The sequence below is a fragment of the Dipteris shenzhenensis genome, chromosome 2 (genome assembly GCF_047967505.1).
Source record: "Dipteris shenzhenensis isolate YYH24624 ecotype China chromosome 2, Dip_SZ_1.0, whole genome shotgun sequence".
NCBI classification, from domain to species: Eukaryota; Viridiplantae; Streptophyta; class Polypodiopsida; order Gleicheniales; family Dipteridaceae; genus Dipteris; species Dipteris shenzhenensis.
Genome location: NC_141597.1, coordinates 55,169,600 through 55,313,778, shown reverse-complemented (window position 1 = coordinate 55,313,778; position 144,179 = coordinate 55,169,600).

Sequence of the window (144,179 nt, the reverse complement as noted above, 5' to 3'; positions counted from 1 at the left end):
TCTCATCTCATCGAAGATTTGATGAGTGATTAGCATTGAGCAAAATGCAAAGAAGAGTACATTCTTATTCTCTCATCCACAATTGTTTGTCTATATCTCAAATTTGGTAGTAGGTAACCTGTTTCTACATGTACACTCTGAATTGACTTCATAACAGATGTTACAACGGTACTCATTTGGATGAGAAATAGCTTGCTCCTTCCAAAATGTATAATTTAGTCTACAATGCCGAATAAGTCCATGATGAAATTCTCTCCTTTTTTGGTGTGATTCTCTTTGTTGTGGAGACGTTGCACTCTCAAGTGCTTGCTTTAGATTATCACTGACACTGCACTTTGACATTTTTTGCCTCTTTAGGATTTTAACCTGTCTAAATATCTTCTTGCAAAGAGTATACAAAAAGTATGAAAAGATGCCATAGCATGCCCTCTTTGCCTCAGTGTTTCTCTAATAGAGTTAAATACTTCTTTTTTTGTTAAACCTATTGAAAGATGCATTTCAAATAGATGGGGTTGAGTTAAAGCATTTTCATGATTATAGTGTTTCAAAATAGTTGTTGCTACAACCTTGAGGCTCTTGTTTTGGGATTCCTATGTTTCCATGAATGCTAAATTTTACTCCATACTTTGCTTTATTAGCCAAATCCCAATATATGCCATGTGATAATCCTGTAATAATGCGATATGGATTGTTGCAAATAGTTTTTCCATTTATAAGAGGCTTTATCTATTCTCTTAGACTTCGCCTTTTCGTGTCATTTACAAGAAAGCAAGAGAGTCTCGTGAGTAGGTATTTATTTCTTTTGCTCCCTCTCATTTGCCAGACATGTTCTCTACAGCCCTTGATGTCATGTAAGTTAATTGAGCACATACATCTACGCTAACAACATGTAGATTGCATTGATTTTAGCATAACATCTTCATTCATTACTCTTATTCTCTTTGGTTGCTTTTCTGGATCTTCCTAGACTCGCTTTCGTTTCTTGCATCTAGCAAATGTAGATATGTATATGCACGTACCTTCTCATATCACACTACTATGAAAGAATCCTTTGGAGGATGCTTAGTATAGAAACCATCTTGTGAATCTCTGAAGATTATTCTCTCTCTCTCTCTCTCTTCCTGTCCCCCCCCCCCAAAGGAAAAAAACGTGCTCACAAGCTTGCAAGAACCTTGAAAGACATTGAAAACATAGAGCACTATTATCTGTTACCTTTTATGTACATGTCTTTATGGAAAAATATACTTACTAGCAATTGTAGCTAGTTAAACAAGAATGTACAAATGTGTGTGGGATTGTCTCCAAGTATAGTCGTTAAGCAAGTGCTTTTGGATGCAAAAGATAAAGAATTTTTTTTAAAAAAGGGTGTTGGCCTATTAAAAGGCAATTTTAATAGGATGATCTCCACACACAAAAAAAATTAGCATTACATGTGGAACTTCACAAAAGAGTTTTGATCCTTCATTATAGCACTACCTTTAAGGAGGCCATGCTACTAAAGACTCACACATTAGGTCATGGAGCTTTCTATCTCATAGCAAAGATTGGACACTATCAAAAGATATGAAGGGATGCCTAGCTAGAGGACCTGGCTTAACCTTTACTTTGCATTTTTTGTCACATGCCCCCAATTAAAGAAACTTTATGTGACATTCTAATTGTGTGTGGACCTTTTTTATCCATACTCAAGCGCACCACTACTAATAGACTTATGCAAAGACAAAAGTTCATATGCTCCTAATTATAAGGACTTTGGTTTCTACCTAGGAGAGACTAACCTTCAAGGCTTCCATATAGCTCTAAGAAGAGCCTCTCATCATTGCACTTGGGATCGTGAAGAGGGGAGGAGATAAAACGTATAAACCGTATCTTGGTGAGAAAAAGGTAGAGTCAAGAAGTAAGATGAGTAATGGGTATTGAGTCGAAAACAGCACAAAATGGTATCGTTTACAAAAGAATATCGATTCTTTTGTAGAAAGCGTGTTACATTGTGTTATCAATCGCCCGTCTCGTAAGAAATGCTAATCGCCCTTAAGGCATTTCATACATATTCGATATGGCCACATAAAGCATATGCTTCACGACTAAGATCTCCAAAGCGCGATGTGTCCATAGCGGCAGAGCTTGGCCTCTCATATACGTAGCCGAAGCTGGGATTTGAAGACCAGCATTTACCATTTAAGAATTAACTTCAAACAATTGGACTCCGGATCTTACATTACGAGTGGAGGCTTTCCACGAGATAAGTATCGAAGGGCATCCATCAGCTCTTTGTCATTCGGATTGAAGGACTCCGCCGCTTCAAAAACGGATTTCTTTAGTAAGTTTCTCTCGAGCGCGCACTCATTAGTAGTGTCAGAGCACCTAAAGCATGAAGATAGAAATTTTAAGAACAGCCTTAAGCATGATCGGGGAGGCCTCAAGTGACAGTGAGCAGCAGTCATGGTCGAGGGAGATTCTATGAATTTGTGTGGGCTAGAGGTAGTGCACGGAATTCAGCTTTGGCTAAGAAGGTATAGCTGTGGAAGATATGCGTCGTAGGTAATGAAATATATGATGCAAGGGACAAAAGCTTGGCAAACACGGCAAGTTCCCTGGAAGACTATTCCTCTTGCACGCGTCCAACATATTCCCGTCAAGGTCCGAGGTCGATGGCAGATCAATCACAGCCGTCCGATTTAATCCAACTCTACCTCAGAATATACATACATAAAAAATTCAAACAGCGCCGCTAGAAAACAAAGAAATACTAGATGCACGCTTAAGCATTCCCAACAAGAAAAAATTTAGCAGAATCAACTTCCAATTGACACGTAATCGCATTCAAGTTAAAGTAACCAATCAAAAATAAACATATTGCAAATTAAATACTTTCGCAAAGAGTTACCTGCAACAACAGGTAACATCTTCCATTACAATAGCCAAATATTCCATTACAACTGCCATTTTGGCAAATCGGACACAACCACCAAAATTGACCAAAAACTACTAAAGTAGTTGGTCACAACTAACTAAAACTCCGTCCACCACATCAAATCAAGAAAAATATCCCCCATTCACCATTCACAACCGGAGATCCAGCATGGAAATGGAAAACACAATCCTTAAATAAACCAGAAATGCAATACGTAACCGAACCTCCGCCACCACCAAATCGATCCATAGAACTATCAAAGCCATCAGGACAACAGTGCACCATCTCCTTCAAAAACTCATCGTCTTCATCCAAAACCTTACCAAAATCATCATCTGAAATAGCTAACATTTAACATACTATAAAATTATGCAAAGCATAAAATTATTCAAGTATAATGAATATCCTTCAATCCATTGAAAAGAAAATTCGTCAAGCTACCTCTCTCTTTGAAAGAGTCCACGAACGTGACCTTAGAAGTGGTCCCATCATGCCAAGAACCAATCCCTTGGCCAACAAGCACTGAATGGGGATTAAGAGAAGGGATAGAGATCTATCTTTACTACTACCATGTGGCACATTTAAACCTCATGTGAATGGTTATCGTAAAGTCTATCTCTAACACTTTATTTCAATGCAATGCATAAGAGTGGACCGATGAGATGCATGCCATGTCATCAACTCCGCTATGGATTTGCATCGAAACATGTGTTGTATTCTTGCAATGATGGGAAAGTGTCTTACGACCTTTACCGGTATCCTCTCACCCTGCAAGTCATCTCTATATCGTTGTTCCCCACACTTTGGACAACTAGCCAAATCTCCATGCTCACGACGAAAGAGAATACAATCATTACGGCAAGCATGGATGGTATCATAATCCATACCCACCATTGTTAGCATCTTTTTCGCTTCATCTCTTGATGCGGGCATGGTATTTGGTGCAGGCAACATCTTTTGGAGCAACCTATGACAAAGACACTATCCAAATGATGATTCTCAAAACAAACAATATCCAAATAATGAGTCAATCAAATTAATGCAAGGGCTAACCTCATTAAGGCCGAGACACTTGTATCCGACCACCCATACTGTACTTCTAGATTCAAGATTGAGAGACAAGCACGTAGTTTAGACATCCTGGCACCCTCGTACAATTGTGTTGATTGCAACTCTCGCATTTTCACCTCAGACTCTGACATCACGTGTACGTGGGATGTAGTGCCCCTAAAAATGGAATCCATCATGTCGACCATACCCTCGTCGTCATCCGGGAGACTATAGTCTTGTTGAAAGTGAGAAGGTATATGTGTACCCTCGTCACCCTCGTCATCCTGTCATAAGCTCATTCGTGTAAATAGAAGATCTTCTAATTCCGGGTATACAATAAGATTGCAAACTTAAATAGCTTTGACTTACCGATGATCCATCAACATGTGCAACACCAACGGGGGGTACTGGTTCCGGCTTCTCCCCATACATCCGCAAGTGGCGCATGATAATATGACGTTGATGTCGTACTTCTCGCTTGCAATGAGTGCAATGACAATATAACCTCTCCATAAGCCACTTCGTGCTCTCGGGCATTGGCGCATCATCGGATGAGCTTCCACTCGTCCCTTCCATCTACACTTATAAAACCAAAACATAAGCATGAAGAGGAGATGTACACAATTATGAGCATAGCATGTTTAATTTGAGCTTCTCTTGAGGCTATATAAAAAGAATGACGTCGCTATATAGTAAGGATTGAAACAAAAAATCCTATATAGTAAGGCTATATAGTAAGAGGAGATATTGACAATTATAGGCATAGCATGTTTGAGCTTCACAAGAGGCCACACAAAAAAATAAACAGTAAGCGTCGCTATATAGCGACGCTCTGTTCCGTCGCTATATAGCGACGTTTTTAATTTAAAGCGTCGCTATATAGCGACGCTTTAAATTAAAAACGTCGCTATATAGCGACGAAAAAGCATCGCTATATAGCGACGCTGTGGGTTAAAACCTGAAACGCCGAAACGCTCGGCGTTTTTCTCAAACCATTCCTAATCTCTCAAGTAAGCAACCCAAAATCTCCTCCCACCTATTTTCACTGACCTCCCATCTATTCCAAGCAACCTCCTACTCTATTTCCCACTCCTCACCCTTCTCCTACCTCTTGTACTCCCTCTCTCTCCTTTTTCCTTTGGTTTCCAGAAAGAAAGTTCTTCAAGAGGTGAGTTTGTTTCAACAATGTGGGTTGTTTGTTTGTTAGCTTTGGTTTTGTGAGTGTTTCTACTTGTATTGCTAAAGTTTTAAACTAGTTTTCATGCTTGATTAGAAAGGATTGAAACAAAAAACAAAATTTCAAGAAAGAAAGAAAGAAACTCACCTCTTCTTCCTGTATTTCTCTTCCTTCTCTTTCTCCTTGTCTCCTCAATCTCCTCCTTTCCTTGTCTCCTCAATCTTCTCTTTCCTTGTCTCCTTTCAAGAAGTTGCTTTTGTGATCTCCTCTTTCCACTAACATCTTATTTGAAAAAATGGGTTGTTTTCTCTCTTTTGTAGGGCCAGTCCACTACACCGAGCGGGACATACTCTCTCTTTTGTGGGGCCAGTCCACTACACCGAGCAGGACATACTTTTACAAGTAAGTGCTTCCTCTTCTTTCCATTTAATATTTTCGTTATTTGCATTGGCCTGCAGCTAGCGCCTTAAGCGCTAGCTGCAGTGATGGGCGTAGGAACCCTCTCTTCCCCCTTCTCTTTTTCTCATTTTTCCCCCTTCTCTTTTTTCCCTCTTCTATTATTCTCTCTTTCCCCCTTCTCTCTTTCCCCCTCTCTCTTTTCCCTTCTCTCTTTCCTTTCCCTCTTATTCTCTATTTCCTTTCCCTCTTATTCTCTATTTCCGCATGAGCATAAGCTCCTTCTCTTTCTCTATTTCCGCATGAGCATAAGCATGAGCTTATGCTTATGCTTATGCTTAAGCATAAGCATAAGCATAAGCTCATGCTTATGCTCATGCATGATCATGAGCTTATGCATAAGTTTCCGCATAAGCTTATGCGGAAATAGAGAATGAGAGAAGCTTATGCTTCTCTCATTCTCTTTTTCCACATAAGCTCCTTCTCTTTTCCCGCATAAGCTCCTTCTCTATTTCCGCATGAGCATAAGCATGTTCTCTTTTTCCGCATGAGCATAAGCATGAGCTTATGCTTATGCTTATGCATAAGCATAAGCATAAGCATAAGCATAAGCTCATGCTTATGCTCATGCATGAGCATGAGCTTATGCGTAAGTTTCCGCATAAGCTTTTGCGAAAATAGAGAATGAGAGAAGCTTATGCTTCTCTCATTCTCTTTTTCCGCATAAGCTCCTTCTCTCTTTCCGCATAAGCTCCTTCTCTATTTCCGCATGAGCATAAGCATGAGCTTATGCTTATGCTTATGCTTAAGCATAAGCATAAGCATAAGCTCATACTTATGCTCATGCATGAGCATGAGCTTATGCGCAAGTTTCCGCACAAGCTCCTTCTCTTTTCCCGCATAAGCTCCTTCTCTATTTCCGCATGAGCATAAGCTCCTTCTCTTTTTCCGCATGAGCATAAGCTCATGCTTATGCTCATGCATGAGCATGAGCTTATGCTTCTCTCATTCTCTATTTCCGCATATGCGGAAACATGAGCATAAGCTCATGCTCACCCATGAGCATAAGCATAAGCTCATGCGGAAAAAGAGAAAGAGCTTATGCAGAAATAGAGAATGAGAGAAGCTTATGCTTCTCTCCTTCTCTTTTTCTGCATAAGCTCCTTCTCTTTTTCCGCATGAGCATAAGCATGCGGAAACTCATTCTCTATTTTATGCATAAGCTCCTTCTCTATTTCCGATGCCTATGCTTAAGCATAAGCTCATGCTTATGCTCATGCATGTGCATGAGCTTATGCTTAAGTTTCTGCATAAGCTCATGCTTATGCGTGAGCTTATGCAGAAATAGAGAATGAGAGAAGCATAAGCTCATTCTCTATTTCTGCATAAGCTCATTCTCTATTTCCCACTCTATTTCCCCCTTCTCTCATTTCCCCCTTCTCTCCTTCTCTATTTTCCCTCATCTCTTTCCCCTTCTCTATTTCCCCCTTCTCTCATTCTCTATTTCCTCATTCTCATTCTTTTCTTTCCTTTACATCTTCTTTCCTTCTTATCTTTCCCTCTTCTTTCCCTCTTTCCTTTCCCTCTTCTTTCTTCTTGCCTATGCCTATGCCTATGAGAATGCTCATGTTTGTTTTTTGTTTTCTGTTTTCGTGTTTGTGTCTATGTTAGACATGGGATCACGTCGCTCATGGACGAGTACGGACAGCCTCGCAGGAGGAGAGCTCATGATCTATATGCTCCAGAGGACTTTGATTCCTCTCAGGCGACTACCCCGAGGACTACCCCTAGTCTGACTCCTCTCGGTCCTAGCACTGTGACTACCCCTGGTCCGACCCCTCTTCCACGTAGCACTGCGACTACCCCTCAGGGGACTCCTTTGCTAGCCGCACATGGCTTTGTAGGGACTCCCGACGAGTTTGTAGCACAGATGAGCGATGAGGAGGTAGCGAGATTCTTCTCTCTGCTCTCTCAGAGGACCTCCGCAATTCCTTCCCCTACACCGACGGGTGGACGTACTGCCCAGCCATCCCCTCGCGCCCCTTCGACCACGGGATCATCACCTGCGCATGCCTCCCGCAAGGGAAGGAAGAGTAGGATGGGCGGCTCATGTTGTGCTGACTCAGGAGATATAGACGAGTCAGCACACTCATGCTCCTTTAGGTCTCCACTTGGTCCAGAGACACAGTATCAGTCAGGTCCCTTTCCCTCTCCTACTCCCACAGCTACTCCTCGATCCGGAACCTCGATCCGGAAGCGGTCGCGCAGCTTCCACTCCTTCAGACTCTGCTACCGTCAGTCCCCCTTACTCATCAGGGGATCTCTCCTATCAAATCACATCTGCCGGAGAGATAATAGAAGACAAAAAGGGCAAAGCAGTGATGGCCACCATGAGGCGGTTGATGAGTCATCACTTCAAGAGCGGCATAAATATCGATTGGCGGTATCAAGATGCCTAAAAGAAGCAGGCGGTGATCGATGAGTTAAAACAAAGATATCCTAATCCGCCAAATGTGGAGTTTAATAACAATTATATGCTCGAGCGCATGGGTTTGGTCCTAAAGCATCGCAGATCAACCATGCGTACTTCCATTACAAAGGGGTTGGCTAAACCCAGCTGGGCAGACAAAGCTGATTGGAAGTACTTCAAGAAGCAACATAGGGACCATCCCGAAATGTTCGAGGGTCAGAGGAGGGCTGCGAAGAGACGGCTGGACGTCGTAGGTACTTCGCACTTTGGTGCAGGCGGACGGTATGCGTTCGAGGCAACCGTGGTAAGTCTACTTCTTCCCATTTAATGTATTGTTCTATTTGTTTTACTTACATATTACATGCACTTTAGCTAACTCTAACTCTCGTAAATTGGATCCACAGCAAGCTGCGATGGGTCGTCTTCCTACAGATGCAGAGACTCGGCATGCATTTTGGATAGGAACAAAGCCGTGGTTCATTGAGCAAGAGGCAATGGGAGCGACAGTCGATTGGGCTGAGGTGGCTGCTCGCACGGTATAAGTTTACTCCTACTTGTAATCTCACTTTTTAATTTAAGTTCCAATCTAATTTTCGATTTATATGGTTCACTCTTAGGATTAAAGCTCAAGCGTCCCATCATCAGAGACGAGCGATCAACAGGGGCAAGGATCAGACGCAGGTGCCGAGGACGAGGGAGAAGACGCAGGTGTCGGGGACGAGGGAGAAGACGCAGGTGCCGAGGACCAAGGAACAGGCCAACAAGACGATTCGGATTCGGATTCGGATTAGTAGTGGTAGTAGCATTTTGTATATCCGCTCATTAGAGCAATTTTATATCGCCCTTTCACAGGGTAATTTTGTTACAAACACAGTTGTATATGTATATGCATTTCTTCCTCATCGTTCACAAGAACAATTTTGTATCACCCTGCAAGCAAGGAAAATTTTGTTATAAAAAACTTTCTTTTGTAATTACAAAAAAAAAAAAAGGATTAGTGGGGCTAAACAGGGCCAAAAGGAAGCCCTGTTTAGCCCCACTAACCCTTTTTTTTTACTTCTGTTAATCGTCGCTATATAGCGACGTTTACCAGTGTTGCTATATAGCGACGATTAACAGAGTCGCTATATAGCGATGTTTTCATCATCGCTATATAGCGACGTTTGCATCGTCGCTATATAGCGACGATTAACAGCATCGCTATATAGCGACGATTTATAGCGACGCTCCTTTTCCGACGATTTTAACGACTTTTATAGCGACCTTTGCGCCCGTGAAAAAAAAAAAAAATGTAAAAAGCGTCGGTATTTCCGTCAGAAAATGGCCTATGCCTTGTAGTGTTTGATTGTGTTTGATCATTTCCATTCAGCCATAAGTCTTGGAAAGTTGAATGTTTGACTAATATTTTAGTTTGGCATCTTTTCAAAGTGTATGTGGGTGAAATCTAGCTTTTTCCACTATATAGCATGAAAATATAGCAAAATACACAGTACTTAGATGAAGAAAAAACAAAAGTCATCGTTATATTTTTCAATAAAATATAGAGAGTTCTTTGCATGATTACGTGCACCACTACCAAGTAACTGAAAGAATGGCTGAGACGTTTCGGGTAGTTCATAGATTCCAACAACAAATTTTGTTCCCTTCTGGTCATGTTGTCAACCATTCTTGCAAGCTAAAGAGCTTCATATTCGCCGTCTGCGCTATTGCTATATCGTCCAGCTCATGACTTCAGTTCCCCCACAGTGATGAATCAAACAAACCTGAACTAGAGGGCAATATCTTGATGGAAACAGTTTCTTCTTATCACTTTCTACTCCTATTTATGAAGTTTGACTCGTAGATGTTAGCATAGACTAAATAAGGCCCGATTTCATTCAAGTTTAACAGATTCTTTCTTGAATTGATAGCATTGATATAGAGCCTCATCATGCTTGGAAGGAGGAGGAAGTATGCCATTCAAGACCCTTCAGAAGTAGATGGAGTGCTTGTATTGAAATGGTTACTAAGATTGCTAAAGATTTTGGGAGAGAGAGAGTAAGAACAATGAGGAGACAGGGGAAGGTGACGGTTTGCATGAGTTTTTTATTGTTGTTGACTATTTCTTAGAATCCATTTGATCCTATTTTTCCTTCATTGCTTTCCTCAGTTGAGCTTTTCTTGAGAGCTATAGAGCATGCTAGGCTAGCTGCAGCTAAGGTTCAAAGTGGCTTCAAGAAGGTGACACACTGTCGGTATTCTTCTTTAGAGCAGTTAGAGAGAAAAGTATGCTGAGGGCAATCTAGTGTATGAGGAGTCAAAAATAGCTAAGATTTTCATGTAGCATTTATCTCTAGCATTGCGGGTACTAAGCGAGTTGAAAGCACAAACTACAAGGTAAAGTTGGATGCATTCCCAAGCAATTTGCATGATAGGTGGTGATGCCTTATGAGGCTTTACTATTGCAAAGGCCCTTCTTTTGCTGAGATCAAATATGTTATTTGGTTGAGTTTAATGACGGAGATCAAATATGTTGTGTTCTCTATGGCTAGAGGTAAGTTGCTTAGGCCTAGCAGTATGCCTATTGAGTTCTATCAACATAACTTGTGGAGGATATGATGGAAGTAATTAGATGGTGCTTTCAAAGAGGTGTGATGCCTCAGAGTCCAAATATGGGTATGATAACGCTCATTACTAAGGAGCAAAATAGATGGTTACCATGTCGTTGGAGACCAAGTTTATAGATGCTCAATTTGTGTGTAAAGTTATGGTCAAGGATTTGACCAAGAGAATCAAGCATATCCTGAGTAGGATGGTGCATGCCAGACAATATGGTTTTGTATATGGAAGGAACATAGAAGATGTCATTCTAAATATATTATTGGCTATTGATCATGTAGTGAATCATAATCAATCATATTGACTTTTAGTATTTCTGTCTTTGCAGAGATCATGCTAGCTATTGCAGCTCGCAAGGCATCTAAGAAGATATCACAAGTATAGGTTCCAGTACAAAAGAAATTTTGCTAGTACGCATGAGGGTTTAATGAGGAGTATGGGCTTAGTATGGTTGGAATAGGTCCAAGGGAGATACAAACAGGTTCGAAAGACATCAGCCTTGCAGACTAGGAGTCTATATTTGCATGTCCCAAACCAGTTTCTGGGAAGAAGAAAATAAAGTCATATCATGTACATTGCCAAGAAGCTTGTGCGGCGTCACTATGAAGTCTATCAAGAGGGGCCACCCAATTACAAAATTGGGCTATTTTTTGCAAAGTCCTTTTCCTTGGAGAACTGCAAGTCAACGCGCAAAGAGTTGAGGACATGCAGCTTCTCACCAAATGTTGCATGGGCTCCATTTGTAGAGAGTGCAATGGAACATGCTAAGGTCTAACGGCATCTAGGTGCAAAGCGTTGCAAGAGGTGGGAAGAGAATATGAGATCTTTACATGGTGTGTTCCCTTCACCCAATGTAAAACCTATCATTTCCACAACACCAGTGAAAAACCTAATTTATATGAGCCCAGAATTCCAAAAAAAAAGGAAGATGGCATTGCTGGAATGATAAGTGCAGCTGAGATTAGGTTGGAATGTCTAAAGTCGATGCTTGATGAGGAATTCCAGGTTCTTGAGATCGCTAGCTGGGACTTGTATAGAGTAGAAGGCAAGCGCACACAGATGAACATGATCCAAGCTAAATTGTTTAGTCTTAGAGAGGATGATGATCGAGAATAGTTGTTACAAATGTTCTGACAAAACATCAACATAATGCTAGTGGATTCTGACAAAACATCAAACATATTGTGCTCTAATTTAATCTACCTGGATTCTAGCAGAGCGTGTACATAAGTTTTTTGGTGCCACCCAAATGCTACCGATAATAGCGGCATCATCTGTACTGTGAGCATTGTCAATTCTTTTACCAAAGAATCTCTCTTGTTGTATTGAAGAGATTGTCAATTGCTTTACAAAAATATACCCCTTCGAGAGGCACCTCCAGCCCTCCCTCTTCTATCTAAATGACACAATTCTTTATTTAAGCGTTGAACGCACCTACCCTGTATTTTCAATATTTAAACGATGCAGAATTTTAAACGTTTATTTACAATTACAGGAAATTCAGGAAAACCTCATGTTCCAAGCCAGCTTTAAATATATCATGAGGCACTCATGGTAAATACATTAGTGAGACATCCTTGAGCTTGGAGCTAAAACCCTCACCTCACTTGTGGATTCGTGTCTCAATGAAAGCCTAACTTGTGTTGCAAGTTAGTATGGGCAATTGTAGGCTGCCATGCCTGGGCTTCATCTCATCCACCTCAACTTACGCTAATTGTCTAATGACTTCCAAGCTCCGTATGCCTTCAACCATAGGCACCGAGCTCCTAACGGACACTTGACTTTGACATCAAACCTCTACGGAGATGAGGTTTTTTTGACACATGACTAACATGTTTTGTAGGGTGCCCTATTCGTAGTCTATTTACAATGCCTAGGTACTTGGCAATTTTTTGGAGGAAACACCATGCTATCTACATCATGGGTAATGGGTGGTCTGTGTATATTCATGTATGAGTGGTTGAGTATATGTATGTAGGAGTGACTGTGAGGAGAGCTCACCGTGAAAGTGTTGAAAAAATAATAATGAAAATACATTAGTGAGTCCATAATTAAAGACAACCACAAGATTTAAGGATTTTTCAAACATTGTAGCCTGTCGAAAAGATTTCCAAATGTTTTTCAAGCGATTGAAGTGCAAGAGATGACTTTGGCAACTCTCTTGAACACATCCATAACCCTTTTTAGCATGTCAGTGACACGCACATCTGCAAGCTCTCCATGCATAGCCATCCCTCTTTGATTCATGTAGATCTGGAACCTAGACTAAAGAATATTGATGTATAAAAATTAACATACTATAACATTAAATTTAATGATTTTCATATGTCATGAAGCATCTAAGATGTGGCAAAGAAACCTATAAATTATTTTGATTGCCTATATCATAAGATATTATGAAAATAGGCATGATGTAAGGATGCCATAAGTAGACAATTTTGGATTGAGACTATGGGTGATTTAAATTGCATGCACATTTGCAACACACTAAGGAGATATGAGCATGAGGCTTTATACTTGTAATTTAATGATCATCGATCTTATGTGGGATTAAAAACTTGTTTCAATATGTGGTTATTCTATTTTAGGGTGTTTGATGTGAATCAAATGAAAGCAACATAATACATTGCAGTATTGACCTCATGAATCATAACTAAATGAAAACTATTGACAATTGCTAAAGGAAGCACATGCAAAGAGAAGAAGTAGAATGCGAGAAGACCAAGCATGTGAATATGTACGTACAAAGAGTGATAATGTGTTAGATGATTTATTGTCTTACATGATACATGCATATTTGATAGTGCTCCAAGGATGAATACGAAGAAGAGGATCTTCCAAGAGATGGAGAGTAGTTAAAAGCATGGCCCATGAGTCTAAAGGAGGCTCAACTTAGTGATGAGGCAAATAAGATATTATATAGAGGGTTTAGCACATATTTTCTCATTATAATTCTTCTCATATTGAATCCGTAAGCTACTAATAATCTAACATAAGTGTTACCTCTGTTTTCTCATAGGAGACATTATTGTATTGTAACTAAAGCTTTTTTTAGACATATTTAATCCAACTTTCTATTTTTATTTTTGCATAATTTTCTTCTTACATTTCTTCCGAAAGGTAACATGGTTTGAGAGGCTTAGAAAGAGTCAAAGAAAGGTCTTGTGTAGTAGCATTAATTGGCTATGAACTATAGCTCCATCCATTATTATTACCCAAATGTTTGGATGCACATGACCATGCCATAGCTTGTCCAAAATGTAGAGCACTATGATACAAGCAAGAGACATAAGGAGTTACCATAGCAAAGAACATATGCCTATTATACCTGGGCAAAAATACATATTTATTTTGCTTAATTGGCCCAACTTATGGGATGATCATGACCAATGCTTAATAAATTGCATGTTGAGCATCTTGACTCTAATGAAAAGGCATGGTGCCACATAGAGGACCAATGGCATGGTAAGGTGTCGTTCCACATTGAGAATCTCAATGTGGCACCATGCCACATCGAGGTTCTCAATGTGAAGGCATGTGGTGCCACATAGAGGACAAGTGGCCATAAGATGAGCCTTAAAAATTAGCCATGGATGGTGACAGGTGTTAATTCCTTTGGATGTCAATCAAGACCTTGTTCTATATGGTTAGTGATAATTGTGAACTACGATATTCCTAGTAATCATAGGTTCATGTATGTATACTTGCACCATTGGTGGATGATCTTCATGCTTCGTGAACTGATGTTGACTCTATGCCAACATGGACTTAAGTAGCACAGAATGTGTGTGTAGGGTAGCTGAAAAGCTCTGCTTGTACTTGCATAAGGCTAGGAATAATCCCTCTTAAGAATTCAACATGCATGTTCTACATGCAACTCCTACATCCATGTTCTACATACAAATCCTACATGCAAGTCCTACATGCATGTTCTACATACAAATCCTACATGCATGTTCTACATGCAAGTCCTACATGCAACTTCTACATACAACTCCTACATGCAAGTCATGTTCTACAAACAACTCCTACATGCATGTTCTACATGCAACTCCTATATGCAACTCCTACATGCAAGTCCTACAATGTCATGCATAATGCAACTTCTATATGTACATCATAGATGCAAGCTCTACATGTAGAGAAAGAAATTCTTACAATTCCTACATGCAAAGAGAGAAGCTCTCCAACTTGTATAAATCACCCATAATGGAATGAAGCCCATATTCTTTGGGACATTGTGTTGAGTTCTACTTTGGTGTTCCATGCAATTGTCTCCAAGTGTCCATGCTCCCTTGCACTTCATGTCCAAAAGCATGTCCTAACCTTGCCTCTTACTCCCTTCTCCTCCAACCTTGCCTCCTCTCCCTCTCCTCTAACCTTGCACCTCCTCCTCTCCCTTTCCTCCTCCCTTCTTCCTCTCCCCCTCGTATGCTTCCCCTCAACCCTTACTCTCTTAGTCTAGTTCTTCAACCCTTGACCTCCACGACCTATGAGGGAGATGAGTTCTCCACCATGTACTCTGCTATGTTGGATTCTCCTTCTAACCCTAAAATCGCTTCTAACCTTGAAACCCCTTCTAAATCTTGGACCCCCTTCTGAACCCTAGACCCCCTTCTAAATCTTGAACCTCCCTCTTCTAAAACTTCCCCAATGGAGGAAGAAGCTTCCATTACTATGACCATGTTGATGAACATTTCTTTCACACATGCATGTGCAACTTTTGCTTCCCATACTTAAGCCTACGTCTCTCACTAGAATACGACCCAAGGTCCTCATCCACACTTATACTACAATGATGACATCGATATATCTATAGGTGACAAAAAACCTCGGAACCCTCCATACTTAGAACACCTTGCTCTTTTGGAAAAAGTCGTGGGAAAGAGACAACATTTGGCGCCATTGTCAGGGAGACTAGCATCTGAAGTAACAAGTAGACATATGCAAGTATGTGGTGTAAAGAACAAACTACCATGAACTATCACAAATATATCACTCAAGAACTAGGAGAGTAAAAAATAATTCCCCCCCACCATGAAAAGTTATGGGGCACAGGAAGGTTCTAGGGTTTAACCCTAACCCTAAACCCCTCCCATCTCCATTCTTATAAAAACCCACTCCACCTCTCATTCTTCTTCTTCCACATATGGCCTCCATTCTCTTTCCCATTCTGAGTGACCCTCCTCCCTCTCCATCAACCACCGCCCTACTCCCATCCTCATCGTCGAGTTGCTTCGAGCCCTTCTTGCAATGATAGCCATCCATCCACCATATATTCACCCTCAACAATCCTGTCACATCGACAAAGAATTAGGAGAGCATTGTAGGTAATTATCTCCTCCTCCCTTTGAATTTTTGTCAAGGTTTCTATCCGTAAAGTTTTCACCATCCACCCCCTCCACCCCCCCTTTCCTGCTCCCCCACCCCTTCACCCCCCTCCACCCTCCACCCACCCCCACCCCCCTCCTCCACCCCACTACCCCCCTCCACACCCCCCCCCCCCTCCTCCCCTCCCTTCCCCCCTTCCCACTTGAGTTTTCACTTTTTTTAAATATATAATAACTTCTTCCTCCTTCTTTTCTCTCATAGTCTAGTGGCTCAAACTTGGTGTTATCCTACATGAGATCAATCATGGAAGTCACCCCTCTCTTTGAAGCTCTGATCCTTTGGGATGTCTCGTCCCTTGGACTCTCCCAAACTCACCTTTGAAAACAACTAAGTCCCAAAGCCTGCTCACAGCCATCCAATCTCAACAGGATCTCCCTACAGGCCTTAGATCCAAGGGTTTAAACACAACCGTTAGATCCTCCCTTTAAATACCAACCATCGACCTACGATGGGACCTTAAAAACTAACCAACCCTTAACTACTCTTCTCCACCTCTCAGAATAGCGAGAGTTAGCCTTTAGGTTATGTAGACTCCATGCGGTGTAAAAGGATTGGCCGCTCGACCACCGGTGCCTCACAAAATCAGCCCTAACTATTTCATCGCAATTCCAGTTGCGCATAGTCCACCTGACGACGATCAAGCCCGCAACCTCCCGATATACACACAAGAAATCTATGCAACGGGCTACATGTACATATTGACCTAGAAGGCACACCGGTTTGTTTTAATGTTACCACACAATGCTAGGGTCAAACAAATCTCGGTCAAAAGGTTGGCTCATCGAGTACACCCTAGGTCAAGCCTCGACCTTTGGGAATATTCCTTGGTTCCATCTATAGATTTTGATTTGGATGGGACTCAAACATGGGACCGGTTGTTCGAGGCATGTTAAGTGTCTTGCTTGTGCATGGGCTAGTTTTACTGTTACCTCCCTTGGGCTATCCTCAACGAAAAATGCACACAGACCTTCATCACCCACACAATGGCACTGCTTTCCTCACAGAATTTACCCCGCCCTCCCTCTCCACTCACATGACTCGCTAAAGACCACACTTTGACTTAGTAGACAAACAAAGCCTCAAATCCATGAGTCGACAACAACAAACCCATGGCTCATCACTCAAAAGCATACACCATGCAAACAGCCGCTCCTTCGACACAGAGACTTGGGATGAAGCAAGAGATTAACACCAGTGAAGGAAGTCCAGAAATAATGTGAGATCCAAGCCTTCCACAAGTTACAAAATCTCTTGGCTCCACACACACACACCTTATGTCCCCTCACTGGACATACAGCTCTTATGTGGTCGCCTCTCCAACATGATCAGCCACTCCCACAGGCCCGTGTTCCTTCTTGTTCACAAGCTTTGGTGCTTCTCTATCTCCTGGCATCTCATCTTGCTCAATTCTTCTCAAGTGCAACTAGCCCACGACGTCTCTATTCCATGTTTCACTCAGCTTCGCTAGCTAAACTGCTCTCCTCTGTGTTGCATGCCTTTATCGATGATGATGGTCAAGGGCCATTGATCCGATCTTTTGCTTGTTGGATCATGGTCACAGGTCCTCCCTTGGCTTGCCATCCGACTTCCATAGTGATTGTTGGTATGTAGCCATGTGTCGTGCATCAAGGGGTGAGTGGGCAACATGCTCCAGTCCCTTATGTACATTGTACACGACCACGTCCCGCTTGCCATGCTGTCAGCTCCTGGGTCAATCTACGCCCACCATGTACTCTCTGTGCATCTGCCTCGAGTCCTGCACTAAAGTTCCCCAACAATAGGAGCTCTTAGATGCGATCCGTTGTCTTCATGGCCGTTGTGACAGTTGGTTAGCCATCTACCTCGTGCTTTACGATCCATTGGCCCATCCACCATGTATCACCTCGTGGGGCACATGTGCCCCCATGCCATGCCATCTTTGCTAACTCATCTCTGCCACCTGTGCACCTGACCACTCTGCATGTCTAACACTTGCTTTGCTGGCATACCACATGGCCGTTGTTGCTCTAATGCAATGTCCAACATGCATGGACCAATTACAATCATGTACCCCAAGTCTCCCATGAGGACGCACACATCTAACAGGCCTGGCACCTACACCAAAGGACGGCCCTGCTGGATTGCATGCAACCATTATAACGACCCAAGCACTATGTGCATAGGAGATGAGAGAAACCCAATCATGCAAGCACGAATCTTCAAATAGTCCACTACCGATTTCATGAAGCTGCATACCTGAGTAGATAAGGTTAAAAGGCTCAGAGCTGCCAGGAGTAGATAAGAGCATGAAGAGTAAAAGAACAAAGAAGTTGAATGTGCAACCATATTTGACGACCTTCGTCAACCCGCAAAAAATCACAAATATGCAAAGGAGGCTGCAGCCACGTTTTCCCAAGGTTTTAAAACATTAAGAAAAAAATCCACTTCATCATATACATTTCTACCCCTCTGAAATTCTAAGTGTATAAGCCTTTTCTTTTTCCATTTCCCCCGCTTTCCTCTTTCTCTCCAAGGCACTCCAAGGCATTTTAGCCTCTCCAAATTTAAAGACGAGGATTGAAGACCAAAGGATAAATAACCAATGTGATTGGCACATTGAAACATGCCCAAGTGGATGAGATAAGTGAGTAAGTTCCATCAAGGATGAACAAGGAATTAGGAGGCCCAGCGAGGATTGTAATTAATTATTAGAATTTGCAAAGCATGCACTAGGGAGAATGCTTTGGGGATTAATTCATGAAATTTGCAAAGCATGTGGGGAGAATGCTTTAGGACTGTAATTAATGAGTAGAATTTGCAAAGAATTTGGGGAGAGTGCTTGGGGCACCTAGCTAGAAAAGGTAACTTGCCTAGTCATGGATGACAAAGTCCAACAAGATTCTAGGCATCTACTAAAAATCTTTCCCCTCATGAAAACTTTCTAACTCTGTTTTCCCCCTTCTAGAGTTGGCATTTTCCTTCCTAATTTAAGTCAAGAGATCCTTGAACCCCCAGAGGCTTAAGGTTATGGCTACCACATGGGCAGCATAGTGGCTGCCATGTGGTGGCATACCCACAGAGAAAAACAAAGAGAGGGGGTTACCACATGGGCAGCACATAGAATGCAATGTGGGTTGTACACCTCAGGACTTAAGGTGGTTGCAAGTAATGTGTGACTTTTGCAACAGTTAAAATACCAGATCTGGGGCTGACAAGAGACTAGCTAGAGGGCAAAATAGATGGTGCAGTAGGTGCCTGTAAGGAGCAGCACATGTATCCTAATGTATCCTATGAACTAATTTCTCTAATGTATCCTATGAACTAATTTCCCCCCTTCATATCCCATATTTCTATAGTTTTTGTGGAAACATGGACACATGCACCTAGTTTTATAGATGTACTCACATGTTTGCACATGTACAAATACACATATTCTTTAATATAGACACATGCACCTACGGCAGGCTCATGTTCTTGCACATGCATAACTTTGTACTAACAATCCTTTGTTCTTTGGTTTTCTCATCTTGAAGATATGTAAGACCTTCTTACCTCCTTAAATTGCTTGTGTATGCATGTTTCAGTATGCAGTAGAGTTTAGATCCCTAGAGGTCAATGAGTGGGGAAAGTGATGCCCCCTGCCATTCACAAGAGAGGTGGAAGTGATGCCCCCCCGCCGGCCTGGAATATGGGAGTCTTTCCTAGGGTTGAGCCATTTCTTTTTTTGGATTACATGTGGTGCTTGTATTTGCAAAAGTATACTAATGAGACAAGATGGCTATCCAAAAGTGTCATTAGGCTACAATGACCATCACTTGTAAGAATGTGATTATGATGTTGGTTTGGATTGTCTGGGAACACACAGTGTGGCCGACTCCCTTCTTATGAGTCTTGGTGATTTTTCTAGTTCTATTCTAGGTTTGTGTGCATGGGAGGAGTGCTAAGGACCTAAACTACCTACCGCAAATAAAAAAACAACACAAAACAATAACTTTTGGCACACAAATGAGCGGTTTCTACAAGTTGGACTATTAAGCACCCAAAACCACTTCAAAATTCCACTCGAATCTTCATTTTCAAGTGTTTTTAGTTGGATTTGACACTACAACAAGCTTAGAAATCATTCTATCTACCTCCTTGTATAAACAAACATCAAAAAGCAATAAGAAACAAGCTCAAATGCATGAAAATGGCTCTATGGACAAAAAGTTGAAAAGTGAGCTTTTCTACTCCAAAAGTCACTCTTTCTTCACTTTTTTCCACTTCCAATCCAATCCTACTCTCCACTAACAAGCCCTAAGTGCATGAGCAACCCTGTCGTGGGGATGGTTGAGGTGTGTTGACAGAGATCCTCCCTCCCTGGCTACTCCTTGTGGGAGCATTGTGTAGTAAAGCCTTCACTCATGTACCTAATCATTGGAATGGGGTTTCCACCAAGAAGAAGGGGGTGAGAGGAAGAGAGAGAGGGGAGGGGGAGGGAAGAAGGAAGGAGGATGGAGAAGGAGAAGAAAGGGAAGTGGGATTGTGGCAAACACAAAAGGTGAACAAGGAGAGCAAGCAAATCTCAATCTCAACACATGAGCAAGAAGATAGTTTGTATTTCTCAAAGGTTGCATACAACAATGAAGACCAAAGTCAACCATTTGGCCTTTTACACATGTCACCTTTTGAACAGAGGCCCAACACTATTCCTTGTACCCCTCTCTCTCTTCTCTCTTTTGCTACAACCACTTAGGCCCATATGGTATCAAGGCATCTCTTGATTCTCTCAACTACCTCTTTGTCTTCAAATGGATCTTGTGTTATCAATATATAGGATCCAAATGGCTCTTGTGTTATCCTTGCGACTTTGGATGATCCCAGCAACTACCTCAATCTTGAGCCATTTGTGGCTCAAAACCCGTAGGGTTTGGATGGGGAAGATCTGTCAACATGCTCAAAGTTTATTAATATTGAGGGATGTAATTAAAAAGATAGTCTCTCACAAATTGTTACAATCGAGCATGAATCTATCTCAATCTGACAATACTTCCAAGTGTTGAAGATACATGTTACAAGAACTTCAATAATCCACATGTACAATCCAAAGACATTACAAATTTAGAAATCGAAATTGTGGTCATATCGTTCAACCTCAAAAAAGATGTAGCCTATGTTCAACAACACGTCTTCATTTCCTCACTAGGGTCGCATTGCCACATCCTCGTTTACATGAAACTATGTAGTTTTGTCACAGTTGCTTCCATGGTAGCTCCATCTTTGGATGAGTCCTGCATAGATGAGTTACCACAGTCAACCAAGAGTTTGATTGCCATGTCTCCCTTCGCTGAGTTGTCATTGAGAGCTCCTACAACATCTATGAGAAAGTTGGCCATTTCTCTAAACAACTAACCATCAGCAAAGCAATCTGACTCTGGTGCCCATGCACCCTTGGGATTTGGATGTGTATTCAGACTAACATACAATTTTTGCACAAACCATGGAAATTCCTTTGAAGGAGCATAAGTCAAGTCTTGCAAATATCTGCTTTCAGTCTAGTGGAGGGTTCTTCCCCAATCAATAATCCCTACTCGTAGAGATGCATCATCTCTTGTGAAATCTAGCATGTAGTTAGTTGCTTGTGGATCAATGTGAGCATATCTGTGTTCATGGACTTCTCTCAAAGAATTGCAATAGTAGCAGCAATAGACAAAGCACGCTAATAGAAAAACCTTGCCTGCAACCTGGTGAGTGGGGAGTTCCAGTCAAAGTGAGGTTTTTCTGTTGGTTGTGTGGACCTTGTACGAACTTAACCCATGTCAGATATGTTCCACAGCACTGTGGGAGACACATTAGCATATTGTGCACACTTCCTCCATTGAAAAATGGAGTGACAATGCAAAGCTCTTGGGTTTTCCCTTGATGGAAATATATGTGGTCCACCTCAGAGCTCCAGAAACATTAGACATGTATGACCAACCATAGGGTCTGGAGTTCCTCGATCAAGTGTGCCATGTACACATCCATATTCTTGACATTGTACTTCCCTGGCACAAGTAGTACAAGCATGAGGTGTCCCTTCTTCATTGTTAGCCATGGGTGGGAAGACTAGTGGGCCATGTCGACCAACATGTTGAGCGCAACTCAAAACAGTTCATGCTGTCCATTGTGAGACCAAGATGTAAATTGTGTGGCTCCCTTGCAAAGGCTAACCACGTGTTGTCTATATGCTTCCAAGTAGCACAATCTACAAGGATCCTCAAAGTGTCATCGGCAAACCAGTGTATAGCATGCCACATCATCATCTATGCAATGGACTTGTATTTGAACATGTATTGTATTTTGGGGATGATGGGGAAATGTCTCAAGGCCTTTACTATGATCTTCTCACCTAGCAAGTCCTATCTATAGCACTGTGCCCCACACTAAGGACAATTATTAAAATCTCCATACTCATGATAAAACTTAATACAATCATTATGGTAAGGGTGGATGGTGTCATAATCCATCCCAACCATTGTCAACATCTTCCACTTCATCTTTGGAATTGTGCATAGTATTTGGGACATGGTATTTAGGTCAACCCAAAACCCCCTCAAACCGCCAAAACCCTAATCCCTAAACCCATAAACCCTCTTAAACCCCCAAACACCCTTAACTCCCTTAAACCCCCCAAAAAACTTTAAACCGTAAACTCCAAAACCCCTTAATCCCCCAAAATCCCCTCAAACCCCCAACCCGCAACCCCCCCCTTAAATCCCCTCAAACCCCTGTTAAATCCCCTCAAACCCCCCAAACCTCCCCAGCTCCCACCCAAAACCCCTAAAACCCCATCAAACCCCCCAAACCCCCTAAACTCCCCCAAAACCCCCCAAACCCCCAAACTCCCAAAACCCTCAAATCCCCCCTTAAATCCTCTGCTGTATTGGTATTTACTGACATCCATACCAACATTAATACCAGTGACTTAGGGTTATACTTACAAAAGAGAATAATGTCAATTATACCAACGGTTTCGGAGAACCCAAAACCCACACCCCCATCGTCTTGCGATGCCATTTGTATTTTCCCAAACCTCCCCAGCCCCCACCCAAAACCCCTAAAACCCCATCAAACCCCCTAAACTCCCCCAAATCCCCAAACTCCCAGAAACCCCAAATCCCCCCTTAAATCCTCTGATGTATTGGTATTTACCAACGTCCATACCAATGTTAATACCAGTGACTTAGGGTTATAGTTACAAAAGAGAATAATGTTGATTATACCAACAGTTTTGCATAACCCAAAACCCACACCCCCATCATCCTGCGATGCCATTTGCATTTTCCATCCTTGCATCCTCCCTTCTAACTTTTAGCTCACAAGTAGGCTAGTGCTATGCTTCCCTTGGATCTTGGAATTTTCCTTACTAATGCCTTCAAAGTTTTTATAAACCATTCAAAGGAAAAGAATCCAATGACTACGAATGGTTTCCATAATGGTGACCTACTCTACTACGTATACAAGCTGTAACAACTGACAAAACATGTGTGCCTCAGGATCTATGGAGCACTCTAAGGTGGATGGAACCTATGTGGAGACATGATGAAGAGAGTGCTCATGACATGTACCTCAAGTCAATTAGGTTCCAAGATAGATTAGCTTGGACTCATAAAGAGAATCTTGAGATAGTGAAAAGTGCTTGATTGATATTACTTCAAATGAACCTCCCTTTTATAGGTGAGGGTACTTACATCCATTTGCTTGCTCATATGTGGGATATCTCCTCCATGCCATGTGGCAACTTGCCCTTTACTCATACCTTTGCTCTACATGTGCTCATGGCACCACAACTCTCAACACCTCCCCTTGGTGCCATGATCCTTTGGCTACTGCAAGGTGGTCAGATATGAGTTACAAGATCAAGTCCTCCCCTAGGTGCCTACATGGCTACTCTCAGGTAGTCAGGCTTGATTCACAAAATATAGGCAAGGTTTGCAAGGTTTTTGCTTTTCAATACATGTTGTTCATGTCATTCTGCTCATGGCTTGATGACGACTCCACGTAGTTGACTTGCTGGTTCTTCAATCTACAATCTTCTTCCTTGTGTAGCTTCATGCATGATGCTGTGTTCTTCCATGTGCCTTGATGCTTTATGTGTGGATGCCATGCTTCGTGCTATGGTCATCTCATGCACTTGTGCTTTGGGCATGCTTTTGACAGCGATGTGTGCATTCATTCTTTGCTTTTCCATTTGTTGCAAAGGTCTTACCAATTGATTTCTATCAATATTGGCAGTGTCTAATTTCATACAATGATTCTGACTTGACAAACGCGTAGAGCTCAAAAAGACGATCACTTTTTCCTTTTGGAGCGTGTCCAAATTCTTCTTGGATTGCAAGTTATAGCTTGTCCAAGTTTTTGTGAAGAAGAGGGGGCCTTGATGATGTGGCACAGGTATTCACATGAAGAATTCCATATTGTGCTTAGTAGGGGCTCTGTGCTTAGGTGGCACTATACCATGTGGCAACCTTTAAATCCACTTGGTTAACCTAAGGTTTACACAAATTTTACCATGGCTCAACTAACCCAGGCAACTAAACCTAACCACAGTTAGCTTTGACCACCTTATCTGCCACGTGGCCCTTTGTAGACTAACCCAAGGTGAGTGGCTTATATGCCATGTGTCTCTACCTTAGGCTACCACGTGTCCTAAGGTTAGGACCTTAGAACATGAGGAAGCTTTGAAGCTTCTTGCAACCGGTGATGCGACGAGAAGGTCGTGACAGAGGTGTGAGCGCTAGCCGCTGTTGTAGGGGCCATGCTGGAGGCCGCATGAGAAGGCTGTTGATGAACATTCATGCAAATTCAGGCTGGAGTTTCAGACGTTGTGCAAGGAGCTACCAAGAGCGCTGTCTGCCATTTTGTGAGAGGCCGTCGCTGTCAATGAAGGCGACCCATTGGCCCGTGGAGGAAATCTGAGAGTCTTCTTTGCTTCTGGAGGTCCCTTGCCACCCAGAGTTCATTTTGATAGAGAGAGGGCTGACTGTTGTGGAGGCCGCTCGTTGGTCATGAGGGGCTTTGAGGAAGCTAGCTGAGAGCCAGTTGCTCGTTGGGTGGAGCAGCTTCTATTGAAGGCATAGAAGCTTGGAGCTTGTGAGGAGAGAGTTGTTGGCTTCTTCTGTGTTGATGCAGTAGGAGGGAAGCTCGTATGGCTTGGAAGAGTCGCTGATTAGGCTATGGCAGCTTTGTGTTGCCTTTGCTACAGCTGACTGCCTTAGATTCGAGGTAGATACTCTTTCTCTCTCACACACAAGAAGACTCGTAGGGATTCTTTATGAATCATACTCTCACCAAATCTTTGAGGCATGAATGGAAATATCTTCTTCCTCTCAGCAAAAAATCTCTCAAAGAATGCTCTCAAAATCTGAATGAACACTCAACTCATGAATCTCTCATGAAATGGATGGACGGAAAATTTCCATAGCCTTGTCTTCACTGCTTGTGGGCATCCCTTTACCTTGCGCTTTTCTCTCATTGCTTTATGCTGGGTTACTCTGTGTGTGCCTTTAGACTTTGCTCTTGTATTGGCAACAAAGGTGAAGTGTGCCGACTCAAACATGTGATAACTGGAAACACTCGCATTTGTGCTAGGGCAACTTTGGCATGTAGTGGCGTTAATTTGAGTATCTATTTATCACTGCTTCGCACTCACAATGTTTTGTAAACATTTCATGTTTACATGAGGTTGACATTCTGTGCTTTTTTATAGTTCACTTGCTCTTTGCGGCCTTTTCTCTTGTCCTATACTACTTCTCATTTAGTCTAAGCCCAGTCTATACTGATAGTTATCTACACACACACACAAGCATACACACATGCTCTTAATTTTCACTGCTTGACAGCTCCATGGTTGCCATTACGGTAACGACAATAGTATATAGTTTAGCTTGTTTCTCTTTTTGCACAATACTTTTTTAATCGTGTTAATTATGCTTATATATATACATATATATAATATGCTTTGTATTACATACTTATTGCCTTTAGTGATAGTCTTGCTTGTCTTAATTTATTCTTTCTTGGTCTAAGGAGATATATGTATTAGGGTTAATCATATAGACATTTTTAATTCATATTGAGATGTCTAATGTGCCTTGATTCAACTCTTGATTAAATGAATCTACTCCTTAATTACATCTATTCTACTATTTTGATAGTCTTTAAAATATATATATATTTATACCTTATATATTTACCTTTCTTAATCATTCTATTTCTATACTTTGTATTAAGTATTGCCTTCCTAAGACTCTCATTTCTTTCCTTCATGAATCTACTTTGATTTTTTGCTTAATGTGTTACTGGCCTCTTGTTTCTTTCTAATGTGCCCCCTCCCCTTTAATCTATGTTCTTTTTTCAACACTTTCATCCTTTATATATGCTTATATATGATGCTGTATCTCGATTTTCTATTATAACATTGTTATTGAAAAGATTGCTTCTACATTACCAATGGCTCTTTAGCTACTAATATATAATTGTTGCAAGTTGCTCTTGCATATAGAAAAGTATATATATATATATATATTTAATGTTTATTGGACTTTGATCCTGTTACTTTATTTTGATGCATTGATGTGTGTGTACAGTTGATAATAATTTGATTTAGTGTGTAATTATGGTGTTCCTTTTAGTGTTTCTTTTGTCCTTCATTGTTTACATGTTGTTAGTTAACCTCTTTATTGATTAATTTCCCTCTCCTTCGTAAATTTTTTTAGACTTAGTATTTGTTTCTTAATTTTACTAGTGCTTTTTCTATAGTTGTTCCCTTGATTTAATTGTGGTTAATATTTCAAGGGTGAGGAGTACCCTCCTTATAAAAGGTTGATAATTTAATTTGCTTGATTCTCATTCCTATATTTAAGGTGTGGACCACCCCCCTTAATAATTTTTTTTTGTGGTGGTTCCCATGGCTAGTTTTAATTTATCTCTATTAATTATGGTAAATTTCCCTTTAGTTGTAGTAGGTTATTCATTTATTTACAAGAATTTGAAAGTTCTATCAATTATGGATATGGAATACCCCTCATGGGACATGTGATGCTACTTGTGCATTATGCTCTTATTGTATTTTCAAAAATACACTTGTGAATCTAGACAATTGTCTATGTTCCTTGGTAAAGCAATAACATGCCAGGGGATACAGGCATTACCTATCTACCCATTTGAAATGATGATATTCTAATACCTCATTTTTCTTGGATGGTGGCAGGTAAGTGAAACCTGACCTTGAAACCTGGACTACCGGGATAGATTCTACACTTTTGTAAACCTACCTTGTTTGGTTGAAATACCTTCGAAATAAAATTATATCTCATTTCTTTTAAATGTTTAAATCTCCATATTTTAATTGTTTAGTTTAAGGCCAATCTATGACTGTATCGATTGTATGGTTCAATTATTGAGGGGATAATGAATTCTAAACACACAAACACACAAATAGAAAATCTCTGAAGCATTTCCTCTTTGTATGTAATAAAATCTTTTAAGACTTCTATTTTATCTTTGGATTTCTCACTTAATTCTTTTATAAGAGCCCCTGTTGGATGCATTTCTTTTCTGGAATTGAAATTAAGAGACTGAAGGTTCTTTAGGTTTCCATGTTGTATCATGAAAATAGTGTTGCCACTACATAACTAGTTTTTCAGTCTTTAAGAAAAGGTAAAAGTAGTGTGGAGCACTATGACCTATAAGGGCATCACCAGCCTTTTGTATGAAAGGTAGAATAAAGCTCTTCCAATCATACATTCTTTCGACCATGGAGCATGTTGTACCTTCCTTGCCGCCAACAACTTGGCTCCACATTTTCTTATGAAGTCATCCATCGTCTCCATGTCGCTATGTTTTAGCTCTCTTAAGACTGTGCTAAAAATATGATGATATCCTCATGTGTGTGTCCAACCAACAAAAACCCAACTTTTATCTCATCTCATCGAAGATTTGATGAGTGATTAGCATTGAGCAAAATGCAAAGAAGAGTACATTCTTATTCTCTCATTCGCAATTGTTTGTCTATATCTCAAATTTGGTAGTAGGTGACCTGTTTCTACATGTACACTCTGAATTGACTTCATAATAGATGTTACAACGGTACTCATTTGGATGAGAAATAGCTTGCTCCTTCCAAAATGTATATTTTAGTCTACAATGCCGAATAAGTCCATGATGAAATTCTCTCCTTTTTTGGTGTGATTCTCTTTGTTGTGGAGACGTTGCACTCTCAAGTGCTTGCTTTAGATTATCACTGACACTGCACTTTGACATTTTTTGCCTCTTTAGGATTTTAACCTGTCTAAATATCTTCTTGCAAAGAGTATACAAAAAGTATGAAAAGATGCCATAGCATGCCCTCTTTGCCTCAGTGTTTCTCCAATAGAGTTAAATACTTCTTTTTTTGTTAAACCTATTGAAAGATGCATTTCAAATAGATGGGGTTGAGTTAAAGCATTTTCATGATTATAGTATTTCAAAATAGTTGTTGCTACAACCTTGAGGCTCTTGTTTTGGGATTCCTATGTTTCCATGAATGCTAAATTTTACTCCATACTTTGCTTTATTAGCCAAATCCCAATATATGCCATGTGATAATCCTGTAATAATGCGATATGGATTGTTGCAAATAGTTTTTCCATTTATAAGAGGCTTTATCTATTCTCTTAGACTTCGCCTTTTCGTGTCATTTACAAGAAAGCAAGAGAGTCTCGTGAGTAGGTATTTATTTCTTTTGCTCCCTCTCATTTGCCAGACATGTTCTCTACAGCCCTTGATGTCATGTAAGTTAATTGAGCACATACATCTACGCTAACAACATGTAGATTGCATTGATTTTAGCATAACATCTTCATTCATTACTCTTATTCTCTTTGGTTGCTTTTCTGGATCTTCCTAGACTCGCTTTCGTTTCTTGCATCTAGCAAATGTAGATATGTATATGCACGTACCTTCTCATATCACACTACCATGAAAGAATCCTTTGGAGGATGCTTAGTATAGAAAACATCTTGTGAATCTCTGAAGATTATTCTCTCTGTCTCTCTCTCTTCCCGTCCCCCCCCCCCAAAGGAAAAAAACCTGCTCACAAGCTTGCAAGAACCTTGAAAGACATTGAAAACATAGAGCACTATTATCTGTTACCTTTTATGTACATGTCTTTATGGAAAAATATACTTACTAGCAATTGTAGCTAGTTAAACAAGAATGTATAAATGTGTGTGGGATTGCCTCCAAGTATAGTCGTTAAGCAAGTGCTTTTGGATGCAAAAGATAAAGAATTTTTTTTTAAAAAGTGTGTTGGCCTATTAAAAGGCAATTTTAATAGGATGATCTCCACACACAAAAAAAATTAGCATTACATGTGGAACTTCACAAAAGAGTTTTGATCCTTCATTATAGCACTACCTTTAAGGAGGCCATGCTACTAAAGACTCACACATTAGGTCATGGAGCTTTCTATCTCATAGCAAAGATTAGACACTATCAAAAGATATGAAGGGATGCCTAGCTAGAGGAGGGCTTAACCTTTACTTTGCATTTTTTGTCACATGCCCCCAATTAAAGAAACTTTATGTGACATTCTAATTGTGTGTGGACCTTTTTTATCCATACTCAAGCGCACCACTACTAATAGACTTATGCAAAGACAAAAGTTCATATGCTCCTAATTATAAGGACTTTGGTTTCTACCTAGGAGAGACTAACCTTCAAGGCTTCCATATAGCTCTAAGAAGAGCCTCTCATCATTGCACTTGGGATCGTGAAGAGGGGAGGAGATAAAACGTATAAACCGTATCTTGGTGAGAAAAAGGTAGAGTCAAGAAGTAAGATGAGTAATGGGTATTGAGTCGAAAACAGCACAAAATGGTATCGTTTACAAAAGAATATCGATTCTTTTGTAGAAAGCGTGTTACATTGTGTTATCAATCGCCCGTCTCGTAAGAAATGCTAATCGCCCTTAAGGCATTTCATACATATTCGATATGGCCACATAAAGCATATGCTTCACGACTAAGATCTCCAAAGCGCGATGTGTCCATAGCGGCAGAGCTTGGCCTCTCATATACGTAGCCGAAGCTGGGATTTGAAGACCAGCATTTACCATTTAAGAATTAACTTCAAACAATTGGACTCCGGATCTTACATTACGAGTGGAGGCTTTCCACGAGATAAGTATCGAAGGGCATCCATCAGCTCTTTGTCATTCGGATTGAAGGACTCCGCCGCTTCAAAAACGGATTTCTTTAGTAAGTTTCTCTCGAGCGCGCACTCATTAGTAGTGTCAGAGCACCTAAAGCATGAAGATAGAAATTTTAAGAACAGCCTTAAGCATGATCGGGGAGGCCTCAAGTGACAGTGAGCAGCAGTCATGGTCGAGGGAGATTCTATGAATTTGTGTGGGCTAGAGGTAGTGCACGGAATTCAGCTTTGGCGGAGCGTAAAAGTATAAGAAGGTATAGCTGTGGAAGATATGCGTCGTAGGTAATGAAATATATGATGCAAGGGACAAAAGCTTGGCAAACACGGCAAGTTCCCTGGAAGACTATTCCTCTTGCACGCGTCCAACATGTTCCCGTCAAGGTCCGAGGTCGACGGCAGATCAATCACAGCCGTCCGACTTAATCCAACTCTACCTCAGAATATACATAAAAAATTCAAACAGCGCCGCTGGAAAACAAAGAAATACTAGATGCACGCTTAAGCATTCCCAACAAGAAAAAATTTAGCAGAATCAACTTCCAATTGACACGTAATCGCATTCAAGTTAAAGTAACCAATCAAAAATAAACATATTGCAAATTAAATACTTTCGCAAAGAGTTACCTGAAACAACAGGTAACATCTTCCATTACAATAGCCAAATATTCCATTACAACTGCCATTTTGGCAAATCGGACACAACAACCAAAATTGACCAAAAACTACTAAAGTAGTTGGTCACAACTAACTAAAACTCCGTCCACCACATCAAATCAAGAAAAATATCCCCCATTCACCATTCACAACCGGAGATCCAGCATGGAAATGGAAAACACAATCCTTAAATAAACCAGAAATGCAATACGTAACCGAACCTCCGCCACCACCAAATCGATCCATAGAACTATCAAAGCCATCAGGACAACAGTGCACCATCTCCTTCAAAAACTCATCTTCATCCAAAACCTTACCAAAATCATCATCTTTGAAACTGCACCAGCAATAACAGATAGACCAACACCACCACTCAAACCATCACCACTTACAAGAAAAGAAGCACCGCTAGAACAATCAGATGCAACTCCAGCCGAAGAACCTGAAGATCCACCAACACCAAACACTAGTCCATAAGAAGAACCACCAATTGCCGTCAGCTTCGAAACATCACAAGCAACACTAGCATTACCACCAGCTAAGACTAATGGAACCGCCACAACCAATAGCCAACAAACTGCTAGTAGGGACCTGATTACTAGTACCAACCCCCACAAAAACTCCGTCCACAACGTGTGCATACTCAGCCATACACAAGCCCGAAGTTGGAACATCCTCCGTAGCATTATATTTTTTGAATGAAGAAATGCACCTATGCCCTGAAATTTTCGTTGCCACCACCGCAGGAACACCAACAAACACTAATCTACTGAAAGCACTCAACTGCAAATATTTATTATTAAACCTTCCTTTATTTCCGCCACCGACAATGTCCAGCATGCAAGCCACCAAACCCTTAACTATCTTAACACCAACTCAGTTTCGATTAAACCAACTATAAAAAAACCAATCACACAAAAACATTAGACTGTAGCAATCACAGATGTTTTTACCGAAGGTATAGAAATATAGTATTATAATATCCTGATGAAATTATTTTTTAAAGTTTCAAAGCATTAGCGAATTCTATATTTTTCTAGAATTTTGGTTTCAAATTTTGGGAAAATATTATTGACCATTTAAAAAAACTTTTTATTTTCATAAATATACTAAAAACTAATAATACTAAAAGCTACCTCTTTTTCCCATTTCAAAATCCGAAAGACATGAAATAGCTAACATTTAACATACTATAAAATTATGCAAAGCATAAAATTATTCAAGTATAATGAATGTCCTTCAATCCATTGAAAAGAAAATTCTTCAAGCTACCTCTCTCTTTGAAAGAGTCTACGAACGTGACCTTAGAAGTGGTCCCATCATGCCAAGAACCAATCCCTTGGCCAACAAGCATTGAATGGGGATTAAGAGAAGGGATAGAGATCTATCTTTACTACTACCATGTGGCACATTTTAACCTCATGTGAATGGTTATCGTAAAGTCTATCTCTAACACTTTATTTCAATGCAATGCATAAGAGAGGGGTTGTGACTATGTGAATGCAAAGAGTGAACTTAAAATCAAACCGAGCTTAGTTTTTAGCTTTATTTCATGCAATGCATATGAGAGGTGTTGTAACTATGTGCATGCTTCCTATGTAGGAAATAAAAAGCCGTTATCTCTCTCTTTGAAAGAGTCCAAGAACCTAACCTTAGATTGGTCCCATCTAGTCCCATCGCCTTGTGAGCGTAGGGGCCAGGAACCAATCCCTTGGCTAAGCACTGGGCTCAGGGGGGTCACTTAGTGTAATATGTCTATATCACCCATAATGTAAATATTTTTGTTTTCCATGAAGTAATTTTAAAGTTCCTTATGTGAGAGATACATCACTACTTTGAAGTCGCTTGGAGGCAATATTAAATTTTCAAAATATAAGATATCTACATCATATGTGTTATTTAAACCTACATATACGAACAAGAGGTGCCGATTGCAACAATGGGGAATGTGCGAATTCGAGCCTATGTTTGACTCTTGGCACCTCTCTCTTTAAGACTCTGATGCCTCCATCCTCATCTTACTCAGCTCGCACCTCTGCCATTCCAAATATTAATGCTAGCATCTTCTCGCAACTTCAATCATTAGGTTCTTCTTGTCAGATTGTAGGACTTTATTTTTATATGAAGTTCATATTGCATCCCATTGTTTCATCCGTGATGCACTGAGATTGTATGTAAATGTTGGTATTGTAGCACACAATTGCCCAAACCATAAGATTGGACATTACCAATGAGGGATTCAACTCAAAGCAATGCATCAGACTCCCATTCACAAAGTTGACAAGCACATGATAGGAGTTTAGGCATCACCTAATAGCATCCTCTTCGTGTCCTCCATCGCCTTGGCCTTCAAATTATGCAATCTTTTTTAGCTCTTTTTTGTGGTCTCCATCTCTCTCTTGTGTGAAGATAGTGGGAGAGAGGGAAGGAGTCTCACTTGCAGCTTTCTCACAATCACAATGGGGGAATACACACAAAGGTGGAGGCTGAAAACAGTTTTCCTCTTCTTAGTTGTGGAAGCCAAAAGAACTCTTGTACAAAGAAATAGAAGAACCCTATATGTGGGTCTCAAACCAAACTCAACTAACTAAGGTGGCATACTAACTGAGCCACAAACTAGAGTAGATAAGGATAGCTGTCATCCAGCTATTATTCGTGGGTGGTGTACCAACCGCATCTCCAGCTAACAAGTCGGTGACATAAATGCACAACAGTCACCCTGGCATATCGCGAGTGGAGCTTGATATCTCAACACTCCCCCTCGAGCTCAATCCCAATTCCTGCACACCAAGCAGGTCTCTAAACTTGCGCAGCTTCTCTGCGCCCAATGCTTTCGTGAATATGTCAGCTACCTGATCCTCTGTGCTGACATAAACTAGATCAATAAGACCTAGTAAAACCTTCTCCCGCACATAGTGATAATGCACCTCAATGTGCTTTGTTCTGGCATGAAAGACTGGGTTCTTTGCCAAGTGTATGCTGCTCATGTTGTCACAATAAATGACAACTGGCCCATCTGTAGACTGATGCATATCATAGAGTAGCTTATGCAACCAAGCTACCTCACATGTAGCCATTGCTGCACCCCTGTACTCAGCCTCTGTGCTCGACAAGGCAACTGTAGGCTGTTTCTTGCTGCTCCAAGTGACTGCAGCACTCCCAAAAGAGAATACATATCCACTGGTAGATCGTCTATCAGAAATACTACCAGCCCAATCAGCATCAGTGTATCCATGCAACTGTATTTGAACCCCAGCCTCATAAAATAGTCCATACTGCAATGTGGACTTCACATACCTGAGTATGCGTCTAGCCGCATCCAAATGCGGTTTCCTTGGAGCCTACATAAATTGACTTACCAACCCACTCGGGGGGGTCACTCATCATATGTAACTCTATCACGTGAGTTCAACAAAAGGATATTTTTTATTTCTAAAATTTACAGAAATAAATATACATAAGGGACTATTTTAAATAGTTTTGGAAAAAAATTACAGATTTGTATAGAAAAGGGGTACATTTTATTAATGAAAAATTTTACAGATAAGGGATTTTAAATATAGGCCTTGAACGCACGTGATATAGAGGGTTTGTACATAGTGACCCCCCCCCAGCCAACCCAACAGCATAGCTCAAATCTGGCCTGGTAATAGTCATGTAAATCAAACTTCCTACTATGCGTCTGTACATAGTAGGGTCCTCCAGAAGCTCACCTACATCTGCGCTCAGCTTCACATTCTGCTCCAAAGGAACTGAAATAGGCTTACAGCCTGTCATCCCATATTTGGACAGCATGTCCAATCCATACTGCCTTTGCAAGAGCTGTATCCCACTTGGTGATCTAATCACTTCAATGCCCAAGAAATAACGCAGCTCTCCCAAATCCTTCATCTCAAACTTCTGCCTCAATAGCATTTTCACATGAAGGATATCTTCATCACTATCACCTGTGATGATCAAATCATCAACATAAATGACCAGCAGCATAATCCCTTTCTCTGTTTTTCTCACATAGAGTGAGAAATCTGCCTTGGAAATCTGAAAGCCAATAGTGACAAGATACTGTCCTATCTTGTCAGACCATGCTCTAGGTGCTTGCTTCAAGCCATACAAGGCTTTCTTCAACCTGCAAACAAACTCAGGATGAGTAGCATGAACATAACCTGCTGGCTGCTCCATAAAGACCTCTTCTTGCAAATCACCATGCAAGGAGGCATTCTTTACATCCATCTGACGTAAAGACCATCCCTTTGATGCAGCCATAGCAATGGCTGCTCTTACGATTGCCATCCTTGCAACTGGGCTGAAAGTTTCTTCATAATCAATGCCATATGTCTGTGCATACCCCTTGACAACTAATCTTGCCTTGTATCTATTCACAGAACCATCTGCATTGTGCTTGATCTTATAAACCCACTTACAGCCAATTGCATTCTTGCCTTTGGGTAAAGGCACCAATTCCCATGTAGCATTAGCATCCAAGGCATCCATTTCTTCATCCATGGCTTTCTCCCATTTTTCATTTCCCATGGCTTGCTCAAAAGAAGTGGGTTCTGGTTCCTGTATCACTTTGACCATATAGGCATAGTGAATGGCTGTAAATCCATCATATTTCAGCCTATCCACAGGATACCTAACCCTGGTAGACCTGCGCAAAATAGGCTCACTTCCAGGTGCTCTAAAAACATCCCTGGTCTTCCTTACTCCAGGTGTAACAACAGAAGGAATACCCAACTCATCATCAATGCTCTGTTCTGAGCCACTCGATTCACCATCCACACAAGAGTGACCTGCATTCACATCAAACATGGGCTGATCTACCTTCTCTTTTTCTTTTCGTGATACCTGCATACCACTATCTGCATTGCTTTGAGGAGATTCTCCTGATCTTAATCTACCTGTCCATGGCGAAGTATGTGAACCACTGCTAGAGGACACTGCAGGTCCACTGATATTTTGTGATTGCTGCTGTGAATTCTGTGCAGCATTACCATTTTGTGCATCTACATCAATCATCACATTTACTGGTTTATACCAGCTGCTCATCTCATCAAAAACAACATCTCTGCTCACTGTGAACTTACGTGTAGAAGGGTTATAGCATCTATACCCTTTCTGCTACAGAGAATAACCAATAAAGATGCACTTCTCAGCTTTTGGATCCAACTTGGACCTCAACTCATCTGGCACATGGACATAGGCAATGCAACAAAAAATCTTCAAATGAGAAATATCTGGTTTCCTACCAGTATACATCTCCTCTGGCGTCATGCCATGTATTGCTGCAATGGGAGTCTTGTTCATTATATAGACTGCTGTAGCAACTGCTTCAGCCCAATAATAATCTGGTAGATCTTTTTCATTTAGCATAGCCCGAGATACCTCTCCAATATGCCTGTTTTTTCTTTCTGCAATTCCATTTTGCTGTGGGGTATGACTGCATGAATATTGCTGCTTTATACCATGCTCCTGCAAGAACCTTGCAAACTCATTTGAGAGGTACTCTCCCCCTCCATCTGACCTCACGAATTTTATTTGCAGGCCTGTTTCTTTTTCAACCATAGCTTTGAAAGCTTTGAAGTGCCCAAACACTTCACTTTTCTTTTTCATAAAATACTCCCACAGTTTTCTGCTGAAGTCATCAATAAATGTGACAAAATAGTGACAGCCTCCAATAGATGCAGCTTTTGTAGTCCACACATCAGAGTGGATTAATTCCAATGGCTTTTTACCCTCTTGAACATGCCTAGGAAAAGGTTTCCTTGCCTGTTTCCCAAATTGACAGGCTTCACAAACTTTGTGCATTTCTGCAACCTTGAATTTTGGCAATCCTGCAACAATATTTTGGGCTTGCATTGATTTAAGTCGCTGTATATTAACATGACCAATGCGTTTGTGCCAGATATCAATATCTGCAACTACACCGATCCCATGTGCAAACATTGCTGCACTCAATTCAGGCATGTCCGCATCCAACGTAAACATCCTGCCCTTCTTCTTTCCTTTTGCTATCAGGCGACCGTTATTTTTCATATCCTCAACAAAGCATCCATGAGGATTAAATCTAACCTGCAAGCCCTGCTCAACCATCTGACCAACAGAAACCAGGTTCTTGGTGATGTTCGGGACATGAAATACATCAGACAAGTATTTCTTTTTCCCATCCTACATAGACAAAGGAATTTTGCCAATCTGCACAATAGGATGTGCAGTATCGTCACTAGTCTCCACAAATCCTGGTTTCTCCATTTTCCTTGCATCTTGCATCCATTCTGCATGACCTGTCATGTGGTTTGACATACCTGAGTCAACATACCACACATCATTTTGTTCTTCTGCACTTGTCACAGAATTGGTCATATGCTGCACCATAAATAGATGCTCATTTCTATCATCACCCTGCCTGCTAGAAGATGCATAATTGCCTTGCTGCAATTTTCCATTCATAATGTCATTCTGCTTTTTGTAGCAGTCCTTAGCCATATGACACATTTTGCCACAATAGTAGCATTCAACATTGTTGTTTGCATTTTGGCTTCTCTGCCATCCACCACGGCCTCTTTGGCTCCCCCTGCCTCTAGAGTTACCACGTCCTCCTGCATAGGACTGGTTTTCTTGCGTTTGCTGCATATTCTGATTTCTACCACGGCCTGCAGATCGGCTTCCTCTACCTCCGCCTCTACCTCTGCCAGCATTTGAGTAGAAGACATCTTCTTTTGAAGTTCCTACTGAAGAAGATGCACCACCATTTCTTTGCTCTTTAGAAATTAGAAGAGCAATCAGCTCCTCAAAATCAAGAAATTTTTCACGGACGGCAATGGATGTCCGGAACTGTGCATAATCCTTTCCTAGACCATTCAAGGTCACAGAAACCAAATCATCATCATCCACTGGCGACCCAATGGTGGAAGCAAGTGCATCTGCAATTTTCTTCACTTTCATGTGGTAGTCATTTATGCTCAAATTTTCTCTCTGCACATTGTGCAACTCCTGTTTGAGTTGCATTTTCCTGGCTTGCGTATTTGTGCTATACATTTTTGCCAAAGTATCCCATGCCTCCTTTGGTGTATTTGCATCCTGAATATGCACAATCATGGAGTCCAAAATACTGATAGACAGCCAGTACATAGCTTTCCTGGCTCTCTCATGCCATCCTTTGAATGCCTGCATTTCCTGTTGACTGGGAACATTAGGAAGAACAAGTTCTTCTTCATTTCCTGTAATGAATTCCCAATAGCCTTTTCCCATCAAGAAATTTGTCATTCTAAACTTCCATGCCTGGAAGTTGTTCTTGTCAAGCTTTTCAGTGACAATCTGTGAAAGAGAATCAGATGCCATTACAGAACACTGCAAAATATTCTGTCACTACAAAAAACACAGCTTTTGCCTCACACGGGCAGATCTGCAAAACTGACGAAAGTGGTATTTCACCACACAGTCACTTCCTAGTGACGATTTTACATCAACAGGCAACAGGCATGAATCTGCAACTCCCAATATCTCTGCACACAGGCATACGATGCAATTTCTGCGGCACCTTTTCACCGACCCGCAGAACAGTGGTCGCACAGCAAAAACAGGACCTTTTTCTGAGTGCCTGCGAAGAACTTCTGCCTTCAAAACGGGCCCCGAAACGGCCTCAAATCAAAAAAATAAAGTCACTATGGGCTTCGCCCTCTCCCGTAGCATATACTGCGCTCTCGCCACACCGCAAAGGGCGTCTCAATCTGAAATAGTGCACTCCTGTACTTCTGGCTGTGCTACTTGCAGAGATTTGCTCCCAAACTCGAAATAGGAAAGCAACACTGGTCCTCTTACCAGGACACCACGAACTTGGCTTGCTTTCTTGAGCTCCTTACCACGAACAAGGCTCTGATACCATGTGAAGATAGTGGGAGAGAGGGAAGGAGTCTCACTTGCAGCTTTCTCACAATCACAATGGGGGAATACACACAAAGGTGGAGGCTGAAAATAGTTTTCCTCTTCTTAGTTGTGAAAGCCAAAAGAACTCTTGTACAAAGAAATAGAAGAACCCTATATGTGGGTCTCAAACCAAACTCAACTAACTAAGGTGGCATACTAACTGAGCCACAAACTAGAGTAGATAAGGATAGCTGTCATCCAGCTATTATTCGTGGGCGGTGTACCAACCGCATCTCCAGCTAACAAGTCGGTGACATAAATGCACAACAGTCACCCTGGCATATCGCAAGTGGAGCTCGATATCTCAACATCTTGTGCATACTATTTATCTACTCTAGCAACAATTGATGTTAAAGCATTTGATTAACTAGCTTATGTTGTGCCTTTAGCATGCTTGCACTTTAGAGCTAGCATAACCTTCTATCTCACAGTAAAACTATGTGCAAGTTTGCAAATCGCATACAATATATGAATATACAAAATCCATGTCTTAGTGCAACTTGTGATGTACAACATATAGTGCATCATACAGAGTACATGCAAAAATAGAAAAAACAAAGGCCATGTCTCCCTTCAAGAGAGTCCAAAACATGAGCTCAAGAGTAGTCCCATCTAGCCCCATTTCCTTGTGGGCATAGGGACCAGGAACCATTCCCTTGACTAGTCCTTTGGTGGGGCACATGGACAGCTTTCAAATATCTCATAGATATCATGGCTAGAAGAAAATTACAACAATGCAAGGTTGAAGGCCTTATTTTGTGAAAGCCAAAGGAGTTTCCTACTCTGATCACGTGTGATGCACAAACCAAGAATATGACCTACAAGTCCCAAATCCTTCATATCAAAGGCCTCATGCAACTTGGCCTTTAATGCATCTAGCTCACAAGTATTCTTGCTAGCCAATAGCATATCATCCACATGTAGTGCTAGGATTATCAGGCTACTATCCTTAGCCCTTTTAGTGTAGAGGCAGTGATCAATTTCACTCCTTCTAAAACCTTGGGACCGAATGAAAGCATCAAACTTTTGATACCATTCTATAGGCGCTTGCTTAAGACCATAGAGACTCTTCTTTAGCTTGCAAACTAAATGTTCTTTGCCCTTTTCTTCAAAGCCTTCCGGCTGCACCATGTAGATTTCCTCATGCAAATCCCCATGCAAGAAAGCTATCTTGACATCCATCTACATAAGCTCCATATCCTCTGCTGCCACTAGTCCAAGCATGCATCTAAGTGTGGTCATCTTCACAACCAGAGAGAATATCTCATCAAAGTCCACACCCTTCTCTTGCTTGAACCCTTTAGCAACCAAACGGGCCTTGCACCTAGGCACATCATCACTTGTGACCTTCATTTTGTAGACCCATTTACATGGCAATGCTTTCTTTCCATGTGGCAAAGAAACCAAGTCCCAAGTCTTATTCTTCATAAGTGAACTCATCTCTGATTGCATAGCATACTCCCACTTGCGTTGATCCTCACACATCATAGCCTCTCTGTAGCAAGAAGGCTCCCCGCAATCAGTAAGCATCACATAGTCTACCCCTAGAACAAACCTATCAGGCGGTCTAGACACTCTAGATGATCTTCTCAAGGACATTTCAGCTTGCTGTCCCACCTGCATATCAGCCACATTTGTCTCATCATTTCCACCAATAGATGATCCATCATCTACCCTTGATTGTATACCTGTGGGAGTATTTGGTGGTACCATTTCTTGCACATTTGGTGCATGGACAGCTTGCTGTCTATCAACATATTTAGGTGGATTCACATCCTGGAAAGTGATTCTCCTCATTTCCACATCCCTCATGGGTGCCTTATGCATCTTCTTCTCATTGAAGACTACATCATGGCTGTGTATGATCTTCTTTGCTTCTGGATCCCAGAGACGGTAGCCCATCTCTCCACTTTCACCATAACCCAGAAAGATGCATTTCCTAGACTTAGGATCTAGCTTCTTTTGAAGCTCTTTTTGGAGGCAGTCGATAGAGCGAGCGAGGAAAAACGAGCGGGTCCAAAAAAGCGAGCAAGCTTTTCCACAATTTCCTTATCGAAAATAAAACTTATTTTACTATGTGTAACTATACCAATATTGCGAGTTATAGTCTACCTTAACTTCCAATTGGAGCCATACTCACATTATGCAACAATAGTATGTGGGTTTGAAAGAAACCGAATTTCCACTCTAAAGCGGACCGATTATGCAATGGCGCCCATGTTTTGAGGCATCTCAAGTTCTATTTTCAGTAGCGGTCATTACCATGGGACTATGATTTCTTGAGCATACCTTATGCAGATCACTCTAGTTGCAGTTTGAGTAGTGTGCGCTCATTTGTGGTATGCATTAGATTGCGATGGATGATTTATAGGCCATTTGGATGCATTACGGTCCTTATTGGATGCACTGATAGGCCCAAATTGCCTCATGGGATGCTATTTTTTATGGACTCTTTGCACATGGATGCTATTTTATGCTGAGGGATAGCTTTGACACATTGCAGGTGATGCACTGATAGTGCTATGCTCTCTTGGATGACATATTATTGATGCATATGCCAGTGGACGGTGTTTATGCTTGAGTTATTTGGCACTTATTGGCATTTTCTTTTGGGCCAGATTTGCTCATATGGATGCATAGTATATGCACATGAGTCAGATGCATCTTTTGATGCTTTGAGCTTTGAGTTTTGGTGATATTTCACTCTATTGTGGCATACACATTTGGGTGCACCTGGTATTTGGTGTGATTCTCTCTTGTAGGCACTAGCATTTGGGATTTTGTTTCATTTGCATCATGGCATCCTCTTCCATGTCTGAAAAGGATTTTTTCAGCATTAAAAAGTTTGATGGGACAAACTTTTCTTTGTGGAAAGAACAAATAAGGGATGTGTTATTCAAAAGAAGCAGATTAGACCCTTGGCAGGGATTGAAGCTAAGATTGCAAATATGTCTGAGGATGATTGGAATGAGTTGGATGCATTAGCAAAGTCTACTATTAGACTTCATCTTGCAAAGTCAGTTTATTTCACAGTAGTAAATGAGCAGACTACAGAAGATTTGTGGAAGAAACTATGTGCCACTTATGAGAAGGAAACTGCCTCTAATAAAGTTTACCTCATGAAGAGGTTGTTTGAGCTGCAGATGAAGGAAGGGGTCTCCGTTGCTTCTCACTTGAATAAATTCAATATTATTTTCAGCCAGCTTCAGGCTCAGAAGATGAATTTTGATGTGGAGACTAAGGCAATATTTCTCTTATGTTCATTGCCATCCTCATGGGATACCTTCCGTACAGCTGTCAGTAACTCTGCACCTGGTGGAGTACTGAAATTTGATGATGTTGTGGGTAGCTTGTTGGCCGAGGAGATTAGACGGAAGTCTATGGATGGCAACAAGCAAGATGCAGCCTTAAATGTGCAAAGGGGCAGATGACAGTTCAGGGGGAAGTCCCAAGAAAGAGGGAAGTCTTGTAGCAAATCTAGGGCACGGAACATTGAGTGTTACCATTGTGGCAAGAAGGGCCATATGAAGGAGGATTGCTACAAGCTGAAAAGAGAGCAAAAGGATAAGAAAAAGAATGCAAATTGGGGTGCAAATCAAAAGGAAGAGAGTCTAAGGGAGGACAAAGGAAAAGTGAAGATCAAGGAGATCAATGCAGTCACACATGATAGTGACAATGATGTTCTCTTCATGTCTAGTTTATCTACAGAGTTGCTTACCACTTCCGATGATGCATATTCCCAGGATTGGATTTTGGATTTTGGTGCTTCATTCCATGTTACTCCCCATAGGGAATGGTTCTCCCCTTATGACAGTGGAAAGACAGGTTGTGTGCATCTTGGAAATGACTATGCATGTGACATAGTGGGAGCAAGTGACATAAATTGCAAATGGGTCTGCATTTGTTTTGAAACATGTGAGACATGTGCCTAAGCTGACCAAGAGTCTTATTTCAATGGGTCAGCTAGATGATGCTGGTTTTCACACCACTTTTGGCTTTCAGAGTTGGAAAATTCAGAAGGGCTCTATGCTTTTGGCCAGGGGTGCCAAGTGTGGGACTTTGTATCCCTTACATGTATCAGGGGTATTTGATCATGTTGTTGCAATAACCGAGCAGCCAAGCACTTCTTTGTGGCATTGCAGGTTGGGGCACATGAGCCAGAATGGAATGAAACTCTTATGCCGTTTGGGTTATGTACCGCATTTGAGTTTCTCTAATTTTGAATTTTGTGAGCACTATCTCTATGGGAAGTAGACTAAATCAGCCCATAAAAGAAGGGGAAAGAAAGAGTTTGAAAAGCTTGATTTGGAGCATTCAGACGTATGTGGTCCCATGCCTACACGGTCATTAGGCGGGGCTGAATACTATGTGACATTCATTGATGATGCAACTAGGAAAGTGTGGGCTTATGCTATAGCTCGGAAGAGTGATGTGTTCCAAGTATTTCAGAAATGGCTGGCCTTGGTTGAGAATCAGTCAGGTAGAACGCTTAAATGCCTATGGACTGACAATGGTGGAGAGTATCTCTCTCATGACTTTCAGCATTTCTGTGATACACATGGGATTAAGAGGGAGCTCACATCCCCTCGTACTCCAGAGCAAAATCCAGTTGCAGAAAAGATGAACCATACCATTCAAGAAAGGTTGCAATGCATGCTTTCCAATGCAAGTCTTTCTGGTGGCTTTTGGGTTGAGGCAATGAAGACTGCAGTGCATGTGATCAATAGATCACCTAGTAAGAGTTTGGATGGTTGTATTCTTGAAGACGCATGGAGAGGCAAGAAGCCCTCTTACTCTCACTTGTGTATATTTGGGTGTGAGGCATATGCACATGTGCCAAAAGAGCTTCGAAAGAAGCTAGATCCTAAGTCTAGGAAATGCATCTTTCTGGGTTATGGTGAAAGTGGAGAGATGGGCTATCGTCTCTGGGATCCAGAAGCAAAGAAGATCATACGCAGCCATGATATGGTCTTCAATGAGAAGAAGATGCATAAGGCACCCATGAGGGATGTGGAAATGAGGAGAATCACTTTCCAGGATGTGAATCCACCTGCATATGTTGATAGATAGCAAGCTGTCCATGCACCAAATGGTACCACCAAGTACTCGGACCATAGGTATACAATCAAGGGTAGATGATGGATCATCTATCGGTGGAAATGATGAGCCAAATGTGGCTGATATGCAGGTGGGACAGCAAGCTGAAATGCCCTTGAGAAGATCATCTAGAGTGTCTAGACTGCCTGATAAGTTTGTTCCAGCGGTAGACTATGTGATGCTTACTGATTGCAGGGAGCCTTCTTGCTACAGAGAGGCTATGATGCGTGAGGATCAATGCAAGTGGGAGTATGCTATGCAATCAGAGATGAGTTCACTTATGAAGAATAAGACTTGGGACTTGGTTTCTTTGCCACATGGAAAGAAAGCATTGCCATGTAAATAGGTCTACAAAATGAAGATCACAAGTGATGATGTGCCTAGGTACAAGGCCCGTTTGGTTGCTAAAGGGTTCAAGCAAGAGAAGGGTGTAGACTCGGGGGGTCACTCATCGTATGTAACCCTATCACGTGAGTTAAACAGAAGGATTTTTTTAATTTCTAAAATTGACAGAAATAAATATACATAAGGGACTATTTAAAATAGTTTTGGGAAAATTTTACAGATGTGTATAGAAAAGGGGTACATTTTATTAATGAAATTTTTTACAGATAAGGGACTTTAAATATAGGCCTTGAACGCACATGATATAGAGGGTTTATACATAGTAACCCCCCTGAGGGTGTGGACTTTGATGAGATATTCTCTCCGGTTGTGAAGATGACCACACTTAGATGCATGCTTGGACTAGTGGCAGTAGAGGATATGGAGCTTATGCAGATGGATGTCAAGACAGCTTTCTTGCATGGGGATTTGCATGAGGAAATTTACATGGTGCAGCCGGAAGGCTTTGAAGAAAAGGGCAAAGAGCATTTAGTTTGCAACTAAAGAAGAGTCTCTATGGTCTTAAGCAAGCGCCTAGAGAATGGTATTAGAAGTTTGATGCTTTAGAAGGAGTGAAATTGATTCGGTCCCAGGGTTTTAGAAGGAGTGAAATTGATCACTGCCTCTACACTAAAAGGGCTAAGGATAATAGCCTGTTAATCCTGGCACTATATGTGGATGATATGCTATTAGCTAGCAAGAATACTTATGAGCTAGATGCATTAAAGGCCAAGTTGCATGAGGCCTTTGATATGAAGGATTTGGGACTTGCAGGTCATATTCTTGGTATGCGCATCATGCATGATCAGAGTAGGAAACTCCTTTGGCTTTCACAGAAGGAGTATGTTACAAAAGTATTGCAGCATTTCAATATGGAGGGAGGGAAGGCAGTGAGTATTCCATTGCCTCCATATGTGAAACTGAGTCATATAGATAGTCCCAAATCAGATGAGGAAAGGGCCATGATGACCAAGGTTCCTTATGCATCAGCAGTTGGGAGTCTTATGTATGCTATGATAGCTACTAGACCAAACATTTTATTTGCAGTGGGAGTTGTTAGCCGGTATATGGCTAATCCAGGAAAGAGGCATTGGGAGGCAGTTAAGTGCATCATGAGGTACATGAAGGGTACCAAGGAGATGTGCATCTGCTTTGGTAGAGGAGACATGTGTGTACTTGGGTACATAGATTCAAACTATGCAGGGCATGTGGATAGTAGGAGATCCACTTCTGGTTATGTGTTCACCTTTGCAGGTGGTGCAGTGTCGTGGATGTCTCGCGCACAGAAGTGCGTTGCTTTGTTTACCACAGAGGCTAAGTATGTTACAGTCACAGAGGGTTGCAAGGAGGCTATATGGCTTGATCGGCTAGTGGGAGATTTGGGGATTCATACAGGTGTACCGACATTGCATAATGATTCCATGAGTGCTATTCAGCTAGCGCGGAATCCGATCTTTCATGCAAAGACCAAACACATTGAGGTCAGGTACCATTTCATCTTGAGGACAAGCGCATAGAGCTTGTCAAGGTTCATATAGATGATAACCCTGCAGATATGCTGACGAAGAGTCTACCTAGTCAGCGGTTTGAGTATTGTCGTGTATTGATGGGCATTGGATAGTATGCTCACTAGTTGTTCTCCCTTAAAGGCACATTGTCCTTTAAGTGGGAGGTTGTGGGGGTTAAAGGTCACTGTGCCTTTACCCCGGTTATGTACAATACTCAAACACATATATAAATGAATGAAAAAGAAGATGAGGGTGGTTCTGCACCCACCAAAACTTGTGGCTCTCTCTCTCTCTCTCTCTCTCTCTCTCTCTCTCTCTCTCTCTCCTTCTTCCGTTCTTGCTTCCGTTGAGAGCACTCTCAAAAACCTCCTCACTTTGGCTTTTTGAAGTATATGATATAATTCCCTTTTCTTTGATGAGAGCCACTGAGACCAAAAGCCTTTTTTGTGGTAGTTTGGGCAATTGCAACCCTTTACTAGCCCTTCTAGCTTTTTGCTTTGTCATTGCCATGAGCAAGACTATCTCCTAGCTCCTACAAGCAAGACCTAAATTTAAAAAGCACCAAAGGAAGCTATTTGGGGGTTTGGGATGAGAGCCACAGGTGAAATTTCTTTCTTAAGGACATTTTGTTTTGAGGATTTAATAATTAAAAATTCACAAATTTCACAACCAAAAGCATCCATAACTATAATTTGTGCTTTTAATAGAACATTGTGTCAGCTTTCAAACCCTTTGGAGGAAGAAGAGCACCCAAAGTAGAAGAAAAAATAAAAATGTAGAAATGTGTTTAAGAAAATGATTTTAAAGGTTAAGGATATGCTCAATACGGCATATCATTTTCTTAAGAAATTTTTGTCTTGACGGTTTAGTAGTAGATTAAAAATGGATAGCCTTTAAAACCAAAAGCATCCACCACCCACAAATGGATTTTGTGCATCTAATACAACATTCTGTTAGCTTCCAATCCTTCTAGAGGAAGAAGAGAGACCAAGTAGAAGACAAAAATAAGAAAAGAAGAATTGTACTCAAGAAAGAAATTTGAAGTTGACCCAACAACCAAAATCTATTTCTTAACCACATTTTTCTTTGATAGACTTGTAGATCATAAATGAACAAACTCCACAACCAAAAGCATTCTCATTGATGAATCTTGTTCTTCTAATAAAACATTGTGTGAGCTTCCAAACCCCATGGAGAGAGTAGAGCACACAAACAGAGGAAAAAATTAAGAAAACAAGAAATTTGCTCAAGAAAAGCATTTTGGGGGTCTGGGAGTAGACCGATAAGCAAAATCACTTTCTTCAGTGCATTTTGCTTTGATAACTCAATAGATTAGAAATGAACAAGCTCCACAACTAAACGCATTCATGATTGAATTTTGTGAGCTTACAAACCCTTTGGAGGAGTAAGAGAACCTAGACAAACAAAAAATGTAGAAGAGTCCTTAAGAAAGTGATTTTCATTATTGAGGATAAGTCCAACATTTTCTTAAGCACATTTTGAGTAAAGGGTCATCACATACAATTTTCTCTCCCAAATTTCATTGTAAAACTCAAAACTTAAATGCATGCTGTCAACACACTTTGTCCTATCAAAATATGCAAAGGTGCTATTGAAAAAAGTGGACATGTTGATTGGAGTAGATAGACATACCAATGTTTGTGGTAGATTAGTCTTATGGTAGATTTGGCTTGCACATGATGCTTGCTCTTGGAGTGAAAGATAGAGGTAATAGCAACAAATGAGGTGGAAGATCCCTTGAAATTGACAAGTGAGGGAAAGAGAGCTCTATAAATAGCCACCTACCAAAATGGTAACATGTTGCCTGAAGAAGTGGGTCCCATATTTGGGCATTAAATAACAGCATGCCAAATTTAGGACACTAAATATAGAAGCCCTACTAGTCTTTGTCCTTTACTTTGCACCACTTCTTGAATCCAAAACTCTTGGCCTTCTTGAAAATTGGTTTATAAGATCCAAAAGATAAAGCAAGAAGTCCTAGAAAAGAACTCCAGACTCCGCTTCTAGCTTTATATTCAGAGACCATCCTCAACTAGGTGGAATCATCACTCTATATGTCTTGGTGTTCTTGTGTTTACATTATCAACGAAGCGATCTAGCTTATTGGGAGGTTTTTTGGAACCCTGATATCTTGGTTGAGCATAGATGTGGAAATAGTGCTTAACAATGTGATTTAAGATGGTGGAAGCCTACCCAATAGCCCAAATTGCTTTCTTGAGCACATTTATGAAAAAAGAACTTAAGAAGCAATTTTGGCTATTGGACCTCATCCCAATAGGCAAAAGGCATAGTTTGTAGATTTTCTCATGCTATGCTCAATTTTACTTGTTTATAATTTGAAAACATATTTCCTTTGTCAGATCAAAGAGATAAGGGCAGGACAAAAGGACTATAGAGTTCTCTTTTAGTATTTTCTTTAGGGAGGATCCTTAACGTAGTAAACTCTTCACTTTATGTGAATTGGTTTCTTGTGTTAATGTCTACAAAAAGATAGTTTACAACACTATAGAAAAAAAGAAAACAACAAAAGAGGAAGTATCAACTATTTCCAAGGAAAGTGGATCACTAGTCCTTGAAGGTGCCTTGGTAGGAGAAGAAAGGAAATCATGTGACGAAATGCTCTTTGACTTCCTCCATAAGTGCAATGCCCACCAAGATTTCCATATCTTTTATGACATGTTCATTATAGTGATAGCTGAGAAGTCCAAGAACTCCATTAATTAAAGATATGAGCTCTCCCCATAGCATATTAAGAAAAAGTGCAATAGACACAATACAAAGTGTAGACTTCTAGAGGAGAGTTTGTCCTTTGTAATGTACCTTAACTTTTACAAAATTATCACTGACCAAAGCTTGGAGATGCAGGAGGATGAGGAATTAGTAGAGAAACCCTAGAATCAAGAAGCCCAAGAATAAGATGAAGAGAAGATGTAAGAGGAGGAGGAAGCAACAGAGAAACCTTGGAATCCAAATGCTCAAAATTAAAATGAAGAGGAGATGCAAGAGGAGGAGGAAGTAGCATAGGACCCTTAGTATTGAGAGTCCCAAGAGCAAGACAAATAGGAGGGGATCAACCTAGACAAGGAGAGAGAGGAAGATTCTTGCACTGGACTTTGTGGCACTAAGGTCAGAGATGTCCTTGGAACTCTTCAAATGTGACACCATAAAATTCAATCATTCTCCTTTGTACTTGTTCAAGATTGACAAAGATATTGTTCCAATGACTATACACAGTGCTTCCCTTATCACCTTCCTACACCCCTTTAATATGCAAAAAATGTCCAATATTATCATCCGCTTGCCACACCTTTGGTAAGAGTACAAGTTTTATCCTCTTGTCTTTCAAGGTTGATGAAATTTATTTGAAAATAGAGGTGTAACCTTTCCTTCTCACTCCCTTCTCACCAAGTGCCTCTTGGATTATGTTTAGATCAACTTTGTTGCTATCTACAAATTGTTGCACAACTGTGTATTTGATTGTTTTAAAATTTTATTCTCTAGCATGCTTTTTGCAATAGTAGTTGACACCTTCATTTGTTTTACTAGAGCAGGCATTAGGATCAGCATTCTCCTTTTGAGACTTTAGGATCTTCCTACAACAAGCACACACAAGATTTTTTCTATGCTCAATCATTATTATCATTGAGTGATAATTTTCTTTGTGTTCATTCAAAATAGAAAAAGCAAAAGAAAACTTACACTGCTTCTTTAACTCTATGCTTGCATTCCCATTGCCATCTTTAAATTATGCAATGTTGTGAATTTTCCATTTTTAAGTCTCTCTCAATGGAGTGTCTTTTTCCTCAACTTCTCCTTTGTCTTCGTGTGTTATTTGCTCTCCTTCTATATTTGCTCTTTCATTCTAGAGCTTTCTACTATCTAGTACAATTTTATCTCCATCTCTTGTTAATACAAGTGGTTCTACTTTTCTACAATAGTAGATTGGGTTATGACTTATCCATGTAGTCCCTTACTAGCTTTTACAATGTTGTCAAATTAGAAAATGGAGAAGTAGGTTTTCTTATTGGACATTTCAGCTAAATGCCTCCATCACACCATAAATTGATATGATGTAAGCCGTTTATCCTCATGTTGTCTCTTTGCATGTCACCTACTTATGGACCCTTTTGTCATTTTTATGCAAGTGCACACTATTCTTCTAAATCAATATGGAGATGGAAAGTCTCTTTTTGTTGGATTGTTCTTCAAGGGCATTGTAAGAAATATGGTCTGAGTCTAGAAATAAATCACTTTTCTTCACATCTTAAATAGATTTTGAACACATTCAATTAATAAAGGAGATTACACGTATTTGGATAGTACATAAAGTAAAATTCTTATTTCACCATGGAGCATTACAAAGGGCTAGCAAGTCTTTGGAAACACTATGCTGTCATTTTTTTGAGCAATGTTGTCCCATTGATTCCCACCCTCATCAATTTTTTATAAAACAAAGTGTTATACAATGGACTTACTGCGATACCTCAATGTTAATCCTTTGTGTAGATACTTCAAAGTTTTGAAAAACAAAGATACTGTCTGATGGTAAAACACCAGGTGAGAATGGACTACCAATTTAATTCTACAAAAGATTCTAGTCCACTGTTGGCCCATACCTCCTTCTCTTATGGCAGGAAAGTGTTGAAAGTGGGTTTTTACCTACACATATCAATGGTGGTGTTATAAAACTTATTCCTAAGGAAGGAGATAAGACTGAGCTAAGGAACTGGAGACCTCTTAATATGCTCATATGTAGCTATAAAATCTTTGCTAAAGCTCTGGCTTTGAGGATTAAAAACAGAATGGCCAAGTGGATCCTACTCAGAGTAGAAAGGCTTCATAAAGGGCAAACATTTACTTGAAGCTATCATCAACATTTGGGAGGGATGTGAGTATGCCAGAGAAACAAAACAGGACATATTCTTCTTAAAGGTTGACTTTGACAAGGCTTATGATAGACTTAAATGGGATTTCATCATCCAAGCTCTAGGTGATACGGGACTTGGCCCCCTTTACATTTCTTTCATCAAACTCCTCCTCGCAAATGCTACAGCAAAGATTTGTGTTAATGGGATCATGAGCCAACCATTTGAGCTTAAAAGATCTATAAGGCAGGGGTGCCCTATTGCCCCTTTACTCTTTGCAATTACAGCAGACTCCCTGGGATGGCTTCTCCATCAACAAAGCCAAGAAAACAAGTTCAAGGTAGTGAGCTACCCTTAGGCAAGCACCTTATCTATCAACAGTTTGCTGATGATACAAACTTAACCCTCAAGAATGAGTCACAATGTATCAAGGTGGCCATGGAGTCTTTAGATATTTTTTGCAAAGCCTCTGGGTCCAAAATCAATCACTCAAAAACTGGATATGCAACTCTCAAAGGTGATTAACATCAAGTGTTGGAAGGGATGGGATACCAGAGGGTCAAGTATTGCTCAGTCTTCAGGGTGCTGCATATCCCCATGGGGTTTGATATTTCCCTCAAGCAAAGGTGGGACTGATTCCAAAACAAGATGGAGAAATGGAGAGGATTTCAGGCTAGTCTGGCAGGAAGAAGAACTGTTCTCAACCATTGCATTTATCCTATTGTTATCTTCTACCTCACAACTTGGTCCCCCTCCAAAGCTGGAATTAATAGATTCATAAAAATTTGTAGATATTCTCTGTGGGGAGACAAGATACCCAAGGTCAAGTGGGACTTCTGTATTAAACTCAAGCAGGAGGGTGGATTAGGAGTTATTGACATAGAACATGTTGCTCCAAAACTCTCCTCAACCTAGATTTTAAAGGCAATCCTAAACCCTATTGAAGCCTGTGCTCAACTTCTCCTTAGGAATGTCAGCTCCCCAAGACCCCTCAGAGTTCTCAAGTGGAAAAACTACCCCATACTATCAGCTATTTGTAACCCAGAACCCTGCAAACCTAAAGGCAGCTAGCTTTGGGTCTCTCTTTGGACACATTTTGAAGGGATTAAAAGCGAAATTGACTTTTTAGGTAAAGGTGCCTTTATGACCTTGGACTCAATTTGGATTTTTGTTATTTTCAAAGAAGCTGTTCTTTCTGATGAAGAGATAGCCAAGGTAGCTCTTCTATTTAAAAATGGTTTGCAAAGCTGGGGGCAGCTGTGGAGCAGATAAGAACTAAGGTAAAAAACTTGGGTAGAGATTAGGAGAGAGTTCAGTATAAACAACAAAAGCCAGTCACTTGTTATGAGTAGATTACAACTTTGGAGTGGTAGCCAACAATGGAAGGGGGGATCTTTCCTTGTGTATAGTAGGGAGTTCAATTGGGTGGAAGTTCCTCTTTCTTCCCCATACCCACACCAAGTAGGGACATGGGTGATCTCTGTAGGGCTCTAAATGACAGTTGGAAACTTCATGACTCCAAAGAGAAATGGAAATTCAGGTTCTGTGCCATCTGGTCTCCTTCAATTCCAGACAAACTATCTGCCTTGATGTGGCTCATATTGCATAAAGTTGTGTGGACCAATATCAGAGGACTCAGGATTGGGAAGGGTAATGGTAAATGTATGAATTGTCCCTCTACTAATGAAGATATCTTCCATCTCTTTGTGGCTTGTCCAATGGCCAGAAAGGTATGGAAAATAGTCTAACTAGAGATAGGGGAGCCAGTGAATTAGAAGGCCATCTTGCTTGGAGACTCTTCAAGGACAAAACAAGACACCTAGTCACCCCTGAGAGCACATGCACTTTGGTTTATATGCGTAACCAGGAACAATCTTCAGTTTAACCAAGTTATTTTGCAAGCTGACTTACTGTTTGTTAACTGGCTGAACAAGACCAGAAGAAAATCATAGAATCGATCCACACTTTCCAAGCAGAGGTTGCCATCTTCAATGCTGACTTACAAGAACACACTCAAAGCTGCTTTGGGATTGATAATTCCACACCCTTTGAAGTCCCTACTGAGATCATTGAGTTTTTTAATCAGGTACCCTCCACAAAGGTCAAAAAGGAACCTGACTCACCTTGTGAAGCCCAGGCTCAGCCCAGGTAGATGCCACTGATAGCTCTGAAGATTCAAAGAGTTTCAGTTACTTTGATTACTTCAATGATGACAATACAGATGACACTAAGGACTCCTATTCCCTCTCTTTTGATTTTGTTGCTACTATTTGGAACATGAGGGCCTATGCATAGAGTTTGTTGCCTATGGCATCAAAACTCTAGCCCCCATCCTGGCAATGCTGTTCAATGAAGCTATCTTCCACCGGTTCTCTGGATCTCCCTCGGTCAGTTTAGGGTCTCGTCACACCGATTACGGATCCAGAGCGGACGCGCAGAGGGTATCTCATGAGAGGACCGCCTTTGCCCACTTTGTCACTTGCAGGAGATCGAGTCGGAGGAGCACTTTGCTTTCAGATGTCCTATCTATTATGCCATTCGAGGCCGATACCACTGCCTCTTCTGCAATGGATTCGGCTCCCTCCCACACATGCTGTAGTTCACGGATCAGAGATGCCTAGCCGCTTTCTTACATGAGATGACTCACCACCGAGATACCTCTCTCCGAGCATGACGACACCGCATAAGCATAAGCATAAGCATAAGCTCATGCTTATGCTCATGCATGAGCATGAGCTTATGCTTAAGTTTCCGCATGAAACTCTCTCCATGGGGGCTGGTTGTTCTTTGCCAAAGAACATGTAAATACTTATGATGATGATGATATCCTAATATAACAAAAAAAATTTCTGCCCAAAAAAAAAAATCAAAGGTACTAAAAGGTTAAGCAGAGGGCTTGACGGTGCTTGCATATTATGAGGCCTAGAGGGTTTGGGTCTAGGGTCACGCCTAGGCCTAGACATTAGTTAAGAGGTGGAAAGGGTCATGAGAGGGCTAGAAGGGTAAGGTCCCTTGTGGGACACATGGCACCAAGGGAGGGGGCCACTTTGCAAGCATTGGGCTAAGGGGAGGTTTCCATAGAGAGAGCTCCATGGTGATGAAAAAGGAAACAAGACTCATGAGATAGAGGATCACTGGAAACCATGGCTGGGAGGAATTAGTAGAGAAGCCCTCTATTAATGAGCATTTGTTACATTAATTAGTAGAGAAGCCCTCTACGAATGAGCAATTGTAGGAACACAACTAGGAGTTATCAATGATACATTGAAAACCCTAGCTGAAGCCATAGCCTTGTCTTCATTGCTTGTGGGCGTCCCTTTACCTTGCGCTTTTCTCTCGTTGCTTTATGCTGGGTTACTCTGTGTGTGTCTTTAGACTTTGCTCTTGTATTAGCAACAAAGGTGAAGTGTGCCGACTCAAACACGTGATAACTGGAAACACTCGCATATGCGCTAGGGCAACTTTGGCATGCAGTGTCGTTAATTTGAGTATCTATTTATCACTGCTTCGCACTCACAATGTTTTGTAAACGTTTCATGTTTACATGAGGTTGACATTCTGCGCTTTTTTATAGTTCACTTGTTCTTTGCGGCCTTTTCTCTTGTCCTATACTACTTCTCATTTAGCCTAAGCCTAGTCTATACTAATAGTTATCTACACACACACACACTCCACATTTTCTTATGAAGTCATCCATCGTCTCCATGTCACTATGTTTTAGCTCTCTTAAGACTGTGCTAAAAATATGATGATATCCTCATGTGTGTGTCCAACCAACAAAAACCCAACTTTAATCTCATCTCATCGAAGATTTTATGAGTGATTAGCATTGAGCAAAATGCAAAGAAGAGTACATTCTTATTCTCTCATCCGCAATTCTTTGTCTATATCTCAAATTTGGTAGTAGGTGACCTGTTTCTGCATGTACACTCTGAATTGACTTCATAACAGATGTTACAACGGTACTCATTTGGATGAGAAATAGCTTGCTCCTTCCAAAATGTATATTTTAGTCTACAATGCCGAATAAGTCCATGATGAAATTCTCTCCTTTTTTGGTATGATTCTCTTTGTTGTGGAGACGTTGCACTCTCAAGTGCTTGCTTTAGATTATCACTGACACTACACTTTGACATTTTTTGCCTCTTTAGGATTTTAACCTGTCTAAATATCTTCTTGCAAAGAGTATACAAAAAGTATGAAAAGATGCCATAGCATGCCCTCTTTGCCTCAGTGTTTCTCCAATAGAGTTAAATACTTCTTTTTTTGTTAAACCTATTGAAAGATGCATTTCAAATAGATGGGGTTGAGTTAAAGCATTTTCATGATTATAGTGTTTCAAAATAGTTGTTGCTACAACCGTTGAGGCTCTTGTTTTGGGATTCCTATGTTTCCATGAATGCTAGATTTTACTCCATACTTTGCTTTATTAGCCAAATCCCAATATATGCCATGTGATAATCCTGTAATAATGCGATATGGATTGTTGCAAATAGTTTTTCCATTTATAAGAGGCTTTATCTATTCTCTTGGACTTCGCCTTTTCGTGTCATTTACAAGAAAGCAAGAGAGTCTTGTGAGTAGGTATTTATTTCTTTTACTCCCTCTCATTTGCTAGACATGTTCTCTACAGCCCTTGATGTCATGTAAGTTAATTGAGCACATACATCTACGCTAACAACATGTAGATTGCATTGATTTTAGCATAACATCTTCATTCATTACTCTTATTCTCTTTGGTTGCTTTTCTGGATCTTCCTAGACTCGCTTTCGTTTCTTGCATCTGGCAAATGTAGATATGTATATGCACGTACCTTCTCATATCACACTACCATGAAAGAATCCTTTGGAGGATGCTTAGTATAGAAACCATCTTGTGAATCTCTGAAGATTATTCTCTCTCTCTCTCTCTCTCTCTCTCTCTCTCTTCCTGTCCCCCCCCAAAAGGAAAAAAACGTGCTCACAAGCTTGCAAGAACCTTGAAAGGCATTGAAAACATAGAGCACTATTATCTGTTACCTTTTATAAACATGTCTTTATGGAAAAATATACTTACTAGCAATTGTAGCTAGTTAAACAAGAATGTACAAATGTGTGTGGGATTGCCTCCAAGTATAGTCGTTAAGCAAGTGCTTTTGGATGCAAAAGATAAAGAATTTTTTTTTAAAAAGGGTGTTGGCCTATTAAAAGGCAATTTTAATAGGATGATCTCCACATACAAAAAAAATTAGCATTACATGTGGAACTTCACAAAAGAGTTTTGATCCTTCATTATAGCACTACCTTTAAGGAGGCCATGCTACTAAAGACTCACACATTAGGTCATGGAGCTTTCTATCTCATAGCAAAGATTAGACACTATCAAAAGATATGAAGGGATGCCTAGCTAGAGGAGGGCTTAACCTTTACTTTGCATTTTTTGTCACATGCCCCCAATTAAAGAAACTTTATTGACATCTAATTGTGTGTGGACCTTTTTTATCCATACTCAAGCGCACCACTACTAATAGACTTATGCAAAGACAAAAGTTCATATGCTCCTAATTATAAGGACTTTGGTTTCTACCTAGGAGAGACTAACCTTCAAGGCTTCCATATAGCTCTAAGAAGAGCCTCTCATCATTGCACTTGGGATCGTGAAGAGGGGAGGAGATAAAACGTATAAACCGTATCTTGGTGAGAAAAAGGTAGAGTCAAGAAGTAAGATGAGTAATGGGTATTGAGTCGAAAACAGCACAAAATGGTATCGTTTACAAAAGAATATCGATTCTTTTGTAGAAAGCGTGTTACATTGTGTTATCAATCGCCCGTCTCGTAAGAAATGCTAATCGCCCTTAAGGCATTTCATACATATTCGATATGGCCACATAAAGCATATGCTTCACGACTAAGATCTCCAAAGCGCGATGTGTCCATAGCGGCAGAGCTTGGCCTCTCATATACGTAGCCGAAGCTGGGATTTGAAGACCAGCATTTACCATTTAAGAATTAACTTCAAACAATTGGACTCCGGATCTTACATTACGAGTGGAGGCTTTCCACGAGATAAGTATCGAAGGGCATCCATCAGCTCTTTGTCATTCGGATTGAAGGACTCCGCCGCTTCAAAAACGGATTTCTTTAGTAAGTTTCTCTCGAGCGCGCACTCATTAGTAGTGTCAGAGCACCTAAAGCATGAAGATAGAAATTTTAAGAACAGCCTTAAGCATGATCGGGGAGGCCTCAAGTGACAGTGAGCAGCAGTCATGGTCGAGGGAGATTCTATGAATTTGTGTGGGCTAGAGGTAGTGCACGGAATTCAGCTTTGGCGGAGCGTAAAAGTATAAGAAGGTATAGCTGTGGAAGATATGCGTCGTAGGTAATGAAATATATGATGCAAGGGACAAAAGCTTGGCAAACACGGCAAGTTCCCTGGAAGACTATTCCTCTTGCACGCGTCCAACATGTTCCCGTCAAGGTCCGAGGTCGACGGCAGATCAATCACAGCCGTCCGATTTAATCCAACTCTACCTCAGAATATACATAAAAAATTCAAACAGCGCCGCTGGAAAACAAAGAAATACTAGATGCACGCTTAAGCATTCCCAACAAGAAAAAATTTAGCAGAATCAACTTCCAATTGACACGTAATCGCATTCAAGTTAAAGTAACCAATCAAAAATAAGCATATTGCAAATTAAATACTTTCGCAAAGAGTTACCTGCAACAACAGGTAACATCTTCCATTACAATAGCCAAATATTCCATTACAACTGCCATTTTGGCAAATCGGACACAACAACCAAAATTGACCAAAAACTACTAAAGTAGTTGGTCACAACTAACTAAAACTCCGTCCACCACATCAAATCAAGAAAAATATCCCCCATTCACCATTCACAACCGGAGATCCAGCATGGAAATGGAAAACACAATCCTTAAATAAACCAGAAATGCAATACGTAACCGAACCTCCGCCACCACCAAATCGATCCATAGAACTATCAAAGCCATCAGGACAACAGTGCACCATCTCCTTCAAAAACTCATCGTCTTCTTCCAAAACCTTACCAAAATCATCATCTGAAATAGCTAACATTTAACATACTATAAAATTATGCAAAGCATAAAATTATTCAAGTATAATGAATATCCTTCAATCCATTGAAAAGAAAATTCTTCAAGCTACCTCTCTCTTTGAAAGAGTCCACGAACGTGACCTTAGAAGTGTCCCATCATGCCAAGAACCAATCCCTTGGCCAACAAGCACTGAATGGGGATTAAGAGAAGGGATAGAGATCTATCTTTACTACTACCATGTGGCACATTTGAACCTCATGTGAATGGTTATCGTAAAGTCTATCTCTAACAGTTTATTTCAATGCAATGCATAAGAGAGGGGTTGTGACTATGTGAATGCAAAGAGTGAACTTAAAATCAAACCGAGCTTAGTTTTTAGCTTTATTTCAGGTAATGCATATGAGAGGTGTTGTAACTATGTGAATGCTAGAGTGGACTTTAAATCAAACAGGCATGCTTCCTATGTAGGAAATAAAAAGCCGTTATCTCTCTCTTTGAAAGAGTCCAAGAACCTAACCTTAGATTGGTCCCATCTAGTCCCATCGCCTTGTGAGCGTAGGGGCTAGGAACCAATCCCTTGGCTAAGCACTGGGCTCAGGGGGGTCACTTAGTGTAATATGTCTATATCACCCATAATGTAAATATTTTTGTTTTCCATGAAGTAATTTTAAAGCTCCTTATGTGAGAGATACATCACTACTTTGAAGTTGCTTGGAGGCAATATCAAATTTTCAAAATATAAGATATCTACATCATATGTGTTATTTAAACCTACATATACGAACAAGAGGTGCCGATTGCAACAATGGGGAATGTGCGAATTCGAGCCTATGTTTGACTCTTGGCACCTCTCTCTTTAAGACTCTGATGCCTCCATCCTCATCTTACTCAGCTCGCACCTCTGCCATTCCAAACATTAATGCTAGCATCTTCTCGCAACTTCAATCATTAGGTTCTTCTTGTCAGATTGTAGGACTTTATTTTTCTATGAAGTTCATATTGCATCCCATTGTTTCATCTGTGATGCACTGAGATTGTATGTAAATGTTGGTATTGTAGCACACAATTGCCCAAACCATAAGATTGGACATTGCCAATGAGGGATTCAACTCAAAGCAATGCATCAAACTCCCATTCACAAAGTTGACAAGCACATGACATGAGTTTAGGCATCACCTAATAGCATCCTCTTCGTGTCCTCCATCACCTTGGCCTTCAAATTATGCAATCTTTTTTAGCTCTTTTTTGTGGTCTCCATCTCTCTCTTGTGCATACTATTTATCTACTCTAGCAACAATTGATGTTAAAGCATTTCATTAACTAGCTTATGTTGTGCCTTTAGCATGCTTGCACTTTAGAGTTAGCATAACCTTCTGTCTCACAGTAAAACTATGTGCAAGTTTGCAAATCGCATACAATATATGAATATACAAAATCGCATAGGGACCAGGAACCATTCCCTTGACTAGTCCTTGGGTGGGGCACATGGACAGCTTTCAAATATCTCATAGATGTCATGGCTAGAAGAAAATTACAACAATGCAAGGTTGAAGGCCTTATATGCAAGGATTGAAGATCCCTAGTATGTTTGAGGAAGCACAAGAAATTATGAAGCTTGATTATAGCATCTATGGTGAAGATGATTCTCTCTCTCTCTCTCTCTCTCTCTTACTGCTGCTATGCCTCATCGTATTTGCTCCAAAATGACCACACAGACCTACATATGCACCTTGGATGCTATCGCCATGTTCCAAGCATCCTCCAAGCATCTTGATCTCCTCCAAACTGCTTTGACCATTGCCCCATGTCTACTCTGTATAGGATCTCTCCACCAAGAGCTCTAAATATGTCCATGTATTCTTATAATTATACTACGGTCTACCCACATGGCAACCTACATGCTGCCCATGTGGCAACCCATTTTCTTGTGTTTTCTTTATTTGTATGTTGCCCACATGAAAACCAATGTGTTTTCTTTATTTGTATGCTGCCCACATGACAACCAATGTGTTGTCCATGTGGCAACCGTATGTTCCACCTCAGATCAACCCTTGTGGCATCGTAAATCAATGCTAACATGTCATGTAACATACACAAGTGCACCTCCCGTTTGCTTTGAGGGCTCACAAATGGGGAGGTCACCACATACACTCCAAAAACACCTACTACAAGCCAACTTGGAAGCCTGACTAGTTATCTAATAGACTAGGTCAACCAGCCAATGAGGCCTCGAGGACTAGATTTGGAGGGAGGGGAAAGACTAGCTTCTCTCCTATAATATGACCCCATTGGGGCATTGCTATACTTTCAAAGATGCCACTGAGATCACGTAGTTGAGTAGGGTATAAGGTAGATTTGAAAGGTATCTTCAAGCTTCAAACTAAGTTATTTTAGTAGCAAGTTTGTTGCACGTATGAGTACGTGTGTGAGGTACTATTTCATGAGATTGATAGTTCTTTGTCTTAGATCTAAGTGTTCTTGTGAGTGACATGTTCATACAAGTTAGACCTACTTAGGACTCTCCTTTGGTTCAAAGTCCTTCATTTGGTTTGCATTTGTTCCACTCCATAGGGTAGATAATCAATAAGGAATTATTGCATTCTAGCATGCTATCAAGCTCAAGAGTGGTACATGCCTGATTTTCTAAGAGATGAATCTAGAAACATGTCCAAACTCACATCTAAAACAACTACGCTATCACCTACAAGATTGAAAACCATAAAGTCTTTTGAAGCCTAGCACGAATGAGCTACTCTGACATCTCAACACCTAAAACTGAGTTCAACTCTAAGAGAAGGTAGTAATAATAAGAGATTCCACGAAAATGCAATTGCCATAAAAGGAGCAACCTGTGGGCAATCAGCAACAAGAGCTGAGAGAAGCCAATAGAGAGGATTATGTAGAGGATCAAGAAGCCTACAGAGGATGAGTAGAACCTTGGACAGATTGAACATCTTTATAGAAGATGGAGGAGCTTTGGAGAAGATAGAGTAGCCTTATGGATTTCTTCACAAGATAGCGACAAGATATTAACAACAACTATTGTGACATTCCTTGAGCTCTTGCTGCTCTTGCCGATTTTGCAACCCAAAGAACACACAAACCACCAAGCAATTCACCACCTTCCAAAGTCATTATAACTTGAAAAGAAGGAGAAGGAGCTCTTATAACGACATTGAAAGTCAAGTATTATGATCAAATGTCAAAATGTAGACTTACTTATCGAACCACACTTATAACCAAGTGATACGACCTAGTGCAGAAAGACAAGCACCATACACACATGTATGGTCCAAAGAATGACTCATTAGTATATGACGAATCAAATGATCAGCATATTATGCCGAAAGACCAAATACGGCACTATGTGGATGTCTAATAGCCATCTATTTGAGATATTGATATGTTATGTAGAAATATGAGACTATGTCAAACATAACTAAAGAAAAAAAGCAAAAAAGAACATAATCAACTAATCGATAGCAATGTTGAGGGCAAGAATGTGCCACAAGGTGAAAGATTAAGGAGAGAAAGAAAAGCTATTCTGTTTTCACCTCTATTATAATTTCGTTTTGGGCTACCAACCAATCACCACGCTGATAAAGAGTCTCTCCTCAATGGCCTACACAAACACAGAACCAATCAATCAAAAGAAATTATCTTGGAAAACATGTCAAGCACTTCGTGGTTTGTAGGTCCTACATCCCTTAATCAATGATTGTGTCTTTGATTTGTAGGTCATGACTATCTTCATCTACAATGTGTTTGGAAAACATATTTTTTTCTTTCCAAACATTGTTTGTACTTTTGAGAGAGAATTAAGCTACAAAGTGCAAGAGTACATGAACAAAGATTGTGATGCATCACACAATCTGCCTGAAGAAATCACTCTCGAAGGCTGAATTCATCCTCTTCTCTGAGTGTTCAAAACTATATCCTCTCTACAATAATTATTCCTTGGAGTGGTTACTTGATTTCATTAAAGATCTAGCCTTTTCACATAATCTACTCTACACACAATATTGAAAATCGATATGAAATCTACATCAAGAGAAAAACTCATCTACATACTTTTTCCAAATACTTACATTGTTTTACTTTTGAATCTTTCAATTCATTTTCTAAGTATGACCGATAAAGTCTCTAGGGAAAGAACTAATAACATCCCCTTACCCCCAATTCCTAGGATGTTTATTTCTTCATACAAGTGACTATGGTCTAGGGGTAAAAGGAATCCATAATAATCAAGTAGAAAAATATGACACCAACTCACTCGTTTAGGAATGAGAACACACAATCTTTTCAAAAATCTTTTCAAACATGAAATCAATGTCTTGATACTTTGACTTGTGGAAGTGATCGCATGATAAAAAGTATCTTTCAATGTTTCCATTTAATAGGCAAAGTGCTCTAACCCCACTCCTCCCCCACTCTAATTGGCACATTGTCACGGCTCCTTGCTATTTTGATAGCTCAATTTTGGCAGCCGCCTACTAAGACTACAAATATTAGCAAAGAGGTATGACACACAATCATTTCTCCCACGTTCAAAAGACAAATTATGTTCTAATGATCCTACATAAAAATATGTTGTGAGACTTCATCTTGTCATTGAAAACAATGCTTCCAATTTTAAAGTATTGTGTGTTGATGAGAATCATGATTTTATTTTCAAAAATCAAGGATAATACAAAAAACTACAGTGACAAAGTGGTCTAGATGTTTCTTCAGTATGTTAGGGAAAACACCTTAGGACTTTACAGTTCCCGTACATACTTATGAAAGGAGTCCCACAATAACATATGACTAAAGTTTAGAGTTCATAATGCAACCATGAATTTGCTTGCCTTCACTGGCGTGCATTAAAAGAATGTGGCCAATCGTTATTTTACCTTGGATCACTCCTTCCTCCTACATTTGATGAAGAACTTCAAGGGAATTAATACGGCCATACCCTTTCCAGCATACCATTACATTTCATGTTTAAATCTGGCTATGACTTGAAGCAAGAATGACTCAATCAATCAGTAGACCTTTATGTTATCAAGGTGTGCCCCTTTCAGCTTTTGAACTTTGTGCTTCATGAAACTTAGGTGCCTCTACTATGGCACAATAGCATTAGATATGCTCTTTTTGTACTCTGCACAAAGGATCTTCACACTGTTATGCAACATTACTAGTTTGTGTAGGACTAATTCAAAAGGCCTTCAGTAAGTGTGAAGGAAATGATGAGCTGGTCTATCACTCTTTAGCATTGAAGACTTCTAGTTCATAATTTTATGACCATAGCCTCAATATCAATGTTACACATTGGAGGGGCACTCTGACCAATCATATGCGCCTTGGTTTCCTCTCCTTAAGTGTCAGGTATGAGGCTAGGTATTTTAACCCTAAAAGCATGTTTATCATGTATAATCTCTTGCCTTTGGATGGGATGTCTTGGAGACACAAAGCTGAGGATAATTGATAAGAAGGCATATAATTGTGTGGTGTATGGAAGGCTCAAGTGTGGTCCCACATGTAAAAGCACAAGGAAAGAGGAGACATGTGCACCAATACAGCAACAATGAGAGCCATGAAGCTATGAGGGAAATTCCTGAGGGGTTCCAAAGTGTGTTTTCCTTAAATTTCAAACTATTATTTCACTACAAATTTCCAAGCGTCAAATTGTAGCGTACTAGAAAATATACATATTTCTTGTTGGGACAAATTGATGTAATGGGATCATACCAAAGGTTACAAGGTCTATGATTTATGAGTGTGATCACATGAGTGAGTGTTTGAACACATGTGTGTGTAGGTATGCTTGAAATAGGTGTGACTGACGATGTGTCAATTAGTACGTGTAATTGAGAGATATTGGGAGAAATCTGTGGATCTAGATGCTCTACTAATCTCACATATGATGTCATACATGGATGTCACGTGTGCTTGTATATTGGCCATCTCTCATATGAATAAACATAGTTTTTCTTCATCTTTTGTCCACACCATGTTTCCATTGATTCTACAACATGTGGAATCAGAGCCCATTGAGCCTCCATGAGCCTACCCTAACCCTTAGCTTCATCTTCTTCATCACTTTCATCCTCCTCCACCTTCACGCATTTTTCCCAATTTGATCTAGACCTTGGGGGCAAAATTAGGGAGCTAAATTACACCATGCATTGATCCCTTGCAACTGGATCTTCCCCACACCAGGACGACTATCTATACTAGTCCATGCCTTGACATTTTACTCCAAGAAGTTGCATTTTAAAAAAATATCACCAATTTTCTTTGTTATTCATTATCCTACTACTACAGGACATCAAACCAAAAGTCCTCTTATTTGTGGCTGGGCAACAATGTGAGGAACCTCTAGTTGAAATTTGAGCTCTCTTGCTTTAGTATTCAGGGCACATTTGATGAATGTTTGGCTAGATTTGATGGTGTTCTCTCTGTTGACCTCTGCATCTATTCTGCCTTTCTTTGCTACTGGATCTTGCCCACAAATCATGATTCATTTCCCTTAGAAAGCCCTCTAAAAGTTGCTTACTCTTGCTGGTCAAATTTCATCCTCCAATTTCAATCTGTGTCTGTAAGACTTTCCTTCATATCTTTGGACTTTGACAATTGATTAGTAAGCATGCAATTGTGGCTTTTATTTCTCAAGATCAGTTTACTGTATTTTGATTGTGTTTGATCATTTCCATTCAGCCATAAGTCTTGGAAAGTTGAATGTTTGACTAATATTTTAGTTTGGCATCTTTTCAAAGTGTATGTGGGTGAAATCTAGCTTTTTCCACTATATAGCATGAAAATATAGCAAAATACATAGTACTTAGATGAAGAAAAAACAAAAGTCATCGTTATATTTTTCAATAAAATATAGAGAGTTCTTTGCATGATTACGTGCACCACTACCAAGTAACTGAAAGACTGGCTGAGACGTTTCGGGTAGTTCATAGATTCCAACAACAAATTTTGTTCCCTTCTAGTCATGTTGTCAACCATTCTTGCAAGCTAAAGAGCTTCATATTCGCCGTCTACGCTATTGCTATATCGTCCAGCTCATGACTTCAGTTCCTCCACAGTGATGAATCAAACAAACCTGAACTAGAGGGCAATATCTTGATGGAAACAGTTTCTTCTTATCACTTTCTACTACTATTTATGAAGTTTGACTTGTAGATGTTAGCATAGACTAAATAAGGCCCGATTTCATTCAAGTTTAACAGATTCTTTCTTGAATTGATAGCATTGATATAGAGCCTCATCATGCTTGGAAGGAGGAGGAAGTATGCCATTCAAGACCTTCAGAAGTAGATGGAGTGCTTGTATTGAAATGGTTACTAAGATTGCTAAAGATTTTGGGAGAGAGAGAGTAAGAACAATGAGGAGATAGGGGAAGGTGACGGTTTGCATGAGTTTTTTATTGTTGTTGACTATTTCTTAGAATCCATTTGATCCTATTTTTCCTTCATTGCTTTCCTCAGTTGAGCTTTTCTTGAGAGCTATAGAGCATGCTAGGCTGGGTGCAGCTAAGGTTCAAAGTGGCTTCAAGAAGGTGACACACTGTCGGTATTCTTCTTTAGAGCAGTTAGAGAGAAAAGTATGCTGAGGGCAATCTAGTGTATGAGGAGTAGCTAAGATTTTCATGTAGCATTTATCTCTAGCATTGCGGATACTAAGCGAGTTGAAAGCACAAACTACAAGGTAAAGTTGGATGCATTCCCAAGCAATTTGCATGATAGGTGGTGATGCCTTATGAGGCTTTACTATTGCAAAGGCCCTTCTTTTGCTGAGATCAAATATGTTATTTGGTTGATATTAATGACGGAGCAAAATAGATGGTTACCATGTCGTTGGAGACCAAGTTTATAGATGCTCAATTTTTGTGTAAAGTTATGGTCAAGGATTTGACCAAGAGAATCAAGCATATCCTCAGTAGGATGGTGCATGCCAGACAATATGGTTTTGTATATGGAAGGAGCATAGAAGATGTCATTCTAAATATATTATTGGCTATTGATCATGTAGTGAATCATAATGAATCATATTGACTTTTAGTATTTCTGTCTTTGCAGAGATCATGGTAGCTATTGCAGCTTGCAAGGCATCTAAGAAGATATCACAAGTATAGGTTCCAGTACAAAAGAAATTTTGCCGTACGCATGAGGGTTTAATGAGGAGTATGGGCTTAGTATGGTTGGAATAGGTCCAAGGGAGATACAAACAGGTTCGAAAGACATCAGCCTTGCAGACTAGGAGTCTATATTTGCATGTCCCAAACTAGTTTCTAGGAAGAAGAAAATAAAGTCATATCATGTACATTGCCGAGAAGCTTGTGCGGCGTCACTATGAAGGCTATCAAGAGGGGCCACCCAATTACAAAATTGGGCTATTTTTTGCAAAGTCCTTTTCCTTGGAGAACTGCAAGTCAACGTGCAAAGAGTTGAGGGCATGCAGCTTCTCACCAAATGTTGCATGGGCTCCATTTGTAGAGAGTGCAATGGAACATGCTAAGGTCTAAGGGCATCTAGGTGCAAAGCGTTGCAAGAGGTGGGAAGAGAATATGAGATCTTTACATGGTGTGTTCCCTTCACCCAATGTAAAACCTATCATTTCCACAACATCAGTGAAAAACCTAATTTATATGAGCCCAGAATTCCAAAAAAAAAGGAAGGTGGCATTGCTGGAATGATAAGTGCAGCTGAGATTAGGTTGGAATGTCTAAAGTCGATGCTTGATGAGGAATTCCAGGTTCTTGAGATCGCTAGCTGGGACTTGTATAGAGTAGAAGGCAAGCGCACACAGATGAACATGATCCAAGCTAAACTATTTAGTCTTAGAGAGGATGATGATCGAGAATAGTTGTTACAAATGTTCCGAAGGTTACATACCAAAGATGATGTACAAGAACTACAGAAAAGGGTTGATGATGCCAAGGTGTCTCCCAAATGATTTTATTTTATTTTTTATTTGTGATATATAGCACTTAATCTAATCACTCATGCATTCTACATGAGCTATATATCTCATATAGTTTGCTATGTATAATATCTTTGATATATAGAATGTAATCTATTCTTTTGAGCATTCTTAATCAGCTATATTATATAGTTCATACTATGTGCTATACATTATTTCTATGATATATTGCTTTATTTCATGTTTCAAGTATACTGAATGAGCTATATAGCTCATAATGTGTGCTATGTACTTTATCTCTGGTAGATACACTCACTCTATTCTCTCAGCCTACTAAATAAGCTCCATAGGTCATGCTATGTGCTATGTACATTATACCTGCTATATTATACCTGCTATATAGCAATCAGTCTATTCTTCCAAGCATACTGTATGAGCTATATAACTCACACTATGTACTATGTACATTATCTCTACTATAGAATAAGCAGTCTATTCTTCCAAGCATACTGAATCAGCTATATAGCACTCATTCTATTATCTCTGCTATATAGTATTATGACATGAAGTCGGGGGTAATAAACTTCATGCACCTCTTCACTTCCTACTACTTCCAATCTTAGTGGCATAGATCTTTATCACAGGCAAATGAACATTAAAAATAAGCTTTTATGCCAAGAGAACACACCATAATTTCCTCCTTTAGATGAGAATGAAGATGGTAACATCCCAAGGGATGGTGTACTCAAGCATAGGGAGAAGGAAGGGATTCGCCAAGGCCATAAGCTCAACGAGCCTTTCTGCACCAAAGAGAAGAGTGATACATTGGATACCTTTACAATTAGCTCAAAATACTCTACAAATTGTCATCAAACAGAGAGTCCTATAACTTTGCTTGATATAGCTTGATGCATACCATTCTTTTTTCTTCCATGTGCCTTAATGCTTTATTTGTGGATGCCATGATTTGTGCTATGGTCATCTCATGCACTTGTGCTTTTGGCATGCTTTTTGTGTTCATGCGTTGCTTTAGCATTTGTTGCAAAGGTCTTACCATGAGCTTAGTTTTGCTTCGACGGCAATGTCTAATTACAAACAATCATTCTAACTTGACAGGTGCGTAGAGCTCAAAAAGACGATCACTTTTCCTTTTTGGAGAGTGTCCAAACTCTTCTTGGATTGGAAGTTACGCCTTGTCGAAGTTGTGATCAAGAAATGGCCCTTGATGATGTGGCACAGGGGTTCATATGTTGCATACAAGCCTGTGCTTACAAAGGGACTATGCTTGGGTGGCACTGCTGAATGTGCATGCTTATGTGGCAGTTAACCAATCCTGAACTTAAATCTAACCATGGTTTAGTGTGGGTTGAGTTGACCAGACTTGTAACCACACCTAGGCTAATCAAGGTTAGTTGAACCTAACCACGGTTAAAAATATTACCTGCCACGTGTCCTTATCCTCTGCACACTCGAGGTCAGATAAACTTAACCAAGGTTAAGTCCTATCCTTGTGTCTTTTCTGAGACCTTGGGAAACGGAGAGCGCCTCGGGGAGAGGAGAGCTTGGTTGTTCCGTACGCGCTAAGTCATCTGTCACTGAGGGCAGTATCGAGCCGAATGGATGCATGGCAAAGCCTGGCATAGAGTCGAGGGAGCCACTATTGGAGCTGTTGTCGTGAACTTTGAAGCCGGTTGCTAGAGTAGCTAGTTGGGCTAGTGCTTTTGCTGGCTATGGAGCGCTGGGTATCGGAGCCCATCCATGGCAACTTGTGGGAGCTGTTCACGTCCGGAAGCACTACTCTGCTCTAGATGGTCATCATAGGAATGTAGTCCTGTGAAGCCGTCGAGGAGTAATTAACGCTCCCTTATGTGTTTTTGAGCTCAGGCTAGTTTGCCATCGCCCGTTCAATACTGTATGTCATTTGCCCATTGATGCAAATGCGGTCTATTGCATGTGCCATTTTTCCTGGAGCGTGGGCATCTTGGAGTTCTTATTAGATCTATAGAAGCTACTGGTAAAGAGTAGCTTGGCTGAGTAGATAGGCGGTTGCTTTGACATTGGAGTGAGACGTACGTCTCTGCAGGAGGCAACCCTTTTTCTTTTTTTGGAGAGTCATTTGCTTGGAGGTCACGGGAGTTGGGAGTTGTTGTTGTTTGGGGATTGGCGTTGTTGTAGGCTTGCCTTGAGGGTCGTAGGAGTAGCTAGTTGGGTAGCTACTGTGGGAGCGAGCCGTGAAGGTCTTACCTACTCTAGCTTCTCATCCAAGGTTGCTCGTTTGGAGAGGCTAATTATTGGAGATGGGTGTAGGTAGAGCTTCAGGCTCTCTCTCCCTCTTGAAATCTTTTCTCTCAAATCTCTCTCAAACACAAGGATCTCTCAGCAAATCTCTAACATGAACAATCACTCAAGAGGCATTCATGAACATGAATCTGTCTCTCTCTCTCTCACACACACAATCAAAGAAATTGATCTAGCTCTCACAAGAATGGAAATATCTCAAATTCTCATGGATGGAATTCTCTCAATCTAAAACTAAAACTAACATGTGCTCCTAAGGCAAGCCTACAAGATGCCTACAACTAATCTAGGAGACTAGACCTAGGCTTTGATACCATGACAAAACATGTGTGCCTCAGGATCTATGGAGCGCTCTAAGGTGGATGGAACCTGTGTGGAAATATGATGAAGAGAGTGCTCATGACATGTACCTCAAGTCAATTAGGTTCCAAGATAGATTAGCTTGGACTCATAAATAGAATCTTGAGTGTATATGCATTTCTCTCTCAACAATACATGATAGGCCTCTTATATAGAGAGTGCCCTTAGAATAGTCAACACTTATGGAATCCTCTGATCCACATCTCTCCTTGTGGATATCCTTGATCCACATCTCCACATCATGTAGTCCACATCCTAGCGTGGCTACTTTAATTCTTTCCTATACCATACCTTAGCCTTTAATCTATGTGCTCATGGCACCATATCTCAACACATGTAGCATTGGTGGACCCTCTAAACTCTACTGCAATGGGAGACAACACTACTATTGTTGCACCTTGCTTTGTCATCACAAAGTGATGGAGCCAAGATTGAAGGTGTTTCCACTTAGTCTAGCAGATCTTGCCCAATCAGCATCAATGTATCCATGGAAGTGTAAGTTGGATGGCTTGGTGTTATGCAATCCATAATCTATGTACATATAGGTATCTAGTTATTCTTTTTATTGCAAAGAGATAAGACTTCTTGGGATTCTACAACTTCTTGGCCTTTGTGCCCTAGATTTGCTCTTATAATTTGCCTATCCGTCTATAGCTTTGCCCAACTCTTTCTAGCTCTTTTCAATATGATAGCTGTGTGCCATAGCTAGCACATCGTGGCCATCTCAACCTTTGAACCCTATAGCAGTATCTACACCCTATAATCCTCGGCAGCTCCTTGACTTGCCCCTCCATCAGATTTCATGCATTTGTGATATGTAGCCAGTAGTAGTGAGCTACCTCAAAACCTAGGGCTTGCTTGACATGTGGTATCCCTAACCCAATCAACATAATACAATAGAACCATGTAGCAACCTAACATGGTATTAGCACTATCCCAATTAGGAGCTTGAGCATTACAACAATCACTATTACATAGATAGTCAATATTGCACGCCGAGATCTTGCATGAAATGCAAGGCAAAAAGAGAGAAAAAGTTGATACATAGAAAACCAAGGGAGCATATAAAGAATGGCAATAGGAAATTGTAAGAAAGGAAGAATTTTAAAGGGTCAAAGGTCTCTTTTTTACATAGTTCTTGTAAGTTAAAGGTAAAGAAGAAAAGTGCTGAATAGAGAAAGCAAGTCGTTCTATTCCATCAAAGTCACTAGGTTATGTCTTGTATGAGGTCATGGGCTAGAATCATGAGGTTACTAGGCGAAATAGTCAAGTCACTCGTTGGAATAACAAACTCTAATAATTCAGCCATTCTCCAGGCCCTTACAATGAGGAAGGACCGTGGGTCCCACTTGCTAGCGACCTCCAATTTCTTGGAATGGCGCATCCCCATGCCCCGTCGTCCCTAATCTTGACTACTCATAGTAAGTTTACCTTGCTCACTAGTGCTAGGGAAACTGCCACCAAGATCCTTTTAAAATTTTTAAAAAGGTGATGTTAAGTGGATATATAGTTGCTCCACTTAAAACTTCTCATCCATTCATGCTCCTACTATTGCACGGCACACTCTTTCTTTTTGGGTGGGAAAATTGCATCTGCACTCCTAATATTGCATGACACACTCTTTCTTGGTATGTGAGAATTGCATGCCAAGTGTAAATTTGGCTGGTCATATTCCCTCATTGCCGACAGAAAAGGTGAGATATAATGCTCATGAAAACCAGTTTGTTGTGTAAAATTCCCAATGAAATTGAGAAATCCGGATTGAGAAAATGACTCGAAAATGATATGCCTTTGTTTTTTTGGAATGCATTATAGAGTTGACCTTAATTCTATTTAAGGGACATATCAAAATAGACCTTATTAATTAAAATGTTGAAGTAGATAATCTTTAATTTAAGGGTAGCTTTGCAACGCGGCTTTATTATCATTGCCTCCTAAGAGGGAGTGCTATAATGGACGATTAAAACTTGTTTTGTGAATTTCCACGTGTAAATTTTTAAAAAGAGTTAGTTGAGTTGTGTTTTCAAATTGCTAATTAGTATGGATTTATGGAGATCATTCTTTTTACAGAAAAAAAAAAGCACTTGATGTAGTGCCCATGTGCACTTGTGCACCCTTGTTGAGTTATACATATTAATCCTCTCGAGAAGCTTTCCATTGGTGGACATGGTGACGAGATTGGAGGTTTAGACACTGGAATTGAGGCTGCAATTTGGCGAGTGTAGCACAACTCCCTCGATCTCTAGCACCGTGTGGGTTTTTAGACTGCTGCGTGAGCCTATAATTTCCAACGTGTGGTTTTTTGAACATGTGAACAACGTGTGCTTTTTTGGATTGGCGAGTGAGCCTATAATTTCCAATCACATAAGTAAAACGTGTGCGAGGAACACACGCATGGAAAAATCCTGCTCCCCATTCACGCGGCAATTCGGCGGTTCATTTCTGCACATGTTTCCTCTTTCTATTTGTAATTTGTAGATCATCAACCCATCATCGGTCGTGTGATCACAAAACTATTCCCATCTGTTTGGACGTTCCAAAACATACCCGCTTCTCTCAACAAATTCCATGGAGCCTCCTCCTCCTTCTGTCGCTGCTGCTTCCCTCTCCCTCAAGGCCCGTGAACACGCCTCTCGCGCATTGCAACAAATCTTCTTTCACCACCTCGCCGCCGCTTCTTCTCATTCGCAGCTAACAACGGCTCCAGGTACTACTTCTCCCTTTGCCCTCTGTGCTTTTCATGCGCCCAACTAGGCCGATATCTCATCTAAAATAGGATCTATCGTAAAGTTATGTAGTCTGCTTCAGAAGGATTAACTACTTGGGCATCGTCCGGATCTGCACAATGAACCGGCTCTCGTTAAGTTAAACGTTGATTTTGGGAACTGCACACTATGGCACTCATGGAATGAAATTCGGGAAATTCGCAGGCGTGCGTCAGGACACCAAGGACTTTCTGTCTGCTTCTCTACAGAGCTGCTCCTCTAAGTCGGAATTAGTAGATGAAATGCCCCAGTCCGGAAACAGCGTCGAAGCCTCCCCGCAGGACTCACATGGCACAGGCCCTCCTCCAAGATCGCCTTCCTCAACCTTCCGCCCGTTGAAGCAGCAATCTGTATGTGGGCACGATTCGATGAATCTGAATTCTGTTTACTTCACGCCTATGAACGTATCCTCATTCTGTATTTTTTTCTCCAGAACGAATATAGCAGCACCTCCACGCACAACGGCAGATGCATCTTCCGGGAGCCGTTCAGGGCCCCTGAACCTCACAACATCGAATGTAGTCAGTCCAAGCAACAACCCATCACAGACCACTCGAATGCACGTGTACAATCAATGTCCCAGCTCACAATCTTCTATTCAGGCATCATCCATGTTCACGACGATGTTCCGGCTAATGAGGTTAGACTTAATCGGCCGTCAATGTCTATATACACTATATTCTGTGGTATGACTGTTGACACCCAGGCTAACGATGGTAATCCGCACTGCAGGCACATGCTATCATGCTTCTTGCGGGCAGCGGCGGCAGCTCGTGCTCCTCACATCTCACGGCCGGACGGTCCACGCCAGATTCCAACTCGCTTGGGGCCGCAAGCACACCCATAGCGGTGAGCGGTTCCATGCGCACAAGAGAGCCAGGAATGTCCTTCACTTTGCCTCTTGAGTCCCGCACAGCCAAACTCTCTTGTCCTTTTCAAGCCTCAAGGTCGAAAGAGCAGTTTGGTGCACGTTCTCACAGAGGTATCACGCGTTTCTTCTACCTCCTGATTATCTTACGTTTGATGAGTTTTTATTTCGGGTCTGCAGACCAAGCAATGAGTTTCTTTGGGATTTTGTGGCTATATCAGATCTTCCTTTTGCTAGAAAGGCGTCATTGACACGATTCCTGGAGAAACGAAAAGACAGGTGGGTGCAGTGTCCTTCATATTGTGCACCACTGCTGTATAGTTATAAGTTAATTTGATATCGTCGCTTACGATAACACTCTAAGACTGTGGATTGGAATTACGCAGGTCCGCCTTCAGCCCGGTGGAGATCAATGCACGCGGGAGCGAAGAGGAGCCTGCCAGAATATCCAAGAGGCCTCGCTCAACGCCATCTTTGCCATCACCGGTTTAACAATCGCACTCGCACATCAGCATAATGCTAGTGGATTATGACAAAACATCAAACATATTGTGCTCTAATTTAATCTACCTGGATTCTAGCAGAGCGTGTACATAAGTTTTTTGGTGCCACCCAAATGCTACCGATAATAGCGGCATCATCTGTACTGTGAGCATTGTCAATTCTTTTACCAAAGAATCTCTCTTGTTGTATTGAAGAGATTGTCAATTGCTTTACAAAAATATACCCCTTCGAGAGGCACCTCCAGCCCTCCCTCTTCTATGTAAATGACACAATTCTTCATTTAAGCGTTGAACGCGCCTACCCTGTATTTTCAATATTTAAACGATGCAGAATTTTAAATGTTTATTTACAATTACAGGAAATTCAGGAAAACCTCATGTTCCAAGCCAGCTTTAAATATATCACGAGGCACTCATGGTAAATACATTAGTGAGACATCCTTGAGCTTGGAGCTAAAACCCTCACCTCACTTGTGGATTCGTGTCTCAATGAAAGCCTAACTTGTGTTGCAAGTTATATGGGCAATTGTAGGCTGCCATGCCTGGGCTTCATCTCATCCACCTCAACTTACGCTAATTGTCTAATGACTTCCAAGCTCCGTATGCCTTCAACCATAGGCACCGAGCTCCTAACGGACACTTGACTTTGACATCAAACCTCTACGGAGATGAGGTTTTTTTGACACATGACTAACATGTTTTGTAGGGTGCCCTATTCGCAGTCTATTTACAATGCCTAGGTACTTGGCAATTTTTTGGAGGAAACACCATGCTATCTACATCATGGGTAATGGGTGGTCTGTGTATATTCATGTATGAGTGGTTGAGTATATGTATGTAGGAGTGACTGTGAGGAGAGCTCACCGTGAAAGTGTTGAAAAAATAATAATGAAAATACATTAGTGAGTCCATAATTAAAGACAACCACAAGATTTAAGGATTTTTCAAACATTGTAGCCTGTCGAAAAGATTTCCAAATGTTTTTCAAGCGATTGAAGTGCAAGAGATGACTTTGGCAACTCTCTTGAACACATCCATAACCCTTTTTAGCATGTCACGCACATCTGCAAGCTCTCCATGCATAGCCATCCCTCTTTGATTCATGTAGATCTGGAACCTAGACTAAAGAATATTGATATATAAAAATTAACATACTATAACATTAAATTTAACGATTTTCATATGTCATGAAGCATCTAAGATGTGGCAAAGAAACCTATAAATTATTTTGATTGCCTATATCATAAGATATTATGAAAATATGCATGATGTAAGGATGCCATAAGTAGACAATTTTGGATTGAGACTATGGGTGATTTAAATTGCATGCACATTTGCAACACACTAAGGAGATATGAGCATGAGGGTTTATACTTGTAATTTAATGATCATCGATCTTATGTGGGATTAAAAACTTGTTTCAATATGTGGTTATTATATTTTAGGGTGTTTGATGTGAATCAAATGAAAGCAACATAATACATTGCAGTATTGACCTCATGAATCATAACTAAATGAAAACTATTGACAATTGCTAAAAGAAGCACATGCAAAGAGAAGAAGTAGAATGAGGGAAGACCAAGCATGTGAATATGTACGTACAAAGAGTGATAATGTGTTAGATGATTTATTGTCTTACATGATACATGCATATTTGATAGTGCTCCAAGGATGAATACGAAGAAGAGGATCTTCCAAGAGATGGAGAGTAGTTAAAAGCATGGCCCATGAGTCTAAAGGAGGCTCAACTTAGTGATGAGGCAAATAAGATATTATATAGAGGGTTTAGCACATATTTTCTCATTAAAATTCTTCTCATATTGAATCCGTAAGCTACTAATGCTCTAACATAAGTGTTACCTCTGTTTTCTCATAGGAGACATTATTGTATTGTAACAAAAGCTTTTTTTAGACATATTTAATCCAACTTTCTATTTTTATTTTTGCATAATTTTCTTCTTACATTTCTTCCGAAAGGTAACACTACAAGGCATAGGCCATTTTCCGATGGAAATACCGACGCTTTTTACATTAAAATTTTTTTTTTTCACGGGCGCAAAGGTCACTATAAAAGTCGTTAAAATCGTCGGAAAAGGAGCGTCGCTATAAACCGTCGCTATATAGCGACGCTGTTAATCGTTGCTATATAACGACGATGCAACGTCGCTATATAGCGACGATAAAAACGTCGCTATATAGCGACTCTGTTAATCGTCGCTATATAGCGACACTGGTAAACGTCGCTATATAGCGACGATTAACAGAAGTAAAAAAAAGGGTTAGTGGGGCTAAACAAGGCTTCCTTTTGGCCCTGTTTAGCCCCACTAATCCTTTTTTTTTTTTTTGTAATTACAAAAGAAAGTTTTTTATAACAAAATTTCCCTTGCTTGCAGGGTGATACAAAATTGTTCTTGTGAACGATGAGAAAGAAATGCATATACATATACAACTGTGTTTGTAACAAAATTACCCTGTGAAAGGGCGATACAAAATTGCTCTAACGAGCGGATATACAAAATGCTACTACCACTAGTAATCCGAATCCGAATCCGAATCGTCTTGTTGGCCTGTTCCCTGGTCCTCGGCACCTGCAGCTTCTCCCTCGTCCCCGACACCTGCGTCTTCTCCCTCGTCCTCGGCACCTGCGTCCGATCCTTGCCCCTGTTGATCGCTCGTCTCTGATGATGGGACGCTTGAGCTTTGACCCTAAGAGTGAACCATATAAATCGAAAATTAGATTGGAACTTAAATTAAAAAGTGAGATTACAAGTAGGAGTAAACTTATACCGTGTGAGCAGCCACCTCAGCCCAATCGACTGTCGCTCCCATTGCCTCTTGCTCAATGAACCACGGCTTGGTTCCTATCCGAAATGCGCGCCGCGTCTCTGCATCCGTAGGAAGACGACCCATCGCAGCTTGCTGTGGATCCAATTTACGAGAGTTAGAGTTAGCTAAAGTGCATGTAATATGTAAGTAAAACAAATAGAACAATACATTAAATGGAAAGAAGTAAACTTACCACGGTTGCCTCGAACGCATACCGTCCGCCTGCACCAAAGTGCGAAGTACCTACGACGTCCAGCCGTCTCTTCGCAGCCCTCCTCTGACCCTCGAACATTTCGGGATGGTCCCTATGTTGCTTCTTGAAGTACTTCCAATCAGCTTTGTCTGCCCAGCTGGGTTTAGCCAACCCCTTTGTAATGGAAGTACGCATGGTTGATCTGCGATGCTTTAGGACCAAACCCATGCTCTCGAGCATATAATTGTTATTAAACTCCACATTTGGCGGATTAGGATATCTTTGTTTTAACTCATCGATCACCGCCTACTTCTTTTGGGCATCTTGATACCGCCAATCAATATTTATGCCGCTCTTTAAGTGATGACTCATCAACCGCCTCATGGCGGCCATCACTGCTTTGCCCTTTTTGTCTTCTATTATCTCTCCGGCAGATGTGATTTGATAGGAGAGATCCCCTGATGAGTAAGGGGGACTGACGGTAGCAGAGTCTGAAGGAGTGGAAGCTGCACGACCGCTTCCGGATCGAGGAGTAGCTGTGGGAGTAGGAGAGGGAAAGGGACCTGACTGATACTGTGTCTCCGGACCAAGTGGAGACCTAAAGGAGCGTGAGTGTGCTGACTCGTCTACATCTCCTGAGTCAGCACAACATGAGCCGCCCATCCTACTCTTCCTTCCCTTGCGAGAGGCATGCGCAGGTGATGATCCCGCGGTCGAAGGGGCGCGAGGGGATGGCTGGGCAGTACGTCCACCCGTCGGTGTAGGGGAAGGAATTGCGGAGGTCCTCTGAGAGAGCAGAGAGAAGAATCTCGCTGCCTCCTCATCGCTCATCTGCGCTACAAACTCGTCGGGAGTCCCAACAAAGCCATGCGCGGCTAGCAAAGGAGTCCCCTGAGGGGTAGTCGCAGTGCTACGTGGAACAGGGGTCGGACCAGGGGTAGTCACAGTGCTAGGACCGAGAGGAGTCGGACCAGGGGTAGTCCTCGGGGTAGTCGCCTGAGAGGAATCAAAGTCCTCTGGAGCATATAGATCGTGAGCTCTCCTCCTGCGAGGCTGTCCGTACTCGTCCGATGAGCGACGTGATCCCATGTCTAACATAGACACAAACACGAAAACAAAAAACAAAAAACAAACATGAGCATTCTCATAGGCATAGGCATAGGCAAGAAGAAAGAAGAGGGAAAGGAAAGAAGAGGGAAAGGAAAGAGGGAAAGAAGAGGGAAAGAAGATGTAAAGGAAAGAAAAGAATGAGAATGAGGAAATAGAGAATGAGAGAAGGGGGAAATAGAGAAGGGGAAAGAGATGAGGGAAAATAGAGAAGGAGAGAAGGGGGAAATGAGAGAAGGGGGAAATAGAGTGGGAAATAGAGAATGAGCTTATGCTTCTCTCATTCTCTATTTCCGCATAAGCTCACGCATAAGCATGAGCTTATGCGAAAACTTAAGCATAAGCTCATGCACATGCATGAGCATAAGCATGAGCTTATGCTTAAGCATAGGCATCGGAAATAGAGAAGGAGCTTATGCATAAAATAGAGAATGAGCTTCCGCATGCTTATGCTCATGCAGAAAAAGAGAAGGAGCTTATGCCGAAAAAGAGAAGGAGAAGCTTCTCTCATTCTCTATTTCCGCATAAGCTCCTTCTCTTTCTCCGCATGAGCTTATGCTTATGCTCATGGGTGAGCATGAGCTTATGCTCATGTTTCCGCATATGCGGAAATAGAGAAGGAGAGAAGCATAAGCTTCTCTCATTCTCTATTTCCGCATATGCTCACGCAAAAGAGAAAGAGAAAGAGCTTATGCGGAAAAAGAGAAAGAGCTTATGCAGAAACTCATTCTCTATTTCCGCATAAGCTCCTTCTCTTTTTCCGCATGAGCTTATGCTTATGCTCATGGGTGAGCATGAGCTTATGCTCATGTTTCCGCATATGCTCACGCAAAAGAGAAAGAGAAAGAGCTTATGCGGAAAAAGAGAAAGAGCTTATGCGGAAACTCATTCTCTATTTCCGCATAAGCTCCTTCTCTTTTTCCGCATGAGCTTATGCTTATGCTCATGGGTGGGCATGAGCTTATGCTCATGTTTTCGCATATGCGGAAATAGAGAAGGAGAGAAGCATAAGCTTCTCTCATTCTCTATTTTCGCATATGCTCACGCAAAAGAGAAAGAGAAAGAGATTATACGGAAAAAGAAAAAGAGCTTATGCGAAAACTCATTCTCTATTTCCGCATAAGCTCCTTCTCTATTTCCGCATGAGCTTATGCTTATGCTCATGGGTGAGCATAAGCTTATGCTCATGTTTCGGCATATGCGAAAATAGAGAATGAGAGAAGCATAAGCTTCTCTCATTCTCTATTTCCGCATATGCTCACGCATATGCGGAAACTTACGCATAAGCTCATGCTCATGCATGAGCATAAGCATGAGCTTATGCTTATGGTTATGCTTAAGCATAAGCTCATGCTTATGCTCATGCGGATATGGAGAAGGAGCTTATGCGGAAACTGGCGCATAAGCTCATGCTCATGCATGAGCATAAGCATAAGCTTATGCTTATGCATGAGCATAAGCATAAGCATAAGCATAAGCTCATGCTTATGCTCATGCGGAAATAGAGAAGGAGCTTATGCGGAAAGAGAGAAGGAGCTTATGCGGAAAAAGAGAATGAGAGAAGCATAAGCTTCTCATTCTCTATTTCCGCATAAGCTCTTGCGGAAACTTACGCATAAGCTCATGCTCATGTACAATGAGGGATTATGAGGAAATAGAGAATGAGAGAAGGGGGAAATAGAGAAGGAGCTTATGCGGAAATAGAGAAGGAGCTTATGCTCATTCGGAAATAGAGAAGGAGCTTATGCGGAAAGAGAGAAGGAGCTTATGCGAAAAAAGAGAATGAGAGAAGCATAAGCTTCTCTCATTCTCTATTTCCGCATAAGCTCTTGCGGAAACTTACGCATAAGCTCATGCTCATGCATGAGCATAAGCTCATGCTTATGCTCATGCGGATATAGAGAAGGAGCTTATGCAGAAAGAGAGAAGGAGCTCATGCGGAAAGAGAGAAGGAGCTTATGCTCATGCGGAAATCGAGAAGGAGCTTATGCGGAAAAAGAGAATGAGAGAAGCATAAGCTTCTCTCATTCTCTATTTCCGCATAAGCTTATGCGGAAACTTACGCATAAGCTCATACTCATGCATGAGCATAAGCATGAGCTTATGCTTATGCTTATGCATAAGCATAAGCATAAGCTCATGCTTATGCTCATGCGGAAATAGAGAAGGAGCTTATGCGGAAATAGAGAAGGAGCTTATGCGGAAAAAGAGAATGAGAGAAGCATAAGCTTCTCTCATTCTCTATTTCAGCATAAGCTTATGCGGAAACTTGCACATAAGCTCATGCTCATGCATGAGCATAAGCTCATGCTTATGCTCATGCGGAAATAGAGAAGGAGCTTATGCGGAAAGAGAGAAGGAGCTTATGCGGAAAAAGAGAATGAGAGAAGCTTATGCTTCTCTCATTCTCTTTTTCCGCATAAGCTTATGCGGAAACTTGCGCATAAGCTCATGCTCATGAATGAGCATAAGCTCATGCTTATGCGGATGCGGAAATAGAGAAGGAGCTTATGCGGAAAGAGAGAAGGAGCTTATGCGGAAAAAGAGAATGAGAGAAGCATAAGCTTCTCTCATTCTCTATTTCCACATAAGCTCTTGCGGAAACTTACGCATAAGCTCATGCTCATGCATGAGCATAAGCATGAGCTTATGCTTATGCTTATGCTTCATGAGCATAAGCATGAGCTTATGCTTATGCTTATGCTTAAGCATAAGCATAAGCATAAGCTCATGCTTATGCTCAAGCGGATATAGAAAAGGAGCTTATGCGGAAAGAGAGAAGGAGCTCATGCAGAAAGAGAGAAGGAGCTTATGCTCATGCGGAAATAGAGAAGGAGCTTATGCGGAAAAAGAGAATGAGAGAAGCATAAGCTTCTCTCATTCTCTATTTCCGCATAAGCTTATGCGGAAACTTACGCATAAGCTCATGCTCATGCATGAGCATAAGCATGAGCTTATGCTTATGCTTATGCTTATGCTTATGCATAAGCATAAGCATAAGCTCATGCTTATGCTCATGCGGAAATAGAGAAGGAGCTTATGCAGAAATAGAGAAGGAGCTTATGCGGAAAAACAGAATGAGAGAAGCATAAGCTTCTCTCATTCTCTATTTCCGCATAAGCTTATGCGGAAACTTGCGCATAAGCTCATGCTCATGCATGAGCATAAGCTCATGCTTATGCTCATGCGGAAATAGAGAAGGAGCTTATGCGGAAAGAGAGAAGGAGCTTATGCGGAAAAAGAGAATGAGAGAAGACTTGCGCATAAGCTTATGCGGAAAAAGAGAATGAGAGAAGCATAAGCTTCTCTCATTCTCTATTTCCGCATAAGCTTATGCGGAAACTTGCGCATAAGCTCATGCTCATGAATGAGCATAAGCATGAGCTTATGCTTATGCTTATGCTTAAGCATAAGCTCATGCTTATGCGGATGCGGAAAGAGAGAAGGAGCTTATGCGGAAAGAGAGAAGGAGCTTATGAGGAAAAAGAGAATGAGAGAAGCATAAGCTTCTCTCATTCTCTATTTCCGCATAAGCTCTTGCGGAAACTTACGCATAAGCTCATGCTCATGCGGATATAGAGAAGGAGCTCATGCGGAAAGAGAGAAGGAGCTCATGCGGAAAGAGAGAAGGAGCTTATGCTCATGCGGAAATAGAGAAGGAGCTTATGCGGAAAAAGAGAATGAGAGAAGCATAAGCTTCTCTCATTCTCTATTTTCGCATAAGCTTATGCGGAAACTTACGCATAAGCTCATGCTCATGCATGAGCATAAGCATGAGCTTATGCTTATGCTTATGCTTATGCTTATGCATAAGCATAAGCATAAGCTCATGCTTATGCTCATGCGGAAATAGAGAAGGAGCTTTTGCGGAAATAGAGAAGGAGCTTATGCGGAAAAAGAGAATGAGAGAAGCATAAGCTTCTCTCATTCTCTATTTCCGCATAAGCTTATGCGGAAACTTGCGCATAAGCTCATGCTCATGCATGAGCATAAGCTCATGCTTATGCTCATGCAGAAATAGAGAAGGAGCTTATGCGGAAAGAGAGAAGGAGCTTATGCAGAAAAAGAGAATGAGAGAAGCATAAGCTTCTCTCATTCTCTATTTCCGCATAAGCTTATGCGGAAACTTGCGCATAAGCTCATGCTCATGAATGAGCATAAGCTCATGCTTATGCGGATGCAGAAATAGAGAAGGAGCTTATGCGGAAAGAGAGAAGGAGCTTATGCGGAAAAAGAGAATGAGAGAAGCTTATGCTTCTCTCATTCTCTATTTCCGCATAAGCTTATGCGGAAACTTGCGCATAAGCTCATGCTCATGAATGAGCATAAGGATGAGCTTATGCTTATGCTTATGCTTAAGCATAAGCATAAGCATAAGCTCATGCTTATGCGGATGCGGAAATAGAGAAGGAGCTTATGCGGAAAGAGAGAAGGAGCTTATGCGGAAACTTGCGCATAAGCTCATGCTCATGCTTATGCAGATGCGGAAATAGAGAAGGAGCTTATGCGGAAAGAGAGAAGGAGCTTATGCGGAAAAAGAGAATGAGAGAAGCATAAGCTTCTGTCATTCTCTATTTCCGCATAAGCTTATGCGGAAACTTGCGCATAAGGTCATGCTCATGCATGAGCATAAGCATGAGCTTATGCTTATGCTTATCCTTAAGCATAAGCATAAGCATAAGCTCATGCTTATGCGGATGCGGAAATAGAGAAGGAGCTTATGCGGAAAGAGAGAAAGAGCTTATGCGGAAAAAGAGAATGAGAGAAGCATAAGCTTCTCTCATTCTCTATTTCCGCCTAAGCTTATGCGGAAACTTATGCATAAGCTCATGCTCATGCATGAGCATAAGCATGAGCTTATGCTTATGCTTATGCATAAGCATAAGCATAAGCTCATGCTTATGCTCATGCGGAAAAAGCGCATGAGCTTATGCGGAAAGAGAGAAGGAGCTTATGCGGAAAAAGAGAATGAGAGAAGCATAAGCTTCTCTCATTCTCTATTTCCGCATAAGCTTATGCGGAAACTTATGCATAAGCTCATGCTCATGCATGAGCATAAGCATGAGCTTATGCGTATGCTTATGCTTATGCTTATGCATAAGCATAAGCATAAGCTCATGCTTATGCTCATGCGGAAAAAGAGAAGGAGCTTATGCGGAAAAAGAGAATGAGAGAAGCATAAGCTTCTCTCATTCTCTATTTCCACATAAGCTTATGCGGAAACTTGCGCATAAGCTCATGTTTATGCTCATGTCCAAAGTGTGGGGAACAACGATATAGAGATGACTTGCAGGGTGAGAGGATACCGGTAAAGGTCTTACGACACTTTCCCATCATTGCAAGAATACAACACATGTTTCGATGCAAATCCATAGCAGAGTTGATGACATGGCATGCATCTCATCGGTCCACTGATCACACATTGAGGATTCCCGCAGATTGTGCAGCTTGGAAGCACATAGATAATCAGTGGCCGGACTTTGCGAGAGAGCCACGCAACTTACATCTTGGGCTAGCCATGGACGGCGTGAATCCTTTCGGGTTACGCTCGACATCTTGGTCGACATGGCCCATAGTCATGGTGAATTACAATATCCCACCATGGCTAACAATAAAAAAGGGACACCTCATGCTTGCACTACTTGTGCCAGGAAAGTACAAGGCAAAAAACATGGACATGTACATGGCACCTTTGATAGAGGAGTTACAGATATTATGGAGAGGAGTGCAGGTCTTTGATATTTCCAGAGCTCCTAGGCATACCAATGATATTTTAGTCAGGGGTATCTTGATGTGGACCATGCATGACTACCCAGGATATGGAGAGTGCGCAGGTACGTGGTTATGTCTTTACATGTACAATGAGGGATTATGCTTTTTTTACTCTCTTTTGCACGCATGTCTTGTACTAACATATTTATGCACGCGTGCAGGACTTGTTACAAGTGGGTACCATGCTTGTCCTGTTTGTGGACCCGCTCTGAAATCGCTTGCACGCTACTCCAAACACATGAGGAAAAATGTTTATGAAGGTCATGCTCGATACCTTCCGCTCGAGCATCTCGCACGTGGAGGTCAGCTTGATCCACCACCATCATATTTGAAAGCAAGTGATTGGATTCAAGCTTGGAGGGAGAATGGAGAGGAACCTCCTCCTGGTATGAAGAGGCTATCGATCTTTCACGAGCTTCCTTATTGGGGTCAGTTATAAATCAATCATCTCTTGGATCCCATGCATATCTTTAAGAATGTGGGGGCTACCATTTGGGCACACTTGGTTGGTTCCAAGGACTCGAGAGGAGTGCGAGAAGACTTGCGTGCTATGAATAGGATGTCTCATTTGTGGCCCCAAGTGCATGCTTCAGGAAAAGTTGTCCTCCCAAAAGCAACGTGGATCCTCTCTATGAGGGAGGAGGCAGCGATCAAGGCAGACATTGCCTCTTTTCAAACACCGACAGGGTACATGCGTTGCCTGAAAGGAGCATTTTCAAAGGACAATAAGCTTAGTGGCCTCAAGTCCCATGATTGGCACAAGGTCTTACAGGTATTCTAAGTAGAACTAGTGTACCGATAATAGTGATGCATTAGCGTAATTATTATTATGTTATATTGTTGACATGATTTCATTGTTGCTTTGATAGTTCATCCTTCCAATTACAATAAAAGGGTGCTTACAAGAAGATGTTAGAAATGCTATATTCAAGATCTGTGGTATTGTGAGGTATGCTTACTATCAATTCGCATTATGTATTTTCTTCATGGAGATGTGAAATAGGTGGATATCTCAAATATCTTACATATGCATGGACATGTGAAATAGGTGGATATCTCAAAAAGAGATCTCTATATCGAGCATCGAGAAGGCTAGGGTGGAATCCATCGAAGCCGTATGCTTGCTTGAGAAGCACTTTCCCTCAAGCATTATGACAACTCAAGTCCACTTGCTTGTGCACATAGTTGATGAGGTGGCTATAGCAGGTACCGTTCATAATCGATGGATGTTTTTTCTCGAGCGGTTTATGAAAACTTTAAAGGGGTTTGTAAGACAAAGAGCAAGACCAGAAGCAAGCATGGTAGAGGGATGGCTTGTGCAAGAGTCATTAGTATATATCACAGAGTTTCTTGCATCCACGGATCCTGATATGCCGCAAGCTTGGCACAACAAGGATGATGATCGCATCATTGGCGAGGTCCCCCAAGGAAAAGGGATTGAAAGAAAGATGAGCGAAGAGCAAATGGAGAAATTCAATAAGTTTTGTATCCTCAATAGCCCTGAGATGCAGAAGTGGATTGAGAGATATGAAGTGGCCAAAGCAGAAAGAATAAATGCAAGGACGAGATTCAGAGTAATGTACAGGCGATCACAACCATATCCACGAGATCTGGCTCTTCTCCCTACTCACATGTCACTTGATTGGCTACAACTAGCTATACATAAAGCCGAACGTGATGGAGAGACAATAAACGAGCGCAAGCGGGAGTTATCATCTAGATGTATGGTGCATGTAAGTTTCTTATCTCTTGATGTAATTAAGTAATTATTTGTGGCAATATATGCTATAAAATAGGTGCATCTTCATTGTTTTAATGATGCTCTTTTACAGTACAAAAAGTACAGTGCATTATGGTCATATGGACGACATTTTCGCGTAGAACGCATCGATTCAAAGAGAGTCACGTATGATTGTGGAGTCATGGCTAACTTCACACAAGATAGCCGAGCAAGTGCTTCGGATACCAATCTTCTCTCCTCACAGTTGGATTATTGTGGAACCATACGCGACATCTATGAAATTGATTTCAGACGATTTACTATTTTCATTCTTGATGTAAAATGGTTTAGAACTACTTACAACGGTCCCCATGCGACTGTGAGAAAAGATGGTAGCGGTCTCTTTGCAATAGACTCCACCAAACATTGGACCGATGAAAGTAATACTTTTGTTCTTCCTGAGCACTGTGAGCAGGTGCATACTAATGATTTAATTAGTCGAAGCTTTCGTTTTTTAAGTCCATTGATATATATATAATTGACGACATTTGGCACGTGATTTTTCATCTTCAATATAGGTGGTTTTTCATCCGGATCGTTCTGATCCAAGATGGTGGTACGTGATCCAAGTTGCACCACGAAGTAAGCAGATTTTTGAAGATCGAGATGTGGATATGGAGATGGCACTACCAATCACTACAAGGCATAGGCCATTTTCCGACGGAAATACCGACGCTTTTTACATTAAATTTTTTTTTTTTCACGGGCGCAAAGGTCGCTATAAAAGTCGTTAAAATCGTCGGAAAAGGAGCGTCGCTATAAACCGTCGCTATATAGCGACGCTGTTAATTGTCGCTATATAGCGACGATGTAAACGTCGCTATATAGCGACGATGTAAACGTCGCTATATAGCGACTCTGTTAATCGTCGCTATATAGCGACACTGGTAAACGTCGCTATATAGCAACGATTAACAGAAGGTAAAAAAAATGGTTAGTGGGGCTAAACAGGGCCAAAAGGAAGCCCTGTTTAGCCCCACTAACCATTTTTTTTTTTTTGTAATTACAAAAGAAAGTTTTTTATAACAAAATTTCCCTTGCTTGCAGGGTGATACAAAATTGTTCTTGTATATACATATACAACTGTGTTTGAAACAAAATTACCCTGTGAAAGGGCGATACAAAATGGCTCTAACGAGCGGATATGAAAAATGCTACTACCACTACTAATCCGAATCCGAATCCGAATCGTCTTGTTGGGCTGTTCCCTGGTCCTCGGCACCTGCATCTTCTCCCTCGTCCCCGACACCTGCGTCTTCTCCTTCGTCATCGGCACCTGCGTCCGATCCTTGCCCCTGTTGATCGCTCGTCTCTGATGATGGGACGCTTGAGCTTTGACCCTGAGAGTGAACCATATAAATCGAAAATTAGATTGGAACTTAAATTAAAAAGTGAGATTACAAGCAGGAGTAAACTTATACCGTGCGAGCAGCCACCTCAGCCCAATCGACTGTCGCTCCCATTGCCTCTTGCTCAATGAACCACGGCTTGGTTCCTATCCGAAATGCGCGCCGCGTCTCTGCATCCGTAGGAAGACGACCCATCGCAGCTTGCCGTGGATCCAATTTACGAGAGTTAGAGTTAGCTAAAGTGCATGTAATATGTAAGTAAAACAAATAGAACAATACATTAAATGGAAAGAAGTAAACTTACCACGGTTGCCTCGAACGCATACCGTCCACCTGCACGACATCCAGCCGTCTCTTCGCAGCCCTCCTCTGACCCTCGAACATTTCAGGATGGTCCCTATGTTGCTTCTTGAAGTACTTCCAATCAGCTTTGTCTGCCCAGCTGGGTTTAGACAACCCCTTTGTAATGGAAGTACGCATGGTTGATCTGCGATGCTTTAGGACCAAACCCATGCGCTCGAGCATATAACTGTTATTAAACTCCACATTTGGCGGATTAGGAAATCTGAGTTTTAACTCATCGATCACCGCCTGCTTCTTTTGGCCATCTTGATACCGCCAATCGATATTTATGCCGCTCTTGAAGTGATGACTCATCAACCGCCTCATGGCGGCCATCACTGCTTTGCCCTTTTTGTCTTCTATTATCTCTCCGGCAGATGTGATTTGATAGGAGAGATCCCCTGATGAGTAAAGGGGACTGACGGTAGCAGAGTCTGAAGGAGTGGAAGCTGCGCGACTGCTTCCGGATCGAGGAGTAGCTGTGGGAGTAGGAGAGGGAAAGGGACCTGACTGATACTATGTCTCTGGACCAAGTGGAGACCTAAAGGAGCGTGAGTGTGCTGACTCGTCTACATCTCCTGAGTCAGCACAACATGAGCCGCCCATCCTACTCTTCCTTCCCTTGTGGGAGGCATGCGCAGGTGATGATCCCGCGGTCGAAGGGGCGCGAGGGGATGGCTGGGCTGTACGTCCACCCGTCGGTGTAGGGGAAGGAATTGCGGAGGTCCTCTGAGAGAGCAGAGAGAAGAATCTCGCTGCCTCCTCATCGCTCATCTGCGCTACAAACTCGTCGGGAGTCCCAACAAAGCCATGCGCGGCTAGCAAAGGAGTCCCCTGAGGGGTAGTCGCAGTGCTACGTGGAAGAGGGGTCGGACCAGGGGTAGTCACAGTGCTAGGACCGAGAGGAGTCGGACCAGGGGTAGTCCTCGGGGTAGTCGCCTGAGAGGAATCAAAGTCCTCTGGAGCATATAGATCGTGAGCTCTCCTCCTGCAAGGCTGTCCGTACTCGTCCGATGAGCGACGTGATCCCATGTCTAACATAGACACAAACACGAAAACAGAAAACAAATAAACAAACATGAGCATTCTCATAGGCATAGGCATAGGCAAGAAGAAAGAAGAGGGAAAGGAAAGAAGAGGGAAAGGAAAGAGGGAAAGAAGAGGGAAAGATAAGAGGGAAAGAAGATGTAAAGGAAAGAAAAGAATGAGAATGAGGAAATAGAGAATGAGAGAAAGGGAAAGAGATGAGGGAAAATAGAGAATGAGAGAAGGGGGAAATGAGAGAAGGGGGAAATAGAGTGGGAAATAGAGAATGAGCATGAGCTTATGCTCATGTTTCCGCATATGCGAAAATAGAGGAGGAGAGAAGCATAAGCTTCTCTCATTCTCTATTTCCGCATATGCTCACGCAAAAGAGAAAGAGAAAGAGCTTATGCGGAAAAAGAGAAAGAGCTTATGCGGAAAAAGAGAATGAGATCCGCATATGCTTCTCTCATTCTCTATTTCCGCATAAGCTCTTGCGGAAACTTCCGCATAAGCTCATGCTCATGAATAAGCATAAGCTCATGCTTATGCTCATGCGGAAATAGAGAAGGAGCTTATGCGGAAAAAGAGAAGGAGCTTATGCGGAATAAGAGAAGGAGCTCATGCGGAAACTTGCGGAAACTTGCATGCGGAATAAGAGAAGGAGCTTATGCGGAAAAAGAGAATGAGAGAAGCATATGCTTCTCTCATTCTCTATTTCCGCATAAGCTCTTGCGGAAACTTACGCATAAGCTCATGGACATGAATGAGCATAAGCATGAGCTTATGCTTATGCTCATGCATAAGCATAAGCATAAGCTCATGCTTATGTTCATGCGGAAAAAGAGAAGGAGCTTATGCGGAAAGAGAGAAGGAGCACTTGCGGAAACTTGCGGATAAGCTCTTGCGGAAACTTGCGCATAAGCTCATGCTCATGCATGAGCATAAGCATGAGCTTATGCTTATGCTTGCGGAAACTTGCGGAATAAGAGAAGGAGCTTATGAGGAATAAGAGAAGGAGCTCATGCGGAAACTTGCGGAAACTTGCGCATAAGCTCTTGCGGAAACTTGCGCATAAGCTCATGACAAGCTCCTTCTCTCATTCCGCATAAGCTCCTTCTCTATTTCCGCATAAGCTCTTGCGGAAACTTACGCATAAGCTCATGCTCATGAATGAGCATAAGCATGAGCTTATGCTTATGCTTATGCTTATGCTTATGCATAAGCATAAGCATAAGCATAAGCATAAGCTCATGCTTATGCTCATGCGGAAATAGAGAAGGAGCTTATGCGGAATGAGAGAAGGAGCTTATGCGGAAAAAGAGAATGAGAGAAGCATATGCTTCTCTCATTCTCTATTTCCGCATAAGCTCTTGCGGAAACTTACGCATAAGCTCATGCTCATGAATGAGCATAAGCATGAGCTTATGCTTATGCTTATGCATAAGCATAAGCTCATGCTTATGCTCATGCGGAAATAGAGAAGGAACTTATGCGGAATGAGAGAAGGAGCTTATGCGGAAAAAGAGAATGAGAGAAGCATATGCTTCTCTCATTCTGTATTTCCGCATAAGCTCTTGCGGAAACTTACGCATAAGCTCATGCGGAAGAATGAGCATAAGCTCTTATGCTTATGCATAAGCATAAGCATAAGCTCATGCTTATGCTCATGCGGAAAAAGAGAAGGAGCTTATGCGGAAAAAGAGAAGGAGCACTTGCGGAAACTTGCGGATAAGCTCTTGCGGAAACTTACGCATAAGCTCTTGCGGATCTCTTGCGGAAACTTACGCATAAGCTCTTGCGGATGAATGAGCATAAGCATGAGCTTATGCTTATGCTTATGCATAAGCATAAGCATAAGCATAAGCATAAGCTCATGCTTATGCTCATGCGGAAATAGAGAAGGAGCTTATGCGGAATGAGAGAAGGAGCTTATGCGGAAAAAGAGAATGAGAGAAGCGTATGCTTCTCTCATTCTCTATTTCCGCATAAGCTCATGCGGAAACTTACGCATAAGCTCATGCTCATGAATGAGCATAAGCATGAGCTTATGCTTATGCTTATGCATAAGCATAAGCATAAGCATAAGCATAAGCTCATGCTTATGCTCATGGGGAAATAGAGAAGGAGCTTATGCGGAATGAGAGAAGGAGCTTATGCGGAAAAAGAGAATGAGAGAAGCATATGCTTCTCTCATTCTCTATTTCCACATAAGCTCTTGCGGAAACTTACGCATAAGCTCATGCTCATGAATGAGCATAAGCATGAGCTTATGCTTATGCTTATGCATAAGCATAAGCATAAGCTCATGCTTATGCTCATGCGGAAATAGAGGAGGAGCTTATGCGGAATGAGAGAAGGAGCTTATGCGGAAAAAGAGAAAGAGAGAAGCATAAGCATAAGCATAAGCATAAGCTCATGCTTATGCTCATGCGAAAATAGAGAAGGAGCTTATGCTCATGCGGAAAAAGAGAAGCATAAGCATAAGCATAAGCATAAGCATAAGCTCATGCTTATGCTCATGCGAAAATAGAGAAGGAGCTTATGCTCTTGCGGAAACTTACGCATAAGCTCATGCGGAAGAATGAGCATAAGCATGAGCTTATGCTTATGCTTATGCATAAGCATAAGCATAAGCTCATGCTTATGCTCATGCGGAAAAAGAGAAGCATAAGCATAAGCATAAGCATAAGCATAAGCTCATGCTTATGCTCATGCGAAAATAGAGAAGGAGCTTATGCGGAATGAGAGAAGGAGCTTATGCGGAAACTTACGCATAAGCTCATGCTCATGAATGAGCAAGAGAATGAGCTTATGCTTATGCTTATGCTTATGCTTATGCATAAGCATAAGCATAAGCTCATGCTTATGGTCATGCGGAAAAAGAGAATGAGAGAAGCTTATGCGAATGAGAGAAGGGGGGAATAGATAAGGGGGAATGAGAGAAGCATAAGCATAAGAGAATAAGAGGGATGCGGAAATAGAGAATAAGGGGGAAAGGAAAGAGAGAAGGGAAAAGAGAGAGGGGGAAAGAGAGAATAAGAGAAGAGGGAAAAAAGAGAAGGGGGAAAATGAGAAAAAGAGAAGGGGGAAGAGAGGGTTCCTACGCCCATCACTGGAGCTAGCGCTTAAGGCGCTAGCTGCAGGCCAATGCAAATAACAAAAAGCTTAAATGGAAAGAAGAGGAAGCACTTACCTGTAAAAGTATGTCCCGCTCGGTGTAGTGGACTGGGCCCACAAAAGAGAGACTATGTCCCGCTCGGTGTAGTGGACTGGCCCTACAAAAGAGAGAAAACAACCCATTTTTTCAAATAAGATGTTAGTGGAAAGAGGAGATCACAAAAGCAACTTCTTGAAAGGAGACAAGGAAAGAGAAGATTGAGGAGACAAGGAAAGGAGGAGATTGAGGAGAAGAGAAGGAAGAGAAGGAAGAGAAATACAGAAAGAAGAGGTGAGTTTCTTTCTTTCTTTCTTGAAATTTCGTTTTTTGTTTGAATCCTTTCTAATCAAGCATGAAAACTAGTTTAAAACTTTAGCAATACAAGTAGAAACACTCACAAAACCAAAGCTAACAAACAAACAACCTACATTGTTGAAAGAAACTCACCTTTTGAAGAACTTTCTTTCTGGAAACCAAAGAGGGAAAAAGGAGAGAGAGGGTGCACAAGAGGTAGGAGGAGGGTGAGGAGTGGGAAATAGGGTAGGAGGTTGCTTGGAATAGATGGGAGTTCAGTGAAAATAGGTGGGAGGAGATTTTGGAGAGCTTAGTTTAGAGATTAGGAAAGCTTTGAATAAAACGCCGCGGGTTTCGCCGTTTCGGGTTTTAACCCACAGCGTCGCTATATAGCGACGCTTATTCGTCGCTATATAGCGACGTTTTTAATTGAAAACGTCGCTATATAGCGACGCTTTCAATTAAAATCGTCGCTATATAGCGACGGAACAGAGCGTCGCTATATAGCGACGCTTACTGTTTGTTTTTTAATGAGGCCTCTTGTGACTCAAACATGCTATGCCTATAATTGTCACTATCTCCTCTATATAGGATTTTTTGTTTCAATCCTTACTATATAGCGATGTCATTCTTTTTATATAGCCTCAAGAGAAGCTCAAATTAAACATGCTATGCTCATAATTGTGTACATCTCCTCTTCATGCTTATGTTTTGGTTTTATAAGTGTAGATGGAAGGGACGAGTGGAAGCTCATCCGATGATCCGCCAATGCCCGGGAGCACGAAGTGGCTTACGGAGAGGTTATATTGTCATTGCACTCATTGCAAGCGAGAAGTACGACATCAACGTCGTATTATCATGCGCCACTTGCGGATGTATGGGGAGGAGCCGGAACCAGTACCCCCCGTTGGTGTTGCACATGTTGATGGATCATCGGTAAGTCAAAGCTATTTAAGTTCGCAATCTTATTGTATACCCGGAATTAGAAGATCTTCTATTTACACGAATGAGCTTATGACAGGATGACGAGGGTGACGAGGGTACACATATACCTTCTCACTTTCAACAAGACTATAGTCTCCCAGATGACGACGAGGGTATGGTCGACATGATGGATTCCATTTTTAGGGGCACTACATCCCACGTACACGTGATGTCAGAGTCTGAGGTGAAAATGCGAGAGTTGCAATCAACACAATTGTACGAGGGTGCCAGGATGTCTAAACTACGTGCTTGTCTCTCAATCTTGAATCTACAAGTACAGTATGGGTGGTCGGATACAAGTGTCTCGGCCTTAATGAGGTTAGCCCTTGCATTAATTTGATTGACTCATTATTTGGATATTGTTTGTTTTGAGAATCATCATTTGGATAGTGTCTTTGTCATAGGTTGCTCCAAAAGATGTTGCCTGCACCAAATACCATGCCCGCATCAAGAGATGAAGCGAAAAAGATGCTAACAATGGTGGGTATGGATTATGATACCATCCATGCTTGCCGTAATGATTGTATTCTCTTTCGTCGTGAGCATGGAGATTTGGCTAGTTGTCCAAAGTGTGGGGAACAACGATATAGAGATGACTTGCAGGGTGAGAGGATACCGGTAAAGGTCTTAAGACACTTTCCCATCATTGCAAGAATACAACACATGTTTCGATGCAAATCCATAGCGGAGTTGATGACATGGCATGCATCTCATCGGTCCACTGATCACACATTGAGGATTCCCGCAGATTGTGCGGCTTGGAAGCACATAGATAATCAGTGGCCGGACTTTGCGAGAGAGCCACGCAACTTACATCTTGGGCTAGCCATGGACGGCGTGAATCCTTTCGGGTTACGCTCGACATCTTGGTCGACATGGCCCATAGTCGTGGTGAATTACAATATCCCACCATGGCTAACAATAAAAAAGGGACACCTCATGCTTGCACTACTTGTGCCAGGAAAGTACAAGGCAAGAAACATGGACGTGTACATGGCACCTTTGATAGAGGAGTTACAGATATTATGGAGAGGAGTGCAGGTCTTTGATATTTCCAGAGCTCCTAGGCATACCAATGATATTTCCGTCAGGGGTATCTTGATGTGGACCATGCATGACTACCCAGGATATGGAGAGTGCGCAGGTACGTGGTTATGTCTTTACATGTACAATGAGGGATTATGCTTTTTTTACTCTCTTTTGCATGCATGTCTTGTACTAACATATTCATGCACGCGTGCAGGGCTTGTTACAAGTGGGTACCATGCTTGTCCTGTTTGTGGACCCGCTCTGAAATCGCTTGCACGCTACTCCAAACACATGAGGAAAAATGTTTATGAAGGTCATGCTCGATACCTTCCGCTCGACCATCTCGCACGTGGAGGTCAGCTTGATCCACCACCATCATATTTAAAAGCAAGTGATTGGATTCAAGCTTGGAGGGAGAATGGAGAGGAACCTCCTCCTGGTATGAAGAGGCTATCGATCTTTCACGAGCTTCCTTATTGGGGTCAGTTACAAATCAATCATCTCTTGGATCCCATGCATATCTTTAAGAATGTGGGGGCTACCATTTGGGCACACTTGGTTGGTTCCAAGGACTCGAGAGGAGTGCGAGAAGACTTGCGTGCTATGAATAGGATGTCTCGTTTGTGGCCCCAAGTGCATGCTTCAGGAAAAGTTGTCCTCCCGAAAGCAACGTGGATCCTCTCTACGAGGGAGGAGGCAGCGATCAAGGCAGACATTGCCTCTTTTCAAACACCGACAGGGTACATGCGTTGCTTGAAAGGAGCATTTTCAAAGGACAATAAGCTTAGTGGCCTCAAGTCCCATGATTGGCACAAGGTCTTACAGGTATTCTAAGTAGAATTAGTGTACCGATAATAGTGATGCATTAGCGTAATTATTATTATGTTATATTGTTGACATGATTTCATTGTTGCTTTGATAGTTCATCCTTCCAATTACAATAAAAGGGTGCTTACAAGAAGATGTTAGAAATGCTATATTCAAGATCTGTGGTATTGTGAGGTATGCTTACTATCAATTCGCATTATCTATTTTCTTCATGGACATGTGAAATAGGTGGATATCTCAAATATCTTACATATGCATGGACATGTGAAATAGGTGGATATCTCAAAAAGAGATCTCTATATCGAGCATCGAGAAGGCTAGGGTGGAATCCATCGAAGCCGTATGCTTGCTTGAGAAGCACTTTCCCTCAAGCATTATGACAACTCAAGTCCACTTGCTTGTGCACATAGTTGATGAGGTGGCTATAGCAGGTACCGTTCATAATCGATGGATGTTTTTTCTCGAGCGGTTTATGAAAACTTTAAAGGGGTTTGTAAGACAAAGAGCAAGACCAGAAGCAAGCATGGCAGAGGGATGGCTTGTGCAAGAGTCATTAGTATATATCACAGAGTTTCTTGCATCCACGGATCCTGATATGCCGCAAGCTTGGCACAACAAGGATGATGATCGCATCATTGGCGAGGTCCCCCAAGGAAAAGGGATTGAAAGAAAGATGAGCGAAGAGCAAATGGAGAAATTCAATAAGTTTTGTATCCTCAATAGCCCTGAGATGCAGAAGTGGATTGAGAGATATGAACTGGCCAAAGCAGAAAGAATAAATGCAAGGACGAGATTCAGAGTAATGTACAGGCGATCACAACCATATCCACGAGATTTGGCTCTTCTCCCTACTCACATGTCACTTGATTGGCTACAACTAGCTATACGTAAAGCCGAACGTGATGGAGAGACAATAAACGAGCGCGAGCGGGAGTTATCATCTGGATGTATGGTGCATGTAAGTTTCTTATCTCTTGATGTAATTAAGTAATTATTTGTGGCAATATATGCTATAAAATAGGTGCATCTTCATTGTTTTAATGACGCTCTTTTACAGTACAAAAAGTACAGTGCATTATGGTCATATGGACGACATTTTCGCATAGAACGCATCGATTCAAAGAGAGTCACGTATGATTGTGGAGTCATGGCTAACTTCACACAAGATAGCCGAGCAAGTGCTTCGGATACCAATCTTCTCTCCTCACAGTTGGATTATTGTGGAACCATACGCGACATCTATGAAATTGATTTCAGACGATTTACTATTTTCATTCTTGATGTAAAATGGTTTAGAACTACTTACAACGGTCCCCATGCAACTGTGAGAAAAGATGGTAGCGGTCTCTTTGCAATAGACTCCACCAAACATTGGACCGATGAAAGTGATACTTTTGTTCTTCCCGAGCACTGTGAGCAGGTGCATACTAATGATTTAATTAGTCGAAGCTTTTGTTTTTTAAGTCCATTGATATATATATAATTGACGACATTTGGCACGTGATTTTTCATCTTCAATATAGGTGGTTTTTCATCCGGATCGTTCTGATCCAAGATGGTGGTACGTGATCCAAGTTGCACCACGAAGTAAGCAGATTTTTGAAGATCGAGATGTGGATATGGAGATGCCACTACCAAATCCGGATCCAATTGATGAATCTAGCGAAGAAGATGTAGATCACCATATGAGGCAAGAGGAAGATGCGCATAATGACATCGCACGGGAGGAGGATGGAGATCACGATATTGACGAGGAAGACAACAATCGTCAAGATCAATCACCACACTTAAGCTTAATTGAAGAAGATGATCAAATACTTTTAGGTGAACGTACGATGCTAGAGTACGATGATGATATAGGAGATCAACTCGGTATAGAGTTGGAGATAGACTTGCTTGGCGCCTTAGACTTGGCTCAAGATGAAACAGTTGATGTAAATGCTCTTATTTAATTTGATTTTTCTCATCTCCAACTTGGACATGAATATATGAGCTTCAAAGGCTTGATGTACATGCTCTCATTTTTTATTTCTCTATGAGCTCAAACATGTATGAAAATTTAAAAAATTTTGTCATTGGAAGAAAATAAATTTTAAGGCTAAAAAAAAAAAAAAAACCTCTCTGTAAAACGTCGCTATAATATAGTCTCAGTGTCGCTATATAGCGACCTTTAAAAGTCGCTATATAGCGACTTTTACTAAAGTCGCTATATAGCGACCTTTCAAAGTCGCTATATAGCGATCATTACTAACGTCGCTATATAGCGACGCTTATTAAAAGTCGCTATATAGCGACGATTTACGACACCCGATTTTTATACCGACGATTAACGCTAAGCGGGCGCTAATCGTCGGTACGTAAACGTCACAATAGGATGCGTGTGTAGTAGTAAATGCCGGATCCAATTGATGAATCTAGCGAAGAAGATGTAGATCACCATATGAGGCAAGAGGAAGATGCGCATAATGACATCGCACGGGAGGAGGATGGAGATCACGATATTGACGAGGAAGACAACAATCGTCAAGATCAATCACCACACTTAAGCTTAATTGAAGAAGATGATCAAATACTTTTAGGTGAACGTACGATGCTAGAGTACGATGATGATATAGGAGATCAACTCGGTATAGAGTTGGAGATAGACTTGCTTGGTGCCTTAGACTTGGCTCAAGATGAAACAGTTGATGTAAATGCTCTTATTTAATTTGATTTTTCTCATCTCAAACTTGGACATGAATATATGAGCTTCAAAGGCTTGATGTACATGCTCTCATTTTTTAATTCTCTATGAGCTCAAACATGTATGAAAATTTAAAAAATTTTGTCATTGGAAGAAAATAAATTTTAAGGCTTTAAAAAAAAAAAACCCTCTCTGTAAAACGTCGCTATAATATATTGTCTCAGTGTCGCTATATAGTGACCTTTAAAAGTCGCTATATAGCGACTTTTACTAACGTCGCTATATAGCGACGCTTAGTAAAAGTTGCTATATAGCGACGATTTACGACACCCGATTTTTATACCGACGATTAATGCTAAGCGGGCGCTAATCGTCGGTACGTAAACGTCGCAATAGGATGCGTGTGTGCAGTAGTGTAACATGGTTTGAGAGGCTTAGAAAGAGACAAATAAAGGTCTTGTGTAGTAGCATTAATTGGATATGAACTATAGCTCCATCCATTATTATTACCCAAATGTTTGGATGCACATGACCATGCCATAGCTTGTCCAAAATGTAGAGCACTATGATACAAGCAAGAGACATAAGGAGTTACCATAGCAAAGAACATATGCCTATTATACCTAGGCAAAAATACATATTTATTTTGCTTAATTGGCCCAACTCAGATGGGATGATCATGACCAATGCTTAATAAATTGCATGTTGAGCATCTTGACTCTAATGAAAAGGCATGGTGCCACATAGAGGACCAATGGCATGGTAAGGTGTCGTTCCACATTGAGAATCTCAATGTGGCACCATGCCACATCGAGGTTCTCAATGTGAAGGCATGTGGTGCCACATAGAGGACAAGTGGCCATAAGATGAGCCTTAAAAATTAGCCATGGATGGTGACAGGTGTTAATTCCTTTGGATGTCAATCAAGACCTTGTTCTATATGGTTAGTGATAATTGTGAACTACGATATTCCTAGTAATCATAGGTTCATGTATGTATACTTGCACCATTGGTGGATGATCTTCATGCTTCGTGAACTGATGTTGACTCTATGCCAACATGGACTTAAGTAGCACAGAATGTGTGTGTAGAGTAGCTAAAAAGCTCTGCTTGTACTTGCATAAGGCTAGGAATAATCTCTCTTAAGAATTCAACATGCATGTTCTACATGCAACTCCTACATCCATGTTCTACATACAAATCCTACATGCAAGTCCTACATGCATGTTCTACATACAAATCCTACATGCATGTTCTACATGCAAGTCCTACATGCAACTTCTACATACAACTCCTACATGCAAGTCATGTTCTACAAAAAACTCCTACATGCATGTTCTACATGCAACTCCTATATGCAACTCCTACATGCAAGTCCTACAATGTCATGCATAATGCAACTTCTATATGTACATCATAGATGCAAGCTCTACATGTAGAGAGAGAAATTCTTACAATTCCTACATGCAAAGAGAGAAGCTCTCCAACTTGTATAAATCACCCATAATGGAATGAAGCCCATATTCTTTGGGACATTGTGTTGAGTTCTACTTTGGTGTTCCATGCAATTGTCTCCAAGTGTCCATGCTCCCTTGCACTTCATGTCCAAAAGCATGTCCTAACCTTGCCTCTTACTCCCTTCTCCTCCAACCTTGCCTCCTCTCCCTCTCCTCTAACCTTGCACCTCCTGCTCTCCCTTTCCTCCTCCCTTCTTCCTCTCCCCCTCCTATGCTTCCCCTCAACCCTTACTCTCTTAGTCTAGTTCTTCAACCCTTGACCTCCACGACCTATGAGGGAGATGAGTTCTCCACCATGTACTCTGCTATGTTGGATTCTCCTTCTAACCCTAAAATCGCTTCTAACCTTGAAACCCCTTCTAAATCTTGGACCCCCTTCTGAACCCTAGACCCCCTTCTAAATCTTGAACCTCCCTCTTCTAAAACTTTCAACCCCCAATGGAGGAAGAAGCTTCCATTACCATGACCATGTTGATGAACATTTCTTTCACACATGCATGTGCAACTTTTGCTTCCCATACTTAAGCCTACGTCTCTCACTAGAATACGACCCAAGGTCCTCATCCACACTTATACTATAATGATGACATCGATATATCTATAGGTGACAAAAAACCTCCGAACCCTCCATACTTAGAACACCTTGCTCTTTTGGCAAAAGTCGTGGGAAAGAGCCAACATTTGGCGCCATTGTCAGGGAGACTAGCATCTGAAGTAACAAGTAGACATATGCAAGTATGTGGTGTAAAGAACAAACCACCATGAACTATCACAAATATCACTCAAGGGCTAGGAGAGTAAAAAAGAATTCCCAACTCTAGTTTCTATCCGTAAAGTTTTCACCATCCACCCCCTCCACCCCCCTTTCCTGCTCCCCCACCCCTTCACCCCCCTCCACCCTCCACCCACCCCCACCCCCCTCCTCCACCCCACTACCCCCCTCCACCACCCCCCCCCCTCTCCTCCCCTCCCTTCCCCCCTTCCCACTTGAGTTTTCACTTTTTTTAAATATATAATAACTTCTTCCTCCTTCTTTTCTCTCATAGTCTAGTGGCTCAAACTTGGTGTTATCCTACACGAGATCAATCATGGAAGTCACCCCTCTCTTTGAAGCTCTGATCCTTTGGGATGTCTCGTCCCTTGGACTCTCCCAAACTCACCTTTGAAAACAACTAAGTCCCAAAGCCTGCTCACAGCCATCCAATCTCAACGGGATCTCCCTACAGGCCTTAGATCCAAGGGTTTAAACACAACCGTTAGATCCTCCCTTTAAATACCAACCATCGACCTAGGATGGGACCTTAAAAACTAACCAACCCTTAACTACTCTTCTCCACCTCTCAGAATAGCGAGAGTTAGCCTTTAGGTTATGTAGACTCCATGCGGTGTAAAAGGATTGGCCGCTCGACCACCGGTGCCTCACAAAATCAACCCCTAAATATTTCATCGCAATTCCAGTTGCGCATAGTCCACCTGACGACGATCAAGCCCGCAACCTCCCGATATGCACACAGGAAATCTATGCAATGGGCTACATGTACATATTGACCTAGAAGGCACACCGGTTTGTTTTAATGTTACCACACAATGCTAGGGTCAAACAAATCCTGGTCAAAAGGTTGGCTCATCGAGTAGACCCTAGGTCAAGCCTCAACCTTTGGGAATATTCCTTGGTTCTATCTATAGATTTTGATTTGGATGGGACTCAAATATGGGATCGGTTGTTCGAGGCATGTTAAGTGTCTTGCTTGTGCATGGGCTAGTTTTACTGTTACCTCCCTTGGGCTATCCTCAACGAAAAATGCACACAGACCTTCATCACCCACACAATGGCACTGCTTTCCTCACAGAATTTACCCCGCCCTCCCTCTCCACTCACATGACTCGCTAAAGACCACACTTTGACTTAGTAGACAAACAAAGCCTCAAATCCATGAGTCGACAACAACAAACCCATGGCTCATCACTCAAAAGCATACACCATGCAAACAGCCGCTCCTTTGACACAGAGACTTGGGATGAAGCAAGAGATTAACACCAGTGAAGGAAGTCCAGAAATAATGTGAGATCCAAGCCTTCCACAAGTTACAAAATCTCTTGGCTCCACACACACACCGTATGTCTCCTCACTGGACATACAGCTCTTATGTGGTCGCCTCTCCAACATGATCAGCCACTCCCACAGGCCCGTGTTCCTTCTTGTTCACAAGCTTTGGTGCTTCTCTATCTCTTGGCATCTCATCTTGCTCAATTCTTCTCAAGTGCAACTAGCCCACGACGTCTCTATTCCTTGTTTCACTCAGCTTCGCTAGCTAAACTGCTCTCCTCTGTGTTGCATGCCTTTATCGATGATGATGGTCAAGGGCCGTTGATCTGATCTTTTGCTTGTTGTGGATCATGGTCACACGTCCTCCCTTGGCGGACTTCCATAGTGATTGTTGGTATGTAGCCATGTGTCGTGCACTTGGGGGGGTCACTCATCATATGTAACCCTATCACGTGAGTTCAACAGAAGGACATTTTTAATATCTAAATTTTACAAAAGTTAATTTACATAAGGGAGTATTTAAAACAATTTTGGGAAAATTTACAGATTTGTATAGAAAAAGGGTACATTTTATTAATGAAAAATTTACAGATAAGGGATTTTAGAAATAGGTCTTGAACGCACGTGATATAGAGGGTTTGTACATAGTGACCCCCCCGAGGTCGTGCATCAAGGGGTGAGTGGGCAACATGCTCCAGTCCCTTATGTACATTGTACACGACCACGTCCCACTTGCCATGCTGTCAGCTCCTGGGTCAATCTATGCCCACCATGTACGCTCTGTGCATTTGCCTCGAGTCCTGCACTAAAGTTCCCCAACAATAGGAGCTCTTGGATGCAATCCATTGTCTTCATGGCCGTTGTGATAGTTGGTTAGCCATCTACCTCGTGCTTTACGATCCATTGGCCCATCCACCATGTATCACCTTGTGGGGCACATGTGCCCCCATGCCATGCCATCTTTGCTAACTCATCTGCCACCTGTGCACCTGACCACTCTGCATGTCTACCACTTGCTTTGCTGGCATACCACATGGCCGTTGTTGCTCTAATGCAATGTCCAACATGCATGGACCAATTACAATCATGTACCCCAAGTCTCCCATGAGGACGCACACATCTAACAGGCCTAGCACCTACACCAAAGGACGGCCCTGCTGGATTGCATGCAACCATTATAACGACCCAAGCACTATGTGCATAGGAGATGAGAGAAACCCAATCATGCAAGCACTAATCTTCAAATAGTCCACTACCGATTTCATGAAGCTGCATACCTGAGTAAATAAGGTTGAAAGGCTCAGAGCTGCCAGGAGTAGATAAGAGCATGAAGAGTAAAAGAACAAAGAAGTTGAATGTGCAACCATATTTGACGACCTTCGTCAACCCGCAAAAAATCACAAATATGCAAAGGAGGCCGCAGCCACATTTTCCCAAGGTTTTAAAACATTTAGAAAAAAATCCACTTCATCATATACATTTCTACCCCTCTGAAATTCTAAGTGTATAAGCCTTTTCTTTTTCCATTTCCCCCGCTTTCCTCTTTCTCTCCAAGGCACTCCAAGGCATTTTAGCCTCTCCAAATTTAAAGACGAGGATTGAAGACCAAGTCGAGAAGTTTGAGAGTGGGATTGAAGAATTATAACTTGTTGGCATGCAACAAGAGCAAGTTCGAATTCAAAAGACAAATCCAAGAGCAAATTCTAGGGACGTGGCAATCATATTTTTCTCTCGACAAAGCTTTTGCTTTATAAAAATATGGAAAACTTGCATTTGAAAATGTCAACTCCAAAAAGGGATGAAATGGTTACCGAGAGCGAGGAAAGGGCAAGAAAAGGAAAAGCTATTGCTGGAGAGGAAATACATGAGTAAGTACAAAATGAAACTCACGAGGATGACATGGAAATGGAAGACTTAGATTACGGTTATTATGGAATTCTATTTATAGAATTCACTAAACTTGAAACTCAAACACAAAATATGGAAGCACAGTTAGGACTTATTCGTAATACTTTGAAAATCCTAGCTAAAGCCATAATCAAGTTAGCCATGGTAACTCCTATGGAAAAATCATCAACTCCTCCTAATCAAGTTGAGAGGTCCACCTCTCAACTTAGAGAAACCTCTAACATTCTTAAGGACTTGAAACTGCCAATTTTCAAAGGGGAAGAAAAGGAGCATAATAAAGATGCGATTAATATGTTCTTGCAAAATGGCAAGACTTCCATCGACTCAAGAATACCCCTCCCGAAAATCAAGTCATGGAAGCAAGTCTTTCCCTTGGAAACAAGGCCTATATATGGTGGATGAGCCTTAGAGAAATGATAGAATTCCTAGGTATTGGGCTGAGTTTGAACAAGCCTTCTTAAAAGAGTTTTTACCAGAAAATGAGTTAGAAAGAGCATGGGAGGCTTGGGACAATTGCCCTATGGGTAAAAACATTCTAGTCCAGTATATAGCAAATTATAGGGAGGCAGTCCTTAGGCTGAAAGGAATTGATGAATTCCAGAAGATAAGGGGTTTCATGAGAGGTCTCAAAGACACTTATCAGGTTGAGGTGAAAAGAAATTCTCCCAAAACCTTTGAGGAAGCAATTAAGTATGCCCAAATCTTGGGGTGCCAACTCAATATGTAATATGTTTTTACCCTCGTCTAAAATTTAGGGTATGGGGGGACACGGTCTATATAGAATATGCATGAATTTCCTTTTAAATATTCAAATATGCAAGGGAAAAATATGAGAATTTTATGTCCCCTCCCACAAAATATAAGGTATATACCTTCAAAAATATGCAAGTTTTTAAGATTTATACATATTTTTCATAATATGTGAAGCCCAAGGGGGGGGTCTTTTGGATGAGGGGGGGTAAAACAAAAAATACACTAAAATATGAAAACCAATCTCCTGTAACTTTTTCATGTGTTACCCAAATTTCAAAGTGTAAAGACATATTTGAAGATTTTTTAATGTAGAACACAACCAAGTTAATTTGACTAATTTCTACTCATATCATATTATTAAATTCATCTCATACTCAAGATATTGATAGGTTTTCTTACCAAATGGAGTTGGCGCATGGCCCAAATATATGACGATACAATGAGGAAACCCAAAGTTAGAACTTTAGAACAAACAGGCTTTGTTCTTAAGTTCAACAAATTTCCCAATTTGAAAAGTAAGGGACAATTTAAGAAGGAGGTTCCTCAAGCACCACCTAAGAAACCTCAAACACAAAATTATCCTCTCTTGAAGAAAGAGGCTTATGAAAGGGCCAAATAGGAAAATCTTTGCTTCAAATGTTTGGGCAAAGACCATGCTGCTTGGAACTGCTCTAAAAATAAAGAAGCGGGAGCTAAAGCCCCAGCTAGACCTCCACAAAAGCAAGTACATGCGGTGCAGGTGTTGTTGCTTAATGATACTGAAAAGTACACTAAGGTAGAGGTCTATCATGAGGATAGCACCCACATGTGTTGTCTATCATCGGCAATGTGGCAGCCCACCTTTGGTCCTCATTACTTAATGAGGATGCAAGGAAAAATAAAGGGGCAAAGGGTAAGAGTGATGGTCGATGACAATGCAACACATAATTTCTTAAACTACTCATTAAGTTAAGAAGTTAAAATTGCCTAAGAGTCCAAGTGCAAATAAAAATGTGGTCTCTTTGGCAAAGGGCAGTGATAAAGAAGTTTGGGACACCATGATACATGGTGTAGAGGTGGATATTCAAAGCTATCAGGATACCTTGAATTTCCAAATCATGCATCTCAATCGAACAGACGTAGTGCTTGGTCAAGAATGGCTGTATAGTCTTGGGCATAGCTTACAATGGAGTTATCTTAATAACTCCATTATGTTTGAAAAAGAGGGTAGAGTCTTCCAAATCCAAGGAGAACATGATGTGCCTAACTCTCCTCTTGTTGTTCAATGGACTTGGAACGACTACTACACCAAGAAGAATGTGAGGTATATCTCTGTGAGCTTACTTTTATTGGTGATTTTATGTCTTCTACATTAGAAAGAAGTAATATTGTTTTTTATAATGTTAAAAAGTATATATCTTCTTTTAATGATTTAATGTTTGAATTTAAAGATGTTTTTCTGTCTAATTTTCCTGATGGTTTACCCCCTGAGAGAGAATTAGATCATAAAATAGATTTGATTCCTGGATCTACCCTTGTTTTTAAACCCCCATATAGGATTAGTCAAATGGAGGAATGTGAGGTTGAAAGACAATTAACTAAATACCTCAGGAAGGGCCAAATTCAACCAAGTAGCTCACCTTGATCTGAATCAGTTTTACTAGTAAAGAAAAAGGATGGTACTATGCCTTTATGTATAGATTACCGAGCATTAAATAAAATCACCATAAAAAATAAGTATCCTATGCCTATCATTGATGAGCTCTTTGATCAATTGCAAGTGGCAAAATATTTTACTAAAATTTATTTAAGGCCAAGATATCACCAAGTACAAATTAGGGAAGAGGATGTCCCTAAGACATCATTTCGTACTAAGTATGGGCATTATCAATTTAAAGTAATGCCATTTGGATTAACAAATGCTCCAACAACTTTCATGACACTTATGAATAGTGTCTTAAGGCCATATTTATGAAAATTTGATGTAGTATTTTTAGATTATATCCTTATACATAGGAAAACCATAAAATAGCATTTGGAACATTTGCGAAAAGTGTTCCAGCATCTGCTTAGAGATAATTTACTCTTTGCTAAAGAATCCAAATGTGAATTCTTTGCAAAAGAAGTGAAATACTTGGGACATAATATTCCAAGAAGGGGTTCCTATGGACCTTGAAAAGGTAAGGGCTATATTGGAATGGCCACATCCTACAAAACTAGAAGAATTACAGATATTCTTAGGTTTGTCTACATTATATAGGAGATTCATCCAAGATTACACTAAGATTGCTATTTTGATGATGGACCAGCTTAAGGGGAAGGGAAGCACCTTCATATGGGATGAACCTCGAAAGAGAATTTTGGAAAAAATAAAAGTAGCTATAGCAGCACCTCTTGTCTTAGAGGTAGTGGATCCCAACGAACCATTTGTGGTTGAGACAGATGCCAATGATTTTGCGATTGGGATGGTACTTTTACAAAAAGGTCGACCAGTTTCTTTTGAAAGAAAAAAGTTAGATCGTGCCCAATAGAATTACTCAGCATATGAGAAGGAACTGTACACTATAGTTTATGCTTTAAAGAAGTGGAGGCAGTATTTATATGGTGCCAAAATTCAAGATCATCTTTGATCAAGAGAGCATTAAGTGGATTCACAACAATCAACCAGAGCTTAAAGGTAGAAAATCTAGATGGGCTGAATTAATACAAGAGTCTGATATGCAATTGACATATTGGAAGGGGAAGTTCAATGTGGTAGCAAACTCACTTAGCCAAATGCCAATTGTTAATGAATTAAGTTTTACTCAATTTCAGGATGATTTCCTAGAGTCCTTAAAAGGGAAATGTGAGTTTGATCCTCACTTCTCTGAAATATGGAAAGCAATTAGAAATAGGGATTCAACTAATCAAGAGGCTTCCACTGAGAAGTCGCATGGAAATGGCGACATACAACAGGTTGATGATAATGGATTCAGGTGGAAAAAATATACTATTGAGGATGGCTACCTGCTCTACAAGGGTAGATTATGTGTCCCAGATAATAATGACGTTAGGCACCAAATTCTTTTTGAATGTCATGATAATCCGAGTGTTGGACACGCAAGAATTTAGAAGATGTATGCGCTTCTAAAAAGGCAATTCTTTTGGCTTGGTATAGGTAAGGACGTCCAAGATTATGTATTGAATTGCCAAAAATGCAATGTTAATAAGGCTAAACGCCTTAAGGTAGGAGGTCTCCTCCACCCATTGGAGGTTCCATCTAGCAAATGGGAGAGCACCTCCATGGACTTTATTGTGGGATTACCTAGGACATAGAGGGGGCACAACTCTATGTTGGTAGTTGTTGATCAGTTGAGCAAGATAGCTCATTTTATTCTTGTCAATGAAGATGTTAAAACTCCAAAATTAGCTAGGCTATTTGTGGAGCATATTTACAGATTGTATAGGCTACCATCCAGTATTGTTAGTGACCAGGATAGCAAATTTAACATCCATTTTTGGAGGGCTTTGTTTATAAAATTGAAAACTTTGTTGAATATAAGCACCACAGATCATCCACAGAGTGATGGTCAAACTGAAAGGGTCAATCAGATCATTGAAGATATGCTTCGAGCATATGTAAGTAAATGGAAAACTAATTGGGAGCAATACTTGCCCATATTAGAATTTGCATATAACAATGCCAAACATTCAGCTACAGGTTTTAGTCCCCATTCATGATGATGTATGGATTCTCTCTCTTCCCCCCCACCTCTCTCACCCCCCCTCACACACCTCTCTCACCACTATCATTGGTCACCCTAAAGTCAGCCCTCGCATAGAAGCGCCTACCTCGCGATGATGCTTAAAGCCCACCCATAACGGCACACTAGGGGCAGCCCCTCAAGGCAACAACCACCCAACTCACCAAATGCGGTGCCTGCCTATGTGGCCACCCCCAACAATGTCTCAACTCCTCCATCGATGTAGCCCGCCACACCTACGTGGTGCTACCCACCCGTCGCCTAGCTGGCGTCCTCTCCTACTCACTCCTCACCCCTCCTTACTCCCCCTCCTATCACTCCCCCCCTCACCTTTCACCTTGCACCCCTCCTCCACCCCCACCCCTCCCGACGGCAGTAGCCGCCCCCCCCCCCGAGTTTTTTTTTTTAAGATTAACCTTAGTTAGGTTAGTGTTAGTCTAGGTTAGGTTAAACTAACCTTAGTTATTTTATTAACCTAGGTTAGGTTAGTTGACTAGTTAGTTTAACTATGTCTAGCTTAGGTTAATTGTAGTTAGTTTAACTTACCTTCAGCTAGGTTAAGATAACCCCTCAGCTTTGTTGAACTAGATAGGTTGGTTAGGCTAAGTAAAGTGACGAGTTAGGTTAGTGGCGAGCTACCACAATTAGACCAATTGACTTAGTTAGACCAACAGACCTAGTTAGGATAACTATCATGCTTAGTTAGATCAACTGAATTGGGTTAGTTAGGCCAACTAAACTAGGTCAGTTAGGATACCTCAGTGACATTTTAAGTCCATACAGACCCAATTTTAGAGGCAAAGATGCCCAAAAAAGCCATATGTTGCCCCTAACTTAATAAATATAGCTCACTCATTTAGTTTGCTTTCCTTGCCCTAGATATACTTGCTATAATATGAATTCTCATGTAACATTCCTCTCTTTTGATGCATGTTCTTAGTGCGAGCAAGGATTCAGAATCAACAACAAAAATAGCAAAGTTGGATACAACATCGAAGGAGGCATGCGAACCTTGGGAAGACTAGAACTTTCAAAATACAATGGCTGGTGTGATCTAGCAAGATTCCTCCAATGTTTTGATGCCGCATATCAAGCTAGAGGGGATCAATCAAAATGAAACCAAGGTCGCATGGTTCCCCATGGCCTTAACTGACAAAGCCTCTGAATGGTACCTCGATCTCCTAGTAGAAGAACGAGCCATGTGGGACCTACTACAAAACAAATCCAAGTGGTGGTTTCAAGTAGAAAGGCTTCAAGATGATCCCACTCTCAAATTGAGTAAGCTTGAACAAGGTCACAGGGAAGATGTATGCACGTACTTGGGAAAAATGAAATGCCTAATTGCAAAATGTGACCCACGTCCCGATGATAAGTACCTGACAGTCAGGTTTATTAGAGGCTTGAGGAAGAAGATCTGCAAGGACATGAAAAAGATTAGCAGTCATGAAACATTCAGTGCTGCTCATGTGATAGCAGCGATTGACAAAGAGGATGGAATGATAGATTCTGACACCAATAGTGATGATGGAAGAGGAAGTGTGTGTGATAAGCACTCTAAAAAAAACAAAGCCAGGTCAAATGCAGAAACATCTAATGGAGATTGCCTAGAGGCCATGACCATGAAGCTAAGAGAAGAAATGATGGACTCCATGGAACAAAAGCTTTACATGTCCTCGAGGGGGTACACTAATAATAAATCCTAGGTATCATGTGCATTCAAGGGGTATTAAAAGGCCCCTCAACTTAAAAAAATTTCCCAATAAAAACACCACTCTTGACTTATATACTAACGATTTTTTTCTAAAGTTGAATTAAAAATCCCCTCTTGTTATTGTAAACGTGTTAAAATTTTCCCAAAATTGGATTTAAAATACCCCTCCTTTTGAATGCACCTGGTACAATAAAATTTTGGGAGGTGAAGCCCACGAGCACATGTCTCAAGCAGGACCTCTGACTTATACAAGGCAAGAAAATGTATGGTGTCCACATTGCATGGCCAATCATAAAACAAATGAATGTCCCATCCTAAGAGCCAGGATCAATGCACAAGCTAGTCCACCACCAAGGTTGTGGTGTCACATCTACACAATTAGTAGGCATGATAAAAATAGTTGCATCTTCAACATGCACAACAACCCTGAGACCTCAATACCAACCAACACCCATCTTAGTGTACAAGCAACCAATACTTGCACAAGCACTAGCAACTTTGAGGCTGAATCCTACCATCCGGACCCAAGTTGGGCAATTTCTCAAAAATCTAAATCCATAACAATATCCAAGAGGGACAAATCCAGCTCCTATGACAGTTTCAATACAACAACTTCAAGCCCAAGAATTGGATTCACAAATTGATTATGAAGTTGAGTACCCAGTGTACTATGTGAAAGGATCAGAAGGTTTGATCCTTGTATATGCAAATCAAGTTTGTCCCAACACATATCAAGCACCAATCAAGTGGTATCGGTTGTGGAAAGAATCATTGGATCGCAGCATGCCCTCAGGGTAGCCCCGCTACTTTCCAACCACTCTGTAGAGATTGTGGCATTGGCCATGCTTCTATGGATTGTCCCATGAAAAACAAGTTCCCACAACAAAATAAAGCTAAGCCTAATGTCTCAATCGGCATTATTGGGGTAGTCCATCAAGTCTAGAGACAGCAAGCATATTATCACAACATGTGCATGTAATTACACACCAACAAAAAAAGGCAACCAAGGGTCCTACTATTCCAATTCAATCAAGAAGAACTCTTCAAAAGAAATCACAAGTTCCTATACCTCTGTCGAGCAATAAGAAGCCAAGCACATCAACATCAACTCCAGATCCAAAAATGAAAGAAGATCCACCCTAATGCCGATGTGGAAAGGGCTCGATTTCAAGCACTTCAATAATGGGTGGAAAGAGAACAAGCTCAATTCAAGGCTGAGAAGCAAGCACAAGATCCAATCTCTGACTTGGCCCCATCGTATTTACACTGTAATCGAGCCTTTGTTCCAGCAACAAGATCCACAACAAAATGTTCTGCCATGCCAACTTAAAGGTGTCATACTCTCTAGCATTGTAAGTTTCCCTCTATCCATTCCTATTGAAATCCTCTTACAAAATTATCCTAATCTCTGGGAGAGTTTCAAAGGATGGATTAAATTAGCAAATCCCCCTCCATCTATGGAAGACATAGAAGATATCCCTGTGCGGATGGGTGAAACAGATGACATATGTAACATCATTGTGCCTTTAATCTAGAAAGAATATGATGGGATCCAAGCCATTGTAGATGGTGGAGCAGGTGTGAATGTCATATCCAAGGGTCTCTATGATGAATGGGGTCCCCCACCAAAGCAAAAGGCTTATTTAAACATCCGCCTTGTAGATGATTCACGTGCAAATCCCTAGGGTATAGTGAATGGAGTATCCACAAAAGTAGCAGGAGTCCGCTTTACTCTTCAATTCACAATCTTGGATCTCCCCAAGAAATCTTATCAATTATTGCTTGGACATCCTTTCTTGCGTGAAGCATCAGTCCTCCATGATTGGGGAACTGATAGATTGACAATACAAAATCATGACATAGCAGTATGAGTCAATCTGGGGATAGGAGCAATAAAACCCATCGTGCCTAGACCATTGGACGAAACCTCTTCAATGACAATCTCAAGTAAATCAAACCTCCCACAACAAAAAACCTTAACTGGAGATACATAAAGCAATATCAACAATTGGATCCAAGCATTTGCGACCATTGACAGTTGCCATCCACTAGATCCAATCTTCTCATAAATTTACGCTACAATCATACAGGTAAAACCTCCACTCATACATGAAGAACCAATAGATTTAGAAGTGCAATTCTTTATGGTTGACCTTGAATGGAATAGTGATCCTAAAGAAGCTTTCAATTATAATAAGGACTCGAATTTTCCTTGGGACCTTGAAATAGAGGCTGAAAATGCTCAATTAGAACACCATGTCTTTAATGGCAGCTGAACTTCACAAAGTTGAATCTCCAAAGCTGAATAATAGTAGAAAATCCTGCAAGAAAACCAAAGGAGGACATATCAACAAAGCCAAGTCCAACCACTTTAATGAGTTCAAACGAGTCCAAACCAAGATCCTATAGAGTTGTATCTTACAAAGCCAGCTCTCCCATAATCTAAACCACCCCCTCTTGAATGGTCCACCTATGGACTTACAGGAGTGTGAACAACAAATGAACTACTACTTGGGAATAATTTGCAGTGGAAAAGTTGCCCAACAACTCCCAATGTAAAAAGTTTTGAAAGTTTAAGCCAGAAAAAGAAAGTTCACAAGATCCTTAAAAACTGGTTGATGATTTTATGCCACCGAGTGACCATGGCCAATGTAAGGCTAGTTCAACACCATCAGAGGTTGATCTTTGTGAAGTACCAGAGTACTTCAAGAACTACACTAGTGATAGTGTCCCCATAGCAATGACAAGACTAGTACAAGAATCTAAAGTGCAAGAAACTGATAACATGGAGAGACTCCAATGTATGAGGGACCAGAAAAAACTATAACAATAAGCCTCACCCTTGAAGGGGAGGAGGAGAAATTGGTATTATTGGGAAATAGCTCACAAAAGAAACTGTAACAAATCTAAAGAACTCCTAATGGAATAGCGAGACTGCCTAGCATGGTCATACAAGGAAATGAGGGGAATTTCACTAGAAGTGGTAGTACACACGATCCCTATTAGGGAAGGTGTCCACCCTAAGATATGTGGACCATATAGAACAAATCCAAAATATGGCACCATGGTCTATGATGAACTGGAAAAACTTTTAGATGCAGGATTGATCTATTAGATAGTGCACACTCATTGGATTTCACCCATCATCACATCGCGCCTAAACGCAACAACAAGCTAGGGATATGTGTTAACTTAAATAATGTGAATGCCACCACAATCAGGGATTGCTAGCTATCCTCGACCACTTATAGAACCAATGTTGGAAAAGGTGGCTGGATTAGAGAGATATACAGCTTCTTGGATGGCTGTAGTGGCTATAACCAAGTGCAAATTGCTCCTGATGACCAATCCAAAATATCATTTATGGGGCATATTTGCTTATAGGTTCATGCCCTTCGGCCTATGTAATGCCCCAAACACATTCTAGAGAGTGTCATGTTCATTGCCAATCATTTTTGAGTAGATTCATGCAGTATTCTTGGATGATTTGTGCATCCACTCCAACAAGCAAGACCACTTAAAATGTCGTAAAGTAGTTCTAATCAAATGCAAGGAGTATGGCACCTCCTTAAATCCAACAAAATGCCAGTTCAAGGTTGTCACCCACAGAGGTGTTTTGGGACACATCGTTTCTTAACATGGGATTGCAAAACTGACATGGGAAAAATCAAAATCATCATGCAATTGCCTCCTCCTACAAATTCCAAAGGTGTATAGGTCTTAATGGGGCATGCCAGCTACTATAGAAGATTTATATTGTGGTATGCCACGATACTTTTCAAATTGTTGGTGGAATTCTTATGGATTGAAGAGTGCGACCAAGCCTTTGAGCTTTTAAAGTGGTGCCTTTATCACAACACCCATCCTTATATCTACCAATTGGGAAGGGTGAAATCATGCTACGATGTTTAGAAAAGTACTCTTTTTGGCAAACAGCTAGCAGGGTCTTAGCATAGATTTTGTCCTAAATTGTCTACTACTATGGAAGAAAAGATGCTTATCCTCACATAACAAGGAGTCCCCGCACATTGTCTAATCTGATTTGTCTTACCCCACACATGTCGAGGAGTCCACGATTTACAATCTACTCTAAAGTGACTCTCTTCTCTCTCGTGGAATCAGTCGCATGTGTTTGAGACCATTGACACTTGACTCTCTTCTCTCTCGTGGAATCGGTCACACACATCTAAGTCCTATTGACTTTGCAATTCTCTCGGCTCATCTTCATAGGAGGTCCATCCCTCTCTCTCTCTGCAAACTGCTTTGGCTATATGATTCTCTCCCCTTCTCTCTCACTAGATCCCTCACGCTTTTGAATGTATGATTATCTCTCTTTGGCACAAAATCCAATTGACATGTTGAGTGTACGATTATGTCTCTTGTGGATAAATGTACAATTCTACATCTCTCTCTCTCTCTCACTCTCTCTCTGATTCTCTCTCTCTCTCTCTCTCTCTCTCTCTCTCTCTCTCTCTCTCTATCTCTCTCTCTCTCTCTCTCTCTCTCAAAGGATGACTCTTTCATACAATAAGATTGAGCATGCATGTTTTGACTTATTTTCTTCCTGTACCATTCATTAATTCATGATATACCATTGAAATATGGTCATGTGCAGCATGGAGAACTCTGCATTGGAAGTGCCACACCATTAAAGCAACTCACTCAATGCACTGATGATACACCTGACATTAATAGTTGTGCAATATTTCAAGCAGATCACAAAAAACTTGGACTTGAGAGCGAAGTCTAACATTTTTTCAAGGATCAGAGGACATCTAGATATGAAAGAGGTTGTGGATGAGACTAATTTTCAAAGCTAGTGAGAATAGTGGATAATTTAAAGACATCATTGGGTATTGTGAAAATAGTAGAAAGTGCTGATAAAATATTCATTCTAGTATAATAGCTTCTAATGTAATAGAATTGGTTGGTTACAGCTCGGAGGTTGGTTGTGCACTAAGATATTAATTGCAACTAGCATGGTGGTTTGCTTCTATTATTATGAGGACATTAACTTAACTACCATCAGTGCGGTGGTTGCTCACCAACACGGTGGTTGGTTGCACAGTAGGAATATAACTACCACTAGTGCAGTGGTTTGCTTCTATTATTATTATTACAAGACAAGATGAATGGCATATAATTCATTCATTTAGGAGTTGTGGATTTGTGGAATAGTTATGGGATTTCATATTTCTCAATGTACGTGTGGTTGTTAAGATATATATACATATAATAATATATGTATATGTACATATATGCAATATTATAATATTTCCAAAGTGACTAAAGTGATGTTTTCGCCACTATGTGACTAGGGAAAAAACCATTTGATATGAAAGGGCTATTCTAATAGACTTTTATATGTCATTTTTAGCCCAAAAAAAACCTTTTCACTCACTTTCACAAGCTCAATTTTGCCCTCCCTTTCTTGAGAGGATATACATATTGGTTTCAATTTCTCCCGCCATTCCTTGAGAGTATAGATGCACTGATTTTGGTTTCACCCCCTCCCTATATCTCTAGTCACATCCATGATTTTGAGCTTTATCTCCTCTCAATACCGTGAGTAGCAACTATTGTCCCCTTCTCAGCCTCCTCCAGCTTAGCATAGAAGTATACTTCAAGAAGTTCCTGCCCTTCCCTTCTTTTCCTGATGAGTTCCAAGCATGTAGATGTCATCCCGTGGAGGAGCCATCGACCTCACCTTCCTCACGAAGCACCACCTCGTACTCTTTTCCGCCATGGCGCCCTTTTGTCTATCCACGATCTGGAAAGCAAGGGGAGATTTAAAGTAGCAAAGCTGGATGCATCTTCTTCCTCGTAAACTTCTTGTTGTAGATGCCTCATCATCTCTTCTTGGCTTTGGCTATAGCAATATTGAGCAGCAGGTGTTCAGTGCAGTACTGTGGCAACTCACGCTAGTGGCAGCTTATTGGCTATGATTGTGAAAAACCCACAGGTTGGATCTTAAAGTTCAAAGCTCATTGGATAGCAATATCCTTGCCTACGTAGGTTTCCTTTAGCAAATGCTTTTTGGTCACTCTACTCACTTTTTTGGCAAGTAATAAATCACTATTGTTGCTTTAAGATCTTGTTTTGATTTCCTCTAGCAAATGATTTTTTACTCTACTCATTTTTTTGCACGATATGTTGATTTAAAGGAATGTTTCATGTTATTGCTTCTCTGGCTACCTATGGACAAGTATATGCAGATAGAGCACTTGGGGCAAGACACATGTCACATCAACCAGCAACGACCTCTCTAAATTTGGTGCTCATAATGGCTCTAGTCGACTTCATTATGCTGCTCTAGAGAGGTAAGATTTTGAACATGACCATGGTTGGAAGTCCCAACTAGGAATGTAACCCAATTTCTTTCTATGTTTGCTGAATTTGAGTGACTAGGTTTTCTTTCTCTTCAAGCTAAATGTTCTCTCTCTTTGACAACTGTAGCATTGCTTGTTGGTGAACATCAAGCAATTCATTGCCATAAGCAATGTTTCTTTCTTTCATTTGCTAACTGAGGACTTCCCACTGAGCTTGCTGATCTAGCCAGTTTTGTTCTTATTCCTTGGTATGGGATAGTGTGGATTGTAGCAATTTTACCTGAATCTCAATCCTTGAATTTATGTTTCCTTACTCACAATAGAATCTCTTAACCCTTTGATCTCCTCTTTGCTATTCCATGTGTGAGAATGTGGTCTGTTGCAAGGTTAATCTTTCCTCCTAAACCTGCACAAGATTATCCTTTAGTTTCGTGGCTTCAACTTCAAGCCTGTTCCTTGTAGCCTACACTATGTTTAGTGCAGCTTGCATTCTTTGCAAGTCACGTACAAGTTCATGAATTTCCTTTCCTTTCAAAGAATTATATCATAGAGATTTCTCTAGCTGACAATTGATGTCATGAAGGTCTTTGTGGTGATTATCCTCCACTGCCTTCGAATAATGCTTCAATGTAGCATTTGCTTATGAGAAACATAGATTTTAATTTTTGGGAAGTATAAAGCTTGGACAATGTTATGCATTTGGTGTAACCATGTTTTCACTTATCTCGTGGTGATGACATGAAACTACTATTGAAATCTGACATAAAGCTCAAATATATTCAACTGTGCAGCTTTTCCACTCTTGTGCACCTCATAGTATATTGTCTACCAACTCAATTTGTTATGCTGTGAAAGCATCACTCTTCTGCCTAAAGCTTAGGTAAATGCTCACTTATTATATTCAAGCTAATTGCATCATTGTGTATAGATTCTCATGACCATACCTTTTAGCATGGATGAGATAAAGGTATGTGTCTGCTGCATTGATCACAACTCTATTTGATCTAGCTTCTTACTTTAACTTCATTTACGCATTGCTTTACTCCTTCTACCGTGCTAGTGCCTTCCAAGTATATGTGTAAGATCTATAAACTCAAGCTCTCCCTCCAAATCCCCTTTGCAACATTTCAACTTACTAAGGGTGAACATTTTATTGTACTATGGTTTTATGCATCATAGTATCGTTTCATGTCACCATGCTAGTTGGAGACTCAAGATTTAAGGTGGATAGATTTTTCTTCCAATTTAAGTGGCATTTTCATAACCATATGCTATCAGGTAACTCTAATATGATATGATTAGCATTCATGAACTCTAATATGATTAGAGAAGCTAATAGCATGCTGGAACTCTAATATAATTAGAGGAGCTAAGATGATTAGCATGCAAGAACTCTAATATGATTAGAGGAGCTAATAGGATTAGAATCCCAAGAATCTACTATGAATAAAGGAGTTGATGTGATTAGCCACCATTGGACACTCTAGTGAGGTGAGAGGGCCAATGAGGTAGATACTCCAAAGGCAAGTACTCCAAAAGCTCTGATGTGATTAGCATACAAAATTGTCAAAGTGGATGAGATAAGTGAATAATTCCCATCAAGGATGAACAAGGAATTAGGAATTGGAAGGCACAAATGCGAGGACTACAATTAATTAGTAGAATTTGCAAGCATGCAGGGAGAATGGTTTCAGGCACCTAGGTGGAATTTGCAAAGCATATGGGGAGAATGCTTTAGGACTATAATTAATGAGTAGAATTTGGGAAGCATGTGTGGAGAGTGCTTTGGGGCACCTAGTTAGAAAAGGTAACTTGCCTAGTCATGGATGACCAAGTTCAACAAGATTCTTAAAGATTCCTCCTCTCACGAAATCTTTCCCCTTCTAGAGTTAGCATTTGCTTTCTTGCCTAGCCATCGACCATTTCGTGGCATAGCCATAGAGTAAAACAAAAAGATGGGGCTGCCACATGGGCAAGACATAGGATGCCATGTGGGCAGCACATCTTTGGACTTACGTAGCAAGCCGAAGGCCATCCAGATGCCTAGAATAGTGTGGATTAGAGGTGAGGTGGTTGCAAGTAATGGGTAACTTCTGCTATAGTGAAAAGACCAGATCTGGGGCTGACAGGAGACCAATTAGAGGCCAAAATGGATGGTGTAGTCCTAGTGTAGCAGGTGCTTGTAACGAGCAACAAATGGGCCATATCTAGGATAAGAAAATACCCTAGAGAAATTCAAGAAGGGTGCAAGAATTGGAAGATCTGGGACAAGTATAGTAGGGAAGGGGATGCAATGGGCAATTGTTCCCTTGCCCTTATGTAGGGCTTGGACTGGCTGGTTGACTAATCAACTAGGTCAGCTAGCACACAGACCCATAAACCCATGCATAGGGCTATGGGTTGGTTTATAGGATTGGCCCACTAAGGTTGGCCAGTTGGTTTGATTTAGGACTCTCAACTCCTACAAAATGATGGCTCATTATTCATCCACAATAGCAATAAACAATGAGTTTATGGGGGCTATGCTATCTATCTTCTACTACATAGGCCCTCTGTTATGGTTTTTTTTAACAACCTAAGCCTATCACACCCTATTCTCCTAATTGGGTGGGGCCCACCCTCCCAGTAGGATCACAAAAAATGTAGAGGACTATGAGCAAAGGCAAATCTAAGGTAGGAAGAGACAATGAGAAGGAGAAAGCCACACAAGGAACAATAAATCAACTGCACCACATATAATGCGGTATCATTCTGCTATTCAATGCTTATATGACAACACTCATACAATTTGCTATTGTATTACACATACTCTCCATAGGAAAGCCCACGTCAAACCCATAAATCTGAAGCCCTCCCCCCATATCCCCTTTGCAACATTTCACCTTATTAAGGATGAACATTTTATTATAATATGGTTTATGCAGTGTAGTAGCTTTGCATGTCACCATGCTAGTTGGAGACTTAAGATTTAAGGTGGATAGGTTTTTCTTCCAATTTGAGTGGAATTTTCATAGCTATATGCTATCAAGGAACTCTAATATGATATGCTTAGCATTCATGAACTCTAATATGATTAGAGAAGCTAATATGATTAGCACGTAGGAACTCCACCACAATTAGACAAGCTAATATGATTAGCATGAAAGAACTCTAATATGATTAGCACCCAAAGAATCTACTCTGAATAAAGGAGCTGATGTGATTAGCCACCATCGAACGCTCTAATACTCCAAAAGCTCGAATGTGACTAGCATACAAAATTTTCACGTGTGATCGGAGGATAAATAACCAATGTGATTAGCACATTGAAACATGCCCAAGTGGATGAGATAAGTGAGTAAGTTCCATCAAGGATGAACAAGGAATTAGGAATTGGGAGGCCCAGGGAGGATTGTAATTAATTATTAGAATTTGCAAAGCATGCACTAGGGAGAATGCTTTGGGGATTAATTCATGAAATTTGCAAAGCATGTGGGGAGAATGCTTTAGGACTGTAATTAATGAGTAGAATTTGCAAAGAATTTGGGGAGAGTGCTTGGGGCACCTAGCTAGAAAAGGTAACTTGAATAGTCATGGATGACAAAGTCCAACAAGATTCTAGGCATCTACTAAAAATCTTTCCCCTCATGAAAACTTTCTAACTCTGTTTTCCCCCTTCTAGAGTTGGCATTTTCCTTCCTAAAGTCAAGAGATCCTTGAACCCCCAGAGGCTTAAGGTTATGGCTACCACATGGGCAGCATAGTGGCTGCCATGTGGTGGCATACCCACAGAGAAAAACAAAGAGAGGGGGTTGCCACATGGGCAGCACATAGAATGCAATGTGGGTTGTACACCTCAGGACTTAAGGTGGTTGCAAGTAATGTGTGACTTTTGCAACAGTTAAAATACCAGATCTGGGGCTGACAAGAGACTAGCTAGAGGGCAAAATAGATGGTGCAGTAGGTGCCTGTAAGGAGCAGCACATGTATCCTAATGTATCCTATGAACTAATTTCTCTAATGTATCCTATGAACTAATTTCCCCCCTTCATATCCCATATTTCTATAGTTTTTGTGGAAACATGGACACATGCACCTAGTTTTATAGATGTACTCACATGTTTGCACATGTACAAATACACATATTCTTTAATATAGACACATGCACCTACGGCATGCTCATGTTCTTGCACATGCATAACTTTGTACTAACAATCCTTTGTTCTTTGGTTTTCTCATCTTGAAGATATGTAAGACCTTCTTACCTCCTTAAATTGCTTGTGTATGCATGTTTCAGTATGCAGTAGAGTTTAGATCCCTAGAGGTCAATGAGTGGGGAAAGTGATGCCCCCTGCCATTCACAAGAGCGGGTGGAAGTGATGCCCCCCGCCGACCTGGAATATGGGAGTCTTTCCTAGGGTTGAGCCATTTCTTTTTTTGGATTACATGTGGTGCTTGTATTTGCAAAAGTATACTAATGAGACAAGATGGCTATCCAAAAGTGTCATTAGGCTACAATGACCATCACTTGTAAGAATGTGATTATGATGTTGGTTTGGATTGTCTGGGAACACACAGTGTGGCCGACTCCCTTCTTATGAGTCTTGGTGATTTTTCTAGTTCTATTCTAGGTTTGTGTGCATGGGAGGAGTGCTAAGGACCTAAACTACCTACCGCAAATAAAAAAACAACACAAAACAATAACTTTTGGCACACCAATGTGTGGTTTCTACAAGTTGGACTATTAAGCGCCCAAAACCACTTCAAAATTCCACTCGAATCTTCATTTTTAAGTGTTTTTAGTTGGATTTGACACTACAACAAGCTTAGAAATCATTCTATCTACCTCCTTGTATAAACAAACATCAAAAAGCAATAAGAAACAAGCTCAAATGCATGAAAATGGCTCTATGGACAAAAAGTTGAAAAGTGAGCTTTTCTACTCCAAAAGTCACTCTTTCTTCACTTTTTTCCACTTCCAATCCAATCCTACTCTCCACTAACAAGCCCTAAGTGCATGAGCAACCCTGTCGTGGGGATGGTTGAGGTGTGTTGACAGAGATCCTCCCTCCCTGGCTACTCCTTGTGGGAGCATTGTGTAGTAAAGCCTTCACTCATGTACCTAATCATTGGAATGGGGTTTCCACCAAGAAGAAGGGGGTGAGAGGAAGAGAGAGAGGGGAGGGGGAGGGAAGAAGGAAGGAGGATGGAGAAGGAGAAGAAAGGGAAATGGGATTGTGGCTAACACAAAAGGTGAACAAGGAGAGCAAGCAAATCTCAATCTCAACACATGAGCAAGAAGATAGTTTGTATTTCTCAAAGGTTGCATACAACAATGAAGACCAAAGTCAACCATTTGGCCTTTTACACATGTCACCTTTTGAACAGAGGCCCAACACTATTCCTTGTACCCCTCTCTCTCTTCTCTCTTTTGCTACAACCACTTAGGCCCATATGGTATCATGGCATCTCTTGATTCTCTCAACTACCTCTTTGTCTTCAAATGGATCTTGTGTTATCAATATATAGGATCCAAATGGCTCTTGTGTTATCCTTGCGACTTTGGATTATCCCAGCAACTACCTCAATCTTGAGCCATTTGTGGCTCAAAACCCGTAGGGTTTGGATGGGGAAGATCTGTCAACATGCTCAAAGTTTATTAATATTGAGGGATGTAATTAAAAAGATAGTCTCTCACAAATTGTTACAATTGAGCATGAATCTATCTCAATCTGACAATACTTCCAAGTGTTGAAGATACATGTTACAAGAACTTCAATAATCCATATGTACAATCCAAAGACATTACAAATTTAGAAATCAAAATTGTGGTCATATCGTTCAACCTCAAAAAAGATGTAGCCTATGTTCAACAACACGTCTTCATTTCCTCACTAGGGTCGCATTGCCACATCCTCGTTTACATGAAACTATGTAGTTTTGTCACAGTTGCTTCCATGGTAGCTCCATCTTTGGATGAGTCTTGCATAGACGAGTTACCACAATCAACCAAGAGTTTGATTGCCATGTCTCCCTTCACTGAGTTGTCATTGAGAGCTCCTACAACATCTATGAGAAAGTTGGCCATTTCTCTAAACAACTAACCATCAGCAAAGCAATCTGACTCTGGTGCCCATGCACCCTTGGGATTTGGATGTGTATTCAGACTAACATACAATTTTTGCACAAACCATGGAAATTCCTTTGAAGGAGCATAAGTCAAGTCTTGCAAATATCTGCTTTCAGTCTAGTGGAGGGTTCTTCCCCAATCAATAATCCCTACTCGTAGAGATGCATCATCTCTTGTGAAATCCAGCATGTAGTTAGTTGCTTGTGGATCAATGTGAGCATATCTGTGTTCATGGACTTCTCTCAAAGAATTGCAATAGTAGCAGCAATAGACAAAGCATGCTAATAGAAAAACCTTGCCTGCAACCTGGTGAGTGGGGAGTTCCAGTCAAAGTGAGGTTTTTTTGTTGGTTGTGTGGACCTTGTACGAACTTAACCCATGTCAGATATGTTCCACAGCACTATGGGAGACACATTAGCATATTGTGCACACTTCCTCCATTGAAAAATGGAGTGACAATGCAAAGCTCTTGGGTTTTCCCTTGATGGAAATATATGTGGTCCACCTCAGAGCTCCAGAAACATTAGACATGTATGACCAACCATAGGGTCTGGAGTTCCTCGATCAAGTGTGCCATGTACACATCCATATTCTTGACATTGTACTTCCCTGGCACAAGTAGTACAAGCATGAGGTGTCCCTTCTTTATTATTAGCCATGGGTGGGAAGACTAGCGGGCCATGTCGACCAAGATGTTGAGCGCAACTCAAAACGGTTCATGCTGTCCATTGTGAGACCCAAGATGTAAATTGTGTGGCTCCCTTGCAAAGGCTGACCACGTGTTGTCTATGTGCTTCCAAGTAGCACAATCTACAAGGATCCTCAAAGTGTCATCGGCAAACCAGTGTATAGCATGCCACATCATCATCTATGCAATGGACTTGTATTTGAACATGTATTGTATTTTGGGGATGATGGGGAAATGTCTCAAGGCCTTTACTATGATCTTCTCACCTAGCAAGTCCTATCTATAGCACTGTGCCCCACACTAAGGACAATTATTAAAATCTCCATACTCATGATAAAACTTAATACAATCATTATGGTAAGGGTGGATGGTGTCATAATCCATCCCAACCATTGTCAACATCTTCCACTTCATCTTTGGAATTGTGCATAGTATTTGGGACATGGTATTTAGGTCAACAAAAAAACTTTAAACCGTAAACTCCAAAACCCCTTAATCCCCCAAAATCCCCTCAAACCCCCAACCCGCAACCCCCCCCTTAAATCCCCTCAAACCCCCGCTAAATCCCCTCAAACCCCCCAAACCTCCCCAGCTCCCACCCAAAACCCCTAAAACCCCATCAAACCCCCCAAACCCCCAAACTCCCAAAACCCCCAAATCCCCCCTTAAATCCTCTGCTGTATTGGTATTTACTGACATCCATACCAACATTAATACCAGTGACTTAGGGTTATAGTTACAAAAGATAATAATGTCAATTATACCAACGGTTTCGCAGAACCCAAAACCCACACCCCCATCGTCTTGCGATGCCATTTGTATTTTCCCAAACCTCCCCAGCCCCCACCCAAAACCCCTAAAACCCCATCAAACCCCCCAAACCCCCTAAACTCCCCCAAATCCCCAAACTCCCAGAACCCCCAAATCCCCCCTTAAATCCTCTGATGTATTGGTATTTACCAACGTCCATACCAATGTTAATACCAGTGACTTAGGGTTATAGTTACAAAAGAGAATAATGTTGATTATACCAACAGTTTCGCATAACCCAAAACCCACACCCCCATCATCCTGCGATGCCATTTGCATTTTCCATCCTTGCATCCTCCCTTCTAACTTTTAGCTCACAAGCAGGCTAGTGCTATGCTTCCCTTGGATCTTGGAATTTTCCTTACTAATGCCTTCAAAGTTTTTATAAACCATTCAAAGGAAAAGAATCCAATGACTACGAATGGTTTCCATAATGGTGACCTACTCTACTACGTATACAAGCTGTAACAACTGACAAAACATGTGTGCCTCAGGATCTATGGAGCACTCTAAGGTGGATGGAACCTATGTGGAGACATGATGAAGAGAGTGCTCATGACATGTACCTCAAGTCAATTAGGTTCCAAGATAGATTAGCTTGGACTCATAAAGAGAATCTTGAGATAGTGAAAAGTGCTTGATTGATATTACTTCAAATGAACCTCCCTTTTATAGGTGAGGGTACTTACATCCATTTGCTTGCTCACATGTGGGATATCTCCTCCATGCCATGTGGCAACTTGCCCTTTACTCATACCTTTGCTCTACATGTGCTCATGGCACCACAACTCTCAACACCTCCCCTTGGTGCCATGATCCTTTGGCTACTGCAAGGTGGTCAGATATGAGTTACAAGATCAAGTCCTCCCCTAGGTGCCTACATGGCTACTCTCAGGTAGTCAGGCTTGATTTACAAAATATAGGCAAGGTTTGCAAGGTTTTTGCTTTTCAATACATGTTGTTCATGTCATTCTGCTCATGGCTTGATGACGACTCCACGTAGTTGACTTGCTGGTTCTTCAATCTACAATCTTCTTCCTTGTGTAGCTTCATGCATGATGCTGTGTTCTTCCATGTGCCTTGATGCTTTATGTGTGGATGCCATGCTTTGTGCTATGGTCATCTCATGCACTTGTGCTTTGGGCATGCTTTTGACAGCGATGTGTGCATTCATTCTTTGCTTTTCCATTTGTTGCAAAGGTCTTACCAATTGATTTCTGTCAATATTGGCAGTGTCTAATTTCATACAATGATTCTGACTTGACAAACGCGTAGAGCTCAAAAAGACGATCACTTTTTCCTTTTGGAGCGTGTCCAAATTCTTCTTGGATTGCAAGTTATAGCTTGTCCAAGTTTTTGTGAAGAAGAGGGGGCCTTGATGATGTGGCACAGGTATTCACATGAAGAATTCCATATTGTGCTTAGCAGGGGCTCTGTGCTTAGGTGGCACTATACCATGTGGCAACCTTTAAACCCACTTGGTTAACCTAAGGTTTACACAAATCTTACCATGGTTCAACTAACCCAGGCAACTAAACCTAACCACAGTTAGCTTTGACCACCTTATCTGCCACGTGGCCCTTTGTAGACTAACCCAAGGTGAGTGGCTTATATGCTGGCCATGTGTCTCTACCTTAGGCTGCCACGTGTCCTAAGGTTAGGACCTTAGAACATGAGGAAGCTTTGAAGCTTCTTGCAACCGGTGACGCGACGAGAAGGTCGTGACAGAGGTGCGGGCGCTAGCCGCTGTTGTAGGGGCCATGCTGGAGGCCGCATGAGAAGGCTGTTGATGAACATTCATGCAAAGTCAGGCTGGAGTTTCAAACGTTGTGCAAGGAGCTTCCAAGAGCGCTGTCTGCCATTTTGTGAGAGGCCGCCGCTGTCAATGAAGGCGACCCGTTGGCCCGTGGAGGAAATCTGAGAGTCTTCTTTGCTTCTGGAGGTCCCTTGCCACCCAGAGTTCATTTTGATAGAGAGAGGGCTGACTGTTGTGGAGGCCGCTCGTTGGTCATGAGGGGCTTTGAGGAAGTTAGCTGAGAGCTAGTTGCTCGTTGGGTGGAGCAGCTTCTGTTGAAGGCATAGAAGCTTGGAGCTTGTGAGGAGAGAGTTGTTGGCTTCTATTGTGTTGATGCAGTAGGAGGGAAGCTCGTATGGCTTGGAAGAGTCGCTGATTAGGCTATGGCAGCTCTGTGTTGCCTTTGCTGCAGCCGACTGCCTTAGATTCGAGGTAGATACTCTTTCTCTCTCACACACAAGAAAACTCGTAGGGATTCTTTATGAATCATACTCTCACCAAATCTTTGAGGCATGAATGGAAATATCTTCTTCCTCTCAGCAAAAAATCTCTCAAAGAATGCTCTCAAAATCTGAATGAACACTCAACTCATGAATCTCTCATGAAATGGATGGACGGAAAATTTCTCTCTCAAGGGATGGAAATTTGTTTTCAATCTACAACTAAAACTAAACTAGGAGAAAAACATGAGCTCCTAAGACATGCCTACAACTAATCTAGGAATGGAAGCAATCTTAGTGAACTACTAATGAGCTAAACTAGGAGAGCTTAACATATGCTCTAATACCATGACAAAACATGTGTGCCTCAGGATCTATGGAGCACTCTAAGGTGGATGGAACCTATGTGGAGACATGATGAAGAGAGTGCTCATGACATGTACCACCTCAAGTCAATTAGGTTCCAAGATAGATTAGCTTGGACTTATAAAGAGAATTTTGAGATAGTGCAAAGTGCTTGATTGATATTACTTCAAATGAACCTCCCTTTTATAGGTGAGGGTACTTACATCCATTTGCTTGCTCACATGTGGGATATCTCCTCCATGCCATGTGGCAGCTTGCCCTTTACTCATACCTTTGCTCTACATGTGCTCATGGCACCACAACTCTCAACAACAACTGCACCTGAGTTATCATAATGCTTAAAAGAAAGTGCTTCGTAAGCAAGTGCACCTAAATTATCATAAAGCTTGAATGAAAGTGCTTCATAAACAAGTACACAGCTTTGATGGTGTCCACCCTAGCCTTCTTTATGCTCGATAAGGAGATGTGTTTTTGAGAGATCCATCTATTTCCAATGTCCATATAAGATTCAAAATTGTCTACTCATTCAAAATTAAATAAAATATAAGGTGATGTCATAGTAAGCATATCTCATTCAAAATTAAATAGAATATAAGGTGATATCATAGTAAGCATATCTAACAATGCCATTGATCTTGTAGATTTCTTTTCTAACATCTTCTAATAAGCATTCTTTTGTCATAATTAGGAGGATAAACTATTCAAGCAACAAAGGAGTTATAGTGATGCTCAAGAACTGGAGGCCGCTCACAATGTTGAACACCTGCTACAAAATATTTGCCAAGGTATTAGCACTAGGGTTAAAAGGGAAAATGCAGCCATGGGTTAGAGAGGACCAAAAAGGATTTATACAGGGACGACACATTCTTGAAACAATCCTCACACTATGGGAAGGACTAGAATATGTAGAAGAACATGGGTAGGACATTTGCTTTGTGAAATTTGACTTTGACAAAACCTGTGACAGAATGGAATGGGACTTCATCCTCTGGTCCTTATAGGACATGGGAATCGGTCCTATTTTCAAGAATGATGTTAGTGCATTGCTAGAAGGGGCAAAAGCAAAAGTGGAAGTCAATGGCAAAACATCAAATGCTTTCTCTTTAAAGAGATCCATTAGACAAGGATGCCCTCTTTCTCCACTGCTCTTTGCCATAGCGGCTGACTCATAAGGATGGCTAATGCAAAGAAAAGTTGAAAAAGGGAACTTAAGTAATTAATTGTCTATCCGCTTCTTACCCGCTCTTGTTTTTTTTTTTTGGTCTTCGTGTTTGTGTCTACGTTTGTCCAATCCCCCCAAATTAGACATGGGATCATATCGCACGTCCGACGAGTATGGAAACCCTCGTAGGAGGAGACATCATGATCTCTACTCTCTAGATGACATTGATTCCGCTCAGGTGACACCTCAGGGGCAGCCTCTCCTGGGAGGTCGACTAGAGTAGTAGATGAGATGGACATGGAGGTCTTGTGCTATGTGGTGGTGGTGTTACAGGAGTTGGAAGAGTACTCAGGAAGATTGGTGCGAGGAAGGGAGGGTGGGAGTGGTTGGGTGGCTTCCTAGGTGGGCTAGGCTGTTACGCCAACCATAATTCCGGAACCATGTGGTGTGATAGTGGTTAGGCGGGAAACCAGAGGGCTTGACAGTGCTTGCATATTATGAGGCCTAGAGGGTTTGGGTCTAGGGTCACGCCTAGGCCTAGACATTAGTTAAGAGGTGCAAAGGGGAGCTCATGAGAGGGCTAGAAGGGTACTAAGGTCCCTTGTGGGACACATGGCACCAAGGGAGGAGGCCACTTTGCAAGCATTGGGCTAAGGGGAGGTTTCCATAGAGAGATCTCCATGGTGATGAAAAAGGAAACAAGACTCATGAGATAGAGGATCACTGGAAACCATGGCTGGGAGGAATTAGTAGAGAAGCACTCAGGAAGATTGGTGCGAGGAAGGGAGGGTGGGAGTGGTTGGGTGGCTTCCTGGGTGGGCTAGGCTGTTACGCCAACCATAATTCCGGAACCATGTGGTGTGATAGTGGTTAGGCGGGAAACCAGAGGGCTTGATAGTGCTTGCATATTATGAGGCCTAGAGGGTTTGGGTCTAGGGTCACGCCTAGGCCTAAACATTAGTTAAGAGGTGCAAAGGGGAGCTCATGAGAGGGCTAGAAGGGTACTAAGGTCCCTTGTGGGACACATGGCACCAAGGGAGGAGGCCACTTTGCAAGCATTGGGCTAAGGGGAGGTTTCCATAGAGAGATCTCCATGGTGATGAAAAAGGAAACAAGACTCATGAGATAGAGGATCACTGGAAACCATGGCTGGGAGGAATTAGTAGAGAAGCCCTCTATTAATGAGCATTTGTTACATTGATTAGTAGAGAAGCCCTCCACGAATGAGCAGTTGTAGGAACACGACTAAGAGTTATCAGTGATACATTGAAAACCCTAGCTGAAGCCATAGCCTTGTCTTCACTGCTTGTGGGCATCCCTTTACCTTGCGCTTTTCTCTCGTTGCTTTATGCTGGGTTACTCTGTGTGTTCCTTTAGACTTTGCTCTTGTATTGGCAACAAAGGTGAAGTGTGCCGACTCAAACATGTGATAACTAGAAACACTCGCATTTGTGCTAGGGCAACTTTGGCATGTAGTGGCGTTAATTTGAGTATCTATTTATCACTGCTTCGCACTCACAATGTTTTGTAAACATTTCATGTTTACATGAGGTTGACATTCTGTGCTTTTTTATAGTTCACTTGCTCTTTGCGGCCTTTTCTCTTGTCCTATACTACTTCTCATTTAGCCTAAGCCCAGTCTATACTGATAGTTATCTACACACACACACAAGCATACACACATGCTCTTAATTTTCACTGCTTGACAGCTCCATGGTTGCCATTACGGTAACGACAATAGTATATAGTTTAGCTTGTTTCTCTTTTTGCACAATACTTTTTTAATCGTGTTAATCATGCTTATATATATACATATATATAATATGCTTTGTATTACATACTTATTGCCTTTAGTGATAGTCTTGCTTGTCTTAATTTATTCCTTCTTGGTCTAAGGAGATATATGTATTAGGGTTAATCATATGGACATTTTTAATTCATATTGAGATGTCTAATGTGCCTTGATTCAACTCTTGATTAAATGAATCTACTCCTTAATTACATCTATTCTACTATTTTGATAGTCTTTAAAATATATATATATTTATACCTTATATATTTACCTTTCTTAATCATTCTATTTCTATACTTTGTATTAAGTATTGCCTTCCTAAGACTCTCATTTCTTTCCTTCATAAATCTACTTTGATTTTTTGCTTAATGTGTTACTGGCCTCTTGTTTCTTTCTAATGTGCCCCCTCCCCTTTAATCTATGTTCTTTTTTCAATACTTTCATCCTTTATATATGCTTATATATGATGCTGTATCTCAATTTTCTATTATAACATTGTTATTGAAAAGATTGCTTCTACATTACCAATGGCTCTTTAGCTACTAGTATATAATTGTTGCAAGTTGCTCTTGCATATAGAAAAGTATATATATATATATATATTTAATGTTTATTGGACTTTGATCCTGTTACTTTATTTTGATGCATTGATGTGTGTGTACAGTTGATAATAATTTGATTTAGTGTGTAATTATGGTGTTCCTTTTAGTGTTTCTTTTGTCCTTCATTGTTTACATGTTGTTAGTTAACCTCTTTATTGATTAATTTCCCTCTCCTTCGTAAATTTTTTTAGACTTAGTATTTGTTTCTTAATTTTACTAGTGCTTTTTCTATAGTTGTTCCCTTGATTTAATTGTGGTTAATATTTCAAGGGTGAGGAGTACCCTCCTTATAAAAGGTTGATAATTTAATGTGCGTGATTCTCATTCCTATATTTAAGGTGTGGACCACCCCCCTCAATAATTTTTTTTTGTGGTGGTTCCCATGGCTAGTTTTAATTTATCTCTATTAATTATGGTAAATTGCCCTTTAGTTGTAGTAGGTTATTCATTTATTTACAAGAATTTGAAAGTTCTATCAATTATGGATATGGAATACCCCTCATGGGACATGTGATGCTACTTGTGCATTATGCTCTTATTGTATTTTCAAAAATACACTTGTGAATCTAGACAGTTGTCTATGTTCCTTGGTAAAGCAATAACATGCCAGGGGATACAGGCATTACCTATCTAACCATTTGAAATGATGATATTCTAATACCTCATTTTTCTTGGATGGTGGCAGGTAAGTGAAACCTGACCTTGAAACCTGGACTACCGGGATAGATTCTACACTTTTGTAAACCTACCTTGTTTGGTTGAAATACCTTCGAAATAAAATTATATCTCATTTCTTTTAAATGTTTAAATCTCCATATTTTAATTGTTTAGATTAAGGCCAATCTATGACTGTATCAATTGTATGGTTCAATTATTGAGGGGATAATGAATTCTAAACACACAAACACACAAATAGAAAATCTCTTAAGCATTTCCTCTTTGTATGTAATAAAATCTTTTAAGACTTCTATTTTATCTTTGGATTTCTCACTTAATTCTTTTATAAGAGCCCCTGTTGGATGCATTTCTTTACTGGAATTGAAATTAAGAGACTGAAGGTTCTTTAGGTTTCCATGTTGTATCATGAAAATAGTGTTGCCACTACATAACTAGTTTTTCAGTCTTTAAGAAAAGGTAAAAGTAGTGTGGAGCACTATGACCTATAAGGGCATCACTACCCTTTTGTATGAAAGGTAGAATAAAGCTCTTCCAATCATACATTCTTTCGACCATGGAGCATGTTGTACCTTCCTTGCCGCCAACAACTTGGCTCCACATTTTCTTATGAAGTCATCCATCGTCTCCATGTCGCTATGTTTTAGCTCTCTTAAGATTGTGCTAAAAATATGATGATATCCTCATGTCTGTGTCCAACCAACAAAAACCCATCTTTAATCTCATCTCATCGAAGATTTGATGAGTGATTAGCATTGAGAAAAATGCAAGGAAGAGTACATTCTTATTCTCTCGTCCGCAATTGTTTGTCTATATCTCAAATTTGGTAGTAGGTGACCTGTTTCTACATGTACACTCTGAATTGACTTCATAACAGATGTTACAACGGTACTCATTTGGATGAGAAATAGCTTGCTCCTTCCAAAATGTATAATTTAGTCTACAATGCTGAATAAGTCCATGATGAAATTCTCTCCTTTTTTGGTGTGATTCTCTTTGTTGTGGAGACGTTGCACTCTCAAGTGCTTGCTTTAGATTATCACTGACACTGCACTTTGACATTTTTTGCCTCTTTAGGATTTTAACCTGTCTAAATATCTTCTTGCAAAGAGTATACAAAAAGTATGAAAAGATGCCATAGCATGCCCTCTTTGCCTCAGTGTTTCTCTAATAGAGTTAAATACTTCTTTTTTTGTTAAACCTATTGAAAGATGCATTTTAAATAGATGGGGTTGAGTTAAAGCATTTTCATGATTATAGTGTTTCAAAATAGTTGTTGCTACAACCTTGAGGCTCTTGTTTTGGGATTCCTATGTTTCCATGAATGCTAAATTTTACTCCATACTTTGCTTTATTAGCCAAATCCCAATATATGCCATGTGATAATCCTGTAATAATGCGATATGGATTGTTGCAAATAGTTTTTCCATTTATAAGAGGCTTTATCTATTCTCTTAGACTTCGCCTTTTCGTGTCATTTACAAGAAAGCAAGAGAGTCTCGTGAGTAGGTATTTATTTCTTTTGCTCCCTCTCATTTGCCAGACATGTTCTCTACAGCCCTTGATGTCATGTAAGTTAATTGAGCACATACATCTACGCTAACAACATGTAGATTGCATTGATTTTAGCATAACATCTTCATTCATTACTCTTATTCTCTTTGGTTGCTTTTCTGGATCTTCCTAGACTCGCTTTCGTTTCTTGCATCTAGCAAATGTAGATATGTATATGCACGTACCTTCTCATATCACACTACCATGAAAGAATCCTTTGGAGGATGCTTAGTATAGAAACCATCTTGTGAATCTCTGAAGATTATTCTCTCTCTCTCTCTCTCTTCCTGTCCCCCCCCCCCAAAGGAAAAAAACGTGCTCACAAGCTTGCAAGAACCTTGAAAGACATTGAAAACATAGAGCACTATTATCTGTTACCTTTTATGTACATGTCTTTATGGAAAAATATACTTACTAGCAATTGTAGCTAGTTAAACAAGAATGTACAAATGTGTGTGGGATTGCCTCCAAGTATAGTCGTTAAGCAAGTGCTTTTGGATGCAAAAGATAAAGAATTTTTTTTAAAAAAGGGTGTTGGCCTATTAAAAGGCAATTTTAATAGGATGATCTCCACACACAAAAAAAATTAGCATTACATGTGGAACTTCACAAAAGAGTTTTGATCCTTCATTATAGCACTACCTTTAAGGAGGCCATGCTACTAAAGACTCACACATTAGGTCATGGAGCTTTCTATCTCATAGCAAAGATTAGACACTATCAAAAGATATGAAGGGATGCCTAGCTAGAGGAGGGCTTAACCTTTACTTTGCATTTTTTGTCACATGCCCCCAATTAAAGAAACTTTATGTGACATTCTAATTGTGTGTGGACCTTTTTTATCCATACTCAAGCGCACCACTACTAATAGACTTATGCAAAGAAAAAAGTTCATATGCTCCTAATTATAAGGACTTTGGTTTCTACCTAGGAGAGACTAACCTTCAAGGCTTCCATATAGCTCTAAGAAGAGCCTCTCATCATTGCACTTGGGATCGTGAAGAGGGGAGGAGATAAAACGTATAAACCGTATCTTGGTGAGAAAAAGGTAGAGTCAAGAAGTAAGATGAGTAATGGGTATTGAGTCGAAAACAGCACAAAATGGTATCGTTTACAAAAGAATATCGATTCTTTTGTAGAAAGCGTGTTACATTAATCGCCCGTCTCGTAAGAAATGCTAATCGCCCTTAAGGCATTTCATACATATTCGATATGGCCACATAAAGCATATGCTTCACGACTAAGATCTCCAAAGCGCGATGTGTCCATAGCGGCAGAGCTTGGCCTCTCATATACGTAGCCGAAGCTGGGATTTGAAGACCAGCATTTACCATTTAAGAATTAACTTCAAACAATTGGACTCCGGATCTTACATTACGAGTGGAGGCTTTCCACGAGATAAGTATCGAAGGGCATCCATCAGCTCTTTGTCATTCGGATTGAAGGACTCCGCCGCTTCAAAAACGGATTTCTTTAGTAAGTTTCTCTCGAGCGCGCACTCATTAGTAGTGTCAGAGCACCTAAAGCATGAAGATAGAAATTTTAAGAACAGCCTTAAGCATGATCGGGGAGGCCTCAAGTGACAGTGAGCAGCAGTCATGGTCGAGGGAGATTCTATGAATTTGTGTGGGCTAGAGGTAGTGCACGGAATTCAGCTTTGGCTAAGAAGGTATAGCTGTGGAAGATATGCGTCGTAGGTAATGAAATATATGATGCAAGGGACAAAAGCTTGGCAAACACGGCAAGTTCCCTGGAAGACTATTCCTCTTGCACGCGTCCAACATGTTCCAGGTCGACGGCAGATCAATCACAGCCGTCCGATTTAATCCAACTCTACCTCAGAATATACATACATAAAAAATTCAAACAGCGCCGCTGGAAAACAAAGAAATACTAGATGCACGCTTAAGCATTCCCAACAAGAAAAAATTTAGCAGAATCAACTTCCAATTGACACGTAATCGCATTCAAGTTAAAGTAACCAATCAAAAATAAACATATTGCAAATTAAATACTTTCGCAAAGAGTTACCTGCAACAACAGGTAACATCTTCCATTACAATAGCCAAATATTCCATTACAACTGCCATTTTGGCAAATCGGACACAACCACCAAAATTGACCAAAAACTACTAAAGTAGTTGGTCACAACTAACTAAAACTCCGTCCACCACATCAAATCAAGAAAAATATCCCTCATTCACCATTCACAACCGGAGATCCAGCATGGAAATGGAAAACACAATCCTTAAATAAACCAGAAATGCAATACGTAACCGAACCTCCGCCACCACCAAATCGATCCATAGAACTATCAAAGCCATCAGGACAACAGTGCACCATCTCCTTCAAAAACTCATCGTCTTCATCCAAAACCTTACCAAAATCATCATCTGAAATAGCTAACATTTAACATACTATAAAATTATGCAAAGCATAAAATTATTCAAGTATAATGAATATCCTTCAATCCATTGAAAAGAAAATTCTTCAAGCTACCTCTCTCTTTGAAAGAGTCCACGAACGTGACCTTAGAAGTGGTCCCATCATGCCAAGAACCAATCCCTTGGCCAACAAGCACTGAATGGGGATTAAGAGAAGGGATAGAGATCTATCTTTACTACTACCATGTGGCACATTTGAACCTCATGTGAATGGTTATCGTAAAGTCTATCTCTAACACTTTATTTCAATGCAATGCATAAGAGAGGGGTTGTGACTATGTGAATGCAAAGAGTGAACATGTCATGTAACATACACAAGTGCACCTCCCCTTTGCTTTGAGGGCTCACAAATGGGGAGGTCACCACATACACTCCAAAAACGCCTACTACAAGCCAACTTGGAAGCCTGACTAGTTATCTAATAGACTAGGTCAACCAGCCAATGAGGCCTCGAGGACTAGATTTGGAGGGAGGGGAAAGACTAGCTTCTCTCCTATAATATGACCCCATTGGGGCATTGCTATACTTTCAAAGATGCCACTGAGATCACGTAGTTGAGTAGGGTATAAGGTAGATTTGAAAGGTATCTTCAAGCTTCAAACTAAGTTATTTTAGTAGCAAGTTTGTTGCACGTACAAGTACGTGTGTGAGGTACTATTTCATGAGATTGATAGTTCTTTGTCTTAGATCTAAGTGTTCTTGTGAGTGACATGTTTCCGGTTCCCTTAGCTGCTGGGCTTATGGGTTGAATAAAATCGATGCCCTATTTTTCAAAGAGTTTTGATACAAGTTAGACCTACTTAGGACTCTCCTTTGGTTCAAAGTCCTTCATTTGGTTTGCATTTGTTCCACTCCATAGGGTAGATAATCAATTAGGAATTATTGCATTCTAGCATGCTATCAAGCTCAAGAGTGGTACATGCCTGATTTTCTAAGAGATGAATCTAGAAACATGTCCAAACTCACATCTAAAACAACTATGCTATCACCTACAAGATTGAAAACCATAAAGTCTTTTGAAGCCTAGCACGAATGAGCTACTCTGACATCTCAACACCTAAAACTGAGTTCAACTCTAAGAGAAGGTAGTAATAATAAGAGATTCCACGAAAATGCAATTGCCATAAAAGGAGCAACCTGTGGGCAATCAGCAACAAGAGCTGAGAGAAGCCAATAGAGAGGATTATGTAGAGGATCAAGAAGCCTACAGAGGATGAGTAGAACCTTGGACAGATTGAACATCTTTATAGAAGATGGAGGAGCTTTGGAGAAGATAGAGTAGCCTTATGGATTTCTTCACAAGATAGAGACAAGATATTAACAACAACTATTGTGACATTCCTTGAGCTCTTGCTGCTCTTGCCGATTTTGCAACCCAAAGAACACACAAACCACCAAGCAATTCACCACCTTCCAAAGTCATTATAACTTGAAAAGAAGGAGAAGGAGCTCTTATAACGACATTGAAAGTCAAGTATTATGATCAAATGTCAAAATGTAGACTTACTTATCGAACCACACTTATAACCAAGTGATACGACCTACTGCAGAAAGACAAGCACCATACACACATGTATGGTCCAAAAAATGACTCATATTATATGACGAATCAAATGATCAGCATCAATCAAAAGAAATTATCTTGGAAAACATGTCAAGCACTTCGTGGTTTGTAGGTCCTACATCCCTTAATCAATGATTGTGTCTTTGATTAGTAGGTCATGACTATCTTCATCTACAATGTGTTTGGAAAACATATTTTTTTCTTTCCAAACATGCTTCTAAGAAATTGTTTGTACTTTTGAGAGAGAATTAAGCTACAAAGTGCAAGAGTACATGAACAAAGATTGTGATGCATCACACAATCTGCCCGAAGAAATCACTCTCGAAGGCTGAATTCATCCTCTTCTCTGAGTGTTCAAAACTATATCCTCTCTACAATAATTATTCCTTGGAGTGGTTACTTGATTTCATTAAAGATCTAGCCTTTTCACATAATCTACTCTACACACAATATTGAAAATCGATATGAAATCTACATCAAGAGAAAAACCCATCTACATACTTTTGCCAAATACTTACATTGTTTTACTTCTGAATCTTTCAATTCATTTTCTAAGTATGACCGATAAAGTCTCTAGGGAAAGAACTAATAACATCCCCTTACCCCCAATTCCTAGGATGTTTATTTCTTCATACAAGTGACTATGGTCTAGGGGTAAAAGGAATCCATAATAATCAAGTAGAAAAATATGACACCAACTCACTCGTTTAGGAATGAGAACACACAATCTTTTCAAAAATCTTTTCAAACATGAAATCAATGTCTTGATACTTTGACTTGTGGAAGTGATCACATGATAAAAAGTATCTTTCAATGTTTCCAATTAGTAGGCAAAGTGCTCTAACCCCACTCCTCCCCCACTCTAATTGGCACATTGTCACGGCTCCTTGCTATTTTGATAGCTCAATTTTGGTCTTGGGACAGCCGCCTACTAAGACTACAAATATTAGCAAAGAGGTATGACACACAATCATTTCTCCCACGTTCAAAAGACAAATTATGTTCTAATGATCCTACATAAAAATATGTTGTGAGACTTCATCTTGTCATTGAAAACAATGCTTCCAATTTTAAAGTATTGTGTGTTGATGAGAATCATGATTTTATTTTCAAAAATCAAGGATAATACAAAAAACTACAGTGACAAAGTGGTCTAGATGTTTCTTCAGTATGTTAGGGAAAACACCTTAGGACTTTACAATTCCCGTACATACTTATGAAAGGAGTCCCACAATAACATATGACTAAAGTTTAGAGTTCATAATGCAACCATGAATTTGCTTGCCTTCACTGGCGTGCATTAAAAGAATGTGGCCAATCGTTATTTTACCTTGGATCACTCCTTCCTCCTACATTTGATGAAGAACTTCAAGGGAATTAATACGGCCATACCCTTTCGAGCATACCATTACATTTCATGTTTAAATTTGGCTGTGACTTGAAGCAAGAATGACTCAATCAATCAGTAGACCTTTATGTTATCAAGGTGTGCCCCTTTCAGCTTTTGAACTTTGTGGTTCATGAAACTTAGGTGCCTCTACTATGGCACAATAGCATTAGATATGCTCTTTTTGTACTCTGCACAAAGGATCTTCACACTGTTATGCAACATTACTAGTTTGTGTAGGACTGATTCAAAAGGCCTTCAGTAAGTGTGAAGGAAATGATGAGCTGGTCTATCACTCTTTAGCATTGAAGACTTCTAGTTCATAATTTTATGACCATAGCCTCAATGTCAATGTTACACATTGGAGGGGCACTCTGACCAATCATATGCGCCTTGGTTTCCTCTCCTTAAGTGTCAGGTATGAGGCTAGGTATTTTAACCCTAAAAGCATGTTTATCATGTATAATCTCTTGCCTTTGGATGGGATGTCTTGGAGACACAAAGCTGAGGATAATTGATAAGAAGGCATATAATTGTGTGGTGTATGGAAGGCTCAAGTGTGGTCCCACATGTAAAAGCACAAGGAAAGAGGAGACATGTGCACCAATACAGCAACAATGAGAGCCGTGAAGCTATGAGGGAAATTCCCGAGGGGTTCCAAAGTGTGTTTTCCTTAAATTTCAAACTATTATTTCACTATAAATTTCCAAGCGTCAAATTGTAGCGTACTAGAAAATATACATATTTCTTGTTGGGACAAATTGATGTAATGGGATCATACCAAAGGTTACAAGGTCTATGATTTATGAGTGTGATCACATGAGTGAGTGTTTGAACACATGTGTGTGTAGGTATGCTTGAAATAGGTGTGACTGACGATGTGTCAATTAGTACGTGTAATTGAGAGATATTGGGAGAAATCTATGGATCTAGATGCTTTACTAATCTCACATATGATGTCATACATGGATGTCACGTGTGCTTGTATATTGGCCATCTCTCATATGAATAAACATAGTTTTTCTTCATCTTTTGTCCACACCATGTTTCCATTGATTCTACAACATGTGGAATCAGAGCCCATTGAGCCTCCATGAGCCTACCCTAACCCTTAGCTTCATCTTCTTCATCACTTTCATCCTCCTCCACCTTCACGCATTTTTCCCAATTTGATCTAGACCTTGGGGGCAAAATTAGGGAGCTAAATTACACCATGCATTGATCCCTTGCAACTGGATCTTCCCCACACCAGGACGACTATCCATACTAGTCCATGCCTTGACATTTTACTCCAAGAAGTTGCATTTTAAAAAAATATCACCAATTTTCTTTGTTATTCATTATCCTACTACTACAGGACATCAAACCAAAAGTCCTCTTATTTGTGGCTGGGCAACAATGTGAGGAACCTCTAGTTGAAATTTGAGCTCTCTTGCTTTAGTATTCAGGGCACATTTGATGAATGTTTGGCTAGATTTGATGGTGTTCTCTCTGTTGACCTTTGCATCTATTCTGCCTTTCTTTGCTACTGGATCTTGCCCACAAATCATGATTCATTTCCCTTAGAAAGCCCTCTAAAAGTTGCTTGCTCTTGCTGGTCAAATTTCATCCTCCAATTTCAATCTGTGTCTGTAAGACTTTCCTTCATATCTTTGGACTTTGACAATTGATTAGTAAGCATGCAATTGTGGCTTTTATTTCTCAAGATCATTTTACTGTATTTTGATTGTGTTTGATCATTTCCATTCAGCCATAAGTCTTGGAAAGTTGAATGTTTGACTAATATTTTAGTTTGGCATCTTTTCAAAGTGTATGTGGGTGAAATCTAGCTTTTTCCACTATATAGCATGAAAATATAGCAAAATACATAGTACTTAGATGAAGAAAAAACAAAAGTCATCGTTATATTTTTCAATAAAATATAGAGAGTTCTTTGCATGATTACGTGCACCACTACCAAGTAACTGAAAGACTGGCTGAGACGTTTCGGGTAGTTCATAGATTCCAACAACAAATTTTGTTCCCTTCTGGTCATGTTGTCAACCATTCTTGCAAGCTAAAGAGCTTCATATTCACCGTCTACGCTATTGCTATATCGTCCAGCTCATGACTTCAGTTCCCCCACAGTGATGAATCAAACAAACCTGAACTAGAGGGCAATATCTTGATGGAAACAGTTTCTTCTTATCACTTTCTACTACTATTTATGAAGTTTGACTTGTAGATGTTAGCATAGACTAAATAAGGCCCGATTTCATTCAAGTTTAACAGATTCTTTCTTGAATTGATAGCATTGATATAGAGCCTCATCATGCTTGGAAGGAGGAGGAAGTATGCCATTCAAGACCTTCAGAAGTAGATGGAGTGCTTGTATTGAAATGGTTACTAAGATTGCTAAAGATTTTGGGAGAGAGAGAGTAAGAACAATGAGGAGACAAGGGAAGGTGACGGTTTGCATGAGTTTTTTATTGTTGTTGACTATTTCTTAGAATCCATTTGATCCTATTTTTCCTTCATTGCTTTCCTCAGTTGAGCTTTTCTTGAGAGCTATAGAGCATGCTAGGCTGGGTGCAGCTAAGGTTCAAAGTGGCTTCAAGAAGGTGACACACTGTCGGTATTCTTCTTTAGAGCAGTTAGAGAGAAAAGTATGCTGAGGGCAATCTAGTGTATGAGGAGTCAAAAATAGCTAAGATTTTCATGTAGCATTTATCTCTAGCATTGCGGGTACTAAGCGAGTTGAAAGCACAAACTACAAGGTAAAGTTGGATGCATTCCCAAGCAATTTGCATGAAGGTGGTGATGCCTTATGAGGCTTTACTATTGCAAAGGCCCTTCTTTTGCTGAGATCAAATATGTTATTTGGTTGAGATTAATGACGGAGATCAAATATGTTGTGTTCTCTATGGCTAGAGGTAAGTTGCTTAGGCCTAGCAGTATGCCTATTGAGTTCTATCAACATAACTTGTGGAGGATATGATGGAAGTAATTAGATGGTGCTTTGAAAGAGGTGTGATGCCTCAGAGTCCAAATATGGGTATGATAAAGCTCATTACTAAGGAGCAAAATAGATGGTTACCATGTCGTTGGAGACCAAGTTTATAGATGCTCAATTTGTGTGTAAAGTTATGGTCAAGGATTTGACCAAGAGAATCAAGCATATCCTGAGTAGGATGGTGCATGCCAGACAATATGGTTTTGTATATGGAAGGAGCATAGAAGATGTCATTCTAAATATATTATTGGCTATTGATCATGTAGTGAATCATAATGAATCATATTGACTTTTAGTATTTCTGTCTTTGCAGAGATCATGGTAGCTACTGCTGCTCGCAAGGCATCTAAGAAGATATCACAAGTATAGGTTCCAATACAAAAGAAATTTTGCTGGTACGCATGAGGGTTTAATGAGGAGTATGGGCTTAGTATGGTTGGAATAGGTCCAAGGGAGATACAAACAGGTTCGAAAGACATCAGCCTTGTAGACTAGGAGTCTATATTTGCATGTCCCAAACCAGTTTCTGGGAAGAAGAAAATAAAGTCATATCATGTACATTGCCGAGAAGCTTGTGCGGCGTCACTATGAAGTCTATCAAGAGGGGCCACCCAATTACAAAATTGGGCTATTTTTTGCAAAGTCCTTTTCCTTGGAGAACTGCAAGTCAACGCGCAAAGAGTTGAGGACATGCAGCTTCTCACCAAATGTTGCATGGGCTCCATTTGTAGAGAGTGCAATGGAACATGCTAAGGTCTAAGGGCATCTAGTTGCAAAGAGTTGCAAGAGGTGGGAAGAGAATATGAGATCTTTACATGGTGTGTTCCCTTCACCCAATGTAAAACCTATCATTTCCACAACACCAGTGAAAAACCTAATTTATATGAGCCCAGAATTCCAAAAAAAAAGGAAGATGGCATTGCTGGAATGATAAGTGCAACTGAGATTAGGTTGGAATGTCTAAAGTCGATGCTTGATGAGGAATTCCAGGTTCTTGAGATCGCTAGCTGGGACTTGTATAGAGTAGAAGGCAAGCGCACACAGATGAACATGATCCAAGCTAAACTATTTAGTCTTAGAGAGGATGATGATCGAGAATAGTTGTTACAAATGTTCCGAAGGTTACATACCAAAGATGATGTACAAGAACTATAGAAAAGGGTTGATGATGCCAAGGTGTCTCCCAAATGATTTTATTTTATTTTTTATTTGTGATATATAGCACTTAATCTAATCACTCATGCATTCTACATGAGCTATATATCTCATATAGTTTGCTATGTATAATATCTTTGATATATAGAATGTAATCTATTCTTTTGAGCATTCTTAATCAGCTATATTATATAGTTCATACTATGTGCTATACATTATTTCTATTATATATTGCTTTATTTCATGTTTCAAGTATACTGAATGAGCTATATAGCTCATAATGTGTGCTATGTACTTTATCTCTGGTAGATACACTCACTCTATTCTCTCAGCCTACTGAATAAGCTCCATAGGTCATGCTATGTGCTATGTACATTATACCTGCTATATATAGCAATCAGTCTATTCTTCCAAGCATACTGTATGAGCTATATAACTCATACTATGTACTATGTACATTATCTCTACTATAGAATAAGCAGTCTATTCTTCCAAGCATACTGAATCAGCTATATAGCACTCATTCTATTATCTCTGCTATATAGTATTATGACATGAAGTTGGGGGTAATAAACTTCATGCACCTCTTCACTTCCTACTACTTCCAATCTTAGTGGCATAGATCTTTATCACAGGCAAATGAACATTAAAAATAAGCTTTTATGCCAAGAGAACACACCATAATTTCCTCCTTTAGATGAGAATGAAGATGGTAACATCCCAAGGGATGTTGTACTCAAGCATAGGGAGAAGGAAGGGATTCGCCAAGGCCATAAGCTCAACGAGCCTATCTGCACCAAAGAGAAGAGTGATACATTGGATACCTTTACAATTAGCTCAAAATACTCTACAAATTGTCATCAAACAGAGAGTCCTATAACTTTGCTTGATATAGCTTGATGCATGCCATTCTTTTTTCTTCCATGTGCCTTAATGCTTTATTTGTGGATGCCATGATTTGTGCTATGGTCATCTCATGCACTTGTGCTTTCGGCATGCTTTTTGTGTTCATGCGTTGCTTTAGCATTTGTTGCAAAGGTCTTACCATGAGCTTAGTTTTGCTTCGACGGCAATGTCTAATTACAAACAATCATTCTAACTTGACAGGTGCGTAGAGCTCAAAAAGACGATCACTTTTCCTTTTTGGAGAGTGTCCAAACTCTTCTTGGATTGGAAGTTACGCCTTGTCGAAGTTGTGATCAAGAAATGGCCCTTGATGATGTGGCACAGGGGTTCATATGTTGCATACAAGCCTGTGCTTACAAAGGGACTATGCTTGGGTGGCACTGCTGAATGTGCATGCTTATGTGGCAGTTAACCAATCCTGAACTTAAATCTAACCATGGTTTAGTGTGGGTTGAGTTGACCAGACTTGGGTCTAACCACACCTAGGCTAATCAAGGTTAGTTGAACCTAACCATGGTTAAAAATATTATCTGCCACGTGTCCTTATCCTCTGCACACTTGAGGTCAGATAAACTTAACCAAGGTTAAGTCCTATCCTTGTGTCTTTTCTGAGACCTTGGGAAACGGAGAGCGCCTCGGGGAGAGGAGAGCTTGGTTGTTCCGTACGCGCTAAGTCATCTGTCACTGAGGGCACTATCGAGCCAAATGGATGCATGGCAAAGCCTGGCATAGAGTCGAGGGAGCCACTATTGGAGCTGTTGTCGTGAACTTTGAAGCCGGTTGCTAGAGTAGCTAGTTGGGCTAGTGCTTTTGCTGGCTATGGAGCGCTGGGTATCGGAGCCCGTCCATGGCAACTTGTGGGAGCTGTTCACGTCCGGAAGCTCTAGATGGTCATCATAGGAATGTAGTCCCGTGAGGCCGTCGAGGAGTAATTAACGCTCCCTTATGTGTTTTTGAGCTCGGGCTAGTTTGCCATCGCCCGTTCAATACTGTAGGTCATTTGCCCATTGATGCAAATGCAGTCTATTGCATGTGCCATTTTTCCTGGAGCGTGGGCATCTTGGAGTTGTTATTAGATCTATAGAAGCTGCTGGTAAAGAGTAGCTTGGCTGAGTAGATAGGCGGTTGCTCTGACATTGGAGTGAGACATACGTCTCTGCAGGAGGCAACCCTTTTTCTTTTTTGGGAGAGTCATTTGCTTGGAGGTGCGGGAGTTGGGAGTTGTTGTTGTTTGGGGATTGGCGCTGTTGTAGGCTTGCCTTGAGGGTCGTAGGAGTAGCTAGTTGGGTAGCTACTGTGGGAGCGAGCCATGAAGGTCTTACCTACTCTAGCTTCTCATCCAAGGTTGCTCGTTTGGAGAGGCTAATTATTGGAGATGGGTGTAGGTAGAGCTTCAGGCTCTCTCTCCCTCTTGAAATCTTTTCTCTCAAATCTCTCTCAAACACAAGGATCTCTCAGCAAATCTCTAACATGAACAATCACTCAAGAGGCATTCATGAACATGAATCTGTCTCTCTCTCTCTCACACACACAATCAAAGAAATTGATCTAGCTCTCACAAGAATGGAAATATCTCAAATTCTCATGGATGGAATTCTCTCAATCTAAAACTAAAACTAACATGTGCTCCTAAGGCAACCCTACAAGATGCCTACAACTAATCTAGGAGACTAGACCTAGGCTTTGATACCATGAGAAAACATGTGTGCCTCAGGATCTATGGAGCGCTCTAAGGTGGATGGAACCTGTGTGGAAATATGATGAAGAGAGTGCTCATGACATGTACCTCAAGTCAATTAGGTTCCAAGATAGATTAGCTTGGACTCATAAACAGAATCTTGAGTGTATGTGCATTTCTCTCTCAACAATACATGATAGGCCTCTTATATAGAGAGTGCCCTTACAATAGTCAACACTTATGGAATCCTCTGATCCACATCTCTCCTTGTGGATATCCTTGATCCACATCTCCACATCATGTAGTCCACATCCTAGCGTGGCTACTTTAATTCTTTCCTATACCATACCTTAGCCTTTAATCTATGTGCTCATGGCACCATATCTCAACACATGTAGCATTGGTGGACCCTCTAAACTCTACTGCAATGGGAGACAACACTACTATTGTTGCACCTTGCTTTGTCATCACAAAGTGATGGAGCCAAGATTGAAGGTGTTTCCACTTAGTCTAGCAGATCTTGCCCAATCAGCATCAATGTATCCATGGAAGTGTAAGTTGGATGGCTTGGTGTTATGCAATCCATAATCTATGTACATACAGGTATCTAGTTATTCTTTTTATTGCAAAGAGATAAGACTTCTTGGGATTCTACAACTTCTTGGCCTTTGTGCCCTAGATTTGCTCTTATAATTTGCCTATCCGTCTATAGCTTTGCCCAACTCTTTCTAGCTCTTTTCAATATGATAGCTGTGTGCCATAGCTAGCACATCGTGGCCATCTCAACCTTTGAACCCTATAGCAGTATCTACACCCTATAATCCTCGGCAGCTCCTTGACTTGCCCCTCCATCAGATTTCATGCATTTGTGATATGTAGCCAGTAGTAGTGAGCTACCTCAAAACCTAGGGCTTGCTTGACATGTGGTATCCCTAGCCCAATCAACATAATACAATGGAACCATGTAGTAACCTAACATGGTATTAGCACTATCCCAATTAGCAGCTTGAGCATTACAACAATCACTATTACATAGATAGTCAATATTGCACGCCGAGATCTTGCATGAAATGCAAGGCAAAAAGAGAGAAAAAGTTGATACATAGAAAACCAAGGGAGCATATAAAGAATGGCAATAGGAAATTGTAAGAAAGGAAGAATTTTAAAGGGTCAAAGGTCTCTTTTTTACATAGTTCTTGTAAGTTAAAGGTAAAGGAGAAAAGTGCTGAATAGAGAAAGCAAGTCATTCTATTCCATCAAAGTCACTAGGTTATGTCTTGTATGAGGTCATGGGCT